This window comes from Eleutherodactylus coqui, unplaced genomic scaffold (assembly GCF_035609145.1).
Source record: "Eleutherodactylus coqui strain aEleCoq1 unplaced genomic scaffold, aEleCoq1.hap1 HAP1_SCAFFOLD_113, whole genome shotgun sequence".
Classification (NCBI taxonomy): Eukaryota; Metazoa; Chordata; class Amphibia; order Anura; family Eleutherodactylidae; genus Eleutherodactylus; species Eleutherodactylus coqui.
Window position 1 is genome coordinate 38,430 of NW_027102155.1, and position 144,179 is coordinate 182,608.

The 144,179-nt window shown below is 46.5% G+C and overlaps 1 protein-coding gene and 1 long non-coding RNA gene across 4 annotated transcripts; both read left to right on the forward strand.

Annotated features, from left to right (window-relative positions):
* The first annotated feature begins 34,703 nt into the window (after positions 1–34,703).
* LOC136598673 (protein kinase C theta type-like) lies at positions 34,704–37,961 on the forward strand. Its single transcript, XM_066588756.1, has 4 exons — positions 34,704–34,760; positions 34,907–34,969; positions 35,135–35,575; positions 37,925–37,961. The coding sequence occupies exons 1-4, from the start codon at positions 34,720–34,722 to the stop codon at positions 37,959–37,961; spliced, it is 582 nt and encodes a 193-aa protein (XP_066444853.1). The 5' UTR covers positions 34,704–34,719.
* Positions 37,962–49,027: 11,066 nt separating this feature from the next.
* On the forward strand, positions 49,028–79,548 carry LOC136598670 (uncharacterized). Of its 3 annotated transcripts, none has more exons than XR_010788827.1 (5): positions 49,028–49,105; positions 78,011–78,099; positions 78,175–78,240; positions 78,923–79,284; positions 79,504–79,548. It is a non-coding gene; the product is annotated as an uncharacterized lncRNA (long non-coding RNA). The 3 variants fall into 3 exon arrangements; XR_010788828.1 differs by lacking the exon at positions 49,028–49,105 and adding an exon at positions 65,332–65,611; XR_010788826.1 differs by lacking the exon at positions 49,028–49,105 and having other exon boundaries at positions 77,873–78,099.
* Positions 79,549–144,179: the final 64,631 nt, after the last annotated feature.

Below are 144,179 nucleotides of genomic sequence, written 5' to 3' on the forward strand. Positions count from 1 at the left end.
ATGAGGCTGCTGTAAAGAGTATCTCTAAATGCTGTTGAATGCAGAATGGGCACTCCCATAGTCATGCACTGATAATAGAATTGAAGAAAAATCTACAAATCGGAAAATAAAAACAGATTACAAAAATAAAATGTGCTATTACCGGGTTTTAATTAGTAAAACCCTTTAAGGAACAGGCTGTTATGCAGCTTAGGGACCAGACACTTTTTAAGGAATTTACCCATGTGCTGGTTTTACTGCCCTATTGTTTTTCCTTCAGCTACCAACATAATTTTTCCCCTGACATATAGGGCTATTTTTATATCTTTTTTCAATGACTTTTTTTTTCTATTTTTTTTTTGTTTTATTGGCGGTAAAAATCTAAAAAAATGATTTTTTGAAATTTATACCTGTTTTTTTCTTAGTATATTTACGCTTAAATAAAGTACAGGAATGGGTTCCTCATTTTGTTTTGGATGTTTAGATATATATTTTTTGTATAGCTTCGGATTACAGGATGCATACGATGACGGTTTGGGTTGGTGTCGGCTTTGGGTCATTTTCTTTTTTACGTGTATAATTTTATTGTATTGTTTTGTTCTTTTACCAATTTTTAAAATAATTTTTGTTTACTATCTATGATAGCCATGCGTCGTGTTCACGACCGGCGGATATATGCTACCCTCTGAGCTGTCTTCCACTTTCCCTCCCCCTTCCCGACTCACGCCCTCTCTTCTCCTCCGGCTGTTTGCAATGGCTGTGGAGAACAGGTGGGGAGGGGGCAGCAGCTTAGCTCCACCTCCGTCTCACCCCTCCCATTGCAAACAGTCAGAAGGGAGTAGAGATGTAGAGAGCCAGTGAGAGGGAGGAAAAGGGGAAGAAAGCTCAGATGGTAGTGTATATCGCCGGCCGTGAAAACGGCAACTGATATACGCTCCTGTGAATTTTTTTTGCTCGTACCAATGGTGAAGATTAAAAATATTGCAGCAGGTTCTATTTTGAGTGATTTTGTTTAAGAATGCCCACTATTTTCTGTGGGTGCATGAAAAAAAGGCCTCTGGCTTCCATGACACCTGGACAGCTCCAGCTAAGATTGTCAGAGCAGAGGCGTATTCTAAAGTGATAATGCGCTAAAGGTCAGTTTATTTGACGGTCACTTACCTTGCAACCTTTGCATCACATTTGCGATGTCCCTGGTGCTTCTGTTCGCGAGCCGTGAGGTGGCCATGTTGACTCTTCAGGGTATCCTTAGCTATAGGAATGTTGACTCCAAGTTTAGCTCTTAAGATGTCACACAATATCTTGCACGGCTCTCCTGAAGCATGCTCTACCTCCTATTCCCACTAGGCGGCTGATGCTTGAGTCACTGGCACCAAAACAACAGCAGACCACTCACGACTGCACTGCCGCTTTCAATCTCTTCTCATGGGTCCTGTCCTTAAGCTGCCTGAAAAGACAGAGAGGTAGGATTTAGAAGAGACTTGCATGCTTTCTTGCAATGCTAAAACCTGTAAATCTCATTAGCAATTCTGACAAAGATTGGCAGGCCAGGATATGCAGTATTATTTATGCCAAGCAGACAATTACTGTTGAAAGCGCATTTCCTGCAGCCGCGGTGTATAGAGTGAAATATCCGTAAATATAGTCATCCGTGTGAGCGATGCGCCAGTACTTTATATATCGAAGACGTAACTGCTACCTAGTACTATCCAAGATGCTTCTAATATACTCTAACCCCGGACTTGTACGAAAGGCAACAAAACCATCAGCAAGAACACTATAAACGTTCTAAACAGGTAAATGCTGTATAATGGGTTTAATCATTTCAAGCCTAATGCCCTCTAAGATGATTAAATACTGCAAATATATATACACCGAGGGTGTGAGAGCAGTGATCCCCGTAGAGGGACTGTCCATATAGCTGCTGTATGATCCGCGCCGGGAAAAGTCATTCTACACGCCAATATCCCGGTCTTCTGCTGTGTTAGGGCATGTAAGGGGTGTAAAAGATATTAAAGACCTCTCTGCAGGAAGATATGGGTAACTTCTAAGATATGATTAAAGGGAATGTCCTAGGGATAAAGAATAAGCATCTGATTGGCAAGGGTCTGACTGCGTGGATCCCAACGATAAAGAAATCAGGAACTTTCACATGTCCATGAATGTTCGGACCGGTGGTCATGCGTGTGCACTACCTCTCCATTCATGACAGCCAAAGATACTAGAGCGATTGGCTTGTCGATGTGACTACCACAGCCATGTGACCACTACAACCAATCACTGGCCTCGGCAGTCATGCTAGCATGTATGGCACATGTCTACTGAGGCCTCGGATTGGCTGAGGTTGTTAACCAGAAGTATAGTGCATCACTGCACCAGGAGAATAAAGAATGGCTGGGACCCCAGGAGCATCGGCACCAGAGTGCTGGGTGATTTAACGGAAGTGTAATGATTGCTATTTTTATAACATTTTACTGTTAGCTTTATTTCTTAAACTCTTGGACAATCCCTTTAAGAGACTGCAAAAGTGAAATTGACCAAACATAAACCCCTGACTATAATCCCTGTGGATGCCATAGAAGGTGGCTCCCGGCTCCGGATCCTTCTGTATGTGTGTCGCTCTATAAGACCAATTTCTGCATTGGCAGCACAACCCATAAATACATGACATTACCGGGCATCAGAGCAGCCGGATCAGGGCTGATCACTATTGATTTCTATTAAAAAAAAAGGGATGGTCTACCGAAGACAGATGTTTTAAAATTGAACACCTTCACCATAAAGGGCGTATATATACGCCCTCCTGGGGAAGATTTGTGTGGAGCGGGACTGGGAGCCAATTTTACTCCAGAGATGGTGAATACCGACTTTTTTTGACAGCTGATAATTCACCACAACTGCCATGATCAGCGTGAGCGCTAACACCGATGGTTAACCCTATAAATATCCAATCGGAGATTGAGAGTCCCGAACGGCGCCCTCGTGATGAGATTGCGAGGTGCTGTTCGCTTGTCATGGCAGCCCAAGGCCTTTTGAAGCCCTCAGGGCTCCCTGTGGCCCGTCATAATAGAATGCTGAAAAAAAATACCATATACAGCAATAAGTTTTCCATCAAATGTTAAAATCGATTAAACAACCTTAAAAAAATTTTATTGTAAAAAACATACTAAAAGTTAAAAAAAAACTAAAACTTTTCTTGTATTTACAATTAAAAAATACAAGCAAAAAACCCCCCCAAATATATTTGGTACCGCCGCTGATGTAAAAGTTTGATCTAAAAAATAATGCATTATCTATCCTGCAGGGTGGACGCGGTCAGAAAAAAGAAATTACACAATGCCACAATTGCGCCTTTTTGGTCACTCTATGTCCAAGAAAAAATCACTCTGTATTTCATCTAACATTTTATTTTCTTGTGTGAATGCACTGGGGAATAAACCTTTTAACAGATTTGCTTTCTCCCCATCACACTCTACCATTCTTACAGGGCCTACACATTCCATTTTAATCTGTTTATATACTGTTTATAGGAGAAGGGGCTAATACAGACCTGGGCAAAGCACGGCCCGCGGGCCACATCCGGCCCGCTGAATAGCTCGGACCGGCCCGCAAAGAGTGTCCTGGTGACTCACCAATGAGTCCGGTGTCAGCAACGGGAAGCAGCGAAACTATGCACTCCGAAGCCTTGTCCATTTTGTTCACTTCTGTGCTGTGCTAATAGTTATTCAGGCCTTACTTATTCAAGCACCTCTACCAATGACGTAGGCTTGAATAACTTTATTAAACAGCACATAAGTTAACAAAATGGACAAGGCTTCGGAGTTTGTAGTTTCACTGCTTCCCGATGCTGAGTAAGTGATGCCACTGTAACTTCTGAGTGCCAGGATGCTCGTTGCGGACCTTGGGGAGTGCCAGGACAATCGTTCCACGCTCGTCATTGGTAAGTGTCAGGACTTTTCCCTTTGCATTGTAATTAGAATAATAATACTAATAATATTCACTTTTTAATTCATTCATTTTCAATGGCGGCCGTATTCTGGCCGCAAATCGGGCGGCTGGAATACGGCCCCATTAAGGCAATGTGCATGGAGCCTTCGTATGTTGGTCTGGCCCTCTAAAACCATTCCAATTTCTCATGTGGCCCCATGGGAAAATTAATTGCCCACCCCTGGGCTAATAGATCCATTTTGGTGCACAGATGAATTATTGATTTACTTGTACTTGTAACACATAATCGTGTTATTACTAGTTGGGAATATTACCAGACTTGGCAGTCCTGGAGGTCACTGTTTGGCCTCAACCCATTAGTCCAGCCGTGAATCAACTCATCCACTCGCTGACGATTTGTGTCAGTGGTCGCAGCTGATGGTCTCCCACTGTGTGGTTTGTCTTCAGTGCTGGTTTCACCTTCTGTAAACCTCTTCATCCACCTGTGAACATTCCTCTTGTCAATGGTGTCATTCTGCAGCCTTTTGTGGATGTCGGACAGCTTTCATCCTTCCTTCATCAAGAACTCTATGACAGCACGTTGTTTCTGTTTGGAATCCATTACTGACCTGCAAGGAAGAACAAGATTCTGAAGCCCCCGTATAGAGGAAGAGTCCCTCCAACTACATGTGCAAGTTGAACAATCTACATCAATTAATAAAGAATTTATGACCACTTCTGCACTTTCGGTACAGCCCGCAGATATATATACGTTTTTTTTTCTTTACTAATTTTAATAATAAAATGTCTTCTTTAATAATATAGTATTTTCTGTTGCCGTCTTCTGACCGCCATAACTTTTTATCTCTTAAAAAGCCGAGTCACAAGTATAGATCCATGATGGGAGGTGAAACTTTTTAAAAATCTTGATCGCCGTTATCCATTGGATAGCAGCGATCATGTGACCAAGGACCACGGCTCCCTGTGGCATCTCCAGACTCTCGGCAACGTTTGGTAGCCAAGAGCGGGGGGATTTTATATTATCCCGGCTTTTGTGCATGCGTCCGCTATTTTGGCGACCGGCGCGTCCGCAACAGCCAGGGTAAGATCCACATATAAATCCGAGGGCCGAACGTAATCTCATCTCCCCTTACGGACATAATCCATGAGGGGAGAGCTTTTCTTTTACACCTTTTTAAAACTTTTACATGGTCGCTGTTATCCATTGGATAACAGCAATGAAGTGACCGGGCACCACATACAGCAGCTTCCGGTGACAGCTCTGTGCTCTCGGCTACTCATACTATCCGGGAGCAGGGAGTTTCTAATGCCATGCGGCCCGCATGCGCAGACACCATCGTTGGGTCCTAGAAGACGAGAACGATGCAGGAAAATGTAGAGAACAGGGGGTGAGTATTCTCAGCATTCCTTACGGATTCGATCCGTAAGGGGAGCTGAAACTAACTTTTTAAAACTTTTCATTGACCTTAATGTGATCATGGGTTATCCGGGCGATACTGGCGATCGTGTGACTGTGGGAAGGGGGCTTCCTGCGGCCCCCCATGACAGCTCCAGGTTGTCGGTTACCTCCGGGAGCTGGCAGCCAGGAACTGCGACGTCCAGAGCCTGCAGGGCTTTAATCCCCAGAGGAAGCATGTTTTTACGTCCCCGGGAATTACATCACTTAGGCAGGACGTAAAAACACTATGGAGTGGTCACTAAGGGGTTAACAGATTAGCATTAATTGTGAAAACATGTCTCTAAAAATTACCAAAGAAATATTTTAGTCAACTTAACTTCCTGGCAGAGGATAGGATAGGAATTCTTCACTTTCACCCCAAAACATTCATAGCCACAGTGTTGTAAAAGTGCTTGGGCTTCGCTATCGCGTTTCAAGTCATACAGGTGTCACACGGGTGTATTATTATTGTGCATGCGCACTTCTCCTATATGCAGCTCGCGATGTCGTTAGCCCATTGACTTGTATTGGATCGCTAACATCTGCGGGTTTTCACACGTGTATTACTGGTGCAGAGAATAAATCCACAGCATGTTCTATCTGGACGTGTATTACGTGTGCGTGTGGATTGGCAGGCGCAGCGAGTATGAATGTCACTGTGTGAGCCCGGCCATATACTCAGCATACATAAAGGGGTCGTATGACATTAAAACACGGACAGCGTTGTCCATGTCCTTGTCCTTGTCCACACGGGACAGCGAATCCGTCGCGGCAAAGCCGGCTAAGCCGGTGCTGCGGCGCAGATTCGCCAGCCAGGCCGCTTCAAAACCCGCGGTAAAGTGCCGTGGGTTTTGAAGCAGCGCTATTCCCGGAGGAAATCTCACGTTTTTTCGCTGCAGCCAAACCGCGAGATGTGAGAACCCAGCCTTACATTACAGGACCCTGAGGGGCGGAATACAGCAGGATTACTTCATGTCCCTAAACTGTTGATCTAATTCTATGCTAGTCATCATACCCGCTCAGCTCCATGCGAGCCCTCACACCCTCCTCACCTCCATGCCAGCCCTCATATCCCCCTCACGTCCATGCCAGCCCTCATAGCCCCCTCACCTCCATGCCAGCCCTCATACCCCTCTCATCTCCATGCCAGTCCTCACACACACCTGAACTCCATGCCAGCCCTCATACCCCCTCACTTCCATGCCAGCCCTCCTACCCCCTCACCTCCATGCCATCCCTCACACCCCCTCACCTCCATGCCAGCCCTCATATCCCCCTTACCTCCACGGCAGCCCTCATACCCCCCTCACCTCCATGCAAGCCCTCATACCCCCCTCACCTCCATGCCAGCCCTCATACCCCTCTCACCTCCATGCCAGCCCTCATACCCCTCTCACCTCCATGCCAGCCCTCATACTCCCCTCACCTCAATGCCAGCCCTCATATTCCCCTCCCCTCTCTGCCAGCCCTCACACCCCCTCATGCAGGGCTTTCCTCCGCAGCCTCCTCTCCTCAGGCAGCCTTGTGTTGTGGCTGACAGTCCTGCTCCTTGGTAACCAAGTACAACAACTAGTCCGGGCTGCATGCTGACTAGACAAACTTGTTACCCCCGTGCCGTACGGCTGACATGTCCTCCCGACCCCCATGCATACATACGGTATATACACACAGCAGTCTGTCTGTCTGTCTGTCGGGATATACACGATATATCACAGCTCATCCTCCCGTCTCCCCCGGCTTACCGTGTTTCCCGCAGGGCTCTGCTCTGTCACCAGCCTGGAGGATGTCACGACAGGGGCCGTCTACAGAATACATGTCCCGACAGACGGCTGCAGTCCCCTTCCTACGGCCGTTCACACACTGCGGCAGCGGCCCCCATTCTGTAGGGAAGCAGCTGGTGGCCCTATTGGGGCAGATGAAGAAGCCATGGCTGGTGGCTGAGGGTCCTGCGATGGCTGTTACCTCACAGCCTGTCTCAGGGCTAGTCACACATCCGTATGTTTACAGAGTATTACATGGGATCTGTACGCCGTGCGATACGCGGTAACTCGACATCACTTACATTGCTCTACACTTATCAGAAGGAACTGCGTAATACACAAGCACAATTAATACGTGAGTTAGAGCCCATTATTCTCTATTGCCAAGCATATATACGCGTATGTATATACAATTACATGCATACGGGCGAGGGGTATACGCATCATCACTAAGGGGAGTATAAAAAGACATAGGTGTGCTGCGCATGGCGGGGTGCGTGAGTACACAGTCATGTGCAGTAGAATTTTGCCGCCATACGCAGGGTCACAGCCGGCTCCACACTGCGTTTTACACTTTTGGCCGTATGAGCCCGGCCTTAGAGCTCTATATCTATACAACGGCTCTATATGCTGGCTAAAGCCAGTACTACATGAGGTGACACGTTGGATAGGCTCCGACAGCAGAGAGGCTGGCAGTATACAGTAAGAGAACCCCAACGGGCGTCTTTCAACATCGGAGCTGTACAGCCTTAAATCATAATGTCTTTAGATGTCAGACAGTGGATTGGAGAGGGTTAAAGGTGCCTACAGGCAGAACGATTATCGTTCAAACAAGTGAAAGTGAATAAAAATCGTTCAGTCTAAACGCGAGCCAACGACTGGACGACAAACGATATTCATTTGCTTTTCATTCATTTTCTGCAGGCATATACGCCACCATCGGCTCCTTTACTTATCGTTCCGTTTACACAGACTGAATGATTCAACAATGGATCTGCCTGTCTAAACAGAGAGCCCGAGAGCACGAGGCCGCGGTGAAGCCATTCGCTCGGTCGAACAATAATATAATCGGCTCGTCTAAAAGGACCCGAAGACAACTTTATACCTGATAGCTAGGTTCAGTCTCCGGGGGACGGAGGTTGCAAATAGTTACAAACCCGCAACTAAAGAATAAGGCCAGTTTCACACGGCTGATAAGATCGGGCGAGATTTCTGCGTTGTGAGACACGCAAATATGAATCGTATTCATTTTAATAGGTTCATACATATGAGCGATATTATCCCACATAGCAGCACGGTGCTATGTGAGAAACAGATCGCAGCATGTTCTATCTGGCTGCGATATCACCCATTGCTTATTGAAAGCAATGGGAGAACTCGGTCATCCTCCATTATAGCCGCCGCAGGAGATTCCTTCATCCTCTCGGGGAATCCCTTAAGATGTGGTGGGGAAATCCCTTCAGCCCTGTCTGGGGTGAAGGGATTCCCTGCGGGGATGAAGGAATCCCATGCCGCTGCTGTCACAGAGAATCTCCCAGAGTTCTCCCACTGCTTTCAATGGGGCTGGCGTGTAGTAGACATGATAATTAGTTAGTATAAAACGTCTATTGATTTGTATAACCCAAATGTATTACGCTACTGTAATGACTTTTAACTCTGTGGAGGTTAATGGCCACACAATCTCATCATGGTAGTTGCTGGACAATGGCATGGTGAAAGATGTGTGGTATAATGTTAGCTGAATACATAAAGTTGCACAAGCAGCCTCTAAGAGTTAAAAGTCCTAGTACTACATGTATACCTGTATTCAATACTGAGTGTTTTCCCAGTCCTTTCCCATCCCACAGAAACTTCTCCAACAAAGAGATACTTTCAGTTTTGACCACGTTGTTAAGACAAAGGCTCCTATGTAGACCGGACTTGAGAGAGGTGTGGAGAGGGGGAGGCGGGGAATACTATATAACCCAGCGAAAAAGAATATATATATGTTACTGATGTAATCTGTTAAACGCCCATAAAGGGCAGGTGTTATGTCTTTCAATAAAAGAGGCTGTCTGGACGTTCCTGCCCAGAGAGCCATTTTGGACATGAGACTGATAACCTACGTCTAATTTGGTCAGTGTGCGCATACTGGTTTTTTACACAATTGGGAAGCTACAGAATACCCTAAAGCCTGCTGGAGAAAACCATATTCCAGCTCAGGTGCTGCTGCCACATGAAAATGCCTCACATCCACAGGTCTTTCACATGGTGGAAAGTGCGATATTGGGCTGTGAAACACGGCTTGATATTGCCCTCGCCGTTGTGAAACTAGGCCAATCGGGATCTCTGTTGGTAACGAGGAGAAATGAAGTCAATCCCTAAAGTTTTCCTCCCTTAAAAGAGCAAGTCAATGTGCCACATGAAACATAGCTCTGATGCCAGCCAAAGACTTCTCATGAGCCAGACTGGCTTATGCAAACAGGTGGGACTCTGCATGCGGATATTCATATCCGAAAACCTGTGATCCGTCGCGGAAAGTAATTGCGTTTGATCGCGGATGCATGCTATTTTCCACGCGGATGTATGCGTATATAGAGCGTATCCTCCCCACGGAAGAAAACTTGTAAGCAGGGAATGATATTAGAATATCGCCCAGGCGAAAAATCTCTCATGTTTGGGCTGCGGAACACTCTCATCCATTGACTACAAAGGAGGTCGTCTGTGTGTAATATGCTAAAAATAGAGCATGCTGCGATTTGTCTTCCACTCAGGGAATCCACAATTCGTACCTGCGAGTGTGAAGAAAAAAAATGCCTTTCAATGTCTGCGTATTATCGCGGATCCTCGGAGTAGATGGCAATCGCAGAATCCGCAATTCAAATCCGTTGGTTTGAGCCCGGCCACAGAGATCTGGGAACCTTATATTGGAACAAAAGACGTATTGGACCTTCTGTAAGTAGTACTGCATAGAGTATATACAAGATTACTACTTGTACCCATTAGTCCGTGTTCACATGGTTGGACCTCCTCTAACTAGTGCTGCATAGAGTATATACAAGATTACTACTTGTACCCATTAGGCTGTGTTCACATGGTTGGACCTCCTGTAACTAGTACTGCATAGAGTATATACAAGATTACTACTTGTACCCATTAGGCCGTGTTCACATGGTTGGATCTCCTGTAACTAGTGCTGCATAGAGTATATACAAGATTACTACTTGTACCCATTAGGCCGTGTTCACATGGTTGGACCTCCTGTAACTAGTGCTGCATGGAGTATATACAAGATTACTACTTGTACCCATTAGGCTGTGTTCACATGGTTGGACCTTCTGTAACTAGTGCTGCATAGAGTATATACAAGATTACTACTTGTACCCATTCGGCTGTGTTCACATGGTTGGAGCTCCTGTAACTAGTGCTGCATAGAGTATATACAAGATTACTACTTGTACCCATTAGGCTGTGTTCACATGGTTGGACCTCCTGTAACTAGTGCTGCATAGAGTACATACAAGATTACTACTTGTACCCATTAGGCCGTGTTCACATGGTTGGACCTCCTGTAACTAGTGCTGCATAGAGTATATACAAGATTACTACTTGTACCCATTAGGCTGTGTTCACATGGTTGGACCTCCTGTAACTAGTGCTGCATAGAGTATATACAAGATTACTACTTGTACCCATTAGGCCGTGTTCACATGGTTGGACCTCCTGTAACTAGTGCTGCATAGAGTATATACAAGATTACTACTTGTACCCATTAGGCTGTGTTCACATGGTTGGACCTCCTGTAACTAGTGCTGCATAGAGTATATACAAGATTACTACTTGTACCCATTAGGCCGTGTTCACATGGTTGGACCTCCTGTAACTAGTGCTGCATAGAGTATATACAAGATTACTACTTGTACCCATTAGGCTGTGTTCACATGGTTGGACCTCCTGTAACTAGTGCTGCATAGAGTATATACAAGATTACTACTTGTACCCATTAGGCCGTGTTCACATGGTTGGACCTCCTGTAACTAGTGCTGCATAGAGTATATACAAGATTACTACTTGTACCCATTAGGCTGTGTTCACATGGTTGGACCTCCTGTAACTAGTGCTGCATGGAGTATATACAGCATTACTACTTGTACCCATTAGGCCGTGTTCACATGGTTGGACCTCCTGTAACTAGTGCTGCATAGAGTATATACAAGATTACTACTTGTACCCATTAGGCTGTGTTCACATGGTTGGACCTCCTGTAACTAGTGCTGCATAGAGTATATACAAGATTACTACTTGTACCCATTAGGCTGTGTTCACATGGTTGGACCTCCTGTAACTAGTGCTGCATAGAGTATATACAAGATTACTCCGTGTGCACACCTACCGTGTGTACAAGTTGCGCCCGAGTGATTGGGGTTTACCTTGCATCGGACAACACGCAGACACTTGTCCATGTGCTGTCGGACTCACTTGGATATAGGACATAGCCATGCATCAGCGTGATACGGACAGGAATAGAGCATGCGATGAGTTAGCGGTCCTCGTTAATCTGCATAGACCCATAGGCTATAATGGGGTCATGTGCTGCCCGGGTTTTAACACAGACAGCACATGGCCCAAAGGCTTCATGGAAAGAAGAGAAGTGACATGTCCCTTGTTGATGTGGATTCCGCAGCGGTGTATCCACATACAGACTGAATGCAAGTAGTTGGTGTGCGTACGTACGGCAGCTCTAATCCAGATCCATGTCAGAGATCTACCGTTAACATGCAGATTTATGCCATGGATTTCTATTGAAGTCCGTGTTGGATGTTTCTGATGCTGAATATGGCCTGACTACTGGAAGACGGGGAACAAGGGGTCTGGTGGGACAACCGTCATCGGTGGGGGGCATCAGGAGACGTCAGCAGCCGCAGGCACAAACTCTTCAGCTACTTGGTTTATGTAGGTTGAAAACAGACAAATATCCATCAAGTCCAACTTTACTAAGGGATTAAAATCACGCCCGCAAAACGTGACCAATGGTTTCACAAGCCGACATCCACAGAAGATCTGTACTTAGCTCTCCAAGATGTCTGGAACAACCTCCCTGCGGAGCTCTTTCAAAAACTGTATGCAAGCGTTCCTAGAAGAGCTGATGCTGTTGTGAAGGTAAAGGGCGGTCACACCAAATACTGATTTAGATTCCTCTCTTCACTCACTTTGCATTTTGGTTTTTGATGAAACTGAGAACACTTCTTCTATTTCTAAAAGCATTCTCACTTTGCAGCATTTTTCACACCTGCCTACGGTCTCCCTCATACAGACGTGTTTTACCACGACTAGAGCGGCACTTTCAGCATCGCGGTATAGCGCTCCCATTGTTTTCAACTGGACCGCTCAGACAGCCGCTCGATTACAGTGATTTTTAGCGCTGTGATTTTCCAGCAGGGTTTGTTCTATTTTTGAGCGTTTCGCACTCCTCATCAAAACAAAAATAAAATGCTGCAAAGCCCCGCAATATAAATCGTAGCGCTTACCGCAACGCCTGTGTGAGGGATGCCTGAAACTACTGTTGATGTATTTGTTACATTAAGATCAAAATGTTTGAGATTCTGAAACATGAAATGACTTGGAAGTTCTGACAAACACATATATCCCACATACAAAACACGAGGCACAGGGATTACAGAATTAGGGCGCCCACCCACTGGCGATTTTTTTTTCTTTGCGTTTTGCGTTTTTTCTCAAGAGCAATTAGAATTGAATGTACTCCCACCCACTGGCGTTTTGTTTTGCGTTGCGTTGCGTTTTTTAACATAGGAACTGTCAGTTGCATATGTGTCCTTATTTTTCTCCTAATACACCCATGAAAGTCAATGGAAATTAATGGAAAAGCCGCGAAAACGCCGCGAAAATGCGCGGAAAATGCGGGGAAAACGCGGCGTTCTTCACGCACGAAAATCGCAAACGCCAGTGGGTGGGCGCCCTAAGGCCGCGCTCACACCTGCGTGACGGTCAGTTCACGGTTTCCGTTTTTAGAGGGGAGAAAGTGTAATAACACGAGAAAAAATGATTTATTACCCAAGTGATTTCAATGGGGTTTGAAAAATAACAGAAAGGCTTCTGTTTGCCTTCAGAGCTTGTTGACCACTAGACGCCTCTAAGACACACAGAAGGTTTTTCTTTGGATGTAAGAAGCTGAATGGTCATATTAAGAAATTGCTGACACCTGGACCGTTCTGACCAGACTGTTAGGAGGTGTTGGGACCAGTGGATGTGTGAGGGCACACAAGGTGGCCGGGCTCAGGACCCCCCCCCCCCGTCAGACCACCAGTAGACGGCATCATATGAGCGTTCGATGAGTATGAGCAGTTCAAAGTGTTTCGTTGTCCGCCATCCAGAAACAGGTGACACCATCGTTAGACCCCTGCATCTGTTGTATCCATTTCCAGGTGATTGGCTGAAGGACCTTTGGTCTCATGGCGCCCATGATGTGTACTGCCTTTGACACCCACCATCACCATTTGCAGTGGTGTTATGCACGATTAAATTGGATGCTACAAAGTGGATTCCAGTTGTCTTCAGCGATTAATCCCGGTTTAGTTTGGGCATTGATGGCGGCTGTGTTCGTGTTTGGAAACCTGGGGGTGAGCACCGCAATCCTGCCTTTGCTGTGGAGCGGTACACCGCCCCCACTGCGGGTGTCATGATCTGGGGGCCACTGCATAACAGTCGGCTACCGCTAGTAGTGGTACGAGGGACAATGACAGCTCAGCGATATGTTCAGGACATCCTGCAGGCACATGTGTTGTCTCTCATGGCGGCCTCCAACAGGATAATAGTTGGCCGCACACAACTAGGGTTTCTAGGAATGTCTCCACAACACTGTCACACTTCCATGGCTGCCCAGTTGCCTGATTTATCGCCAATAGAACATGTACTGGACCATCTGGGATGCCAAATTCGACAGCCTACGAGTTTGCATGTTCTAGAGGCTCAATTACAGCAAATGTAGACCTCCTTCCTTGGTCTCTCACAACTCACAGCCTCTCCCACTCACAGAGATGGCAATACTCTTGATCTAGTCTTCCTCCATCTCTGCTCTGCTTGCCACTTCCCTAACTCCCCTCTCCCACTCTCGGACCATAACCTCCTCTCTTTCTCTGTCAAGCTGCCTAGAATCTCGCCAGACCCACCAACCTACCATACGTACAGGACCTTCAGACCGTTCACACCCAAAACTCTGGCATCTCCCCCTCCTAATTCAAATAGACTATCATATCCCAACTGCTAAAGAAATCGACTCTTGACTCGACCGATGCTGCCAACTACCGAATCATCTCAAATCTCCCCTTCATCTCCAAATTATTAGAACGCCTAATTTACTCCCGCCTTAAAAGCTATCTATCAGAAAAATCTCTGCTTGACCCCCTGCAGTCTGGCTGCCATCCTCTACACTCGACAGAAACCGCTCTGACTAAAGTGTCAAACAACCTCCTAACGGCTAAAATCGAGGGGCAACTATTCCCTACTGATCCTCCTCCCTTGCTGTTGGGGTCCCCCAGGGCTCAGTCCTCGGCCCCCTCTTTTTTTCCATTAACACAGCCACTACCATCAGGACAGACCATCAGGAGATTTGGCTGTCAGTACCATTTCTACACTAACGACACCCAGTTATACACCTCCTCTCATGACATTACAGCACCGTTTCTTCAGTATGCAACCGAATGTGCGCTGTCTCTAACCCTATGTCCACTCTCTACCTTAAACTGAAACTCTCAAATACTGACCTCCTGTTTCCGCCCCCTACTAACCGACCTCATCCTGACATCTCCATCCCAGTGTGTGGCACCACCATAACTTCCAGACAGCACGCCCACTGCCTTGGGGTTATCTTCGACTCCAATCCCTCCTTTACCCCTACATCCAATTTCTGAACAGGTCACCTGCACCTCAAGAATATCGCTGCGCTCCAGATAGCAGCTCTCTCCAAGACATGGACAGCTCCTTTGCTGAAACCTAGCCATGCTTCTGTTTCTGAGTAAGCCTCTTATATAAACCAGGCCATGTTTCCTCCTCCCTTGCGTGTATATTCTGCCTCACTAGCCATTGATCAAGCTCCACTTCTGCCTGCTTCTCTGCTATTCAACTGAGACCTTCTGATACCGACACTAGCTTCCCTTCTGAGAAAGCGATCCGCCTCCTCCATTTGTACTGTGACACTGAGACCTTCTGATACTGACCCCTGGCTTCCCTCTTGACAACACGACCCACCTCCTCCATTTGTTCTGCCCTATAAGATCTCCTGTTGCTGACTCCTGGCTCGTCCCCAACTACTCTCTCCACATCTGCGGCTACTACACCTAAGGCTCCAACCCAGTACCTGAACCAGCTATAGAGATAATGTATGAAAAGTCTCAATGAGAGGAATTATATACAACTGTAGATGTTTAATGAGGATTTCTACCGGGGGTTTCAGGAGAAGGTGAACGAGCAGATTTCGCCAACCTGCCTGCTGCATCATGGCATTTCTCAGCAATCCAATCAGATAAGTCAAAGCATTCAGTGCACAATCACCCCACTCAATATTCAATATCGCCTCCAATGTTGCACAGGCAACCGCACGACGCAAAGTATTCGCAGTAGCCAAAAATTGCTACCAGAAAAGTGTGTGTGAAGCAAGCCATGTTTGTCTTTCCTCCTTCATTACTAGATTTAGTGCTTTTAGAAAATAATAATAATCTACAATCTAGGCATGGATATAACATTGTGTTATAATTCATCTTTGCTACACTGACAGGGTCAGCTCATCCGAATATACTGCGATAGACTCAACTCCTCTTTTCTAATACATTCAGTAATCTTTTACCTGATAACAGTCTGTTTGTACTGCACATGAAGTACAAGACTTGTGGATCGCCCATGCATAATGCTATATAATGTCATTTCAGTCCATTTGAGCAAGTCTTTCATTAAACATTAGGGCTGGGCGGAAATGTTAGTCTTGCACTATATTGTGGCCCAAGAAAACCATCAGTCTGCAGCTAGATTTACATCTGAGGCACACTTTTTCCCACCAACATCAATCTCTATGCTTGGGACGATTTGTCAATACCTCCTCCTATAAATTTCCAAGCTTAGACCAAAATCTCAATCTTCAGTTGCACTTTTCAAGGCTTGTGAGCTGTAAAGCCCTTCATGTCATTAATTTATAGCCAAAGAGAAAATCAGTGACAAACATAAAAGCCAAGATAGACATACATAATATTTATCTACAGTACTGGGTCTATTAGAGCAGTGGTCCTCAACCTTTTTTGCACCAGGGACCAGTTTAAAGCAAGACCATTTTTCCATAACCCCGCATGGCAGGGTGGGCAGGGGCGGGGCTTTGGTTATATGGGGGTGGGGTCATGCAGTGCTACTTAGCAGCGCTATACACCAAACAGCGCTGTAGACCGGAGGTGCTGGCAGGACCTCGGTGTACAGCACTGTAGCCCAGGTCCCTGCCAAGAGCTATGCCTGGAGCCACGACACTGTGGCCAGATTGCCTCCCCACCGTGCCCCACATAATGTGCTGTGTCGGGAGCCGTGTCACAGAGGTCTCCCCGCCTCCCCGCATAATGTTCTCTGCTAGGATCCGCGTCTACTGATGCCAGCCCACACAGTGTGCTCTGAGCCACCGCAGGGCAGAGCACATGGTCAGTGTTTAGTGCTGATCTGTGGCGCCGCCTCGGACCAGCAAAAAAAACCCAACAGCCCGGTCCTAGTCCACGGACCAGTGGTTGGGGACCCCTGTATTAGAGTACATAAAAGGGTGAATAAATAATGATTCTCTATAAGGGGTTGTACCAAGATTAACTTATATCACCTATACACAGAAATAAATCTGATCGGAGGAGGTCTCACTGCTAAGACCATCACTAATCCCGGTCGGGGTCCCATGTCCCCCAGCTGCACCCCGCAGTCAGGAAGAGACTAAAGTGAGTGGTGTTTGTGCATGCGCAGTGGTACTTCATTCATATGCAATGTGACTGCCAGACACGGCAGAGTACAAGCACTTGTACTTTGCTACTTCAGACCCAATGAGATGAACAGAGCGGTGGCCACCCATGCTCGGCATCCGCTTTATTCAATCTGATGTGACTGCTAGTGGCTGCAGCATTTGGGGGGATGGCTGGGGGTCTTAGCCGTGAGACTTCCACCAATCAGACTTTTATCACCTACAAAACATAAAGGTCATTGCAAATCATGTGAAAGAGCAGGAAGTATTTGAGTAAGCAGCTTCTTAGGGCGTGAGAGTGAGTGAAAACGCAGAATTATGAAACCTATGATTTTCAATAGTTTCATTCCCATGTGGAGTGGAAAAAAACGCAGCATGTCCGATCTGTCTGCATTTTGCAAATTTTTAATTTCCCATGTTTTCTTACGGAGTCTCCTTTTTGCACAAACTTTCAACTCTCGTACGATGCAATGCGTTTTTAACATTAGGAACTCCTATTCATTTTCACGCGAGAAGATCGTCTTCGGCGGCGATGCGAGTCCCTTAGAAGGTGAAGGTCTGAGTGTGAGAATAGCACATTTCATGACTCTTGTCTATGAACTAGCCCAGCTTCCCATTTCCCATGTAGAGCTGGTCAGACATGTATGCTTTTCCTCCATGGAAATCTATGGGCTATAAGGAAACAAGTGATAGGATTTCATAAATCCCGCTGATTTCTCTGGAGAGCTGACCGCACATATGCATTCACATCTTCACAGCAAAAAAGGAAAATACCTATTCTGGAGATTAGTGGTAAGCCCTATAAAATGGGGAGTTCGCAGCCACAGCCCTGCTGACTCCATTGTTGTCTATTGTCCCTCATTTTCCCTATAAAGGCTCTTCTTAGCTTCGTTTCCCAGAGTTGTGAATGTGTCAAGTGGGCGGTCTGCACTGCCTGCTGTCAGTGGGTTATGTCGGAGTTGATTGACGTTGAACAGCAGGGACCGCCCACTTGACAAATTCACGCTGAAACTAAGAAGTCCGTATGGGGGAACAGGAGAGAGAAGAGCGAATAGTGAGACGTCATCAGAGTCAGCAGGGCCACAATTGCAAAGGTATGCAGTCAGCCCTACTGACGAGGAAGGTTGTCTTTAACCCCTCCCCACCCAAGGGTGTAAATAAACTTTTCTGAAAGTATTTAAGGGGTCTGGTCCGGGGTCTAAGTTAAGTTAGGTGTCTGCGATGTGTTATAAATATAGGAGAGGTTGGAATATATTTAAGGGGTCTTTTCTGGAGTCTGATATTAATATAAATATATATGTAGGGAGTCTGAATATATTTAGGGGATCTGGAGTCTGAAATGAAATCAGTGGTCTGATCTGGGGTTTGATATTAATAGAGAGGGTCCAAATATATTTAGCCCCGTTCCTTTATATAAGACACCCCCCCCCCCCCTTGGGAAGGACACTCACAGTTTGCCGTGATCATCTTCTCGAGTATCACCCTGTGAAGGGCTCTCTGCGGCTAACATCTCTGTTAAAGAACAAGGCAATGCTCATGTTGCATATTGTTGGCCAACTTGAAGGGTGCCTTTACACTTGCGATCGCGATATCGCTGTGTTTTTCTCTAACGTGAATGTCAATAGAACATTCTAATGTTAAAAATGCATCGCACAAAAATCGCAAAGCACAAACTTGCGATTTTTCTGTGATGCGTTTTTAACATTAAAATCCTATTTACATTTGCGTTAAAAAAAACGCAGCAATATTGCGATCGCCAGTGTGCAGGCACCCTAAGCCAAAGACGTGATGCATTTGCATTTATGATTGCTATATGACATTTACAAAAACTTTTGATCCCCGTGTAACTGCAGCCACTGCTGAAGCCTCGTTATGTAAAGAGCTGGCATATTCCACAGTGCGAATATTCACATAATGTGCGCCCCGACCATCAGAGTCATACGCCTGCCAGCGTCAATATCCTTCAATCACAAGCTGATGAATAAAAAAGCGCCGGCAAGCTCTGATTGGCTGAGACAGTCAATGAAGGGCTGTGATTGGGCATCAAGCAAGCACCGACAACCAATCACAGCACTCTATTGCCGGAGGCAGGGTTCTCAAACCTGGCCTCCGGCAATAGACTTGGGAGTGCCGAGGAAGCCCGGATCAGCGACAGAGACCAGCGGCCGTGACCCAGACTGCAGCGGCTAGGTGAGTATTGCTTTTTTTTTTCTTTTCAGCATTCTTGGCTGCGTTTTCAGACGAGCTGAAAACGCAGCCAAAACGCTGGCATAAAGTATGCCAGCGCTGCTGAAACGGGGCAGAATCTGCAGTAACGCAGCGTTTTTCAACGCTGCGTTTCTGCAAACGCCCTGTGTGAGGGGGGCCTAAGTGATGTGGACAATACTACAGTTGAGCTGGTTATTCCAGATCAGGACCATGGACAGTGCCACTGCTTATGTGATAGCGGTGTTGATCCTCCTTTACCCGGCCTTGCATTTAGCAGGAGGCGGTCTGACTAGTGGGTAGTATACAGCGCTGGATACATTCCAGCGTGATGGGGTGGGCATTAGATTCATCGCGTTGCTTCCATATTCAGCTGATTTGCAGTTTCTTGTCCTCTGAAGCCGTGCCTCGGTTCAGACTGACTAGGTACTTGAGAGATAGATGTGAAGACATACCAATCTAATAATCAGTCCCTCTGTCACTTACACAGCGAATGAGGAAGACTGAATGGTTTCTGGTTTGAATGAGCCAACGACGGATCTGCTGTATAAACAGACGAGCGAGCGCTGACATTGTTCGCTTGTTGGAACGATAATCTTTAAGTGTAAACGGACCCCAAGTGGTTTTACAGAAAGATCAAAAAGTCAGATATATTCTACCTGAAAATGGTACCAATAACCAATAACCGTTGTCCCACAAAATACAAGGCCTCATGCAGCTCTGTCAATGGAAACATAAAAATGCTATTTGTAGAGGTTTTTGTCAAAAAAGTTGTTCTCTACTGTAAAAGGTACTAAAACACAATAAAACCTGTAGAGATTTGTGTTATAATCGTAGCGACCCGTAGAATAAAGTGATCCGACTATTTGTACCACAAGGTGAATGATGGAAAAACATTGGGGAACTTGCTTTTTCTTCCCCATTAAAAATTACTAAAAAAGTTATTCCAAACATTATATTTATCCGGTATTAAGCCGGGTTTAGACACGATTATCGCTCAAAAAATCTTCTCAGTGATTTTTGAGCGATAATCGTGTGCTTTTTTTACAGTGTAAGGTGATTGTTTAAACATTGAGCGATCACTTTGCGCTCCGAGCGGAAGATGCAGAAGACAAGCGGGGCCACTTGTCTTCTGAATCCAGCTGTTCCCCGCATGGAGCGCCCAGCTGTTTTATAGCCGAGCGCTCCGAGCAAAGGATGCAGAACACAGCTGGACAGTTGTGTTTTTCATACCCCACCGGTCTTCAGGGAGCAGGATACAGCTGAAACAATAGTATCAGCTGTATCCCGCTGTGAATTCCTGATAAGGCTCATCATTGTCTTTCAGCACGCTGAAAGATCAGCGATGGCTTAACGAAAACTGCACAATGTCAGTGGAGTTAGACACAACGATTATCGCTCAAAAGACAGGTTTGAGCAATTTTTGAGTAAAAATCATCGTGTCTAAAAGGGCCTTTAGTTCCTATAAAAACTAGTTCCACAATATACAAGCCGTCATACGGCCACATTGATGAAAAGTAAAAACAATTATGACCGCTGGAACAGAAAAGGGGAAACGATTTACTGGTTCTTATGTCTAAAATTAGTGAAGTCATTAAAAATGTAGGTAATTCGGCCGAGTTATGCGCCAAATATATTTACATGAGACATAAATTCAAAATCTACAATAAAGAAGTTACATTTTCAGTAGGACTTTTCCAGTTTTAGACTCATTCACACTAGAATATGTTCATCGCGGCCAAAAATGGAATCCAATGCTTCACGCAGTTGTGATTTTCAGCTGTTTTATAGCGGCTATATAGATGCATACCGAGCTTGAACGTGGTGAGGAGCTGAATTTAGGCCTCTTTCACACAGGCTACAAAACACATGTGTGTGAAGCCCTTGGATTCCAATTGGTTTTTTCACATGAGGGATGTTGCAAATTTGGTAACAAAGCCATTTTGTAGCGATGCTTTTGTAGCGTGAAAGATACCTTACAGATGTCTTATGGACACATTAGCGTCATGGAGTCTCATTTTTTCCTTATGTCAGAGTAATGAGTCAGAAGCATACAGAGGGGTGATTCTTATGCCCCCTCCACACCGGCTCCCCCCAGGGGACCTTAATATCCTGCACTTTACCCTGGCCTTTCGATCCGGACTACCTCCCTGACGGATTGAAATTAATCAACATACCCTGCTGCAGTGGCTGGCTCGAACCAAAAGTCCTTCTTGCCCCTGAACCGGCGTATACAGCCCTGAGCCTGCACTTGGCGATTGACATGTCCTGCCCGAGCACTCCCGCTGGAGCATTGCTGCACACCGCTCCCTACCTCTATCACTGTCCGGTGAGTGATCCTCTTCTCACCCGGTCTCAGGTGCCGTCTGGGCGGGGCTGGTGGAGTTCACCGCACTGACTACCCGGCTGTGCTGAATCCCCTGGTGGGCAGGCCTTGCTGTCAATGGAACCCAGCAGTGCGCTTCCGCGGAGACGCCAGCCGAGCGGTGTGAATCTGATCCGGATCCTGGTCCCGGCGAGAGGCGGCAAAGAGTAAGTCCCTGGCGGAGGACGTGGAAGGACACTTTGGAGCCTACAGGGGCATTTGCATTGAAACTGTGAATGCTGTAATGTAGGCCCCGCAGCAGTAGGCCCTCTATACATACCTGGCAAACCCCCCTCCGGCCACCAGGTGCCATTTTGTGACTGTGATAATTGCTGCTGTCTCTCTAAATGGTGGCAATATACCCAGCAGTATTCTAACCAGCTGGATGCTATAACTTGAGGATCCCCTCTGTACTGAAAGTCTCTGCTGGGCCCCGCAAAATTGTTCTTCCACAGTGGATTTTGCCCTCTGCGGACCCTAATCTGTGGACACAGTGGATTGTTGAGTCACCCCTTACTCCCATGCAGTTGGACAGGACCGACGCAGAATCTGCTCTGATGATGATTTGAGACCTCATCCTGTACCCTAGGCTGGTAACCATAACTTGTGAAAAAGACGGACTCTTGGTACTTAACCTACCTTAAATCCCAAAGAAAGTTTTATGCGGTAACACAGAAACGCTAGTGCACATTCTGTTATCAGTCTCTACCTTGCGAGCGCTTATCATGAGCACTCGAGCTAAAGGTTGTACCGCTGCGGAGAAAATAAAGGAATTCTCTAGTGTGGAGATGTCCGATCATACGCTGCACTCATCGTGGACTGTCCAGGCAAGAGATAATGAAGCTGACTCCGGGCAGAGTTCGGAACCAACTATGCGTCGACTATTAGAAGCAATAAATACCTGTAAATCCTCCCTCACCGGGAAAATAGATGAAGTTAAATCGGATGTTACTTTATTAAGACAAGATATGCAGAACATACAGGGTAGGATACTTGAGATGGAAGACCGCGTCTCTAACATAGAAAACTCCCTGCATCCACTCCCGGCGGCGGTGCAGAAAGCCATAAGGCAAGCAGAATTTTGTCAATCCAAGACAGATGACCCGGAGAGCCGTCTTCGTCGCAATAACTTACACATAATTGGTCTCCCGGAGAGAGCAGAGGGCTCCCAACCAGAATCGTTTGTAGAAAACTGGCTTAAATCTACACTGGGTGAATGCATCTTCTCTGCCTCCTTCACGGTGAAGAGAGCCCTGCAGGTCCCGTCCGGCGCCGGGCGCCCCACCGCATCCATTTTTGGCAAGAATTCTGAACTGCAGAGATCGAGATGCCGCTTTGCACCAGGCCAAACTGGAAGGCCCTCTTAACCCCTTAACGTCCGCCCCATCGGGAAACTACGTCCTCAGAAAGTGGGCCTTAATCCTAGAGGACGTAGTTTTATGCATCCTCTTTGGATTGATGCCCACTGGCCTGAGGACGTGACAGCTCCATGCTGTTGGTGCCCGCAGGTAGCCGACAGCATGGAGCTGTCATCCCAGGATGCGGGCAGTCCCCCCCGGTATTGCGATCGGCGCTATAAAATGAATAACGCCGATCGCAAAAAAGTAAATAAAACAGTGTAAAAAAGTAGTAATTCAGCTGCTATGATGGATCGGATCCATCACGGCAGCTGAAAATACTCACACGGCTTGTCGGCGGTGTTCCCCGGAGATCTGGTCCTCCCGGACCCGCCGGCGGCCTTCTGCGCATGCGCGCCAGACGATGACGTCACGCGCACGCGCAGAAGCCCGGGTGTCCCCGGCAAATTTAAAATCTCCTGGCTCCCGGCTCCTGAAGGTAGCCGGGAACCAGGAGGTGTTACCGGGGACCACTGTGAGCGGTCCCCGGGCCCGCGATCACCGCTATCCATTGCGATAGCGGTGATCGCGAAAAAGTTGAAAAAGTAAAACAAAAGTAAAGTTTCACCTCCCCTCATGGATCGGATCCATGAGGGGATGTGAAGATACTCACCCCCGGTCCTCTGCGATGTCCCGATGTCCCGGGACCCGAAATCCCCGTCTGCGCATGCGCGCCCGATGATTGACATCGGGCGCGTGCACAGAGGGGCTCGAGCCCCGGGAAATTCAAAATTGCTCTGCTCCTGGCTGCCATGTGTAGCCAAGAGCAGAGGGATGTCACCAGGGACATGATCACTGTCATCCAATGGATGACAGTGATCATGTAAAGTAAAAAAAAGTGCAAAAAGTTAAAAAAATAAAAAAAAGGGGTAAAAGGTAAAAAAAAAAAAAAGTGCAAAAAGTTAAAAAAAGTTTTAAAAACTTAAAAAAAACCTTGCGTTTCATCTCCCCCCACTGATCATATCCGTGAGGGAGGATGAAATGACGTACCTAAGGCCTGCAGATTTATTCGCGGACCTCACCCCAGCTTCTGCGCACGCGCCCTTCGCCAATGTGGCAGGCGCATGCGCAAAAGCCGTGCTTTTTTAAAATCTCCCTGCTCCTGGCTACAAAACTTAGCCGAGAGCCTGGAGATTTCACGGAGAGCCGCGGTGAGCGGTTCCTGATCACGTGTTCGCCGTTATCCAAAGAATAATGGCGATCACGTAAAAGTTAAAAAAAGGGGAAGGTTCATCTCCCCTCACCGATGCGATCGGTGAGAGGAGATAAAACTTTTTACCGGAGGCCTCCATATTTGCACCCCGACGCAATCTTCTTCCGTGAACTTTCCCGTATTCTGCGCATGCGACCGCCGGCAAAACACCGCACACATGCGCAGGAGTCGGGGAGCCCAGGAAACTTAATATCTCCTTGCTCTCGGCGACCAACGGTCGCCGAGAGCCTGGAGCAGTGACGGGTGGCCTCGTTGAGCGGTCCCCGGTCACGTGATAAAAAGGTAGCGATCTACCTTTGGCCGGTCTCACATGACCGGATAGGAATTACGGATTCCGCATGCGTTTGATTAGCGGTAATACGCAGATCAATCGCATTGGATTACACAATTCCGCTCACATTAGCGGGTTGGAATTGTGTAATCCACTCGCAGAAAAGAGAACGCAGCAGGTTCTATTTTACCGCGGATATCAGCAACATAGAGCCCATTGTGCTCCATGGTCGCGGATATACCCGCAGCCCATACGCAACTACGTTGTATACGGGCTGCGGGTACCCGCGTCATCGCTAAGCGACGGTGCGGGAAATACAAACAACAACAACAAAAAAAAAAGTACTGCGCATGACCGCCCGTGTAAGTACGCAGTTATGCGCAGTACATTACGCGGCCGTACGCAGGGTCACAGCCGGGCTCACAGCCGGGATCCACCTACGGCTGCGTAAGCCCGGCGTTATTCAGACCGCTACCTGTAATACGCAATTTACAAGAAGCCCCGGGAACACTCGCCTTCCTGCAGTTCCAGGAGCACCTTGTTGAGCACCTTCTGTGTGAGACCGCCGCACCTCGTCAAGCTTACGGAGACTCACGGAACGCCACTTTTTACACCCCATCCCCGCCACGGAGGTCAAAAAATGACCCCCAAAAAGCATGAGAGGAGGGGGGATACCAGATTTTATTGCCCTATGTGCCCATCCCAACCAGCCTCCATAATTACCCGTCTTTGGAAATACCACACAGTTCACATTATTACTTTTATCTAAGATTTGGGGAACGCCGAAAAGGGCATGGAGGTGGGGGGGGGGGGGGATTTTTAGGGAGTCAATTTTTATTCCGTACAAATGAGCAATGGGGCCTGGAATGTATTCAGTTGTGCCCTGCAATCCAACGGGTGTTCCCTCAATTACAGGCCTTGCCATGTTTCCTGTAAGTAGATTAGGGCCACAATGGGTATGTTTTTGAACACGGGACAAACGGGGGTATCCATTTTGGTGTGAAGGTCTTCATTCCTATGTACACTGTACAAAGAAAACCTGTTTTTAAATTGACAAAATTGCCAAAAAAATGAAAATCGTAATTTTTTCCTTCTGCTTTGCTGAAATTTATTCAAATACTGTGGGGTCAAAATACGCAATACACTCCTAGATGAATTAGTTAAGGGGTCTAGTTTTTAAAATGGGGTCATTTGTGGGGGTTCTTTATCGTTTTGGACGCTCAATGGCTCTATAAGTGGGCAATGGGGCCTGGAATTTATTCCGTTGTACCCTAAAATCCAACGGGTGCTCCTTCCATTATAGGCCTAGCCATGCGTCCTTTAAGTAGATTAGGGCCACAAGGGGTATGGTTCTGAACACGGGACAAACAGGGGTATCAATTTTGGGGTGAAAGTCTTCATTCCTATGTGTGCTGTACAAAAAAACAGTTTTTAAATTGATACAACTGCCAAAAAAATGAAAATTGTAATTTTTTTCCTACTGCTTTGCTTAGATTTATTCAAAAATTGTAGGGTAAAAATACACAGTACACCCCTAGATAAATTCGTTAGGGGGTCTAGTTTTCAAAATGGGATAATTTGTGGGGGTTCTCTGTCGTTTTGGCCGCTCAAGGGCTCTACAAGTGGGCAATGGGGCCTAAATCACCTTCATGCTAAATTTCTGTTCTGAAAGCCACCGACTACTCCTTTCATTTTGGGCCCCGTTGTGCATCCAGACAAAAGATTAGGGCCACAATGGGTATGTCTCTGAACACGGGAGAAACAGGGGTATCCATTTTGGGGTGAAAGGCTTCATTCATGCGTGTGCTGTAGAAAAAAAGCTGTTTTTAAAATGACAGAATTGACAAAAAAACGAAAATCACAATTTTTTCCTTTTGCTTTGCTTCAATTCATTCAAAAACTGTGGGAACAAAATGGTCAGTACACCCCTAGATAAATTCGTTAAGGGGTCTAGTTTTCAAAATGGGGTCACTTGTGGGGGTTCTCTTTGGTTTTGGCCACTCAAGAGCTCTACAAAGGTGCTATGGGGCCTAAAACGCCTTCAAGCAAAATTTATGTTCTGAAAGACACCGACTACTCCTTTCATTTTGGCTCCTGTTATGCATCCAGACATGAGATTAGGGCCACAATGGGTATGTCTCTGAACACGGGAGAAACGGGGGTATCTATTTTGGTGTGTAAATCCTCATTTTCATGGGCTCTATAGGAAAAAAATATGTCTTTAAAATGACATATTTGCAAAAATATGAAATTTTATTTTTTCTCCCCTAAATTGAACTAATTCCTGAAAAAAACTGGTGGGGTCAAAATACTCATGACCCCCCTCAGTGAATACACTAAGGAGTGTAGTTTTTAAAATGGGGTCATTTGTGGGTGTATCTATTATTCTGACACTTATGAGCCTTTGCAAACTTGCCTTGGTGCAGGAAAACAAAGTGCTCCTCAAAATGCTGAAAAGTAATGTTAAATGTGTACGTCCTCTAAATGGTTAAAAAAAAACACAAAAGTTTTTCAAGTGTGCATTCAGAATAAAGTAAACAGATGGAAATATATATCTTATCAAAAATTTGTACAGTATGTTTGGACATATTTGAGATATTACGGTTGAAAATGTGAAAAAGACAATTTTTTCAACATTTTTCCAATATTGGTACTTTTAATAAATATACACAAATTATATCGGTCTATTTTTACAATCTAAATGAAGTACAACATGTGGCGAAAAAACAATGTCAGAATCACTGGGATATGTAAAGCCTTTACGGAGTTATGCCACGTTGAACGACGCATGTCAGATTTCCAAAATTTGGCTCCACCACTAAGGCGCAAACAGGCTTCGTCACTAAGGGATAAATATAACAACTCAGTGAGATCTATTTTCCCTGATTTTTCGGCGGATCTGCAGAAACAAAGAGCCACCTTCGTGGAAATAAAAAAGAGATTCAAGGATAGAGGCATTCCATACTCTATGGCATACCCGTCCCGTTTACGGATTGCAGCAAATGATAAAGTGATCTTTCTACATTCCCCTACTGAAGCCATGGAGTGGCTCCGTATGCACCTTGCGTCATCCGACGTTGCATAGTCCCGAGCTCTGATCTATGCAATGTAAATTCTGCAAAGAACATTTGGGCCCATGATCCATTGGCCTATGGTTGATACTGTATATGGCTGGGATGAAGAGATATGTCACCTAGCCTTTACGCTGTCCCGGATTGTGGGCTCGTCCCCGGGTAGCCACCGCTGCGGCAATAGCCTGAAGCCATGCTTAAAGGGAAAAAAAATTTTTATCACATAAACCAATCCCCGATAGGCCATTGGAATGTCCCCCACTCACAACAACTGCTACTTTCAAAATAGATTGTAGCTTACTCTTTTTTTTTAGACACCTGCGACACATTATTGTTAAGCGGGATGTCAATTCTTAGTTGTTTAAGCTGTTACAGTTTCTTTTAAGTTACAAGTAGGTCTGTGCTTATATCCTTCTTTCTAATATGGGTAATATGCTCCCCTACTTGGAAAACCCGACTGTGCTATATGTCATTATGTCTCCCAATGTCGCTGTCATGTCTTAGTTGGAACATGTGAGGCCTGGGCACCGCTAATAAGCGTAAAGCAGTTTTGTCTTATACTAAGCAATTTAATCCCCAGATTGTGGGTTTGCAAGAGACTCACCTCACTATAGATAAAGCAGATACCCTTAAAAAAACGTGGGTACAGTGGACATGTCACTCCTTTCATACTTCTTTCTCCAGATGAGTCTCACTCCTTATTCACAAATCATTAAGATGGAACCCCATAAATGTCAGAAGGGACCCTGAGGGCAGATTCGTATTTGTATACGCAGAAATTGATTCTAAACCCTATGTCATTTTATGGTCCCGGCGGCAGCATTGCACCACATGCTAGGGGCACGCGATGCGAGGTCTCCCATTAAAATCAATGTCAGAAACTCCTGTCCGTCACGGCGGAGGTTTCCGGCATCCCTGAAGTGATACGAGGCTGTTCTCACGTGACAACGCCTCACATCCTCAGGGATTTGACATAGCGGAGAGTGTGATATAGGGGTGTGATTCATGGCCCCATATTGCGCTCGCTCTTTTTGTGAAGTTAGCCTAAGTGAGTAAAATGCTTCTCAGGTTGCTGCCCACCCAACAGGTGGCAATTGTTTTTTTTTTTCACCAGAGGGCAGCAACCTCCTCCTTCTGGGGTCCTACAAACTGCTGCCTCACGGTAGGGGCCCCGCTGCTAGTGCGTGCAAGAATGTTTAACGTAAAGAGAGTATTAAAGGCCCACTCCAGTGAATTCATTTCTCATTCATTATGTAACTAGCCCCCCGCCACCCCACCCCCAGTATATATTGTTTAAAGTGCACATTAATCACACCAGATCTGTACCTTCTCATATGTATGAGTGTATATATGTATTCCTCTTCACATCTATTTCATTAAGCCTGAAGAAGAACCCTGAGTAGGTTTGAAAGCTCGCTAGAACATCATGTCTTTTTGTTAGCCATTAAAAGGTATCATATCTCCAAGATTACATGGTTTTCTTGCTGGGAACAATCACATTTTGCTCTGCTGGCTAACACCGTACCAAACCTTTTTTTGTTCCTCCTATTACAGTGACTGATGATGATCACACGGCTCCTGTCAAAAAAAGCAGGCGGACTATAGGTAGTATTAACGCACGAAAATCCCGCTAGTAAAAACAAAACCTGAAAAAACACGTCCATCCGAAGATGTCCTCGCTGCGTATCTCATGCATCAATAGAGGACATGCTGCGTCTTTTATCATGTGTGCCTGAATGGCGCAGTGTAAATGGGCTTTTAGTACCGTGTATTACACATGTAAAAAACAAGTGTAAATCACTTAAATTTTATTAAATATTAAAATAATAAAAAGGTAATAAAAGTTTTAAAAAAAAACCTTTTGCCAGATGTATAATAAAAAAATCTACATAAAAAGACAAAAATCTATTTGGTATTGCTAAAAAATAAATGAGGCCCCACAGAACTATGTCGACGGAAAAATAAAAAAAAGGTATGGCTGTCAGAAGATTGCGGAAGAAAATAATTTTAAAAAATAAAATATCTCTGGAAAAAAAAGTGGTAAAGGAAAAAATAAAAAAATAAAAATAATTTTTTTATGTTAGTAATCGTACTGACCCATAGAATATAGTTCTCACGTCATTTTTGCTGCACTGTGTACGCCGCAGAAACAAGATGCACCAAAAGATGGCAGAATTTACACTCAATATCTGACCACCTTTGCAAAATGGCGATCGAGCCACAAAACAGAAAAGGTTGAATATGTGGCATGCGCCAAAATGTGTCACCTTTTTACACCAGAAACCCGGCAAACATCAGTTAATACATTTCCCCTACAACATCCTGATAAAGTAGTGTAGAAGGAGGCCAGACTAACGAGAGAAGTTCTAATTACTGTAACAACTATAAGGGCGCAGTCAGACAAGCAAATTTTTCACGCATGTAAAAAAAATAAAAGCACATGGCATGTAGAAAATAATCACGTGACCGGGTGCATTTTCACTCACACGTCCTATGTTTGGTAGGTGCGCATTTTAAAGAATTCTAAAAAACGGACATGTGACCGCTTTCATTAGAAAGCATTGGTTCTAATAGATTCGTTTCGGAAACGCGCCTATACATGCAGGAAAACTTTGCTGGTGTGACTGAGCCCTAAAGCATGTGGAATGTCCTCTTACACAATGTAACTACATGACCAGCTACCTTGGCCAAATGGGAATTCATCCACTTGGTAAATGTTCTCTTGAACGGCTTCTTGCTCATCTGAAAAAGAAAGATTAGAATTACGATAGGATATTGGGCATTGTGGCATTATGGGGCCAATGCTACGGCTTAGGCCCAATGCCCACGGACGGAAATTCTGCAGCGGGATTGGCACGCTATCATAGGATTGCGTTAGTTTATGCACTCTAAGGGCGCCTACCCATTGGCGTTGCTGATTTTCGTGCGTGAAAAACGCAGCGTTTTTCGCGCCTTTTTTGCGGCGTTTTTCGTTAATTTCCATTGACAATCATGGGTGCATTAAAGGGGTTGTCTCACACGGTTTTTTTTTTATTCAATAGGCCCCACGTTCGGCGCGAGACAAACCCAAGGGATGGGTTAAAAAAAAAAAAGTTTATTACTTACCCGAATCCCCGCGCTCGCGGCGACTTCTTTCTTCCTTTACCAAGATGGCCGCCGGGATCTTCACCCACGATGCACCGCGGGTCTTCTCCCATGGTGCACCGTGGGCTCTGTGCGGTCCATTGCTGATTCCAGCTTTCTAATTGGCTGGAATCGGCACACGTGATGGGGCGGAGCTACGAGGACCAGCTCTCCGGCACGAGCGGCCCCATTCACCAGTGAGAAGACCGGACTGCGCAAGCGCGTCTAAAAACGCCAGAAGACAGCGAATTTAGACGGATCCATGACAACGGGGACGCTAGCAACGGAGCAGGTAAGTGAATAACTTCTGTATGGCTCATAATTAATGCACGATGTATATTACAAAGTGCATTAATATGGCCATACAGAAGTGCTGAACCCCACTTGATTTCACGAGACAACCCCTTTAAGAGAAAAATAAGGAGACATATGCAACTGACAGTTCCTATGTGAAAAATTGCAACACAACGAAAAAAAAACAACAAATGGACAAGAACACATTCTATGCTAATTGCTCTTCAGAAAAAACGCAAAACGCAATTTAGCATCGCAGGAAAAAAAAAAAAAAAAATCGCCAGTGGGTAGGCGCCCTAATGCTGGCCTATGATAAATCGCAGCATGTCCTAATTCTGTGCGGCCCCACGCTGGATGGGTAAGTATGAGACTCTATATGAATACACATATATTATATATATTCTAAACACACACATTTTATATAAATATACAAGGGCAACATCACACGGGCTTATGCACAACTACGATCACCAGTATGGAGCATAGTGGTGCATTAATGGAGGGTTTTTCCCCCTTCTCGGCCCGTTCAAACTCCATGCCATTGTGCAGAAGGCTGAAAATAATTGGGGGAAGATAGGTGCGACGTAGTATTCACTCCCGAGAAAAGAGCTGAAATCAATTGTCTCGTGATTATCACGGCCGCTTAAAGGAACAAAATCATGCGCATGTGTTCAAACCCCTAGTAATACAGTATGCTAGGCTGAAGAATGACACCAGGGGTGCGGATTTTGACTGTTTTTGGTTGCAAAAATGCTGCATAATTAGCAGCAGAAATTTCTACCGTGGACAGTCTGCAGCACTTCTGCCACCTGTAAGCATACAGTAAGTCAGCTTGAGGTATGCTGCCACATACAGAGTGGCGTCAGTAGTAATAGTATCCCCCAGAGTGGCTTCACTAGTAATGGGGACCCCACCCCCACAGAGGCCTTGGTAGTAATAGTGTCCCCCCATATACTTACCCTTCTCCTGGTCTACAGAGCTCTCTCTTCTCGGCGCTGCTGCAGGCAGAAGTGTGTGCACCCAAAGCAAAGCATCTCCTCCCTTCTCCTCTCCTCCTGTGGAACAAATGAGGATCGGTCAGGGGGAGAAGGATCCTGGATGCACACACTGCCGTCCACAGCGCCACTGACTGATTACAAGCCAGGGAGCTTGGACCCTAGGAAAGGCAGGACACAGGGTCCCAAAGTGGGACTGTCCTGCCTAAATTGGGACGTCTGGTCACCTTATATAAGGGCTTAAACAGATGAGTGCGATATGTAGAGAATAGAACCCATTGATTGCAAACGGGCTCATTGCGGCTGTATTTGCCCTATCTTGTGCGTGTTTGTGCACCATAGAGTCCCACGTGAGGTGGGCAAGCGCGCACATCTGCCTACGCGGGTATGCACTAAGTGCAGTGCAGATCTGCAATCATCCACGTTAGGCAAATTAGCCTTTTAAATCAGGGTGCGGTGATTCCACTGCTTGTGTGAACGAATGGAGCCTGCGGACGTACACTCCATATTTGCACAGGCATGAATGTTAAATACACTCGTTCACTGCGCAAAAAATGTGCAGGAGTGAGCGTGTTACGTTACACGCTCGTCTGTCGTTGCCCTAAACCTGACTATATCTTGCACACAACCTCTTATTCTCCCAGACTTTAGATTGCACTCACAAGCTTGTCTAATAAAATAGTCTTTATTGTCTCAGTGTAAATAAAAAGTCCTATAATACCGTATTACTGCGCCAATTTGCAACCCCCAACAATAACTCACACAGCAACCGTAGATTTATAACATCCTCCTAACATTTCTGTATGACCCCTTTCTATCATTTGACACCTCAGCATTAATCCCCATTGTGGATAAATCCGTCTATGACCTCCATAGAAGCATCTCCGCCCGCTACCACCCAGATCTGCACTGGCGAGGGCGCTGCCCGCTGTAACATATGGAGATACACATCATGTATCTGGATGATGGACACTTATTAAATGACCTCTCACAAGACTTTATTATTCCTCTCATTAGCACAATTTATGTTTTTTCCTCCGCCGGGTTCATTTAAATTTCCAATCAACCGTAAGTTTTATAAAACTACAAAAGTTTCTGATGAACTATGGGCACCACTGCCAACCCAGACATCAAGTGCCATCCCTGCCCATCTACTAATAATGTGGCACTGGAAGAACCAGCTATGATTTTCTCCATTTCCCTGGGCACTAGACCATCACTCATGGTGGCCACATCACAGTGTATATGGCAGAGCAGGGTACTGGCAGGCAAAGTACTGGCAAGCCTGGTACTGGCGGCTTCACTGACCTTTGACCTCCAATCGGCCAACTGCCATTTCCTTTCAACTGACGACGGCAGCGGTTGGATCGAAGATTACAGGAATGAGAAAAATGGAGTCCAATGGACAAAAAGGAGACGTCGAAAAGCGCAAAAGAGAAGACGAGAGTGTGAGCGGACTCACAGCTATAAAGAGGAGGAGGAGTGGAGAGGATGAGGAGCCAAGACCAGGCACCAGCCAGGACCTTCTACCATCAGACCGCGGATTTGACATCAAGCGCTTCACCGCCCTTCAGATATTGGGCAGAGGAAGCTTCAGCGAGGTAAGTTATATGACTGTTATTTTCTGGGAATGGCGCAGTGACGGCTCCTCCACATATCAGTATTTTGCTCCCTTCTTTTTACGGTTTTTGCTGCGCAAAATTAATAGTTTGCTCAAATTATAGCACAGCTCATTACAGACACAATGATACCACATGTGGGGGGTTTCTTAATTTTTTTTTCATACAAATAGGGGAAAATGAGCAAAAAAAGGCTTTTTAAAATGTACTTATTTAATTTTGCTTTTTGACACTGTTTATGTCCCTGAAGGGGACCTGATCCATAGCAGCTATGATTACTATTACAACCTTATCGATTGTAAAAACAATCATAGGCAACAGTAAAGCAAGACGCCTCTATCTAGCATCCTGCCACCCATCGCAACCCATCGGCCCTCTGCGATTACATCGCAAGGGTCCAATGACATCACAAGGAAAGCGCCCTTCCTCTGTGAATCCTTTAATTTGCCGTGATCTACATAGATCGTGGTATGTAAGGAGTTAACAGCAGGGGTCACTGTCCTTCTGCACCCCGGCTGTCACAGCAGGAGGCCGGCTATCAGAAACAGTCAATGGGAAACCTCGCATCACACGCCATACAATCTGTTTTCCTGTCCCATTGAAAACAATAGACAATGGATTTTGAGGAACATGCAAAGAAAACATGCTGCAATTTTTTTTCCTTGCACCAAGATGCGGTGCGGGACAAAAAGAGAAAAACGCTCATGTATATGACTCCATTCAAAAGAACGGGGTTCTAATTTGCACAATCTTCTTGGCCATGTGAAAGCGCCTAGTGATAAATCCACCATGTGATAAATATATATGATTTTCCCTTCTGGCCGCTGTCAGTGATAATTTCTTATCTGCTTTCTTAAGGTGGTCCTGGCATCTTTTCCTGGAAGGAACACCTTCATGGCCATCAAGGTTGTTGACAGAGGAAAGAGCAAGGCAGACGTCATAAGGAGAGAGCGGCGGATACTCCTGAAGGCCCAAGACTGCCCCTTCATCTACCATCTGTATGCCGCACAGCAGTCTGCAGACCGGGCCTACTTCATCACGGAGTATCTGTCCGGAGGAAGCCTGGCGGCGATGATCAGGATGTGCGGCAGCTTGGACATCAACCATGTCAGGTGAGTAAATGACTAATCAGGAGACGGGGGGATACTGAGGGCGACATGACAGATATAGAAGAGTGGAGGGCGTACAGGTGACACTATGATGGTGACATGACGTCGGGGACTTATTTCATGTCATTGATACTACACTCTTTTCTCAGATTCTACACAGCGGAGATTGCATGCGGCCTCCAGTTCCTGCACCGACGCTACATCATCCATCGGTAAGCACAACTTTCCCACATCTCCCTGTTTCCCTGGTGAAGATAATGTACCCAGCTTTCCCAGAGTCCTGAATTAGGACTGGTTAAGCTGTGGTACATTATTTCTCTACTACATTATTACTGCATCACTCAACAGATTAACCTTTTTACTTTTCTTCATTGTAGTGACATAAAGCCGGCGAACATCATGCTGGACGGAGATGGACACATCCGCCTGATTGACCTGGGGCTGGCCCAAGACGGCGTCGTCCCGTCTAAGAAGATCAGCGGAGTGACAGGCACTTATAGATTCATGGCCCCAGAGGTGCTTCGTGAGAAGGACTACGACGCAGCAGTCGACTGGTGGGGCCTGGGGATTGTCGTATCCTGGATGGCGACAGGACAGTCCCCCTTCTACCACGGCTCCTCCAGGAGAAAGATCATCAAGTCCATCACCAGAAAGAAGCCAAAATTCCCATCTTGGCTAGATGCTGACGTAAAGCATCTTCTGAAGAGACTGCTGCGGAAGAAGCCAAAGAAGAGGCTGGGTGTCCACAAGAATATCAGAGGTCACCGATTCTTCAACACCGTGAATTGGGAGGAGCTGGAGATGAAAAGAGCAGAGCCGCCATTCAAACCCTTCAGCAGAGTTCCCAGGAATCGAGACCTGCCGTGGCCGGAGGGTGGTACACCCCTTCACCCTGTGGACGGATTTTCGTACACTTCACCAAGCTGGACCCGGTAAGATCTTCCTCCTCTAGGGTTGATGTTCTTCAGGCAGACCTCTGTGTTGATTATCATTGTTCCTCTGGTGTCAGACAGCTCAGGAGGTCATATAATAACATTATTATTGCTCCTGTAAATACCATGTCTCTACTTCTTCTTAGGATGACGAGAAGAATCCGATTGTGAAGGAAGCCGCGACCATCTGGTAAGTATCCTCTATACACACTCACACATACATATCTGTACACCTATACACACAGGACACCTACAATCATATCCATACACTGTAGCAAAACTTCACATACCGTAGAAAGCTTAATACATAAACCATTTCCTCTAACATAGCAAAGGACTTTGGGGAAAATATATTAAGACCAGCAATATGGCCTCTATTATGGCTTCCACAATCACAAAACTCCCAATACCTCATAGTAAAGACACAGTTGCAGAAAATAACTTTTTTATATCAGATCCCAATCAGATCCTGATACAAGTCATTATGTTACAGTAGTTCACTGGTTTATATCCACAACTGGTAACACTGACAATTCCTTCTTATGTCTTGTAGGCTCGGCCCACGACAACTGTCTGCTGAACACACGACTCTGCTGCTGTAGAAGACCCCGGCTTACCAACAACATCCTCTCTCCACCAACTGCATCCTGCGTATTACCATCATGCTACCCCGACCTTGGCATCCTTCGGCTGGCATCGAACATCATCCTCTCCTGAAGACCCTCTACGCCCCCAGGAGCGGCCTGTGCTTGATTGGTAACTGGCGAGTTCAGGAACAATAGCCCGAGTGACTATCATCCCTGAACTCCTGGTTACTAGTAAGACCTCGGCACAGGCCAGGTAAGCAGCACGCACCACATACATGAAGGTTAGACACTAGTGTAGACACTAACACATACATAGACACAAATATACACACAGATAGGTGTAGATGTCGGCTTTGATCTTGGGACTTGCTCTGATCGCCATATTTGGGGTCAGGAAGGAATTTTTCCAACTTGAGGACAATTGGCTCATACCTCAAGGAGGTTTTTGCCTTCCTCTGGATCAACTCACAGCCTTAAATAGGGTTAGGTCTTATTTATAAGGAATCAGCCACATAAATAACATAATATAAACATAAAGAAACACAATCTTTAGCTGACATCACATACACCAGGGAGGTGAGCGGCTGGCGTTTGATCCTGAGATTTATTCTGGTCGCCATATTTGGGGTCAGGAAGGAATTTTTCCCCCTTAAAACAGGATAATTGGCTCTTTCCTCAAGGGGGTTTTCGCCTTCCTCTGGACCAACACAGTCTATAAACAGGTTTAGTTCAATACACTTTAGATTCCCCACAAACAATAAATGGTAAGAGATTTATTTAGATTTCTGACAACAAGAATACATTCTAATAAGTCAGGTCAGATGTCGGCTTTGATCCTGGGACTTGTTCTGATCGCCATATTTGGGGTCAGGAAGGAATTTTTCCCCTTTATACAAGGATAATTGGCTTCTTCCTATCAAAGGGTTTTCGCCTTCCTCTCGATCAATAGCCTCAAAATACCTCATAATAAAATCTACCATTTCCTACAGCTAGAAATAAAATGTTCTTTCTCCCTCCATAAACCTTTGTGTCGGTGTCTTTATTTCTATTGGATGTCTTAGGCCTCATGCCCACAGCCGTGGCGGACTCCGCTAGTGGAATATTGCAACGGAGTCCACCACGGCGCCCCGGAAAACCCTAACACTCAGCTTCCGGTTCCGCCATGCTGTTACCGTCCTTCGAGCCGGTGCGCATACGCAGTACAGTGCATGATGCGCCGGCAGTGCCAGATGATGCAGGTAGGCACGCGTTTTTACGCGATACTTCCGAAGGATAGCATGACGGCTATGTCAATGGAAGCCGGCCACGCATATTCCCATGGCAAATAGAGCATGCCACCGTTTGTTGCACGCTGCGGAATTCTGCAGCGTGAACATTTAGCTGTTAGGTTCAATAGAACCGAATAGCTCCGGGGTAACGCCGCGGATTTCCGCCGCGTAAAATGTGGCAGAAATTCGGCAATGGGCATTAGCCCTTATTTAATGTTCTCTCAGACAAAAATGAGCGATAATCGCTACATGTAAACGCAGACATTGTGTACTTTTAATTTGATCGATGGATTTTAGCTAAACTTAAAATTCATCATGCAGCCGCTGAAAGACTGAGCACAAATACTCCGTTTGAACGTATTTTACTCATCCTTCAATAGACTGCAGGATGTTCTCCCTGTGGTATGTTTACACTAGCCAGGAGGAGAATAATGGAATGTGCAGGCAGCTGTTTGCACAGCTTGGAGTGTGTTTAAACACACACTGGTCTCTGCAAACAACTTCTAGAGGTCCTTTTACATGCAAATGAAGCTGATAAAGTGTTAATGTCCATTAACACTTTATACAAATAGATTGCTAAATCTTTCAATGTTTCAGTCCTTTGAAAGATTACCTTTGCACATAAAAGGGCCTGTAGTTATGCCCCTTCAACCTTCAGGGCTCAGACAGACAGACATTTTTTACATGCGTATATTCGCGCATAAAAAAAAAACATGTGACCACATCCATTGACACCCATATGTTCTTTTGTACGTGTCAATTTTATGCACATGTAAATATCGGACATGTGACCGCTACCATTGAAAAGCATTGGTTCTATATAGATGCGGATCGCAAACGCCAAAAACATTCTCAGCAAAAAACACCCGTCTGCCTGAGCCCTCAGATCACATCTGTCTTTTTGAGTTCTAAGGAGAATTGATGGATCATCAAGAGTGCATGTACCACAGGGACACCACTTAGGCTGGGTTCACACAGGGCGGATTTACAGCGAAATTTCCCTGCAGAATTTCGCTGTGGCCGCTAATACCAAAATTAGCCAGGCATGTGGACGAGACTTGTCAAAAATCTCATCCACACGGGGCGGACAATCTGTTGCGGCAAAACCAGCATCAGCTGGCGCTACGGCGCCGTTTCCTTGGATGCAGCATATCAATTCTTTTTTTCGCTGCGGCCTTGATCCTCTCTATGGGAGAGCTGGACGCAATGGAAAAGCATGTGGCTAAGCCGCTCCAAAACCCGAGGCTAAGTCCTGTAGGTTTTGAAGCTGCACTTATCCTGCAAAAATCTGGCAGTTTTTTGCTGCGGCAAAACCGTGAAGCCGTCCTGAGGAAACCCAGCATTATGGTGTGAGAAGAAGACAACACAATATGATTAAAAAGAGCATCGCTATTAAGGTATTGTGCTTTACTGCCAAGGACTTTTAGTTCGGGTCATTATATCGGTGGTCAGGAGTCCTATGCGTCACCAAGATTTCTGGTTCCATCTATTTTAGGCCGGCTGCACACGACCGGGTCTGATTGCAGATGTGGATCCTGCACCATGACCTGCCCTGTGCCCGGCCGGTGACACCGTGTACCTGTCTCTTCATCTTCTATTTTGTACTGCGGATAGTTCGTGCGTGTCGACATCAGACACGTGCACTACAGTTTTTTATACCTCTGCTTTCCCCGCATCACCGCCTAGCAAGGACACGGGAGCGGACAATATGAGCGGACATGCGAATGTTCTATTGGCTTGAATTGGTGCAGAATGCTGTGGATTGTCCGTGCAGGAGGCGACTGCAGATTCCGTAATTCAAACCCCATTATGTGCACAGCAGAGCCCGGTTATGGACCTATTTGGCAATATGGCTATAAATTCCTTAGTACAAAGGTTTATAGCCCCTGTACACTATTGTGCACGTCTGTCGGGAACGGTATACATGGAAACATTCTCCAAGAAGCTGTAATCTTGTCATGTGAATGAGCCCCAAGAGAACCAGGGAGTTTAAAGGGCTTTTTCTCTGCTTTGAAGTTTTTAGGAAGAACTGTTAAAAAGGCCTTGGTGACTGGAGTTAGGGTCCTTTTACACAGTGATGATCATTTCTGCGCTTTTAGGGTAAATGCACACAGGCAGAAATTCTTCAGCGGGATTTCCCACAGAATTTCCGCTCGTGCACGCTGCCATAGGATTGCATTAGATAATGCAATTCTATGCAGACTGCCGCGATTTGACCGAGTGAAAACCCGCGCGGTAAACAAATCGTGTCACCTCTGGCGCGCCGCCTCTGCTCTGCACATGTGCCGGCTGGGCGGAAGATGGCACACAGCAGAGCGGAGTAGACGCTGGAGGAGGTAAGACGCGGGGGTCACTGCAGGAGCACGGCTCGCATCCCACTGTGAGAATTCTCGCAGCGGAATCCGACCCAGCGGTCTGCATGAGGCCTTATCATCGCTCAGTGAATGGAGGTGGAGGCGGCTGGGGATCTTTCCGGCCCATCTGCCTCTATTCACAGTAAATATGCAGTAATTCATAAATGTCGGTGCATGCACGTACACTGAACGATAAGTGCCAAAATACTCACCAATCTACTACAACACCCAGACAGATGGAAATATCTAACAAGTTAGTACACACAAGGGATTGTATTTTGGCCAGAATATGTAAGTCCACAAGCCCACGTCCTCTAGATGGCGACAGGCAGTAACACACACTGAACTGGACAATTCTCACCTAATGTGTAAACACCTACATACAGACCTTGAACATGTCACTGTTCACACCAACGAAGAGACAAGGGAATCCTACCCAGAACCTCATGTGTGCAATAACACCAAAGCAGAACATGCATGATGCCAAGCTCCACAGTTCTGAGAGGGAATGATATAAATGACAAATGACTAGAACCCTCTAGTAAGAGGGGCTGGTATATATGTGCAACAGACCGGTGGAGGTTGGCTAGCTGGAGCAATACACAACCAGCCAGCTCAATCATCCCACACCTGTGGAAATGTGCTGCTGGAAACCCGTAGCACTACAGGTCCCAGTAGCACAACATGACAGACACATATCGGTGTCAATGTATGTAATTCCTGCACTTCTGTATAGTAGTGCATTAGAAAGCCTATGAGGTTAGTAGAGGCTGAGCCTCCTCGGCCACAGACCCGGAGGCTACATCCAAGCTTCAGGGTTCCATAGCAACCCATTGAGACCTCGTAATCACATTACGGGGGTCCAATAGGTGACAGAGGGAGCCCCCTTCGTTTATCTGCCTCTTATATTCCGCCGTTACACTGCAACGTGCAAAGAGTTAAATAGCGTGTAACAAAAGGTATCTTCAGTCCCCACTGTTAGAACAAGTGCTCAGCCATTATCTGACAGCTGAGCACCTGCTCCCTCTGGCAGAAGAGACCTGCGACAGACTTCTAATGCAGCGCCATATTTCTACAGCGCTGAAGAAAAAAAAAGAGCTTTAAACGACCGCATCTGGAAGCAGAAATGCTGCATAATTTGCCACATTCCACAGCATTTCCGCCAAGTATAAACATAACCTAAGTCAGCTTAAGGTATCCTGCAGAGTGGCATCAATAGTAATAGTGCTTGCCCTATATCAGCCCCAGTAGTGATAGTGTCCCCCACAATGGCCTCAGTAGTAATATTGTCCCCTATAATGGCCTCAGTAGTAATCTTGTCCCCCACAGTGGCCTCAGTAGTAATACTGTCCCCCACAGTGGCCTCAGTAGTAATAGTGTCCCCTATATCAGTTCCAGTAGTAATAGTGTCCCCTATATCAGCCCCAGGAGTAATAGTGACCTCCACAGTGGCTTCAGTAGCAATAATGTCACCTTTATTGGCCCCAGCAGTAACAGTAGCCTCCACAGTGGCCTCATTAGTAATACTGTCCTCTGTATTGACATCAGTAGTAATAGTGACCCCCACAGAGGCCTGAGTAGTAATACTGTCCCCTGTGTTGGCCTCAGTGGTAATAGTGACCCTCATAGTGGCGTCAGTAGTAAAAGTGTCCACTACATCAGCCTCAGTAGTAATAGTGTCCCTTATATCAGCCCCAGTAATAATAGTGACACCCACAGTGGCTTCAGTAGCAATAATGTTATATATATATATATATATATATATATTGGCCGCAGCAGTAATACTGTCCTCTATATTGACATCAGTAGTAATAGTGACCCCCACAGAGGCCTGAGTAGTAATACTGTCCCCTCTACTGTCGCGCTTAGTAATAACAGTGACCCTCAGTAGTAATACTGTCCCCTGTATTGGTCTCAGTGATAATAGTGACTCCCCACAGTGGCCTCAGTAATAACAGTGACCCGCACAAAGGCCTCAATAGTAATACTATTACTGCTGGGGCTGATACAGGGGACACAATGATTAATGAGAATGTTTAGAATTGTAAGAATCATAAGATTTTTTGGTGACCTTTAAAAAAGAAAAGAATTGGTCACTAATTGTATTTAAAAAAAAAAAAAATCCCTAAAATCCTATATTTTCATACTGATCATCAACCCAACTTTTCCTGTTCTGTACGGAAAACTTTTCAGCAGTCACTATTATCACAGGCAGGATTGCAATGAAAGGTAACACCTACAATACATGTAGATAAAACAGGGTGTACCATTTAAAATAGGTAATGGTCACAGCTCACCTCTTCCCCCTCCCTGCGAAATTACCATTGAACATGTCAAAGCACATGTCTAGAACAGTCTCCCATAGAAGCAATGAGTCCCTTCCTGTCCGTTGTGTAAATGATCCATGAGGCTGCTGTAAAGCGTATCTCTAAATGCTGTTGAATGCAGAATGGGCGGCCCCATAGTCATGCACTGATAATAGAATTGAAGAAAAATCTACAAATCGGAAAATAAAAACAGATTACAAAAATAAAATGTGCTATTATCGGGTTTTAATTAGTAAAACCCTTTAAGGAACAGGCTGTTATGCACCTTAGGGACTGGACACTTTTTAAAGAATTTACCCATGTGCTGGTTTTACTGCCCTATTGTTTTTCCTTCAGCTACCAACATAATTTTTCCCCTGACATATGGGGCTATTTTTATATCTTTTTTCAATGACTTTTTTTTTCTATTTTTTTTCAAAAGATTTTTTGAAATTTATACCTGTTTTTTTCTTAGTTTATTTACGCTAAAATAAAGTACAGGAATGGGTTCCTCATTTTGCTTTGGATGTTTAGATATATATTTTTTGTATAGCTTCGGATTACAGGATGCATACGATGACGGTTTGGGTTGGTGTCGGCTTTGGGTCATTTTCTTTTTTACGTGTATAATTTTATTGTATTGTTTTGTTCTTTTACCAATTTTTAAAATAATTTTTGTTTACTATCTATGATAGCCATGACGTCGTTTTCACGACCGGCGGATATATGCTACCATCTGAGCTGTCTTCCACTTTCCCTCCCCCTCCCCGACTCACTGCCTCTCCTCTCCTCCGGCTGTTTGCAATGGCTGTGGAGAACAGGTGGGGAGGGGGCAGCAGCTTAGCTCCACCTCCGTCTCACCCCTCCCATTGCAAACAGTCAGAAGGGAGTAGAGATGTAGAGAGCTGTTGAGAGGGAGGAAAAGAAGAAGAAAGCTCAAATGGTAGTGTATATCGCCGGCCGTGAAAACGGCGGCCGATATACGCTCCTGTGAATTTTTTTTGCTCGTACCAATGGTAAAGATTAAAAATATTGCAGCAGGTTCTATTTTGAGTGATTTTGTTCAAGAATGCCCACTATTTTCTGTGGGTGCATGAAAAAAAGGCCTCTGGCTTCCATGACACCTGGACGGCTCCAGCTACGATTGTCAGAGCAGAGGCGTATTCTAAAGTGATAATGCGCTAAAGGTCAGTTTATTTGACGGTCACTTACCTTGCAACCTTTGCATCACATTTGCGATGTCCCTGGTGCTTCTGTTCGCGAGCCGTGAGGTGGCCATGTTGACTCTTCAGGGTATCCTTAGCTATAGGAATGTTGACTCCAAGTTTAGCTCTTAAGATGTCACACAATATCTTGCACGGCTCTCCTGAAGCATGCTCTACCTCCTATTCCCACTAGGCGGCTGATGCTTGAGTCACTGGCACCAAAACAACAGCAGACCACTCACGACTGCACTGCCGCTTTCAATCTCTTCTCATGGGTCCTGTCCTTAAGCTGCCTGAAAAGACACAGAGGTAGGATTTAGAAGAGACTTGCATGCTTTCTTGCAATGCTAAAACCTGTAAATCTCATTAGCAATTCCGACAAAGATTGGCAGGCCAGGATATGCAGTATTATTTATGCCAAGCAGACAATTACTGTTGAAAGCGCATTTCCTGCAACCGCGGTGTATAGAGTGAAATATCCGTAAATATAGTCATCCGTGTGAGCGATGCGCCAGTACTTTATATATCGAAGACGTAACTGCTACCTAGTACTATCCAAGATGCTTCTAATGTACTCTAACCCCGGACTTGTACGAAAGGCAACAAAACCATCAGCAAGAACACTATAAACGTTCTAAACAGGTAAGTGCTGTATAATGGGTTTAATCATTTCAAGCCTAATGCCCTCTAAGATGATTAAATACTGCAAATATATATACACCGAGGGTGTGAGAGCAGTGATCCCCGTAGAGGGACTGTCCATATAGCTGCTGTATGATCCGCGCCGGGAAAAGTCATTCTACACGCCAATATCCCGGTCTTCTGCTGTGTTAGGGCATGTAAGGGGTGTAAAAGACATTAAAGACCTCTGTGCAGGAAGATATGGGTAACTTCTAAGATATGATTAAAGGGAATGTCCTAGGGATAAAGAATAAGCATCTGATTGGCAAGGGTCTGACTGCATGGATCCCAACGATCAAGAAATTAGGAACTTTCACATGTCCATGAATGTTCGGACCAGTGGTCATGCGTGTGCACTACCTCTCCATTCATGACAGCCAAAGATAGTAGAGCAATTGGCTTGTCGATGTGACTACCACAGCCATGTGACCACTACAACCAATCACTGGCCTCGCTAGCATGTATGGCACATGTCTACTGAGGCCTCGGATTGGCTGAGGTTGTTAACCAGAAGTATAGTGCATCACTGCACCAGGAGAATAAAGAATGGCTGGGACCCCAGGAGCATCGGCACCAGAGTGCTGGGTGATTTAACGGAAGTGTAATGATTGCTATTTTTATAACATTTTACTGTTAGCTTTATTTCTTAAACTCTTGGACAATCCCTTTAAGAGACTGCAAAAGTGAAATTGACCAAACATAAACCCCTGACTATAATCCCTGTGGATGCCATAGAAGGTGGCTCCCGGCTCCGGATCCTTCTGTATGTGTGTCGCTCTATAAGACCAATTTCTGCATTGGCAGCACAACCCATAAATACATGACATTACCGGGCATCAGAGCAGCCGGATCAGGGCTGATCACTATTGATTTCTATTAAAAAAAAAGGGATGGTCTACCGAAGACAGATGTTTTAAAATTGAACACCTTCACCATAAAGGGCGTATATATACGCCCTCCTGGGGAAGGTTTGTGTGGAGCGGGACTGGGAGCCAATTTTACTCCAGAGATGGTGAATACCGACTATTTTTGACAGCTGATAATTCACCACAACTGCCATGATCAGCGTGAGCGCTAACACCGATGGTTAACCCTATAAATATCCAATCGGAGATTGAGAGTCCCGAACGGCGCCCTCGTGATGAGATTGCGAGGTGCTGTTCGCTTGTCATGGCAGCCCAAGGCCTTTTGAAGCCCTCAGGGCTCCCTGTGGCCCGTCATAATAGAATGCTGATAAAAATACCATATACAGCAATAAGTATTCCATCAAATGTTAAAGTCGATTAAACAACCTCAAGTTCAAGTACCCTAAGGGGACAAAAAAAAATTTATTGTAAAAAACATACTAAAAGTTAAAAAAAAAACAACTTTTCTTGTATTTATAATTAAAAAATACAAGCAAAAAAACCCCCCAAATATATTTGGTACCGCCGCTAATGTAAAAGTCTGATCTAAAAAATAATGCATTATCTATCCTGCAGGGTGGACGCGGTCAGAAAAAAGAAATTACACAATGCCACAATTGCGCCTTTTTGGTCACTCTATGTCCAAGAAAAATCACTCTGCATTTCATCTAACATTTTATTTTCTTGTGTGAATGCACTGGGGAATAAACCTTTTAACAGATTTGCTTTCTCCCCATCACCCTCTACCATTCTTACAGGGCCTACACATTCCATTTTAATCTGTTTATATACTGTTTATAGGAGAAGGGGCTAATAGATCCATTTTGGTGCACAGATGAATTATTGATTTACTTGTACTTGTAACACATAATCGTGTTATTACTAGTTGGGAATATTACCAGACTTGGCAGTCCTGGAGGTCACTGTTTGGCCTCAACCCATTAGTCCAGCCGTGAATCAACTCATCCACTCGCTGACGATTTGTGTCAGTGGTCGCAGCTGATGGTCTCCCACTGTGTGGTTTGTCTTCAGTGCTGGTTTCACCTTCTGTAAACCTCTTCATCCACCTGTGAACATTCCTCTTGTCAATGGTGTCATTCTGCAGCCTTTTGTGGATGTCGGACAGCCTTCATCCCTCCTTCATCAAGAACTCTATGACAGCACGTTGTTTCTGTTTGGAATCCATTACTGACCTGCAAGGAAGAACAAGATTCTGAAGGCCCCGTATAGAGGAAGAGTCCCTCCAACTACATGTGCAAGTTGAACAATCTACATCAATTAATAAAGAATTTATGACCACTTCTGCACTTTCGGTACAGCCCGCAGAAATATATACGTTTTTTTTTCTTTACTAATTTTAATAATAAAATGTCTTCTTTAATAATATAGTATTTTCTGTTGCCGTCTTCTCACCGCCATAACCTTTTTATCTCTTAAAAAGCCGAGTCACAAGTATAGATCCGTGACGGGAGGTGAAACTTTTTAAAAATCTTTTACGTGATCGCCGTTATCCATTGGATAGCAGCGACCATGTGACCAAGGACCACGGCCCCCTGTGGCATCTCCAGACTCTCGGCAACGTTTCGTAGCCAAGAGCGGGGGGATTTTATATTATCCCGGCTTTTGTGCATGCGCCCGCTATTTTGGCGACAGGCACGTCCGCAACAGCCAGGGTAAGGTCCACATATAAATCCGAGGGCCGATCGTAATCTCATCTCCCCTCACGGACATAATCCATGACGGGAGAGGTTTTCTTTTACACCTTTTTTAAACTTTTACATGGTCGCTGTTATCCATTGGATAACAGCAATGAAGTGACCGGGAACCACATACAGCAGCTTCCGGTGACAGCTCTGTGCTTTTGACTACTCATACTATGATCATGGGTTATTCGGGCGATACTGGCGATCGTGTAACTGTGGGAAGGGGGCTTCCTGCGGCCCCCCCATGACAGCTCCAGGTTGTCGGTTACCTCCGGGAGCTGGCAGCCAGGAACTGCGATGTCCAGAGCCTGCAGGGCTTTAATCCCCAGAGGAAGCATGTTTTTACGTCCCCGGGAATTACAGCTCACTTAGGCAGGACGTAAAAACACTATGGAGTGGTCAGATTAGCATTAATTGTGAAAACATGTCTCTAAAAATTACCAAAGAAGTATTTTAGTCAACTTAACTTCCTGGCAGAGGATAGGATAGGAATTCTTCACTTTCACCCCAAAACATTCATAGCCACAGTGTTGTAAAAGTGCTTGGGCTTCGCTATCGCGTTTCAAGTCATACAGGTGTCACACGGGTGTATTATTATTGTGCATGCGCACTTCTCCTATATGCAGCTCGTGATGTCGTTAGCCCATTGACTTGTATTGGATCGCTCACATCTGCGGGTTTTCACACGTGTATTACTGGTGCAGAGAATAAATCCACAGCATGTTCTATCTGGACGTGTATTACGTGTGCGTGGGGATTGGCGGGCGCAGCGAGTATGAATGTCACTGTGTGAGCCCGGCCATATACTCAGCATACATAAAGGGGTCGTATGACATTAAAACACGGACAGCGCAACGGCTTTCTTAGGCTGGGTTCGCACAGGGCGGATTTCTCAGAATTGTTGTCCACACGGGACAGCGAATCCGTCGCGGCAAAGCCGGCAAAAGCCGGTGCTGCGGCGCGGATTCGCTGGCCAGGCCGCTTCAAAACCTGCGGCACAGTGCCGCGGGTTTTGAAGCAGCGCTTTTCCCGGAGGAAATCTCACGCATGTGAGAACCCAGCCTTACATTACAGGACCCTGAGGGGCGGAATACGGCAGGATTACTTCATGTCCCTAAACTGTTGATCTAATTCCATGCTAGTCATCATACCCGCTCAGCTCCATGCCAGCCCTCACACCCCCCTCACCTCCATGCCAGCCCTCATATCGCCCTCACGTCCATGCCAGCCCTCATAGCCCCCTCACCTCCATGCCAGCCTTCATACCCCCTCTCATCTCCATGCCAGTCCTCACAGACACCTGAACTCCATGCCAGCCCTCCTACCCCCTCACCTCCATGCCAGCCCTCATACTCCTCTCACCTCCATGCGAGCCCTCATACCCCCCTCACTTCCATGCCAGCCCTCCTACCCCCTCACCTCCATGCCATCCCTCACACCCCCCTCACCTCCATGCCAGCCCTCATATCCCCCTCACCTCCACGGCAGCCCTCATACCCCCCTCACCTCCATGCCAGCCCTCATATCCCCCTCACGTCCATGCCAGCCCTCATAGCCCCCTCACCTCCATGCCAACCTTCATACCCCTCTCATCTCCATGCCAGTCCTCACACACACCTGAACTCCACGCCAGCCCTCCTACCCCCTCACCTCCATGCCAGCCCTCATACTCCTCTCACCTCCATGCGAGCCCTCATACCCCCCTCACCTCCATGCCAGCCCTCATACACCCTCACCTCCATGCCATCCCTCACACCCCCCTCACCTCCATGCCAGCCCTCATACCCCTCTCACCTCCATGCCACCCCTCATACTCCCCTCACCTCCATTCCAGCCCTCATATTCCCCTCCCCTCTCTGACAGCCCTCACACCCCCTCGTGCAGGGCTTCCCTCCGCAGCCTCCTCTCCTCAGGCAGCCTTGTGTTGTGGCTGACAGTCCTGCTCCTTGGTAACCAAGTACAACAACTAGTCCGGGCTGCATGCTGACTAGACCAACTTGTTACCCCCGTGCCGTACAACTGACATGTCCTCCCGACCCCCATGCACACATACAGTATATACACACAGCAGTCTGTCTGTCGGGATATACAAGATATCACTGGCGTACATATACGGGGTGCTGGGGGTGCGGTTGCGACCCGGCCCCTGAGCCCCAGGGGGCCCACGGGGCTTACTTTGCAGTCAGTCAGGCGACACTGACTGACTGCACTTACTTTCACTATGGTCTCTGCGCAGGCAGGAAGCCTCTCCGGGCACATCGGCGCTCCTCCCAGGACCTCCGCTCAGACCCCTCCCCCATCTGGTTCTCCAGCACAGAGATCATCAGAGGGGAGGAGTCTGAGCGGAGTTCCTGGGAGGAAACGCCGATGTGCAAGAGGGGCTGCCTGCGCAGAGACCATAGTGAAAGTAAGTGCAGTCAGTGAGAGGGAACGTCCTCGGTATGATTAAGAGGGGGGAGGGGAGTGAGGGGTGTTCTGTGTGTGATGGTGAGTGGGGGAAACGAGGGGTGTTCTGTGTGATGGGGAGTGGGGGTGAGTGAGGGGGGTTCTGTGTGATGGGAGTGGGGGTGAGTGAGGGTTGTTTTGTGTGATGGGGAGTGGGGGTAAGTGAGGGGGGTTCTGTGTGATGGGGAGTGGGGGTAAGTGAAGGGGGTTCTGTGTGATGGTGAGTGGGGGAAACGAGGGGGGTTCTGTGTGATAGGGAGTGGGGGAAACGAGGGGGGTTCTGTGTGATAGGGACTGGGGGGGCGAGGGGGGTTCTGTGTGATGGGGAGTGGGGGTGAGTGAGGGGGGTTCTGTGTGATGGGGAGTGGGGGTGAGTGAGGGGGGTTCTGTGTGATGGGGAGTGGGGGTGAGTGAGGGGGGTTCTGTGTGTGATGGTGAGTGGGGGAAACGAGGGGGGTTCTGTGTGATGGGGAGTGGGAGGGCGAGGGGGGTTCTGTGTGATGGGGAGTGGGGGTGAGTGAGGGGGGTTCTGTGTGATGGTGAGTGAGGGGGGTTCTGTGTGATGGTGAGTGAGGGGGGTTCTGTGTGATGGGGAGTGAGGGGGGTTCTGTGTGATGGGGAGTGAGGGGGGTTCTGTGTGATGGGGAGTGAGGGGGGTTCTGTGTGATGGGGAGTGAGGGGGGTTCTGTGTGATGGGGAGTGAGGGGGGTTCTGTGTGATGGGGAGTGAGGGGGGTTCTGTGTGATGGGGAGTGAGGGGGGTTCTGTGTGATGGGGAGTGGGGGGGGTTCTGTGTGATGGGGAGTGGGGGGGGTTCTGTGTGATGGGGAGTGGGGGGGGTTCTGTGTGATGGGGAGTGGGGGGGGTTCTGTGTGATGGGGAGTGGGGGGGGTTCTGTGTGATGGGGAGTGGGGGTGAGTGAGGGGGGTTCTGTGTGATGGGGAGTGGGGGTGAGTGAGGGGGGTTCTGTGTGATGGGGAGTGGGGGTGAGTGAGGGGGGTTCTGTGTGATGGGGAGTGGGGGTGAGTGAGGGGGGTTCTGTGTGATGGGGAGTGGGGGTGAGTGAGGGGGGTTCTGTGTGATGGGGAGTGGGGGTGAGTGAGGGGGGTTCTGTGTGATGGGGAGTGGGGGTGAGTGAGGGGGGTTCTGTGTGATGGGGAGTGGGGGTGAGTGAGGGGGGTTCTGTGTGATGGGGAGTGGGGGTGAGTGAGGGGGGTTCTGCGAGCCGGCACCTGACTTCACTATTAGAGGTATGCTAGAACCGAGCCGCTGTATTGGTGACTGAGGGCTCAATGCCACAGCTGTAAGCCTACAACACTGTGGGAGACCACCGGCATCTCACACATTTCCCAACCATGCACGCTGCCGGCAGGGACCACATATGGCCTTGTGTAGCACTGCACATGCACAGGGGGATTCTTTTTTTAATTCCCCACTCTGTTTAGAGTGACAATGCGTATGAAAACAATGTAATGTGTATGGGCAGTGTATCATACAAGTGTACAGGGCTCACGTTACGTGGTACGCAGAGAAAGAGAGCATGCTGGGATTACCACGTGTGCATAATACGTGGTGAAAACCTGGTCGTGGACATGAGCCCTAACATGTGATAAAAGTTAGCTCATGCTGTCTCCAATGTATGTGTGCCTGTATTATGTATGTGTATATAGAATTATTTTTTTCTTTCCTGAGGAAGCAAAGCGTGCCTTGAGGCTTGTGTTCTGGATGTTTTAAAAATCTAAAACCCCTGATTACTAATGATCCATTGATGGGTCATTAAAAAAAACAGTAATGTAGCTAAAAGTGATATACAAGGAGTAGCTGTGAAAAGGAGTGGTGGGTGGACGGGTCTGGAAGGGGGCCCCAAGCTAAACTTTTGCACCCGGGCCCATGAGCCTCTAGCTACGCCCCTGCACGATATATCACAGCTCATCCTCCCGTCTCCCCCGACTCACCGTGTTCCCCGCCAGTGATGACTGCCGCATCCTCCTGTCAGCAGCCCGGCTCCCATCACCGGAGTAATGTCCTCCGTCCGAGACTGTAGCACTGAGGCGGAGAGTGAGGCAGCCGAGGAGGAGGGCTCTGCTCTGTCACCAGCCTGGAGGATGTCACGACAGGGGCCGTCTACAGAATACATGTCCCGACAGACGGCTGCAGTCCCCTTCCCACGGCCGTTCACACACTGCGGCAGCGGCCCCCATTCTGTAGGGAAGCAGCTGGTGGCCCTATTGGGGCAGATGAAGAAGCCATGGCTGGTGGCTGAGGGTTCTGCGATGGCTGTTACCTCACAGCCTGTCTCAGGGCTAGTCACACATCCGTATGTTTACAGCGTATTACATGGGATCTGTACGCCGTGCGATACGCGGTAACTCAACATCACTTACATTGCTGTACGCTTATCAGAAGGAACTGCGTAATACACAAGCACCATTAATACGTGAGTTAGAGCCCATTATTCTCTATTGCCAAGCATATATACGCGTATGTATATACAATTACATGCATACGGGCGGGGGGGTATACGCATCATCACTAAGGGGAGTATAAAAAGACACAGGTGTGCTGCGCATGGCGGGGTGCGTGAGTACACAGTCATGTGCAGTAGGATTTTGCCGCCATATGCAGGGTCACAGCCGGCTCCACGCTGCGCTTTACACTTTTGGCCGTGTGAGCCCGGCCTTAGAGCTTCTTCACACGACCATATGCAGAAAAACACTCGCCGCAGCGCATTATAGTGAATTAAGTATATTTGCGCTCGTGTTTGCGTGTAGTTCTGTACTTTGTGCGAACGCAGGGCCAGGTCACACGACACACCCCTCCGTGGATTAAAAAACCATTTAGCTTTAAAAGCTCCAGATGTGTTGTATTCCCCGTGTTTTGCGCAGTGTTTCACGCTCCCTCTTGCGTATTTGCGCTCCTCCCATAGACTTCTCTGGGGGACTTTGCTGCACAAACCACAGGAAAATACAACAGTTCCTACTTTTGTCCAAGTACGCAAAATCCTCGTGCAAAACGCACTCATCGGAGTAAATACATTGACGTTCTATTACACCTTTGCTTTAGGTACGTAAAAGCATGCGCAAATATGGTCATTATGTTGGCCATCGCTCCCGGGCCTGGCGTCAGCTGAAGGTCTCCCTCTCTTCCCTCAGGCGGCTGCAGCCTATCGGCCATGCTGGGGCCAAATGTATGAGCCCCCCAGGCAGGGCATCCCTCTCCAGGTAGTCGGAATAATGACAGCCCAGTTCCCTAAGGGCTCATGTCCACGGGCAAAAGAAGAATTAAAATCCGCAGCGGATTTTAACTCTTCTCCTGCCCGCGGATCCGCGTCCCATAGGGATGCATTGACCACCCGTGGGTAGATAAATACCCGCAGATCGTCAATAAAAGGGATTTTAAAAAAAATGAAGCATGAAAAAATCTGGACCATGCTCCATTTTCGTGCGGGTCTCCCGCGGGGACGGCTCCCGCGGGCTTCTATTGAAGCCTATGGAAGCCGTCCGGATCCGCGGGAGACCTAAAATAGGAATTTAAAAGAATTTACCCATCCGGAGCGGACCGGGAAGGTCTTCTATTCCTCACGGCCGGATCTTTCTTGCTTCGGCTCGGCGGATGTGCCCGGCGCATGCGCGCAGCACGCCGGCGACGTGCCGAGTTCATCCGCCGGCCGAAAAAGGAGATCCGGCCGTGAGGAAGAGAAGACTTTCCCGAACCGCTCCGGATGGGTAAATTCTTTTAAATTCCTATTTTCAGCGCTCATGTCCGCGGGGCAGGAGGGACCCGCTGCAGATTCTCCATGGAGAATCCGTAGCGGGCCTAATTTTCCCCGTGGACATGAGGCCTAAGGGCTCATGTCCACGGGCAAAAGAATTAAAATCCGCAGCAGATTTTAACTCTTCTGCACGCGGATCCGCACCCCATAGGGATGCATTGACCACCCGCGGGGTAGATAAATAACCGCGGATGGTCAATAAAAGTGATTTAAAAAAAAAATGGAGCATGAAAAAATCTGGACCATGCTCCATTTTCATGCCAGTCTCCCGCGGGGACGGCTCCCGCGGGCTTCTATTGAAGCCTATGGAAGCCGTCCGGATCCGCGGGAAACAAAAATCAGATTTTACTCACCCGCTCCGTTTCTTCTCTTCGCCGCCGCGTCATCTTCTCTCAGTCGCGGCCGGATCATTTTGCTTCGGGACGGCGCATGCGCGGGGCACGTCACCGACATCATCCTGCGCATCCGCCGGGCCGAAGAAAGAAGATCCGGCCGCGACGCAGAGAAGATGACGCCGCGGCGAAGGAAGTATCCGGAGCGTGCGGGAGGTGAGTTAATTCTGATTTATTCTGATTTTCAGCGCTCATGTCCGCGGGGCAGGAGGGACCCGCTGCAGATTCTCCATGGAGAATCCGTAGCGGGCCTGATTTTCCCCGTGGACATGAGGCCTAAAGGTGCCTACAGGCGGAGCGATTATCGTTCAAACAAGCGAAAGTGAATAAAAATCGTTCAGTCTAAAAGCGAGCCAACGACTGGACGACAAACGATATTCATTCGCGTTTCATTCATTTTCTGCAGGCATATACGCCACCATCGGCTCCTTCACTTATTGTTCCGTTTATACAGACTGAATGATTCAACAATGGATCTGCCTGTCTAAACAGAGAGCACAAGTGAACGAGGCCGCGGTGACGCCATTCGCCCGGTCGAACAATAATAGAATCGGCTCGTCTAAAAGGACCTGAAGACAACTTTATATTGAACAACCCGATAGCTAGGTTCAGTCTCCGGGGGACGGAGGTTGCAATTAGTTACAACCCCGCAACTAAAGAATAAGGCCAGTTTCACACGGCTGATAAGATCGGGTGAGATTTCTGCGTTGCGAGACGCACAAACATGAATCCCATTCATTTTAATAGGTTCATACACATGAGAGATATTATCCCACATGGCAGCACGGTGCTATGTGAGAAACAGATCGCAGCATGTTCTATCTGGCTGCGATATCGCCCATTGCTTATTGAAAGCAATGGGAGAACTCGGTCATCCTCCATTACAGCAGCGGCAGGAGATTCCTTCATCCTCTCGGGGAATCCCTTAAGATGTGGTGGGGAAATCCCTTCAGCCCTGACTGGGGTGAAGCGATTCCCTGCGGGGATGAAGGAATCCCCTGCTGCTGCTGTCACAGAGAATCTCCCAGAGTTCTCCCACTGCTTTCAATGGGGCTGGCGCTGCTGCCACATGAAAATGCCTCACATCCACAGGTCTTTCACGTGACCTTCTGTAACTAGTGCTGCTTAGAGTATATACAAGATTACTACTTGTACCCATTAGGCCGTGTTCACATGGTTGGACCTCCTGTAACTAGTGCTGCATAGAGTATATACAAGATTACTACTTGTACCCATTAGGCCGTGTTCACATGGTTGGACCTCCTGTAACTAGTGCTGCATAGAGTATATACAAGACTAGCTGATATACCTGGCTTTGCCCGAGTTAATTTGGTACTGGTGTTTATCTGGTGTTCACACGGAAAATCTTACGAAGTCGTGGTTACTTTAGAGATACTGAAGAAAAACATATGTTCACCATTTTGCATAGTTCTCTGCGTTACCCAGGAAACACCACGTGGAGGAAACCATGCGACGTTTCCTTTATATAAAATGTCATCAGGAAGTGAGAGAATTAGATTACGTACATAAAATTTGGACACTAATTCTTTTGCGCTTAGAATTGGCTAATCGAGTTGGGACCCATTAACTTTTCATATTTATGACACAATCAATGCTTGTGTCAAATTTCATGTTTTTATGACATTGGGAAGTGAGAGATTTTCATTATCTACGTAACATTTGGACGCTAATTCTTTTGCACATAGAATTGAATAATGGTGTTGGGACCCATTAGCTTTTCCTGTTTATGACATAATCAATGCTCGTGCCAAATTTCCCATTTCTATGACACCGGAAAGTGAAAAAATTACATTCCGCACGAAAAATTTTGAAGCCAATTCTTTTGCGCTAGAATTGAATAATCGAGTTGGGACCCATTAGCTTTTCCTATTTATGTCATAATCAATGCCAGTGCCAAATTTTAAGTTTCTATGACATTGGGAAGTGACAGATTTAGATTATGTACGTAAAATTTCGACGCCAATTCTTTTGCGCTAGAATTGAATAATCGAGTTGGGACCCAATTACTTTTCCTATTTTGGAGATAATCTATGCTCGTGCCAAAATTCATGTTTCTACGATATCGGGAAGTTGGAGAACGTTTGGCGAGTCAGTCAATCAGTCAGTGAGTCAGTGAGGGCTTTCAGCTTTATATATACAAGATTACTACTTGTACCCATTAGGCCGTGTTCACATGGTTGGACCTCCTGTAACTAGTGCTGCATAGAGTATATACAAGATTACTACTTGTACCCATTAGGCTGTGTTCACATGGTTGGACCTCCTGTAACTAGTGCTGCATGGAGTATATACAGCATTACTACTTGTACCCATTAGGCTGTGTTCACATGGTTGGACCTCCTGTAACTAGTGCTGCATACAGTATATACAAGATTACTACTTGTACCCATTAGGCTGTGTTCACATGGTTGGACCTCCTGTAACTAGTGCTGCATAGAGTATATACAAGATTACTACTTGTACCCATTAGGCTGTGTTCACATGGTTGGACCTCCTGTAACTAGTGCTGCATAGAGTATATACAAGATTACTACTTGTAGCCATTAGGCTGTGTTCACATGGTTGGACCTCCTGTAACTAGTGCTGCATGGAGTATGTACAGCATTACTACTTGTACCCATTAGGCCGTGTTCACATGGTTGGACCTCCTGTAACTAGTGCTGCATAGAGTATATACAAGATTACTACTTGTACCCATTAGGCCGTGTTCACATGGTTGGACCTCCTGTAACTAGTGCTGCATAGAGTATATACAAGATTACTACTTGTACCCATTAGTCCGTGTTCACATGGTTGGACCTCCTGTAACTAGTGCTGCATAGAGTATATACAAGATTACTACTTGTATCCATTAGGCCGTGTTCACATGGTGGAATCTGCATTAGTCTGTGTGCACACCTACCGTGTGTGCAAGTTGCGCCCGAGTGATTGGGGTTTAACTTGCATCGGACAACACGCGGACACTTGTCCATGTGCTGTCGGACTCACTTGGATATAGCACATAGCCATGCATCAGCGTGATACGGACAGGAATAGAGCATGCGATGAGTTAGCGGTCCTCGTTAATCTGCATAGACCCATAGGCTATAATGGGGTCATGTGCTGCCCGGGATTTACCACAGACAGCACATGGCCCAAAGGCTTCATGGAAAGAAGAGAAGTGACATGTCCCTTGTTGATGTGGATTCCGCAGCGGTGTATCCACATACAGACTGAATGCAAGTAGTTGGTGTGCGTACCTACGGCAGCTCTAATCCAGATCCATGTCAGAGATCTACCGTTAACATGCAGATTTATGCCATGGATTTCCATTGAAGTCCGTGTTGGATGTTTCTGACGCTGAATATGGCCTGACTACTGGAAGACGGGGAACAAGGGGTCTGGTGGGACAACCGTCATCGGTGGGGGGCATCAGGAGACGTCAGCAGCCGCAGGCACAAACTCTTCAGCTACTTGGTTTATGCAGGTTGAAAACAGACAAATATCCATCAAGTCCAACCTTACTAAGCGATTAAAATCACGCCCGCAAAACGTGACCAATGGTTTCACAAGCCGACATCCACAGAAGATCTGTACTTAGCTCTCCAAGATGTCTGGAACAACCTCCCTGCCGAGCTCTTTCACAAACTGTGTGCAAGCGTTCCTAGAAGAGCTGATGCTGTTGTGAAGGTAATGGGCGGTCACACCAAATACTGATTTAGATTCCTCTCTTCACTCACTTTGCATTTTGGTTTTTGATGAAACTGAGAACACTTCTTCTCTTTCTGAAAGCATTCTCACTTTGCAGCATTTTTCACACCTGCCTACGGTCTCCCTCATAGAGACATTTTTTACCACGACTAGAGCGGCGTTTTCAGCATCGCAGTATAGCGCTCCCATTGTTTTCGATTAGACCGCTCAGACAGCCGCTCGATTGCAGTGACTTTTAGCGCTGTGATTTTCCAGCAGGGTTTGTTCTATTTTTGAGCGTTTCGCGTTCCTCATCAAAACTAAAGTAAAATGCTGCAAAGCCCCGCAATATAAATCGTAGCGCTTACCACAACGCCTGTGTGAGGGAAGCCTGAAACTACTGTTGTTGTATGTGTTACATTAAGATTAGAGATGAGCGAGCGTACTCGGCCAGGCCCTTTTTTCGCCCGAGCGCCGCGATTTTCGAGTACTTCCATACTCGGGCGAAAAGATTCGGCAGGCGCCGTGTGTGAGTGGGGGGTTGCAGCGGGGAGTGGGGGGGAGAGGGAGAGAGAGAGGGCTCCCCCTGTTCCCTGCTGCTATCCCCCGCTCCGCCACGCCTCCCCCCGGCGCCCCCCGAATCTTTTCACCCAAGTACGGAAGTACTTGAAAATCGCGGTGCTCGATCGAGTAATTACTCAATACGAGTAGGTTCACTCATCTCTAATTAAGATCAAAATGTTTGAGATTCTAAAACATGAAATGACTTGGAAGTTCTGACAAACACATATATCCCACATACAAAACACGAGGCACAGGGATTACAGAATAAGGCCGCGCTCACACCTGCGTGACGGTCAGTTCACGGTTTCCATTTTTAGAGGAGAGAAAAAATGATTTATTACCCAAGTGATTTCAATGGGGTTTGAAAAATAACAGAAAGGCTTCTGTTTGCCTTCATTCTGTCAGGCCTACGTTTTTTAAACAGAAAAATCACGCTGCAGACTGCGCTATTTTATCATCCAAAGAAACGAAAATCTAATGAAATGGAAGCATACGGAAGCCTTTCTGCTTTATTGAAACCCCATTGGAATCAATGGGGAAAAAATGGATTCGTTGTTTTCTGTTTTATTTCAGTTTCTCTTCTCCAAAAATGGAGCAGAGAGACGGAAACCCTGAAGCGACCCCAACGCAGGCGTGACAGCAGCCTTATACTGCTAGAGAAGAAATTTGTCACATCTTAGAGAAGCGATTCGAGGAGCATCTGAGACCTTCCGGAATCAGCAGTAGTAATACTATAATAATGCTGACTAGTAATACAAAGTATAAGGGCAGGATCAGAATCTCCATGATTTTGCTCTGATTTGGTGATAAATCCAGTCTCATGTAACACTATCTTGCTGCAGGTTTGTATTATATAGCATCTTGTAAGATCCCCGATGAATATCCTTGGTAAGGGCCTCAACACACGGGCCGTTATGTGGCCGCATGATGGGACGATACGAAACCACTGATCACTGGTTTAGTTTCCACTACCGGGACGCTCGCATGTTGTGTGCAAGAAGAGTTACGGCAGGACCCGTCTTTTCACGCTCACACACACTGGCGCGAAGTTCGAAGAGTCAGAATATGTTGGGGTTTTTCTTGTTTTTTTTTTAAAACCCCGCTTCATACGCTAGAACAACAGGAGCTAAAATAATTCATGCAGATTAAAAATCAGCTTCATCCCTTTTAGCAGTGATTACTTGTGTGCAGTGACCTCTTCTTCTGCTTGTGTAGAGCTTGTTGACCACTAGACGCCTCTAAGACACACAGAAGGTTTTTCGTGGGATGTAAGAAGCTGGATGGTCATATTAAGGAATTGCCGACACCTGGACCTTTCTGACCAGACTGTTAGGAGGTGTTGGGACCAGTGGATGTGTAAGGGCACACAAGGGGACTGGGCTCAGGACCCCCTCGACAGACCACCAGTAGACAACATCATATGATCGTTCGACAAGTATGAGCAGTTCAGAAACAGGTGACACCATCGTTAGACCCCTGCATCTGTTGTATCCATTTCCAGGTGTTTGGCTAAAGGACCTTTGGTCTCATGGCACACATGATGTGTACTGCCTTTGACACCCACCATCACCATTTGTAGTGGTGTTATGCACGATTAAACTGGATGCTACAAAGTGGATTCCAGTTGTCTTCAGCGATTAATCCAGGTTTAGTTTGGGCATTGATGGCGGCTGTGTTCGTGTTTGGAGACCTGAGGGTGAACACTGCAATCCTGCCTTTGCTGTGGAGCGGTACACTGCTCACACTGCTGGTGTGATGATCTGGGGGCCATTGCATGACAGTCGGCTACCGCTAGTGGTGGTACGAGGGACAATGGCAGCTCAGTGATATGTTCAGCACATCCTGCAGGCACATGTGTTGTCTCTCATGGCGGCCTCCAACAGGATAATAGTTGGCCGCCCACAACAAGGGTTTCTAGGAATGTCTCTACAACACTGTCACACTTCCATGGCTGCCCAGTTGCCAGATTTATCGCCAATAGAACATGTATTGGACCATCTGGGATGCCAACTTCGACAGTCTACGAGTTTGCATGTTCTAGAGGCTCAATTACAGCAAATGTAGACCTCCTTCCTTGGTCTCTCACAACTCACAGCCTCTCCCACTCACAGAGATGGCAATACTCTTGATCTAGTCTTCCTCCGTCTCTGCTCTGCTTGCCACTTCACTAACTCCCCTATCCCGCTCTCGGACCATAACCTCCTCTCTTTGCCTGTCAAGCTGCCTAGAATCTCATCAGACCCACCAGCCTACCATATGTACAGGACCTTCAGACCGTTCACACCCAAAACTCTGGCATCTCCCCCTCCTAATTCAAATAGGCTATCATATCCCAACTGCTAAAGAAATCGACTCTTGACTCGACCGATGCTGCCAACTACCGACTCTTCTCAAATCTCCCCTTCATCTCCAAATTATTAGAAAGCCTAATTTACTCCCGCCTTAAAAGCTATCTATCAGAAAACTCTCCTCTTGACCTCCTACAGTCCAGCTTCTATCCTCTACACTCGACAGAAACTGCTCTGACTAAAGTGTCAAACAACCTCCTAACGGCTAAATCGAGGGGCAACTATTCCCTACTGATCCTCCTCCCTTGCTGTTGGGGTCCCCCAGGGCTCAGTCCTCTGCCCCCTCCTTTTTTCCATTAACACAGCCACTACCATCAGGACAGACCATCAGGAGATTTGGCTGTCAGTACCATCTCTACACCGACGACACCCAGTTATACACCTCCTCTCATGACATTACAGCACCGTTTCTTCAGTATGCAACCGGATGTACGTGGTCTCTAACCCTATGTCCACTCTCTACCTTAAACTGAACCTCCCAAAAACTGACCTTCTCCTGTTTCCGCCCCCTACTAACCGACCTCATCCTGACATCTCCATCTCAGTGTGAGGCACCACAGGCCCATTCGACTCCAATCCCTCCTTTACCCCTACATCCAATCTCTGGCCTGAACAGTTCGCTTGCACCTCAAGAATATTGCTGCGCTCCAGTCGGCAGCTCTGTCCAGGTCTTGGACAGCTCCTCTGCTGAAACCTAGCCATGCTTCTCTGTTTCCCTGTCTTGTCCCCACCATGTTCCTGATTAGGCCTCCTATATAAAAATGGCCATGCTTCTGTTTCTGATTAAGCCTCTTGTATAAAACCAGGCCATGTTCCCACCTCCTTTGCGTGAATATTGTGCCTCAGCAGCCATTGATCAAGCTCTACTACTGCCTGCTTCTCTGCTATTCAACGAAGACCTTCTGATAAGACCCCTGGCTTCCCTTCCGACAACGTGACCCACTTTCTCCATTTCTAACTCAACACTGAGACCTTCTGATACCGACCCCTGGCTTCCCTCTTGACAACACGACCCATCTACTCCATTTGTTCTGCCCATAAGACCTCCTATTGCGGACTCCTGGCTCGTCCCCAACTACTCTTTCCACATCTGCGGCTGCTACACCTAATGCTCCAACCCAGTACCTAAAACAGCTATAGAGATAATGTATGAATGTTCCTTATGAGAGGAATTATATACAACTGTAGAAGTGTCATGAGGATTTTTTACGGGGGTTCCAGGAGTAGGTGAATGAGCAGATTCCGCCAACCTGGAGTCTTAATGCCACACTGTATGTGAATGATAGATAATAAATGCAAGGCATTGGTTGGATGTTGGCCAAGATACATGAGCCCACTAGCCACTTCACGGTTCCTTGCGTTGTAGTGGGTCCCTACACTAATATAAATGCATCACAGAAGGGGAAATCAAGAATTAAAAACAATCACAGAAAATGGCCGTTACTTACTGAGTAAGGAGTGCATATAGATGCATCCTCTCACCATGCAGGTAGCTGACCACCAAATGGAGGAGCCAATAACACCTGTGCAGGAGACCGATAAAACAACCACTCACACTGCCTCTTGATAGTGAGGGGGGTCCTGCACAGGTGTTATTGGCTCCTCCATTTGGTAGTCAGCTACCTGCATGGTGAGAGGATGCATCTATATGCACTCCTCAGTCAGTAATTAACGGCCATTTTCTGTGATTGCAATGGGGCCGCCAACAGCAGCCGTGGCCCCATTGAGGGCAATGGACACAGACCTGCATTCATGCATGTTTGTGCATGTACATGGGTGCGCGGTTTTGTGTGCACCTATGTATGTACAAGCTCATGTGAATGCACTCTCATGCTGAAAAAAGACACATCCATCCAGGTGAGCCTATTACTCCCAAATGTTGATCCAAAGGAAGGCAAATAAACAAACAAACAGTGAGGTAGAAGCCAATTTTCCTCAATGAGGCTGGATGTCCATGGGCGAGGTGTCATTGCGAGATTCGTGGCAATAAATCGCACACGGAACTCGCATGCCAGGATTATTATGGAAAGCGTAGCCTACTGCACACAAGCAGAAAATGAAAGCGATTTTCCGCTCGTGTGATTAAAATTGCTGCATGCAGTGACTCTTCGTGGTGAGCCTATCATTAATATAGGCTGATCGCGAAGACCTTTTATTGCTTCCCCCTCCTCCCCTATGGCAGAGGGGGGAGCACTAAGGCTGCCTGTTCATGGGTGTTGCGGTTTTACGCCCGCGGGCAAGCAGATTTCTGTCGTGGAAGGACACTAAAGTCACCGCAATTATCCTATCATTATGATAGGTTCATCGAGGAAAATATCGTGACATGCCGCAAATTTTATACTTGAGCGGAAAATTGTGGCGGATTTCCATTTGTGTACATCGGGCTGCGCTTTCCATAGTTGTCCTATGGCAAGCGTTCATTGTGTTACCCGCATGTGGATTATCGCCGCGGATAACGCAATGCAGAATTGCCCGTGGACAGGAGGCCTTAGGGCTTTTACCCACTAGCGTTTTTTTCATGCTGCAATATCGCTGCGTTCCCATTGAAAAAAGCGCAGCGATATCACAGGGGAAAAAAAATCCTCCATGACTCCAATCTGGCGATTAGAATAATCCCCGGATCACCAAACCTTCTGTAGTAATCAGTGATATAACATGTAAGATTGTATCGCTCAAGAAAGGCGTCCAGGCCCCTCTTATATTCTTTTACCAACTTTGCCATCACCACGTCCTCAGGCTGAGAGTTCCATAGTCTCACTGCTCTTACAGTAAAGAACCCCCTTCTATATCGGTGTAGAAACCTTCTTTACTCTAGATGTAGAGGGTGCCCCCTTGTTACAGTCACAGTCCTGGGTATAAACAGACGATGGGAGAGATCTCTGTATTGTCCCCTGATATATTTATACATAGTTATTCGGTCGCCCCTCAGCTGTCTTTTTTCTAAACTAAATAATCCCAATTTTGATAACCTCCCTGGGTATTGTAGTCCGCCCATTACGTTTATTACTTCAGTTGCCCGCCTTTGTACCCGCTCAGGCTCTGATACGTCCTTCCTGAGTGCCCCTAGACCTCTTTTAATGCATCTGATGATCCTATTTGCCTTGGCAGCAGCTGCCTGACACTGGTTACTTCAGTTAAGTTTACAGTTAACTAAAACCTCCAAGTCCTTTTCCATGTCAGTGTTACCCAGTGGTTTCCCATTTGGTGTGTAATGGTGACATGTATTTCCCTACCCATGTGCAGAACCTTATATTTATCATTGTCCCTGCCATTTCTATGTTTTGCCTCTAGGTGGCAGAACTTACCTTACTATGATTTTGTACTTGCTATAGGGCACAGAGCTTTCCCTGTACAGTTCCACAGAGTTTATGGTAAAAAAAAAACAGACAAATCCCATTACTATAAAAGTAGTTATTTTATATGAAACATAACTATGTTTTAACCAGCCAGCTCCTTTGTGAAGACCCGATGTCCAGGTGCGGATTTTAATTATAAAATCCATGCGTGTCTCCTGCACAGGAGATCTGCGCGTCTTGCCACCCATAGGGATGTATTACCATCCGCATGGCAAGTAAAAGCATGCGGATATGATTTTTTTTCCAGTGTGCGAGATGCACGCATAGGAAGGAATCGCAGCATGCTTCAATTTCCAGCGGGTCCAACAGCGACGGGTTCTATTGAAATCAATGGAATCCACCCTCACCACAGCACACCTGCAGCTGTCACTGTGGAGGTGCTACAAATCCACAGGAAAGCAGGAGATTTGAAGGGAAAAAAAAAAGCCCAGACACATCCGCAGTGCTGAAGAAAGAAGATCCAGCCTGTACGGAGGGGAGCCGCGCTGGATTCGGTGAGGTAAGATAATGTTCTTCTCCTCTCCATGTCCCCGTGCACACAGGGATTCAGCAGTGTAATCCGTGCATGCAAGTGGACATAAGGCTTTAGGATTAGTTTTGACCACTCACAGATACAACTGAATATACAATTTATTCCACCATTATGGTTATAGTGTACAATCCACATGAATTAGGAGAAACAGAAAGAAACATAATTGCGGTTTCATGTCATGGTCAAAATTCTTGCAAATGGTGCAAATTTTCAGCAGTTTTTTCCTACATAGATAAGTGATAATGATGCATTATAGTAGCAGCATTCTGCTGTTTTATTACAGCTAGGCTACTAACATGACCAGCCTTTGCAATGTCTTAACCCTTTCCAATCCACTGTCTGATGTCTGAAGACATTATGATTTAAGGCTGTACAGCTCCGATGTTAGAAGACGTCCATCGGGGTTCTCTTACTGTATATTGCCAGCCTCTCTGCTGTCGGAGCCTATCCAACGTGTCACCTCATGCAGTACTTGCTTTAGCCAACAGATAGCGCCATTGTATAACAGCAGAAAAAGAGTAAGTCCCCTAGGAAAACCAGGATACAAATTGGATTGGAAAGGGTTAATAGTTGTAATAATGGTATAATGATAAGGTCTTATGATTAAAAAAAGATCAATTGATTAAATGTGTTATAATTGAGAAAGCGACCTGGCTATGTGCTAGGAAAGTAAAGGGTTTTAAAGAATACCAATACCCCTTCCCTTTTATCCATATGGCCCAGACTGCGATCATGACTTCTCCCAGTCACAACCTGTGTCTGCAGAATTTGACACATAGACATCTGTGACTCCTCAATTTTCTAGCCACCTGCCTTTGTTTTGCATACTTCTACATAATCTTCCTATCCAGAGTGGCCCAGATAGTAATAAAGCATAAGAGTATTCCCTTTTTGTGCTCTCTGTAGGCACCACAGAGTAAGTACCACTTTTAGTGCCCCATACAAAGTAAAAGTGCCTTCTTTTATACTCTCACTAAGTAATAAAATCCTATACGGGCTCCTTTAAGTAACAATGCCCCTACTGTCCCCGTTCAGTAATAATAATGCCCCTCATGGCCACCTTCTAGTAATAAAAATAATGCCTCACTTGTCCTTCTTTTGGTAATAAGAATACTCCTCCTGATCATAATAATAATATCCCCTTTGCCCCCTATTGTATGCATTAAAATTAAAAACCACATACACTCACCTGGGTTTCATGGTCACGTAATCGCTACGTCTAGTGCCAGTCCCTAGCATTGGTGAGGCTGGAGACTGATTGTAGCAACCACGTGACCGTGTAATGTGAAAATCAGTGCAAAACCAATGCTGAGTGAACTTCAGAGCCCATGAGCCGAGAAGACAGACCCCGGTGAGTAAATGTGTTTTTTTTATTTTATGTCACTTCTGCAGTCAAATTTAAAAAAAATTGTCACCCCCAGCACCGGCCCCAGGACCCAATCGACCCACTGGGAATTTTCCTGGTGAGTTCACTGGCCAGTCCACCCATGCCTATCATCAATAGAAGACCTGAGAACAAAGATCCCCATTTCAATTTTCTGGTTTCGCCTGTCGCTAGCTGGTAATTTGACTCATTTTGACCACTACATTCCTCACTGTTTATTAGCAAGAGCTAACCTACTGGCAGAAAGCTACACGATAAGATGTGCCGCTAAAGTAGAGGATGTATATATACATTGTAGCTGCATGGTGCATCAACAAATACAAATGCTGAAGGGGTTAATATTTGCAGTTTCAGTGCACTGGTGTTGATTGACAGTTCCTGATCAATTCTGAATTAAAAGGGATTTTAATATCATATAGCTACAAGAAAAAGTAAGTGAACCCTTTGTAATTAACTCTTTTTCTACATTAATTAGTAAAAAATGTGGACTGGTTGTTATATACAGGACAATTATAGACAAACAACTGTAGTTGCCTGAGGTTGGGGCCCCCACAGCTCTTGTTTGGCTATCTCATGTGGAATGTGTATGTGTGTATGTCTGTGTCATTGTTGTCCCAACCAACTTGTATGTTCTTGCACCCCTGTCACCCTAACCTGCTCTGTGTGTTGTGAGCGGTTTCTGTCTGGGTTAGGATTGATTGGGGGGCAGAGTTTAATGTAGGGAGAGAGACAGAGAAGAGAAGATGTGGTAGGAGAGATCGGACACAAGAGGGAAAGCTGAGTCTCAGACCAGCCAGTCTGAGCCAATCACAAGCCAGGGAGATAGTGATACAAAGATGGTGGACCCAGCCGTCAGAGAGACTTTTTCCTCCCTGCAGCAGCGAAAGTACGAGTCAGAGCAGACCCCACGGAATCTGGAAGGAACACAGGCCTAGGCATTGTGAGTGCAAATTATCCCAACTAGGTCAGAAGTCCAATAATATTTGTGTATATTTATTAAAAGCGCCAAAATTGGGCAATTTTTTTTTAAATTCTCATTTTTTCACATTTTCAATTGTAATATAATAAATATGTACAAACATACTGTACACATTTTTGCTAGGATATATATTTCCATCCGTTTACCTTATTTTGGATGCAGATTTGAAAAGCTTTCGTTTTTTTAACCATTTAGAAGCCGTACAAATTTAACATTGATTACACTGCCCAATGATGATTTTGTTTCGGGCTCAAAATTAGCGTATTCTTATGTATTTTCATCTGCTGAATTCAAAAATCAACATACAAATGACCGATTAGCTCTTGCTTTGGAGATACAGTGACATATCATTTCTTAGAGTTTACATTCTTATTTTGTTGGAGGTTTTTTTGGGGTGGGGGTAGTTCTCACACCTCTCATCTGACATAACACAACGTTCTCCATATGTTTGTAGGTTATAAACATAATAAGTGTTGCTATGACTGAGTTTCATATTGTTTTTGCTTTACCTTTTCTCAGAATTTCTGGTTTTGGAGTGCCTTTGAAGTGTAACATTTTCTATATCAAAATGCCACAAAAATGTGTAAATTTAGTGAAGAATTTTTGTTACATTTGTGGTGAAATAACATTTTCGTCTCAGAAACGCAATCTTATAAAGACTGCCTATCAGCATTATTTTGGTATGAATGTAGGGGACCATGATAAGTCATGGGCTCCACATATATGTTTCAACTCTTGCTCAGTTAAACTACGAGATTGGCTGAAAAATAAAAAATTATCTATGGCTTTTGCCGTGCCTATGGTTTGGCAGTAGCCTACAAACCATACAGATGACTGCTATTTCTGCTTGACTCAGCCTATAAAGGAAGGATTGTCAATGAAGAAAACAGGAACAGTTCAATACCCAAATCTTCCATCTGCTATTCCACATTCAGATAGTTGACCAGTTCCTATTCCACCCCAACATTATGAGTTTAAAGTAGAAACTGAAGAAAGTGTGGAAAAAGAAGAACTCAACAAGCCTTCCACATCCCATGACCCTGACTTTGAGGTAAAAGATGATACATGGCACAGACTGAGTCATGCGGAGTTGAGGGATCTCATTCGAAAGCTTGACTTGTCAAAGGAGAAGGCGTAACTTCTAGGGTCAAGACTACAGCAATGGAGTCTTCTCCAACGTCAGGGGGATCTGCTTCTTTTTTTCGGAATAAAACCAATCTGGTTGCTTGCTGCGACGTTAATGGCTGGATAAAATGTTTGAATCTGAACCATGATCCAACTAAATGGAGGCTATTCATAGACTCCTCCAAGCTTAGTTTGAAAGCTGTATTACTTCACAACAGCAACCGTCTTCCTTCTTTTCCTGTTGGTCATGCAGTTCACGTGAAGGAGACTTTTATGCAAACATGACAGCCCTCCTCGACTCAATCAAATATGCTGAACACAAGAGGAAAATCTAAAAGTCATGGTTGTACTCTTAGGAATGCAACTGGGGTACACTAAATACTGTTGCTTTTTATGTATGTGGGACAGTAGGGATAGGAAAATATTTGAAAAGAGGTCTGCAGCACTTGGAGTAGGGATAGGAAATCAGATTACATTCAAGCGGACTGGCCTGCAATAAATCTTGACTCTGCCGAGAAAAATGTCGTTGCTGAGCCTCTTGTGGACCCAAAAGATGTTCTTCTTCTACCCCTTCATAAAAAGCTTAGTTTAATGAAAAAACAAAATGGTAAGAATTTTGCCATGGATTTTGGTGCAGTTTGCCTTAGGTCTTAAAGGTTGAATTCTGCTCTCAAAACCCACATACAGATTTAGAATCCGCCATGTACACTCATTGTCAAAAAACAATCTCTCCCATAAGAGAAGTTGTTGGAATGGAATGAAACTTTCTCTCTGATATTTGATACAAGTAAGTGATTACAATATCAGTGCAAAAGGATAATTTATTGTGAAAAACTGACCCCTTGAAAGGAGGCTCTAGTACCCTGCTGTATCGTCTCTATCTTGCATACAAGATTTGATAAGGGGGAGCATGGAGGCTCTAGTACCCTGTTGTACCGCCTTTTGCTTGCATACAAGATGTCATAAGGGTGGGCATAGAGGTCTAATACCCTGTTGGGCCGCCTCTAGCTTGAATGCAAGATGTGATAAGAGATGCATGAAAGTTCAAGTACGCTGTTGTACTACCTCTAGCTTGGATGCAAGATATGATACAGGTGGCTATGGATGTCAGAGAAATTCTAAGTACAGCACCAATCAGGCCCACCCCACTTGCCCCGCTGCCGGCGGTAAAGAAGAAAACACCACACACGGAAGTCTGGTATAGTTCCTCACACGGGGACATGACTGCGCCGCGCGCTTTATTACAGATTACATGGGATCTCATACCCTTTGGTCTCATAACTAGAAATGGGTGATGAGCTCATTGGCTCAACTCCACCGTATAACCATATATGGAAAGTCCGGATTTCCGGCCTGAGATAGTGAAAGTTCAGATGCATAGTTGAACAGTCGTTATCTTGATATGGCGCCTCTGGCTTATGTACAGAAAATCACGTATTCAATTAACTCCAGTGCAAAGAATCACCCACTCAATTCTAAGAAAGCAGCTAAGCATGCATTCTCCATATCTCTTCTCTCCTTCACTTTAACCTTCATCCAGTTTCTTTGGACATTCTTTCTCTGTTTGCCTTGCAAAGCATCTTGTCATATCTGATGTAAGGCGAAGTATTGTTTTTCATAGAGTTAGTACATATGAGAATAAAGTTAGTATACATATAAAAAGAAAGGCACATAACTATATCTATATAAATGTATATATTCCAGTGTTTTCTTTTCTACCTACAAGGATATATATATTTCCTTCTCAAACCCCCCTAAAAACTTAATACGGAGATCAAGCACCAGACCTTGCACTCTTCCTCGGTCGCCTCTCCCTTGTGTCAGGGTTTCTCCACTGCCCGTAAGTCCCTACTCCTAGGAGGGGGGATCCCTACCTCACCTCAGAAGGAGGCCATGGATTCCCTGGGCTTATTTCCGGGCATCCATACCCTCTATCTGTACAAGTTAACACCCCACAGGGTGTCCCCTCGCCGGAAGCTAAGGTCTTCTGCACTATCCCTAGGCAAATGGGAAGTCCACTGACAGTTCATCTTAGGAGATCGGGGCAGGCGAAGTACTAGTACATTTCTCCATTCTTCTGGTAACTTACGTGGTTGGCATTATCGGAACTGGCTCTTCATCTTTTTCAAACAAGGGAAATTTTGGTGTCATATTGTCCAGTCCCTTACTCACACTCTTTTTGATCAAAGGGATAATACACATACAGAAAGTTGCATACCCAACCTCTTTCTGCTAAAATCATATCCAGGGCCACTCTAGGGCCATGGATGCAGTGGGCCCTAACTGGTCAGCTAACCCTTGTAAAGCATCTCTGGTGTAGTTTACAAATCTCTGCCGATTGTAATAGATATAATTCATCCAATCTACATTATTATTAACAGTGACAATAGCAAATAAGGACTCAAAACCTGCTTTAATCTGATCTCAAGAATTAAATTCATCCCGCACCCCCCTTGGCACTCCTATTACATCTATGTATACATGTGGATCAAAGTTACCACCTTGAGTGTCAACATCTCTCTTAGCACGATGCGGTGTTGGATTCTTACCCTCAGTGTACTCTTCATATTGCACATTTGATTGTATTAATTTGTTCTGAAACAGGGGGCTAGTGTACAGTAGTCAAAGGTGTGTGTTAGAGGAATTGTACCACATTATAGCATGTAAAGGATATGCAGGATCATGAGTTTTTTCAGTGCGAAGTGTGGATCCAAGTGGGCTTTCCTTCGAGCTTGACTGCAGTGGGGGTGGTAAGCAACATCTGGTAAGGACCTTTAAACAGGGTTTCTCTCTCAAACTTTTTACATAGACCCTGTCACCTGGGTTCAGATTGTGACACTCATCTGTAGGACCTGGGAGAAAAGCAGAGACTGCAGAATGCATTATTGACAATTCCTTGGAGAGACCTATGACAAAATTAACAAGAAAATCATTCCCCAAACTCTGATACTGTGGCATGTACCCTCCTAAGAAAAAGAAAAACCAATGGGAGACACTCAATTCAAGATTTGCCCGTTTTCTTCATTGCCTTTTGTATCTACTTTCCCACTACTCCGTGGATGGTAGGGTGTGTGAAAAGCCTGGAATATACCCAAAACAGACATGATGTGTTGCATTATTTCACCTGTGAAGTGTGTACCTTTGTTTGACTCAATCACTTCCGGTACCCCGTATCTCCGGATTACCTCATTCATGAGCTTCTATGCGGTTACCTGCTTATTTACTTTGGCAACAGAGTAGGTCTCCAACCTGAAAAACATCAACAACAACAACAAGCACATATTCATGCTTCCCAACAAGTGGGAGCTGAGTGTAGCCAATTTGCAATCCCTGAAATGGGTAGAGTGGTCTAGGCAAGTGTTATGTGGCAAATTTACTTCTGCCCTGTTGCTTACGGCAAAGATCATGCAAAATTGGACAAATGATGCAGCAGCTACAGAAAACCAAGGAGCCACCCGTCCTCGTTCATGCGTTGACATAGAGGTGCGTCTTTCCGTGCGTCAGCTGGGCCATCATGGGGCACAGGGACCGTGGTAGGCAAGTGCTGTTGACTGTTCACCATATGCTGTCCCTTTTTATTCCATTTTTCCTTTTCTTCCTTGCTGGCTTGTAACTGTAAAGTCTTTAGCATATCAAAGTTCAAAGTTTGTATCAAAGTCCAAATTCATATCAAAGTCCAAGATCATATCAAAGTCCAAGGTTTAGTCAAAGTTATTGTTAAATTCTTCTTTTCTTCTTTTCTTCCACGGCTTGAGGGCCGCTACTTTTGCTGTGTGGTCTGTGATGGTGTTGCCTCTTGCTTCTCCGGTGTAGGAATTGATGTGAGCTTTCCACTTTGTCGGGTAGAAGTAGGGCCTCCGTGAGACCGCTGCATCATTTTTAATTGGCTGTCCTGCTGAGGTAAAAAACTGTCTGGCCTTCCCTGTTGGGCCGTAATCATGAGCTATGCCAAATGCATACCGGGAGTCAGTGTAAAAGGTTGCCGTCTTACCTGTGGCCACTCTACTCGCCTCAGTGATGGCCTTTTTAGTTCCGCTTCTTGTACTGCGACATGCGGAGCATTCTGCTTTTAGGACATCTTGTTGTGTGACCACTACATATCCAGTGTGGAGTCGTCAATCACCCTGGTACCATCTATAAAAAACAACTCAAAATATGCATTGTTAACAAGGGCTTTCAGTAACTTTTTAAAACTTAAATTTTCTTGTTGCATCAATGCTAGACAATCAGGCTGATATTCTATTTCAAAAAGATCAGAATCTTGTTGCAAAAAATTTAAAAATGGCTGATTTGCAATACCTAGATCACCTATGCCTTCTCCTCCCCCCCCCCCTTTGAACCAGGATACTCAATTGTAAGAAGAGTAGCCAAGTTCAAGGTAGTATCACATTGTAAAAAGATTTGATGGATGCAGATAAGGCCTGTAAGATGTTAGCACCAATAACAGAGACATGAGTTACATCGGGGCAGAATAATCTACAAACATCTATTAATATTGGAAATGTGATATCCTTTAAGCAAATTCATTATTAATCTGATCCTGCCTGCAATGTCTTATCAAATTTGAGAGAGAGAAAAAAAAACAAAAAAACTTTTACTAGCTGCTCAAGATCCTCACCCCCTCCCTTGTGGACAAGAGGGATGAAACATTACGTCCTTTACATCATCTAGCTCCACCCCTTCGATATTGGTCGCTTGCGTCTTTTTTTTTCACACCTTCATTTCAGCTTAACCGTCCAAGCATCCACATCACAACCAAGTAAAGTCCCATGCATGGGGGGGACCTCCATCCCTAGTCAATATCTGCATCACACATCCCACATTCATCACAGCCTGAGCACTGGGCATTAACTTTCATCCATCCATGCGCTCAAGTCTGCTCCGTCACCCCCTATTGAAGGTGTCCCAGTACACACAGACGCACAGACAAAAAAAAGTTTGACAAACAAACATACATCAGTTGAAAAACATTGAGGTGAGTGCTATAATGTTATAAAGTACATGATTCTATTGAGATGAGATTGTGAATGAGCGCTATCTTTGACAAATTATGTGAAAAAAGTTTGCTGAGTGACTGAGACATTCTCTCTTTCTTATTTACTGAAGCTATTATATGCTATATTAAACGCTAAAGTATTTTAGTTTCTGTGACCCTGAGTTTGGAGTGAAATCTGAAAGCCCCCACCTTTGTAAAACCAACTGTTATCTCTCCGAATATGCATTCACTGACTGAGTTGTTTTGCATTTTCAACCCCTGTATAAGTAAGAATATACCTTAGAAATTGCTATATTTCCTGCCTTGTAAGACAGTATAATTAATTAAATTCATTATAAGCTTTCATTCCATTTAAGCAAGCAAAGATATTTTCCAGGGTCATTATTTCATTCTCTCTACTTTATCGCTTGACCTTGAAAACTAAACACAAGCTCTGCAGCTTCATGTAAACAATCTTTCTCATCTAAAAGCAAGCTCAGTTAACCATTTGCACATACAGTATATACATATATACACATATATATATCCATCTAGTATGGATTATACATATTATACACCTTTTCCTCTCTCTTTGCCAACAAATCACATGCATTGTAACCTTCTTCTCGACTTTGCTTGTTCCCCATATTTCTCTCCCTACCTAACTGCCAATGTAACCTTCAATAGACACTCTCCCGACACCCTCTTGATCACTTACTGTACTTTCCAACATTTCACTTACGGATACTTTACTAAACAAATAATGTGTACATACTTAACTCTCTCTGACTGTCTCTCTCTCCTCCTCACTCCAGCACTTTCTAGGAAACCTTGGTCTTTCAAGGCACGCTTCTTGGTCCTAAAGACCTCCTCCCAGACACCATGCTGTAATCTACCGTGCGGGTCCTTGTTACACATTTTCATAAGTTTTCTTACATTTTACACATTGGAACTCCTGTCTCTCCTCCACCAATTGATCCGCACGGCGGCGGCCCATAAAGGGCTCTGTCTTCTTTAATAAGATCTTACGCATATTAGAACAACAACAATAATAATAACACGCTCCATAGAGTGCATCCCTCTTAATTCCAAATTGTCAGCCCCTTATATACCGGCAAAACAACCGAGGGTCCTTTCTCCTATGGAACCAGCCTCACAGAATGCATCTCTCTGAAATCAAATCGTTAGCCCCATATATAAGGCAAAACAACCGAGAGTCCCTTTTTCTATGAGACCTATCTCATAGAGTGCATCTCCTCCTCTGCTAAACCATTAACTAACTAAACTAAAACCGAGGGTCCCTTCTACTATGAGACAAAATGAAAAGTAAGAGGAAAAAAAATTCTGCAGATACAACAATCTCCACTATTGTTAAAACACTATGGACTTCAAAGTACAAATAGACTACAGACTAGTTTCTGGGTGAGCGATTGGTGCGCATATCACGGTCAGTGGTCCATGACGGCAAACCCGAAGCCCACACGAGTTACCGTGTAGAACTCTTAACCCAACCCGTCCGGTCACAAAACACAGATAGTCCCTCCTGCTGCAAGACTCGCAGTGTAAAACACAACATAAATATATGCTGGTCTTACGTGGAGTTCTGTGAGTTGATCAGGCTCGGTTTGCAGCAGGACGGCTTCCCCGTGGCGTGGATCCGGGTGGACAGGGCTGCACGGCTCCGGTTTTGTCGTCCCGGGTTTCGGCACCATTTGTCAGAGAAATTCTAAGTACAGCACCAATCAGGCCCACCCCACTTGCCCCGCTGCCGGCGGTAAGGAAGAAAACACCACACACGGAAGTCTGGTATAGTTCCTCACACGGGGACATGACTGCGCCGCGCGCTTTATTACAGATTACATGGGATCTTATACCCTTTGGTCTCATAACTAGAAATGGGTGATGAGCTCATTGGCTCAACTCCACCGTATAACCATATATGGAAAGTCCGGATTTCCGGCCTGAGATAGTGAAAGTTCAGATGCATAGTTGAACAGTCGTTATCTTGATATGGCGCCTCTGGCTTATGTACAGAAAATCACATATTCAATTAACTCCAGTGCAAAGAATCACCCACTCAATTCTAAAAAAGCAGCTAAGCATGCATTCTCCATATCTCTTCTCTCCTTCACTTTAACCTTCATCCAGTTTCTTTGGACATTCTTTCTCTGTTTGCCTTGCAAAGCATCTTGGCATATCTGATGTAAGGCGAAGTATTAAGTTTTTCATAGAGTTAGTACATATGAGAATAAAGTTAGTATACATATAAAAAGAAAGGCACATAACTATATCTATATAAATGTATATATTCCATTGTTTTCTCTTATCTACCTACAAGGATATATATATTTCCTTCTCATGGAGGCTCTAGTAGTCTGCTGTACCACCTCTAGCTTACATACAAGATGTGATAAGGGCAGCATGGAGGCTCTAATACCCTGTTGTACTGCCTCTAGCTTGCATACAAGATGTGATAACGGTGGGCATAGAGGCTCTAGTATCCTGTTGTACGGCCTCTAGCTTGGATGCAAGATGTGGTACAGCATGCATGAAGGCTCTAGTACCCTGTTGTACCACCTCTAGCTTGGATGCAAGATATGATATGGGTGGCTATGGAGGCACTAGTACCCCGTTGTACCATCTCCTGCTTAGATAAAAGATGTGATATGGGCAGGCATGGAGGCTCTAGTACCCTGTTGTACCGCCTCTAGCCTGGATGCAAGATGGGATATGGGTGGGCATGGAGGCTCTAGTACCCTGTTGTACCACCTCTAGCTTGAATACAAGATGTGATACGGGGGCATTGAGGCTCTAGTACTCTGTTGGGCTGCCTCTAGCTTGGATGCAAATTGTGATACAGGGGGGCATGGAGGCTCTAGTAACCTATTGGGCTGCCTTTAGCTTGGATACAAGATGTGATACAGGCGGGTATCCTGTTGCATCATTTGCAGGGAACGGGGCTTATGGCTGGCATCAGTATTGTGGAGGGAGTGTGGGGACTCCCACTGCTTCCCTAAAAGAAGCTCTGCAACTTCCTCCTACACCAAGTCCCTCCGGCTCCTGATATGGTACTCCACTCTCCTGATGTACCACAGGATGGGGTGCCCCTGCACCAGATAGATCAAGTGCTCCTCGTCTATATAAATGTATGTCGTGTTTTTGAAAGTTGCCAACAACTCCTGCCTCCACGCTGCTCCAAACAGGCCTCCACACTGCTAAGAAGCTGATGAGCACGTCCGCTTAAATTTGCATATATTCCCATAGCAATACGCATGAAAATGCATCACAGAAACATTGCAAGACAACACAAGGCAATGCGAGAATACAGAGGGTCCTTAGGAACACATGGGCAAGAAGACATACCATTCTGAAACAAGACAGGACATGCTGCGGTTTTTAATTCTCGCAGGATCACATAAAGAGAAAAGTCGCACATGGGAATAAACACATTGAAAAAAATACATTTCATAGTTGTGTCATTTTCCGGGCTCTTGCATCGCAGAAAACTGGCGCAAGTTTCTCGCCTGTGTGATTCCGGCCTTAGAAGTAAAGAGACATTCATGTCTGAAAATTATTTTGATAGTGTATATTTTGATGTTCTGCAGCAGCTGTGGCACAGCACTAAAAAATACACCCTGCAGCTGGTAGGATAACGGTGTGAGAATGGCATTTTTTGCCACATTTTAGAGTCCTAAGGAAAATGATCATACTATATACATTTAGAAGAACTTTTATATATGGCTTTAAGCTAAGCACAAAACTTTATATTCCCAGTAAAGTAATGGAGCAGCTTAGAGTTAAGATAAGTAGGTATATTTTCATAGATGCTAAATAAACAAAAATTAACTTCAAAGTCAATTAGTTTGAATTATTATGTTTAGTTTACCTGTTTGTACAACAGCTTCTTGGATTTCGCATAAACATTCATCTTGAGCTCCCAAAGCTTTTCTGAAATTTAATTTGTTTTAAAGGGGTTGTCCCGAGGCAAAACCGCAAAATTTTATATTATTAGCCCATTCCCCCTGTCACCCCCCGTCATAAAGCAGCCCTTTTGAGCGGTTATAAACCGCATCCTACTTACAGTTTAGCAGAAATAATAACTTTTAAACTTCTCCATGTAAGATGGCGCCTGCGTTGTCCCTGGGTGCGTTCCACGGTGCAATGCTCGCTCTTCCTGGAGGCCTTCATGCGCGCTCCCGAGACGCCGGTCACGTGAGCAGGTGACTGACGTCATCGGTGGAGGCGTGCACTTGCAAATGAATGAAACGCCGCTCCAGCCGCCACATTGGCTGGTCGGCAGAAAGCGTCACAGCGGGAGGTGGAGTCTACCGGAGAAAACAGCAAACAGCTGTTTCTCCCATCTCTTGACCACACAGAAGCGCAGGTAAGTGCACCTTTCCGCGGTACTCTTTCATGCTTTTATTAGCACAGGATCATTGCCTTATGCAGTGAGTCTGTGCATGAAAAATGTATTGTGCATGCCCTGTATAGTAATGTGTCTTACATTTTTATAGTGCCTGCCATGTGCTGCGTTTTTTTTTTCCTGCTGTGTGCTGCTATCGCGACTGCAGTGTTTATTGTGCATGCCGCCTGCTTCCATTCGCCTGCCATGTGCTTATTTTTTTATTTTTTGTGCCTACCGTGTGCTTTCATGTGCCTGCCGTGTATTTTTTTTTTATTTTTTTTTGTGCCGGCTTTTTTCTTTTTTTCTTTATTTTTGTGCCTGCCGTGTGCTTTCATGTGCCTGCAGTGTATTTTATTTTATTTTTTTGTGCTTGCCGTGTGCTTTTATGTGCCTGCCGTGTGCCTGCCAGGGGTATTTTTTATTTTTTTGGTGCCTGCCGTGTGCTTCCATGTGCCTGGCGTGTTCTCGTTTTTTTTGTGCCTGCCGTGTGCTTCCATATACCTGCCGTGTGCCTTCCATGTGTTTTTTTGTTTTATTTTGTTTTTTGCCTGCCGTGTGCTTCCCTTTTTTTTTTTTGTGCCTGCTGTGTGCTTCCATGTGCCTGCCGGGTTCTAACATGTGCCTGCCGTGTGCTTCTGTGTGCCTGCCATGTGCTGCTTTTTTTTCTGTGCCTGCCGTGTGCCTGCCATGTCCTTTTTTTTTTAATTCTTTTTTGTGCCTGCCGTGTGCTTCCATGTTTTTTTTTTTTTTTTTTTGTGCCTTCCGTGTGCTGTTTTTTTTTTTTGGTGCCTGCCGTGTGCTTCTTTTTTTGGGGGGGCCTGCCATGTGCTTCCATTTGCCTGCCGTGTGCTTCCATGTGCCTGCCGTGTGCTTCCGTTTGCTGCTTTTTTTTGTGCCTGCCGTATGCTTCCATGTGCCTGCCTTTTTTTTTTTTTTGTGCCTGCCGTGTGCTTCCATGTGCCTGCCATGTGCTGCAATGTGCATGTGACTGCAAACCGCTTTGAATCAGCATACATTCCGCACAATTCATTCATACAATTATCATGCAATCTTCGGAAAATTTGCATGGAATAGACATAGCATCTGCATGCAATCTACACACAAACACTGCCTTCAATCGACACTATTAACCTGCATTCTACATACAATATGCATGCTATCTGCCTACAGACTGCGGATAATGCTAGCTATCAACAATGTGTCCACAATCGCCCAGTAATCAATCTAAAATTTGCCTAAATTATGCCTGCCATGGACCTTTAAAAGATTGTTATTAGAAAATGCTGCTGCTTCCATAACTGTTATTGAAGTGCCACTAACTTGGTGTTTTTTTGTTTTTTTTAAAGTTTTTTTGTAGTCCAATTCAAGAACAAACATGTACCAGGAAGATCTTGAATTTGAGGAGCTTGATTATTCATCCGATTCTTTTGGAGAGGTAAGTTTTTGCTGAAAATAGAAAGGTTGCAGCAAACCAATGGTAATAAACAGAATACATTTTTTTTTTTTTTAGCAGGACTTTTAATCTGATAGCGAGGAAAATGATGAGGATTTCCCCGAAACTCGGCATTATTCGGCGGTATGTGTTGAAATATGTATAAAATTTTTTTTGTTTATTGTTTGAAACCGCAACTATGCATCAGTCCTGTACAATTTATTATTTCAATACATTATTTCATGTGTGTATATACATACACACACGTGTGTATATACATACACACACGTGTGTATATACATACACACGTGTGTGTGTGTATATACACACATGCGCGTGTGTATCTGTATATACATACACACGTAGGAACGAGTTTATGTGTATATACAGTCACACGTAGGAACGAGTGTATGTGTATATACAGTCACACGTAGGAACGAGTGTATGTGTATATACAGTCACACTTAATTACGTGTGTACACACACATTATATTTAATATATATATATATATATATATATATATATATACACACAGACACACGCGTGTACGTGTTTAGGCATACACCGGTACGCACGCGTGTACGTGTTAATGCATACACACCCGTAAGTCAGTATATACATACAAACACGTACGTACATCTGTGTATATACATACAAACTCGTACGTACGTCTGTGTATGTATGCACATATACATACAGGAATCTGTGCCCTGCCTAATAAGGATGATCATGCCGCTTTCAGCAACACCATACAATTAAAAATGTACCCCTTCCTTTTTTCCTAAAACATTAAATACAGTATTCTTCATATTAATCCCTTCTTAGGTTCAACAACAACTGGCAGACTCGCTATATGCTCAGGCGGACATAAGCAGTCTCCAGTGTTTTCAAAACGATCCGCAGGGTGCACCAGAAGCGGGTGCTTCAGGATCCACTGAAGATCCCCATGGCAGGCTTGCCAACAAAGAGTGGTGTCACTGTGGGCAGTGCATTTGCATGCCCACAGTGGCGGAGTGTGTCTGTTGTCGAGAACACAAAGTAGTCCTACAGATGTTACCAGAAGCTTGCGTATGTGTTACACAACATCCGTTATTTGCTCAGTATGCGCTTGTGCGCGAAAACATAGAACACGCGATAAGACTATCTGCACTGGTCACCCGGAGACAGTACGACACCACAAACAATAGGTATTTATTACAATTTTATTGTACAACACACAAGACAATGCAAGTATAATTTTTAACAAAGGAAAAAGTTTATTTGAAAAGGAAAAAAGGTTAGTGAAAAAGGCAACATGGAAAAACATAAGATATCAATGCGTCTTTTTTTTTTGTTTTCATGTAGACTATTAAAATTTTTTTAATAAGTTTAGAAATATTAATATATTTCCTTTCGTTTTTTCTTAGGGTTATGCGTGTGGGCGCATATCGCTCTTTTACAGCGTGGATACATGGATTCTTGGGGAAAAACAATAGAATCCCCATACCAGCGTGTGTGATTAAATCAATACGGACAGCTTACCCTGATCCGCAAGGAAATTACACTGATTTCCAGTTCTACATGGACCCGACTGAAAGCAATTTGGATTTCCAGTTGAACTTGTAGGATGTTTTAATTTGTGCAATTTTGTATTCAGGCTTTACAGATTTTAAAATGTTAATACATTTTTTTGTGAAATATAGTGTGTGGTTTTTTTATTTGGAACGTCTCGACTATAATCACTAATCGTTCTATCATTATGTATATACATGACTACATATGCGTATGTTAGTGTGTATAATATATACACACACAAACTGTGGGTTGTGAGTGTATGTATTTTGACACACATATATATCTGTATGCCTGTGTATCTGTCTGCCTCTCTCTATCTATCTGTCTGCCTCTCTCTATCTATCTGCCTCTCTCTATCTATCTGCCTCTCTCTATCTATCTGCCTCTCTCTATCTATCTGCCTCTCTCTATCTATCTGCCTCTCTCTATCTGTCTGCCTCTCTCTATCTATCTGCCTCTCTCTATCTATCTGTCTGCCTCTCTCTATCTGTCTGCCTCTCTCTATCTGTCTGCCTCTCTCTATCTGTCTGCCTCTCTCTATCTGTCTGCCTCTCTCTATCTGTCTGCCTCTCTCTATCTGTCTGCCTCTCTCTATCTGTCTGCCTCTCTCTATCTATCTGTCTGCCTCTCTCTATCTATCTGTCTGCCTCTCTCTATCTATCTGTCTGCCTCTCTCTATCTGTCTGCCTCTCTCTCTCTATCTGTCTGCCTCTCTCTCTCTATCTGTCTGCCTCTATCTGTTTTTCTGCCTGCCTGCCTGTGTATTCCTTTGCAGGTCTCTATAAGGGAGGAGGGAGCTGTCCAGTGCTGAACCTTTCCCCTGCACAGCGAGGCAAGGCTTCGTTATAGCAGGGAGCTGTCGAGTGCTGAAGTCTCAGCAGAAAGTACTGTAATAGCTGCAATGCACTCCCAACATCGATGGTGTGATGGAACAAATAGTTTTCTTCACCAAAATATGTGTGGGTATATATGCATGTACACACATATATATAGTATACGCGTGTATGTCTATGTATGCATGTATGTAACATACCCACAGGTGTGTGTGTATGTGTGTAATACATACATATATGCATACGTCTGCGTGGGTGTGTATGAGAGAGATTATATATATAAATATATATATCTCCCAGACAGACGTAACCATGTACACATGTACGCTTGTACACTTGGACAAGTGGACACTTGGACAAGTGGACACGTGGACACTTGGACAAGGTGCGCGTGCGTATGTATTCGCAAACACATGCACCTACTTTGTAAGTCATGTTAGTACAATAACTTACATCAAAAAAAATTTGCAATGAGGTATTGGTTAATAAAATGACCAAATTAAGAATTTTTGTGCAAAAACATTTTATAAATATTATGGCTATACTTTTAAATACGAGTGTCATTAATTTGGTCATTTTACCGTAAGCCCGCAATCCACGACAAGGATCCTCATTCTCTTGCGAGACCAATCTAAAAAAATTAAAAATTCCCTAACTAAAAATTCTACCGTAAAGGACCGAATTTTTTACAAAATTTAAAAAATTAATAAAAAATGTAAAATTAGTTAGAAACACCCGTGGAAAAATGCATAGGATTTATGGGATAAGACCGGCAACATTTCACATTGTACCCGTTATACATTCTATACAAAAAAGACATTTTATGCAGATGATTGCAAAGAGTAAAAAGGGATGTTAATGCGATTAACAAAAGGGACTAGAGGGCATAGGAAATAAATAAGGATAAGTGACCAAAATGTTAAATAAATATCACTATACACTAGAGATGAGCGAACGTGTTCTTAACGAACACTTACGCACCCGGACACCGGCTTTACCGAGGACTTCAGTGTCCGCGCGTAAAGATTCGGGGGGCGCCGGGGGGCGGGGAGAGGCACGGCGGCGCGGGCGGCAGCAGCGGGGAACAGGGGGGAGCCCTCTCTCTCTCCCTCTCCCCCCCACTCCCCGCCGCACCCCCCCGCGCTGCCACGGCAACCCCCGAACTTTTTTCGCCCGAGCACGGAATTGCTCGCAAAGTTCGGTGTTCGGGCGAAAAGGGGCGGAGCCGAACACGTTCGCTCATCTTTACTATACACACATGGAAATAAGATTGCAACGCACATGTAAACTATACAAAAGACAAAGTAAGTAATAAAGAGACACAGATAAAAGAGACAGACGAACCGTTGAAAATTGTAGTTCACTTATTTACAATAGACAGACATGAAACAATGGTTGCACATGATACAAAAATATTACTAAATTTTTCGTTAAAGTTTGTTGGTTTTTTGTTTTTTTTTTTATACCCACCAAAATTTTTTCTTGATTACCTTGGAAATCGACTTTGAAATTTGTGAACCAATTCCTCTTCACTGGGTTTCACAACAGGTGCAATATTATGAGGGAATTCTGAGGATTTTGAATGCCAGGAGATGGACATCTCACCTTTGGCGAACATCACAATCTCACGAATTATGTCAAATACAAATGCAATGGACTTAGGCTCATAAAGAGCTTTCAAAATTCACTGCTTCCGTGCTTTTGAGTACTCCACTCGGTAACACTTCCGGTCCTCTATCCCGTCTTCTGATTGTGTTTTTCTGAGCTTTTGAATCCTACCTACGTTGTAATTGTGGTCTAGAACAGCAAGTTGCGTTCTAGCCACCATTCCGTCATTAAAAAAATGAATTCGTTTGGGCCTGTATTTCAATACACTTGCGTGAAAAATCTCCAAATCGCCAGTGTGACAAAAATTGGAAAGATGGCGGATGTCTTTCAGTAAACTTGTTTTCAGAACCACGGTTTTGAATTTGGTATGTGCTGTAGTGTTAGGGGCTAACCAAGCGGTGGTTGGTTCAAGAAGGGCGTGACTGCAGCGGTGATATTGGGCATTGTTCTCCCACTCGTGAACGTTGATAATGTGATTTGTTGCCGATTTCCATTTTTCTACCAGTAATTCGGGATTTTTTTGACTGGTATGCGAACACCACCACAGATGATTTTTGAGGCTCGATATCCACGGGGAAATGGTTGCGCAGTGTGTGCTTTTGGAAGCCACAAGCAACTGCTTGCCGACAGCTTTGGCCACATGCCAGACATCAAATTCATGCATAATTTCTGGGAATTCCTGGCGCATTACCTTACGTATGGAGACATGCCGATTAGTTGTGACTATTTGAATGTTTAATTCATCGGCGATCAATTCAATTAGTGTTTTCTGGAATGCAGTGGTTTCGAGCGAAACTGACGAAGCAGGTGGAACAAGTTGTTCCAACGTGAAGCCCACAATTTTTTTTGCTCTTCAACTCCAAAAAAGTATAAACGGTGTACTTTGCTGAAAAACCCAGGCTATCGGATTGCCCATCGCCAGCTAAATACAAGGGTGTTGATTTCATTTCTGCTATTAGATTTGCCCTCTACTGCATCCAATGATTATCTATCACTGAGAATAATAAGTGATGTTGGTGGCGGTAGAAAGTGGTTTTTGAGATTCCTTGAAGTTTCAGAATATGTAGCATATTACTAACTTTTGCAAAATTAGATCTGCTAAGAAGGACACTGGAAGCAAGTAAAATGTTCCCCGCCGGGCAATTGTGGATGAGTGGTTGGCTTCGCCACAAGTTGCAGGTGTAGCCTCTTTCACAGAAAGATTTCACAATTACCATTGATCCCTTTGGGAAAATCTTGACATGAGTTAGTTTAAGAAAGCATTGATTTCGGTAAGGGCAAGGGATCATTGAAAATAAACCCATCAAGGAGCTTTTGAAAACTATGTACTTTTCTTCAGCGGATGGGTCCATCTCTGTTGGAGCTAAGGTTACAAATTCTGGTAAGGGGTAGCTCAAGGGGTTATTGGAATCAGAAGGAATGGCAAAATCCTCACTACCGGAACTCTCCGATGCTTGCGATGCTTTGAATGTCGAGTCGTTTTGATCATCAGAAAAAACACTTGAAAGGCTTTCCTCAAAAGTAGAAGCAATATTGCAACTTGAGGGTTGCATATTGATTCTATCGGCCTCATTGGCTGTTTTGGATATTGGGCTCTCTTCTGGTATCTCTTGGAAGGCAGTATTACCCATATTGGTTTTTAATGGTGTAGAAGAGCACGGAGTGCCCTGTGGGATTTTAAATGAAATTGGATTCCGGTGTGGACTGGCTTCTACTTCATTGCATTGGATGCCAATGCTTCTTGACTGGAGTTGTGTCCTGTGTTGCGATTTATTTGCCGCTGCTTGACAGGCCTTGCATTTACCCCTCCCTGCATTGCTTGCTTCGTTGTCGGTTTCTCTTTGCTCAAATTGTCTTTTGAAATTGACAATTACCTTTGCATCTACTGTACAACCTTCACTGATTACTGTCATAGGAATTTCTAGCTGTGTTTCATCACCTTGTAGATACACGTCGACTGTCATTTCTTGAACCGCGCTAGGTGCAACCAGGGTAGATTCTTCGTGCGAAGTCTCTTCCCTCGAAGTTTCTGTGGCTGAACTTTCTGGCTGCTGCGTCTCCCCAATTCTTCTGCGTTTTCTTGAAGGTTCACCTTTCTTCGCTAACCGGGTCTCAATTTCCAACGCTGTTGGGAATATACTTGGCACAGCATTGGGCTTCAATTTTTTACGGTCGCCGACTGTTATGTAGCAATCCTCCAAGAAATGTTTGCTGCACAAACGATAACTGTAAGAATCTTTTTTTGGGGAAATCTTAGTAAGCCACTCTTCAACGTCAACAAAGATGTGAGGAGCCTGCTGTAGCCAAAGTCTTGTTTTTTCGATATTCGTTGGAAAGACATGAAGACAAGCACTTTCGCCTCCCTTCTTCCAGGATGTAGTGCAAGTTGGAACCACGCAGCTAGGCATTGTGATTTTGTGTTTTAAAGTGACTGATCTGCTGTGTGTGGGAAAGAAAATGTGGTGCAAATACTCACCCTCCTGCAGTAACTTCGGAAGAATATCACGAGTCCAAACCCAGGAATCTCCAATGGCCACCGATGCGCTCCGACGTATACGCTCTGCATTTTAAAGACAAGAAGGTGTAGATCAACAGAGATGCTAAGCTACAACAACCAACCCACCCACCCACAGATACAGACCAACAGACACATCCATCCATCTGCACATACACATACATACATGCATGCATCCATCCCTATACACACACACACAACCACACACACATCCGCCCATGCGGCCCCATCCATGCATCCACACAGACTTATGCACGCATCATCACGTACAAACACATCCGCCCTTGCGGCCTCATCCCAACGCCCATGCGGCCCCATCCATGCATCCACACAGACTTATGCACGCATCATCACGTACAAACACATCCGCCCATGCGGCCTACACACATCCACCCATGCGGCCCCATCCATGCATCCACACAGACTTATGCATGCATGCATCATCACGTACAAACACATCCGCCCATGCGGCCCCATCCATGCATCCACACAGACTTATGCACGCATCATCACGTACAAACACATCCGCCCATGCGGCCTACACACATCCGCCCATGCGGCCCCATCCATGCATCCACACAGACTTATGCACGCATCATCACGTACAAACACATCCGCCCATGCGGCCTACACACATCCGCCCATGCGGCCCCATCCATGCATCCACACAGACTTATGCACCCATCATCACGTACAAACACATCCGCCCTTGCGGCCTCATCCCAACGCTCATGCGGCCTGCACACATCCATGCATGCATTCATTCATTCATTAATTCAGCCTCATCCATCCGTGCATCCGCACGCACTTATGCACACATATCCAGCCATGCATTTATTCATGCACCCCAGACACCTCACCCCCCCACCCCCCAGCGCCCACAGCACCCCAGACACCTCACCCCCCCCCCCCCCCCCAGCGCCCACAGCATCACAGACACCTCACTTACCCAGGCAGCTGCACGGCTTGGATTGTGTTCGTCCCGGCTGGCGGCTGCTGGTCCCGTGTGGCTCCCGGCTGCTGGTCCCGTGTGGCTCCTGGCTGCTGGTCGGTTGTCCCGGCTGGCTGCTCCTGGATAGTCCCGGCTGGCTGCTCCTAGATGGTCCCGTCTGGCTGCTCCTGGATGGTCCCATCTGGCTGCTGCTGATTCGGGGTGAAAGGCTAGACTGCTCCTTCACCCGTGTTTAAAGGGACGCCGGGAACTGAATAGCCGCCCCTGCGCGCTCCCGTGCAGTGATAGCTCGTCTGCGCATGCGCAGATGAGCTGTATCGCGTGGGCACGCTGGAGAGGCTCGTTCACAGAGGGAAGAGAAGAGACTGCGCAAGCACGTCTAAAACGGACTGGTGAGGAAGAAATTAGACGGCACCATGGCGACGGGGACACAGAGACAGCGCGAGGACGGAGACAAGTAAGTGAATAACTTCTGTATGGCTCATATTTAATGCACAATGTATATTACAAAGTGCATTAATATGGCCATACAGAAGTGCTTACCCCCACTTGCTTTCGCGGGACAACCCCTTTAAATGCTTTATGCAGGGCTCTTAAAAATGTACATCCTGCTTGTACCCAGCAAGATAATCATTATGTTATATGAGTAATGTATGGAGGGGGCAATATACATTAAAAGGAGCTTGGATAAACAAACAAAGGCTTCAGCCAAAAAAATAATAATGAACCCACAAAAGATAATTGGTTCACCAGCAGACGGTCTTTCAGAATGTTTGCACAAAACATAATCAATGTTAATACTTTTGATGGGTACATAATTTAGTTTTATGCTTTCTTTAGAATTTAGCATTTTGAAGGACTTGTGTACAAGGTAGAGCTGTAAGCACTGTGTGCTGCCTTATGGTGCCTCCATAAGCTGCCATATCAAGGATATTTTCTGCCGAGAAGCAATGGAGCATAATCACTCAGACTAGCATTTCATATGCTGATCTAAGTACTGCTGTTCACCGTGATCGATCAGATTTTTGCCAAATTGGATTGGGACTCTTGCAGCCTCTGGTACGGCAAGCTCCTGGGTACATTCATGACTACACAGGTGTCCACAGGAATTCTGAGCCTAAAGTTGGTCTTCTCAGTTTTTTTTGGATAGGACGTGATGCGGTTTCTATTCATACTTGTATCCCACATGATGTGGCTATGTTGGCTTAACAGTATCATTTGAGACATTACAGCAATTATATGATTGATCTACAAGAATTTATCACAGAGGCCATGCTGATAAGTCTTTGGCTTTACCCAGAAAGAAACAAGATAGGAAGATGAAACTTTACATTTATTCCACATACTCTCCACTGATATCAACACTCTTCTTACATCGGTATTCCAAGTTCTGTAAGCCTTGCGAAAAGAAGGATTTCGGTTGTGCCTCAAACCAGTCATCCGTACCAGCCATGGTATCAGAATTGGTGTGAATTTTGGTACTCTTGAGGTGTTTCTTCAGGTTTGAAAACAGATGAGAGTTGGAGGGAGTTAGATCTGGTTAATAAGGTGGGTGGTCAACCAGCTGGAAGCCTAGCTCCACCAGTTTTGCCGTGGTTGCTTGTGCAGTGTGAGCAGAGGCGTTGTCTTGCAGGAACAAGATTCCTTTGGACAGCTTGCCATGCCTTTTGGCCTTCAGAGCTGCCTTCAATTGGTCCAAAAGTTCAATGTAATACCTTGAATTGATGGTGGAACCATTTTGAAGGTAGTCCACTAGTAGCACGCCCTCCTTATCTCAGAACACAGAAGCCATCACCTTAGTGACTGATTTTTGCACCCTGAACTTCTTTGGGCGAGGAGAACCACTGTGCCTCTACTCTATTGACTGCTCCTTGGTTTCAGGGTCATACAAATAAATCCAGGTCTCATCCATAGTGACCAGTCGATCCAAGAAGTTCTTATCAGTCTGGAAACGCTGACAAATGGACTGGGAAGTTTTCACTCGCATGCTTTTCTGATCTTTTGTCAAACATTTGGGGACCCACTTTGCAGATAGCTTCTTCATGTTCAAATGTTCATGGATAATGACACAAACACGTTCACGAGAAATCCCCATGATGTCTGCTATTCCTTTAGCTGAAATTCTCTGATTCTCCAGTATGAGGTTGTGCACAGCATCGACGATCTCCAGGACAACAACCTCTCTCGGTCGTCCAGGACGTACCTCATTATTGGTGCTGAAGTCGCCCGTTTTATATTTGGCAACCCAGTTCTTAACTGTAGAATATGAACGGCATTGATCCCCAAATGTCTGTGACATATCACCATGAATATCATTTACGGACTTTCCTTGCAGAAACAAGAATTTTATCACTCCTCTGCTCTCATTTGCTGCGAATATCACCTTAGACTCCACCATTTTGTTTTCCCGACTGCCTAGATCACTGTTGCCATAAGCTACAAACAAAAAATTTTGAAAACATATATTAGACATATAAGGCTTTCATGTGATGTAACATTCGTTACCATAGAAACAAAAAAAGAACACAAAGCCAAAGACTTATCAGCACCCCCTCGTATCAGTTCTGTCTGGTAAACGGGGCTTTGAATACCCCGCCTCCAACAAAGCGAGCACTGTGATAGGATCGAACGCCGGCTATGACTGGCTGGCGCACGATCCAATCACAGCGCTCGCTTTGCTGGAGGAAGGGTATTTAAAGCCCCGTCACCAGAAAGAAATTATATAACATCAGAATGTGCCTCAAGCAATTATATGTATATAAATAAAAGTGGAAGGTGAATATGTAACTCACCTGGTGCTCGAAAGGTTAATTCATCTCACTGGGAGAACCCTCCGGCACCTGTTGTCCAAGTCGGCTTTAGGAAGTTTCTTTTTCTGTCCACTTTCTCCTTGGTGGGGAAGAGGCGTCCAGGGTAACACAGGCTTTTGCTCTCAGGCAAAGCCAGTTCAGGAATATCACTATATACTATTTAAAACCTACCCGCGCCATTATGAACTACGAAACTTCTATTGATAAAATCTTTTATTCCGCTACGTGTTTCAGAACTATTATTGTGACTTTGTGAAGTTTAATACATTGTTACACAGTTACATCTTCCGCCTTCCAATTCATGACGTAATGGATGTGGGAGGGATTCCCCTCTTTCTAACGTGAATCATCACCCGATTTAGTTTGGACCGCAAGGTGCGTCTCAATTTCTCTATCAACTTTATTGACCATCCTGTGATCTCAACAGGATTTATCTAAGTGCTCCGCCCTCAGTCATACACTGGAGATAGAATTCTTTTCATCATTATTATAAATTCATTCTTAAAACCTTTCCCTAAAACCATCTACCAGTATAATACTGTATAGATAAAATGTTGTTAACCAATTATATCTCATTTAAAAATATTTTGTACACAAACATTATAAAATATGCATATGCATATTAGAAAAGCCTGTTAATAACCAGTGCCATCATAATCATAAATTAAGGATCATATTTAAAATATGTTACAATTAGAGATGAGCGAACGTACTCGTCTGATGCTCGGGCGAATATTAGGGTGTTCGGGATGCTCGTTACTCTTAACGAGTACCACGCGATGTTCGGGTTACTTTCAGTTTCCTCTCTGAGACGTTAGAGCGCTTTTCTGGCCAATTGAATTTCTGGCCCTGTGACGTTCAAGCCCTATACCACCCCCCTGCAGTGAGTGGCTGGGGAGATCAGATGTCACCCGAGTATAAAAGTCGGCCCCTCCCGCGGCTCGCCTCAGATGCCTTGTGACTGAGTTAGCTGAGGGAAAGTGCTGCTGCTGGTGCTGCTGTAGGGAGAGTGTTAGGACGGAGTGTAGGCTTCAAGAACCCCAACGGTCCTTCTCAGTGCCACATCTATCCGTGTGCAGTACTGTGGAGGGTGCTGTTAGCAGTGTTGCACAATTTTTTTTTTTTCAAAATCGGCTGTCTGCAGAGCATTGCGCCCTGCAGTAATAGTCCAGGGACAGAAGTGGTGGTTAGGCAGGGAGAGTGTTAGGAGTGAGTGTAGGCTTCAAGAACCCCAACGGTCCTTCTTAGGGCCACATTTAACCGTGTGCAGTACTGTGCAGGCTGCTGTTAGCAGTGTTGCATTTTTTTTTTTTCAAAATCCGCTGTGCAGAGCATTGCGCCCTGCAGTAATACTACAGGGAGAGAATTGTGTAGGCAGGGCCAGAAGACATATATTATCTGATTGAATATAGTCAGTGGGCCTTTTCTTTTAAAAAAAAGGGAAAAATTGTATGTGCCCTGCCTCTGTCAGTCCTCAGCGTTCTGTGTACGTGTGTGGTGAGTGGAGATAGTAAAAAATGCATACGCAGCCAGCTACGTTTAACAGCAGGCTTGCGCCAATTTATTTCCTGCCTTCCTGGGAAAAATCACCGCTCTGCTGCACTTCATATAACTGCATTTCTGTGGAACAGATTTCTTATCTGATTGAATATAGTCAGTGGGCCTTTTCTTTAAAAAAAAAAGGGAAAAATTCTATGTGCCCTGCCTCTGTCAGTCCTCAGCGTTCTGGGTACGTGTGTGGTGGGTGCAGAACGTTAACAAAAAACATACGCAGCCAGCTACGTTTAACAGCAGGCTTGCGCCAATTTCTTTCCTGCCTGGGAAATCAAATCACTGGTAATACACCATGCTGAGGGGTAGGGGTAGGCCTATAGGATGTGGACGCGGGCGAGGACGCGGAGGCCCAAGTCAGGGTGTGGGCACAGGCCGAGCCACTGCGGTGGCCAGGGGTAGAGGCAGGGCCAGACCGAATAATCCACCAACTGGTTCCCAAAGCGCCCTCTCGCGCCATGCCACCCTGCAGAGGTCAAGGTGCTCTACGGTGTGGCAGTTTTTCACAGAGACGCCTGACGACCGACGAACAGTGGTGTGCAACCTTTGTCGCGCCAAGATCAGCTGGGGAGGCACCACCACCAGCATGCGCAGGCATATGATGGCCAAGCACCCCACAAGGTGGGACGAAGGCCGTTCACCGCCTCCGGTTTGCACTACTGCCTCTCCCCCTGTGCCCCAACCTGCCACTGAGATCCAACCCCCCTCTGAGGACACAGGCAGTACCGTCTCCTGGCCTGCACCCACACCCTCACCTCCGCTGTCCTCGGCCCCATCCAGCAATGTCTCTCAGCGTATCGTCCAGACGTCGCTAGCGCCGCAGTTTGAGTGCAAGCGCAAGTACGACGCCACGCACACGCACGCTCAAGCGTTAAACGTGCACATTGCAAAATTGATCAGCCTAGAGATGCTGCCGTATAGGCTTGTGGAAACGGAGGCTTTCAAAAGCATGATGGCGGCGGCGGCCCCGCGCTACTCGGTTCCCAGTCGCCACTACTTTTCCCGATGTGCCGTCCCAGCCCTGCACGACCACGTCTCCCGCAACATTGTACGCACCCTCACCAACGCGGTTACTGCCAAGGTCCACTTAACAACAGACACGTGGACAAGCACAGGCGGGCAGGGCCACTATATCTCCCTGACGGCACATTGGGTGAATTTAGTGGAGGCTGGGACAAAGTCAGAGCCTGGGACAGCTCACGTCCTACCCACCCCCCGAATTGCGTGCCCCAGCTCGGTGGTGGTATCTGCGGGGGTGTATGCTTCCTCCACTAAACCCTCCTCCTCCTCCTCCTACGCAACCTCTGTCTCGCAATCAAGATGTGTCAGCAGCAGCACGTCGCCAGCAGTCGGTGTCACGCGGCGTGCCAGCACAGCGGTGGGCAAGCGTCAGCAGGCCGTGCTGAAACTACTCAGCTTAGGAGAGAAGAGGCACACGGCCCACGAACTGCTGCAGGGTCTGACAGAGCAGACCGACCGCTGGCTTGCGCCGCTGAGCCTCCAACCGGGCATGGTCGTGTGTGACAACAGCCGTAACCTGGTGGCGGCTCTGCAGCTCGGCAGCCTCACGCACGTGCCATGCCTGGCCCATGTGTTTAATTTGGTGGTTCAGCGCTTTCTGAAAAGCTACCCCCACTTGTCATACCTGCTCGGAAAGGTGGGCCAGCTCTGCGCACATTTCCGCAAATCCCACACGCACGCTGCCACCTGCGGACCCTGCAACATCGGTTTAATCTGCCAGTGCACCGACTGCTGTGCGACGTGCCCACACAGTGGAACTCTACGCTCCACATGTTGGCCAGACTCTATGAGCAGCGTAGAGCTATAGTGGAATACCAACTCCAACTTGCGCGGCGCAGTGGGAGTCAGCCTCCTCAATTATTTACAGAAGAGTGGGCCTGGTTGGCAGCCATCTGCCAGGTCCTTGTAAAATTTGAGGAGTCTACCCAGATGGTGAGCGGGGATGCTGCAATCATTAGCGTCACCATTTCTCTGCTATGCCTCTTGAGAAGTTCTCTGCAAAGCATAAAGGCAGACGCTTTGGAATCAGAAACGGAGGCAGGGGAAGACAGTATGTCGCTGGATAGTCAGAGCAACCTCATGTCTATATCTCAGCGCGTTGAGGAGGAGGGGGAGGAGCATGAGGAGGAGGGGGAAGAGACAGCTTGGCCCACTGCTGAGGGACTGGGGGGACGCCCCACTCTTCCCGCTCCCTTCCAATAAAACACGTGACCACTTCTTAGTAACAAAACTTCTTTATTAACAAAACTTCTTTATTAGACATCTATATATCACTCTATGCTGGCATAAATTATGTGGGAAGGCCACAGCTTATTTATTATTAATATATAACATCAACTTATTTCCTTCTTTCCATGCCTATCGCCTATTCTTAACTTCTAATGCTCTAAACCTTTCAAGGCGTGAGAAAGCCCGTTACGGCCTGTACGCACCCTCAATCTTCCAGCTGGCATGGAAATACCGCTAAACCGCCACGAAGGATGCAGCCTGCCTACGCTGCCATCCGCCCCCCACATGCCAGCGTCAGCGCCGCCTCAACCCCGTCCTGCAACCCCGATAAGAATGTGTCCATGCCTATGTCGCTTAAATGGACACCATCCTTCCTCCACATCCCTGGCACCTTCTTCTCCAACTCCCAATGCCTAATGGCTACCCCTCCTATAGCCTTAACAAACTTTGAAATTTTAAAATTCACATTTTTTCTGACCCTGTCAATCGCCTCCACATCCCTTGCTTCCTTCCACACTCTCCTAGCGATTATGTCGGACCATACTATAACAGTCTCCTCAAAACATTTTTTAAACCTCAGCATATCCTCCTTCATGAGGGCGACTAACTCCGCTACCTTCACCCTCCCCAGATCATTACCGCCTGCATGAATTACTAGGATTACTTTTCCTTAAGATCATCTGCTGATACACAATACCTCGTGCAGCAGCCTGGCCCATTGTAAACCTCTTATCCCGTGCCATTTCACCTGGACCTCTTTCAGGCCCAGGTTCCTGCCAATGGGCCGGGTCCCCGCTCTTTTCTCTGCCCAATGAATGAAAGAGTGGCCCACCACCCAAACTGTCCACTCCGAACCTGCAAAACAAACACATAACGGCACACCACAATGTAACTTTAACTATAAAACTCTCAAATTTGGTCGGACGTACGCCCTGTACGCCTCCGACCTCCAGCGTCCAACCCGCTTCACCTCGTCTCCTCTTAATCCGCAAGCGAACGCCGACGTTGCTGCGCCAATCCTGAATGAATGCGTGCCAAACTCGCTGGGTTCGAAACCTAATCTCTTCAAGCATGAGCGCATGACCGCCCCAAATTGGAACTTGGTTAGTGGGGCGCCTGAAGCATGCGCCAACAGTTGTCCTTTTCCGCTGTGTTGCGACAAAAACTGTTTCAGCAACGCCACAGGACACGCAGCTGTCCCCAACGCCGCCAAGCGCAGCCACTCGCCTGCGCCATACACATTAGTCTTGGACTTTTTGATGCATAACTTTATATCATCTGTACTGCACAGCACATCCTCGAAACGCAACCCCCCCAGCTTCCTACAGCTGGGAGCCACTATTTCGCTCAGTCTCAATGCTGCGAAAAACGCTAACGAAAACGCAACACGAAAGAGCAGCACCTCGCTTTCGTCTTTGCACACTGCTCCCAAAACGTTCAGCATTGCATTTAGCAATTCAAATGTTATCGGCCGCCTGTCGTCTCTTGACGACCTTTCTTTTTTCCAACCTTTAAGTATCTGTCCGAAGACAAAATCCTTTGTCACATCGCGCCGTCCGTGCAGGCGCAACAAAAACGCAATGGCCGATAAGTGCTTGCGCGCCGAGCTCGCCGATGCGCCCCGACGCCGCAGCTCCGCCATAATGTCTAACGTCACCGCTGTCGCCCGCGCTCCATCAGGGAATTGTCCCCCTGCTGCCATCAACCATGTTTTCCATATTGCATATATATATATCGCTTCCACGTCGATTCCGCAACGGAGTTGCGAATCAGAGTCGTGAGCTCTCTTCTACTATCTCTCATAAGATCGCCGGGCAACATGTCCCTTTGACATCCGCTGTCGGGTGGAGTTCCCTGAATCTCTCCATCTGGAAACGAGAAAGAGCGTCAGCCGTGTTATTGTTTACTCCGGGTACGTGTCTCGCCTTCAGCTTCATATTATTTTGCAGGCATCTCAAGACCAAATGGCGTAAAACTGCCAAAACCAAGGGAGATCTGGATGTCTGCTTGTTCACCGCTGTCACTACAGCCTGGTTATCCGACCAGAAGCAGATATTCCTGTTTTCCAAAACCGGCCCCCAGATCTCCACCGCCACCATTAGCGGAAAAATCTCCAGCAGTGTTATGTTCTTCACCCACCGTCTTTCGAACCATTCTCTGGGCCATGGTGCACTGCACCAACTGTCCTCCAAAATTACACCAAAACCACAGGAGCCCGATGCATCCGACATCAGTCCCAGCTCCTCGTTTGCAACTTCCGCAGTTTCACAAATCACCTGACCATTGAACGTTTGAAGAAAGACTTGCATGTGTGCAAGTCCTCCTTCATACCCTTTGTCACTCTGACGAAGTGGTGTTTCTCTTTTATCCCGACTGTCGCCAATGACAGCCGCCTTGCAAACTGGCGGCCCATCGGAATGACCCGACACGCAAAATTTAACAAGCCTATAATTACTTGGAGCTGGTGCAGTGTAACTTTTTTAGAACTGCCAGCCAACTTAACTTCTTGCCGCAACCGCGCTACTTTCTCGTCCGGTAAACGAAATACCATTGCCATGGTATCGATTTCAATGCCTAAAAATGTAAGACATGTCACCGGACCGACCGTTTTCTCGCGTGACAGCGGTACTCCCGCTTATTCCCATCAGATCCTGAAATTATGCCAATAACAACCCGCATACCTCTGAATCTGATGGCCCGACGAAAAGGAAATCATCCAGATAATGTAACACCGATCGGATGCCCGTCTCGTATCGAAGCATCCAGTCCAGAAATAAACTGAACGCTTCAAAGTAATAACAAGAGATGGAACACCCCATCGGTAAGCACATATCCACAAAATATAAGCCGTCCAGGCGGCAGCCCAACAAGTGAAAGCAATCTGGATGCACCGGTAATAGTCGAAAAGCGGACTCGATATCAGCTTTTGCCAACAGAGCCCCCTTTCCGGCCAGTCGTACTAGGCAGACAGCCCTATCGAAGGAAGTATATGATACGGCTGTTTGCTCCTTGGAAATCCCGTCGTTGACTGACTCGCCCGTCGGGTAGGATAAGTGATGGATAAGCCGGAACTTACCCGTTTCCTTTTTTGGTACCAAGCCCAAAGGTGAAACGCGTAAGTTCTCGAATGGCGGTTCCTGAAAAGGCCCCGCCATCCGACCCAGTTCTACCTCCTTTAGCAGCTTCTCCATCACCATCTCTTTATTGTCTTACGCCGATTTTAAATTGCGACTAAGCGTTAACGCCGAACACGGTTGATGCGGAATGACGAAACCCGTGTTAAAACCTTCTTTAAGAAGGTTTGCTTCCCTTATCCTGTGGTACTTGCCTAACCACTCCTCCAGGAACAGCGCGTTCACTGGCGTTGCCCCCGGGCGACGCTGTGGCCGCGGGCAAGTTTTGCTTTTGTCTCCGAAAACAATGTACCGCTGCATGCGCACCGCCGCAAAAGGAGCACTCGTGCCGGAACTTACATGCTGCAAGAAACCGACAGTTACCCTCATTGAATGCCCAGCAGGAACCCGAGGGCTTATGTGCCACGGGTGCCTGCTGTCCACCAGTTACCGCGTTATTGCTCTGAAAAAGGGGCTTCGACGGCTTTTGCGCCGGGATCAACTGGATCCAAGCATCCGTCGCTTTTGTCGCCCAACTCACGTTACTCATTCCCGAAATCCGTCAACGAAAATCTTCGTCATAGCGCCACCATGCTGCACCGCCGTGCGGCTTGTAAGCGCTATGAATAGTGTTAATATATACCAGTAGCTCCGGGCCTTTTCCCGGCTGGTACTGGCATATAACGTGAGCCAGGGTCAACATGGCTTGTAGCCAATTGCTAAATGTTTTAGCTATTTTGGGCTTCTTGTCCCGTTCAGCGAAGCGCTCCTTATCAACCGACACATGCTCCACCGATAGGAGCGACCAAATGTCCACGTATATTCCACTTTTGATTTTCTCAATTGTGTCCTCCGCGAGGCCCACCCCCAGCGGGGCCACGCCACAAAATAGAGAATCTGAAAAACGTAGACCATCTTTTACCGACTCTTCGCTTTTCCCGGTCGCCACCGCTGGCGAACACCCGGTAGCGTGAGCCACATCACCAACCACGGGTGAGTCTCGTCTCCCCGGGTTAACACACGACACCGTTCCTTTACCTTTATCAAACTCATTCACCAGCGCTCTCAGCGCTACCATAAAATTATTCACGTTATTGGGCGACGAATCACCCCACACTCTATCACATTGGGACTCACCCTCCAATTCGTCCTCCGGCCCTGCCGAGGGGAAAGACGGGTGACTCGGTCCCGGTTGGCTCCTTTCCGGACTCGCCACCGCGTGTCGTACCCTGTCCCTATTACGGGAGACACCACGGGGTAGCATGCTATAGCCATAGGACGCCCTGGAGGCTGCGGCCCGTTCGCCCTGCCTTTCGGTACGTGAGGCCCCCCTCTCATCTGTGGAGGAAGCCGGTGAACATGGTAACGCCTGCTGCGAAGCCCAAACCGAAGTCCCATAGCCGCTGCGCCTACCGCTCCTGTCCACCGCTTCCGAACGCCTGTACCCTCTGGCGAAATGGGGCGCCTCCCGACGTGTACAAGGCTCACCAGACTCCGATGACGAGCTATCTATCCTTGCTTCGCTGCGCCAGCTTCCTCGCGCCATGCTGCCAACCCCCTGCCTGCCGCCTAACCCCCCCTCCGTCCCGCTACCGACCCCTTGACTACCGGGCAGGTAGCTTCCCCCCCCCCCTTTACCCTTCCTCTGTCTCACCTGTCCGCTTTGCTCCACCCCGTAAGCCCCTTGCCGGCCTGAAGTGCCTTCGACTGCTTGTGCTCGACTGTCCTTCGCAAAAGGGAAAGAACCCCGGGGCGACATGTGACCGCTGCTCGCTGCCCCTCCTCCTCCTCCCTCCTTCCTTCGTACCCCGTAAGCCCCTTGCCGGCCTGAGGCGTCTTTATAATATATCCCGCTGCCCCTCATATTAGGGCATGAGCCCTGGGGCGACAAGGGGGCCATACTGCCTAATAGTACTCCCCCCCCTTCCCCCCCTCTGTTTTCCCGCCCTGCGCCTCTTCCTTCTCATCCCCCCCCCCTCCCCCTTGTACTGCGCTCGCGCTGCTGTGGCCGCTTGCGCTGTTTCCAGCCTCGCTGCCACCGCTGGCGCTCATCTCCCTCCGCTCGGGAGTCCCGGCGCCGGTACTTCTTCCGGCCCGCGGATCCATCCGCCCGCCGCCGCCACGGCGCGCAGGCCGTCCCCCTTCTCTCTCCGCCTGACGCTGGACAGCCGCGGGGCAACCCCTTCCCACTCTGGACTTACCCGCTCCTGATGCCGCTGCTGAAGTCCCGGTAAGTCCCTCGGGGGTTTCTTCTATTCTTCCGGCGCTTCTTCCGGTCGCGCCCATGTTGTTTCCCGCCGCGGCTCGCTGCGGCCGCGCTCCGCCACCGATACTTGAACGCGCAGGTCTCGGGCTTGCGTTCTGGCCCCCCTTCTTCACGGCTGGGCTCGGGCTCAGCCTGGTAGGGGGAATCCTCCTTCTCTGGGGTCTTCCGCGGGGCGCACTGGAAGCCATCTGCGCCGGCTGTTCTTCTCCTGCCCCGGCTTCTCCCGACGGCGTGGCTCCGAACTCCGCGGCCATCCTCATCAGCCACTCAGGTCCCTGGCTGGCAACAGCTTCCTTGATCTGCAGAACAAGCTGGTCCATGTTTTCTCTCTTTTAATCTTCTGCCTTCCTTCACACGTCTTCCTTCTTCTCTTACTCCACGTGGAATGGCACACTACTCCTTCTCCTTCTCTCTTCTTCCTGCATTAACTCCTCCCACCTCCTCTGGTCGCTTAACCCTTTCCTGTCCTAATCTCCCACCCCCCAGTCCCTCGCTCCTACGCTACCTGCTTTGTAGCTATCTAGGGGACAGATGCAGCTTGCCTGTCATCCTTTCAGCGTGTATGGCCTGAGGAGGAGGAGGAGGAGGAGGAGGAGGATCCTGAAAGTGATCTTCTGAGTGAGGACAGCCATGTGTTGCGTACAGGTACCCTGGCACAAATGGCTGACTTCATATTAGGATGCCTTTCTCGTGACCCTCGCGTTACACGCATTCTGGCCACTACGGACTACTGGGTGTAAACACTGCTCGATCCACGGTATAAGGAGAGCCTTTGCACTCTCATTCCCGAAGAGGAAAGGGGTTCGAGACTGATGCTATACCACAGGGCACTGGTGGACAAACTGATGGTAAACTTCCCATCCGCATTTTCGCGGCCCAGGTAGCAGGGGAGGCGCAGAGATCAGGCAGCATGTACAGCGCAGGCAGGGGAACACTCTCTAAGGCCTTTGACAGCTTTATGGCTCCCCAGCAAGACTGTGTCACCGGTCCCCAGTCGGCGGGAGCACTGTAAAAGGATGGTGAGGGAGTACGTAGCCGATTGCACGACCGTTCTCGGTGACGCCTCTGCCCCCTACAACTACTGGGTGTTGAAGCTGGACACGTGGCCTGAACTCGCGCTGTATGCCCTGGAGGTGCTTGCTTGTCCTGCGGCTAGCGTCTTGTCAGAGAGTGTGTTTAGTGTGGCTGGGGGAATCATCACGGATAAGCGTACCCACCTGTCAACCGACAGTGCTGACAGGCTTACACTCATCAAGATGAACAAAGCCTGGATTTCCCCAGACTTCTCTTCTCCACCAGCGGACAGCAGCGATACCTAAGCAATACGTAGGCTGCACCCGCGGATGGAAGCATTGTTCTCTATCACCATCCAAAACGGGGACCTTTTCGCTTCATCTATCTGTGTATTCTATTCATCCTCCTCCTCCTGCTCCTCCTCCTGAAACCTCACATAATCACGCCGAACGGGAAATTTTTCTTAGGCCCACAAGGCTCAGTCATGTAATTTTTCTAAACAATTTTTATACGTTTCAATGCTCATTAAAGCGTTGAAACTTTCACCTGAACCAATTTTTATTTTAACTGGGCTGCCTCCAGGCCTAGTTACAAATTAAGCCACATTAACCAAAGCGATTAATGGGTTTCACCTGCCCTCTTGGTTGGGCATGGGCAATTTTTCAGAGGTACATTAGTACTGTTGATACAGCAATTTTTGTGGGCCCTCGCCTACAGTGTAATCAAATTAATTTTTAGCCCACCTGCATTAAAGCTGACATTACCTCAGCTGTGCTGGGCACTGCAATGGGATATATTTATGTACCGCCAGTGGGTTCCAGGGAACCACCCATGCTGTCGGTCCACACTGAGTTGTAACTGCATGTGTCCACTTCTAAAGAACCCCAGTCTGACTGGGGCATGCAGTGTGGGCCGAAGCCCACCTGCATTAAGCACGACATTACTACCTCAGCTGTGTTGGGCAATGCAATGGGATATTTTTGTATGTACCGCCGGTGGCTTCCTGGCACCCACCCATGCTGTGGGTCCACAGGGAGTTGTAAATGCATCTGTTTCCACTTCTAAAGAACCCCAGTCTGACTGGGGCATGTAGTGTGGGCCGAAGCCCACCTGCATTAAGCACAACATTACTACCTCAGCTGTGTTGGGCAATGCAATGGGATATTTGTATGTACCGCCGATGGGTTCCTGGCACCCACCCATGCTGTGGGTCCACACGGAGTTGTAACTGCATGTGTCCACTTCTAAAGAACCCCAGTCTGACTGGGGCATGCAGTGTGGGCCGAAGCCCACCTGCATTAAGCACGACATTACTACCTCAGCTGTGTTGGGCAATGCAATGGGATATTTTTGTATGTACCGCCGGTGGCTTCCAGGCACCCACCCATGCTGTGGGTCCACAGGGAGTTGTAAATGCATCTGTTTCCACTTCTAAAGAACCCCAGTCTGACTGGGGCATGCAGTGTGGGCCGAAGCCCACCTGCATTAAACATGACAATACTACCTCAGCTGTGATGGGCAATGCAATGGGATATTTTTATGTACCGCCGGTGGGTTCCAGGGAGCCACCCATGCTGTGGGTGCACACGGAATTCCCATTGCGGAGTTGTACCTGCCTGTGACTATATATAAAAAAACGCGGTCTGACTGGGGCATGCAGACACCTTGACAGAATGAATAGTGTGTGGCACATAGGTTCCCCATTGCTATGCCCACGTGTGCAGCTCCAGATGGTGGTGGCACAGGATTGGATTTCTGATTGCTTCTGTACAGCATTGTGGGCTATCGCCCCGCCACTTTTAAAGAGGGTCGCTGCCTAGCCGTGCCAACCCTCTGCAGTGTGTGCCTGCTTTTCCTGTGGCAGACGCACTTATAAATAGACATGAGGGTGGCGTGGCATGAGGGCAGCTGAAGGCTGGGCAGGGACAGTTTGGTGTGCGCTGTGGACACTGCGTCGTGCGGGGGGGGGGGGGGGTTGCAGCATGTAACCCAGGAGAAGTGGCAGCGGACTGTCATGCAGGCAGTGATTGTGCTTTGTTGGAGGTAGTGTGGTGCTTAGCTAAGGTATGCATTGCTAATGAGGGCTTTTCAGAAGTAAAAGTTGTTGGGGGGGGGGGCCCACTCTTGCCGCTATTGTGGCTTAATAGTGGGACCTGTGAACTTGAGATGCAGCCCAACATGTAGCCCCTCGCCTGCCCTATCCGTTGCTGTGTCGTTCCCATCACTTTCTTGAATTGCCCCGATTTTCACAAATGAAAACCTTAGCGAGCATCGGCGATATACAAAAATGCTTGGGTCGCCCATTGACTTCAATGGGGTTCGTTATTCGAAACGAACCCTCGAGCATCGCGAAAAGTTCATCTCGAGTAACGAGCACCCGAGCATTTTGGTGCTCGCTCATCTCTATTCTCCACCACAACATTATGAGCTTGAAGTAGAAAATGAAGAAAGTGTGGAAAAAGAAGAACCCAACAAGCCTTCCACATCCCATGACCCTGAGTTTGAGGTAAAAGATGATACAACGCATAGACTGAGTTGAGGGGAATTGAGTGATCTCATTCAAGACCATGACTTGTCAAAGGAGAAGGCTGAACTTCTAGAGTCAAGACTACAGCAATGGAATCTTCTCCAACGTGATGTCAGGGTCTTACAAGTACAGAGAACGTCAGAGGGATCTGCTTCCTTTTTTTGAGAAGAAAAACAATCTGGTTGTTTGCTGTGACGTTAATGGCTTGATGAAATGTTTGAATTTGAACCATGATCCAACTGAATGAAGGCTATTCATAGACTCCTCCAAGCTTAGATTGAAGCTGTATTACTTCACAATGCCAACCGTCTTCCTTCTATTCCTGTTGGTCATGCAGTTCACATGAAGGAGACCTATACAAACATGACAGCGCCCTCGAATCAATTAAATGCGCTGAACACAAGTGGAGCGTGCTCGCTCATTTCTAGAAATCCCGTTATATTCAAGTGGACTGGCCTGCAAGAAACGTACTGTTTGTACGTAGTTTGTAAAAGGGGTTTATGTTGGGGTGTGAGCGGAGTCTGCGGTGGAGAGGCAAGGAGGGTTTATTACTAAGTTCATAGTATCGCTGACGGGACCAGCGTACTTTCTGTTCTATGGAGTCAGTAAGACAAAGATCCAGTTCAGTTCTAGCTCGAGATAATGCTTGGAGATTATTTTTAGATGGATGTTTTTTGGACACCTCTTCAAACTTAGAGACTCGTTCTAATTCCAGTTGTTGTGACATACGTTCCTGTTAACGGCGGGCGGCTATTTGTATTAAGTGACCTCAAATCACTATATTGTGTGCTTCCCAAAGAGAAATGGGGGAGGAGGCGGACAGGTTGTTAATTTGAAAATATTCTTCCAGTTGTGGCGTTAATAGGGATACAACCTCAGGGATTGATAAAAGAGAGTCGTTAAGGATCCAAGATGTGTTTCTGGATTTAGACATCAAGGAATTACAGGTGATGGACAGCGGGCTATGGTCAGACCATGGCACCGACAGGATTTTAGACTGCAGTATTTGAGGTACGAAAATGTCGGGAACTAGAATGTGGTCTATTCTCCTGTATAGGGAGTGTGAAGCTGAAAAATGTATATAGTCTTTAGGGGTTGGGTTTTGTTCCCGCCAAGTCTACTAAGTGGTATTGCTGAGGGAGGGACTTAACGTTGTGCAACAGAGGATGGGCACGGAGAGTGATAGAATTTCTATCCAGATTCGGGTTAAGAATGCAGTTTGAGTCACCGCAGAAAATTACTGTGCCCCTTTTATTGGCCTTAACCAGTTTGAAAAGTTTTGTGAAATATTGAATTTGCCTTGAATTTAGAGTATAGTGGGAGACGATGGACATCTTGCATGGAGCCTGTTAATAATAGGTAGCGACTAGAGATGAGCGAACCTACTCTGCCATGCCCCTTTTTCACCCGAGCACCGCGATTTTCGAGTACTTCCGTACTCGGGTGAAACGATTCGGGGGGGCCGTGGGTGAGTGGGGGGTTGCAGCGGGGAGTGGGGGGGAAAGGGAGAGAGAGCTCCCCCCCTGTTCCCCACTGCTACCCCCCGCTGCCACCACGCCATCTCCCGCTCCCCGGCGCCCCCTGAATCTTTTCACCCGAGTAGCCAGGTACTCGAAAATAGCGATGTTCGATCGAGTAATTACTCGAAACGAGTACGTTCGCTCATCTCTAGTAGCGACCCTCTAGGTCCACAATAGTGGAGGCGTGTGTGAAAGGAACTGATTTACTAAAGAAGATGGTGACTCCCTTGGTTTTGGTTTGTGCTTTCGCTGAATAAAATGTGGGGTATTGAGAAGAAAGCTAACGTGGGGCAGAGTTGGTGGAGAAGTGGGTCTCTTGCAGGCACACTATATCTGCATGTCTGCTCTTGTAATATCGGAACGCCTTTGAACACTTTGGAGGTAAATTAAAGCCTTGTACATTCTCAGAAATTATTTTTAGGTCCATGGGTGGAAGTAAGGACTATTAAGAATGGAAACTGTCTTAGATCCTTCACCCCATGGGAGGGTAGGTTGGGGGGGAGTAGGGAGAGGGAAGAGGCAGGGGGAAACAGGGTGTGGCCAACAAATACAATTAGCTCTAGGAGCTAAGTCAGCTCCGAAATGGGGTGGTTTATAGTGCTGATGGCTAAAGATAAAAGGTAGGAAAAGACCCTATGGGAGGTAGGGAGGGGAAGGGGGGGAAGCAGACAGCAAGGAGAGAGAGGGAAGCTTGTTTGTAGGTATTAATCTGTTTAGAAGGTGCGTTGTTCCATTCTCCTAAAGATTTGTCACCAGGAGCATGCCTGTTGTACTCTTTTCTCCTTGTTTGTTGGGTGGGAACTCATGAGTATTGTTGGGAGGTGATTTCCCACTCATTTGGATGCAAAGAAATGCTCACAACAGGTGAGGGAGAAAGAGCCAGCAGAAGAGTTCCAGGTCACTTTGCCTCGAAAATCTTATATAACCGTGATACCAAGAGATCCTGTTTCCCTGAAAATAAGCCCTACCCCCAAAATAAACCCTAGCAAGATGTTTAAATAGTGTCCAGGCAGTTATACATGTAAAAAAGAAACATATTGGAGCAAAAAATTATGTAAGACACTGTCTTATTTTCGGGGAACATGGGATTATGGATCATTTCTGGGAGTTGTGGCATTTTTCTCTCTGACTCCGGTGTAGGTATAGGAGGTGAGGGGATGTAGGAGATGAAGCTGCAGAGCCCAGCTGAGGAGGAGGTTTTTGAAGGTTTAATTCCTTATCAGCTTAAATGGAAAGCCCCATCTGTATTGTATCCTTTCCTGATGCAGGATCAATAAGTACGGCTTGAGGGCCCTCCTCTTGGATAGTGTTGATGGTGCCAAGTTGGGAAACAACTGATAGTTAAAGCCCTGGAATGTTAGCTTGCGGGAAGAGCGAGTGGCGCGCAACAATTGCTCTTTAATGCGATTGAAGTGGAGTTTTAACACAATGTCCCGGGGGGGGGGGGCCGTTTGGGTTTGGTGCTCGCAAAGCTCTATGAATTCTGTCAAGTTCTAATTGGTCAATTGTGATGCTCGGGTAGAGCTCCTGGAACAACGCCGTCACTGTTGATTGAAGATCTTTGAAGGATTTGATGGGGACTCCATGATTTGTATTTTCTCCCGACGCACCCTATTTTCAACAACTTCCAACTTATGATAAAGAAAGTATCTCTTCAGGGAGCTGCTCTATTTTTTTTTCATGGGAGTCTAGGACTATGGTAGCATTGCACATCCTGTCTTCAAGAGTAATTGTCCTCTAGCTAAGCTCTCGAAATTCGTTGGAAAGTTTAGTCGCTATTTTGGAGAGTTGGACTTTCTGAAGCATTATGGTTAGGGCTCCCAGTGTTGGCATTTGAGGGAAGCTGTAAGTCCTCCATCAGAGGAAATAGGGGGCCTCCTGCAGCGTTGATGATTTTTTAGCATCCTGCTGCGATCTTAGGCTATTTTTCCCTGCTCTGCATTGAATGGGGTGCATGGTTGCTGTGTTAGAAGTAAGTAGGCTAAAAGATGCTTTGTTCTAGTTCCTGGGTAGGGTGGGTCTTAGGGTCTCTCCGGAGTTGTGATCACTATTCGTAGCCGTATGTGGTTAACGTTGCATTAGTATGACAACATTCTATTTAGACACCAGAGTCTCTTTCTTGATACACTTTCAGTAAGATGCACTGGTGTGGCGATGCGTGCGTTATATGTATGTTGTACTGCAGGGGCTACCACAAGCTTTCGTCTGCGCTGTAACTAAAGCACGATTGCTTTTTGCTTGTTATAGCAATACCGACCACTAGGTGGCAACAGATTCCTCCTACTGTGTATATCTGGCAAGGTGTACTGCAGTTGGAGAAAACTTAGAGCTTTGCAGTGGGTCCTGAACTACCAGCACTGACCAATGTAGGTGGGGTGTTGTTCACAGTGCTGGGAGGGATATAGAACCCTGCATGGGTCCATACAAGGTGGAGAATGCCCTTTTACAGAGCTGGTACTGGTTGTGGGGTGGAGCCAACTAGGAATGGTGGGAGAGTCCTGCCTTAGTGCAGTTGGTGTCCTTACAGGGCTTGCAGGTATTGTGGCAGTAGGGACAATATGCAGGATGCCGTCAGTCCTATGTGATGCCCCTGTGGTTCTGAGTGGCCTCTTGGTGTATGCGCTGCTGGCTCTGCTGTGCGGGGTGTAGCAGAGCAACAGGGGACTCACCCTGGTAGATGCTGCAGTCATTTCACCAGCACTCTGCAGGTCCAGCTGCCGTGCCTCCGCTGTGAATAGGGTTGCCACCCGACCTGTAAATCACCAGCCTGGCCAGTATTTTTACCGCCCAGGGTGGTGGCGGTATTTTTTTTACCGGCCCTATTAAAGGCCGGTATTTTTGTTGGGCCCCGGGGACTGCAGCAGGCTGCGACAAAAATACTGGCCTGTATACTCTGCAGGAGGCAACCCGTGATGCAGGGCAGCATCAGTCAGCAGCCAGCAGACTATGGTGATGACGCGCCCCTGTTGAGTGTCCGCCAGAGCACAGGAAGTCTCGCACATGCGCTTTAGCCTCCTGGACTACTAGCGTGCGCGGGCAGCAGAGACACAGCCCGCGTGTGTGGCGGGAGTCGGGACTCAGGAGTGGGAGTACTGACTCGGGACTTGCTCGGACCTTGAACGTCGGTGGCTATAGAGGCAGGGGTGAGTCTAGTGGTGAGACCGTGACTGAGAGAGGTAAAAAGGCTGCAGAGCAGCACAGAAAACTAGTCGATATGGTGACGAGGGAGGAGGCTGCTCGCTGCCTGGGGAGTGGGGACTCTGGAGTCTGGGTCCCAGGGAGTGTGGGACACACAAAAGAGCCTGAACGGTGCCTGACTGCAGACAGTCAATATAGGAGCACTGGGTGGGTGGGGCTGTAGGAGCACTGGATGGGGCTACTATAGGAGCACTGTTATTGTATGGAGCTACAGGAGCACTGGATGGAGCTATAGGAGCACTGTATGGACTCCTATATCTCCATACAGTGCTACTGTGGCTCCATACAGTGCTCCTATAGCTCCATATAGTGCTCCTATAGCTCCATATAGTGCTCCTATAGCTCCATATAGTGCCCCTGTAGCTCCATATAGTGCTCCTGTAGCTCCATATAGTGCCCCTGTAGCTCCATATAGTGCTCCTGTAGCTCCATATAGTGCTCCTGTAGCTCCATATAGTGTTCCTGTAGCTCCATATAGTGCTCCTGCAGCTCCATATAGTGCTCCTGCAGCTCCATATAGTGCTCCTGTAGCTCCATATAGTGCTCCTGTAGCTCCATATAGTGCCCCTGTAGCTCCATATAGTGCTCCTGCAGCTCCATATAGTGCTCCTGCAGCTCCATATAGTGCTCCTGCAGCTCCATATAGTGCTCCTGCAGCTCCATACAGTGCTCCTGTAGCTCCATACAGTGTTCCTGTAGCTCCATACAGTGTTCCTGTAGCTCCATACAGTACTCCTGTAGATCCATACAGTGCTACTGTGGCTCCATACAGTGCTCCTGTAGCTCCATATAGTGCTCCTGGATGGCAGTATATGGCATACTTATATGGCATCCAGAGGTCAGGCACAGGCTGCTGTCACTCCTGGTGGTCTGGGGGGGGGTTCTACAGTAGTCAGTGAGTGACACCAACTTTCCAGGTTGGATCACAACTGTTGCAGGAGGGGCAGGGGGCAGAGCAGTCACACAGAGATGTAGCAGAGCTCTGGGCATCTCCTGTATATAGTGATGTGCGGTCCGAATTTTCAATTGTGGGGAAGGGCACCAAGGGGGGAACTATTACCACTGGAGCTACTGAGGGGGCACTATCACCAGCAGAATGCCGTGATAAGCCACACCCAAGCCACGCCCCCATTTAACCATGGCCGGTATTTTTTCATGACAAAGGTGGCAACCCTGGCTGTGCAGCTTCTTTCTCCCGGGGTCAGGGGGTCTTCTCTGGCACCCGGGAGTACCTCAAGCTGCAGAGGAGTGCTGTGAGCGTCTCCCGCTCTGTCCCTGATGGGGAGCCGCTGGTCCCTCACACGTGGTTCTCTGAGCTGCGTCTAGCTGCCAGAGCTCCCACTACCAGCGGTATGAGGAGTGCCGTGTGTGGCCTGCTGCTACTCTCTCTGTGGGGGCCTGCAGCGGTCCTTCCAGGTTTGCGGCAGATGAAGTGTGGCTCCCGAGTCCCGCTCTCCACATTGTAAACCATGTTAAATCACATTTTTGCTCACACTCGCAGATATGAATTATCTATTCCGTGACCAGGGGAAAAATTGCCGCATGCCATATTTTGCTGCGGACTCCACACAGACGGCCTCCATTGAAGTCAGTGGAGTCAGTCTAACCTGCAGCCCATACGCAGCTAACATTGTGTATGGCCCGCGGGTATCCACGCCATTGCTAAGCGACTGCACCGGAAATACAAGCATTAAAAAAGGAAAAAAAACTACTGCACATGACCGACGGACAGAAAATTCAGGTAAGTGGGGTCACCGGCTTCATAGCCCGAATCGGCTGCAGGCCCTTCCGCATGCGGAATCTGGCCCGCCCGTGTGAAGCCGGCTATATTGTATCTTATCCATACAACGTTTCACAAATCTCTACTTTTTTATTTATGGCCCTAGGTCGCAGCAAAAAAACAACCCAAGCATCCAGAGCTTCAAGATGCTGAACAAACTAATCAGGACGATGAAGTTGCTGTGTCACAACCTTCAAGGAGCCAAGAGGTATGTTACTACTTAGAAGGTTTTCCAGAACAACACTACTGATGACCTATCCTTAAAAGTAGGTCAACAATAGTTGATCATGGAGGATCCAGGGCTTGGGATCCCCTCCAATTGAAATGCTGTGCTTTGATGAGTGCCACGTCCTCTTCTCAGGCATGTGACATCACGCTCATCGGTCATGGCTAGAGAGCAGCTCAGTCCATTTCACTTGAACTGCAGTACCAGCCACAGGCACTATACAGTGTATGGTGCTGTGCCTGGCATGGACTGAAGTGACAGAGGTTCTTATCTGAGTGTTGCTGTCTCTTCAGTCAGCTGATTGGTAGGGATCCCAAATAGTGGACCCTCACTGATCAACTATTGATGACCTATCCTGAGCACAGAAAAGCCCTTTAATGTTATTGGTCACAGCGTTCATCTGTTGCGCAGGGGGACATCATCTCTGTGGTAATGTAGGGAGTGCGTCATTCCACGTCAAATGATCTAATTTGGGAGAGGGTCCCTGCTCGAATATTTTCAATTTTTCTGAAATTTTTACAAAATGTTCATTGTTCATACACCACCTGTATGAAGTTTTGCAAAGATCCAGCTTAGGCCGCCTGCACACGAGCGTTCCGGATTCCGCTAGCGGATTTTCACGCGCGTATGGTACCTAAATGTGCTTGCGGATAGGTGCGGATGCGTGAAAAATCACGCACGGATATACGCGGATGTGTTGCGGAAAAGAACGCACAGAAAAAACAGCAGACACCCCTTATTGTAAACCCAACCCCTAGAGAACTGCCCATTCCTTGGAAAACAGCTTAAAAACCAACACCCAGACTCCGTTTTGTCCCTCTTGCTTGTGCGAGCACCGTTAAATTATTCTGGCAACATGCTTTCACCCGGTGAGCAGATGTCTTTGTGGGCATGGTTGATCCATGTAACTTTTTTCAGGCGCTTCTCCAGCGTGACTTTATTTCAGTCACTGCAAAAAAATTCACAAGAGGAATTCATTACTACAGATTTTGCGTTCTTACATCCTGCATTGGCAAGAAATACTACCTATCTCCCTCTACACATTGCGGGTGTCTGCTGAACAAGGCTATTAACCCAATAAATGCTGCTTCAGTGGCACCAGTGGAAAATACAACTGTTCCCGCAAAAAACAAACAGGGAGGGCTTAGTAACCTGGGCGCATCCTGGCGGCTGATGCACCCGTCTTCCTGCACAAGACGGCCGCAATGCAGGATGGACGTCTTTCCACAGAGCTGGAGGAAAGAACACAAGTCCGGCAATGGAGCCGGTCATGTGCTCTTTTCTGCCAGCGTTGCGGAGAGTCGTCTGTCCTGCAGTGTGATCGTTTTGGTATCGCTGCATGCCTGATCTATCAAAGTAATGTATGATTTACCCTGCATGGTGAACGTGGTAAAAAAAAAATAAAGAATATACGCCCGAAATGCACTTTTTCGGTCACCCTATTTCCAAGAAAAAATGTAATAAAAGGCGATCAAAAAGTCAACTGTATGCGAAAATGGTACCAACAAAAACGTCAGGACATACCGCACAAAATGAGCCCTCACACAACTATGTTGCCAAAGAAATAAAAAAGTTATTGCACGCAGAAAATGGACACAGAAAATAATTTAAAAAAATTAAATATCTTAAAAAAAAAAATACAAGTACTACAGCAAAAAAAATACTATATAAGTTTGGTATCGTAGTAATCGTACTGACCCATAGAATAAAAATATCAGGTCGTTTTTGTTGCACTTTGCGCGCTGCAGAAACAGGACGTCCGAAAGATGGTGGAAAGTCTTTTTTTTTCTCTCTGATTACAATTTTTTAAAGGTTTTTCAGTAAATTATATGGTACAATAAATAGTGCCATTGCAAAATACAACTCGTCCCGCAAAAAATCAAGCCCTTATACAGCGACGTCGATGGATAAATAAAGGAACTACGATTTTTTAGGGAGTAGGGGGAAAAAAAAGGAAAAAAAGCAAAAAAGCTCCGTCACTAAGGGGTTAAAAGTGGGGATGGAAAAAAGCACAATAAAAACAAAAGTAAAACTGCTTGGCCACTAAGGGGTTAAAATGAAGAAAAAAAGTACATTTGACGCAAGTTCTTTTCCGCTTCTATTGCGTTCGTCCAGGCATCCCCATAAACCTGAGCGGAGAGTTGAAGCCAGGATTGTTCCTTTCTATTCTTGTCTAGGTACTCTGGGGAGTTACTGTCCCATATGCTAGGGAAGTCCTGCATCATTGCGACAAGTTTGCCCATGTCGATCATTATTCGTTACGCCTGGTGGCTGATGACTGGTGGCTTGTGGCAGGCTGGTGGCTTGTGGCTGGTGGCTGCTGGCTGCTGTCTGGTGGATGAGGTGACTGGAAGGGCAGTGCTGCTGCTGAAATTTGCCTGTGAAGCTCTGTGCTGTGTGTTGGGACGCCTCCTACCATGCCTACTTCCTGTAGTCATAGTAACCAGTGACTCCATCCGCAGCTGCACTGCGGATGTACTGCGTGAAAAAACGCACCCATTCACTTGTATTGGAGGCTTCACGCGCAGAATCCGACCCAAATTAGAACAGGTTGCAGATTTTTTCACGCGCGTGAAAAAACGCGATACAAATCCGTCCGTCTGGGGACAACTGCGGATCCTCATAGGAGTATATTGGCTGCGGTCTGGGGCAGATAATGTGCCTAAAATAACGCGCTGGAAATTCAGTTCGTGTGCAGGCACCCTTTAGGCCGCCTGCACACGAGCGTTCCGGATTCCACTCGCGGATTTTCACGCGCGTATGGTACCTAAATGTGCTTGCGGATAGGTGCGGATGCGTGAAAAATCACGCGCGGATATACGCGGATGTGTTGCGGAAAAAAACGCGCAGAAAAATCCGGAAGACACCCTTATTGTAAATCCAACCCCTAGAGAACTGCCCATTCCCTGGAAAACAGCTTAAAAACCAACACCCAGACTCCGTTTTGTCCCTCTTGCTTGTGCGAGCACCGTTAAATTATTCTGGCAACATGCTTTCACCCGGTGAGCAGATGTCTTTGTGGGCATGGTTGATCCATGTAACTTTTTTCGGACGTACTGCGGTAACGGAGGAGGAAGAGCCCCCCAGGAAAAAAAGGAGGTACTGGGTGCACCCTGGCTGGTGTCTGCTGGCTGCTCTCTGGTAGATGAGGGGACTGAAAGGACAGATCTGCAGTTGAAATGTGCCTGTGAAGCTCTGTGCTGTGTGCTGGGACGCCTCCTACCATGCCTACTTCCTGTAGTCATAGCAACCAGTGACTCCATCCGCAGCTGCACTCCGGATGTACTGCGTGAAAAAACGCACCCATTCACTTGTATTGGAGGCTTCACGCGCAGAATCCGACCCAAATTAGAACAGGTCGCAGATTTTTTCACTCGCGTGAAAAAACGCGATACACATCCGTCCGTCTGGGGACAACTGCGGATCCTCATAGGAGTATATTGGTTGCGGTCTGGGGCAGATAATGTGCCTAAAATAACCCGCTGGAAATTCAGTTCGTGTGCAGGCACCCTTTAGGGCGCAGTCACACGGGCATTTGTAACCGGCGTTTTTCCGCACGTCCAAAAATTCGCACCAGTTAGAACCAATGCTTTTCAATGTGAGTGATCACATGGGCAAATTTTACATGCAGAAAAACGCCTGCGGTGAAAATTATAGAACAAACCAGTGTTCTGTGTATGCTGTCGCATCCGGGGGTTTCACCTTGTGCTTCATGTGGCCGGTGGCAGCAGTGCCGACCCCACTGAGAACATATATGAAGATAGTGATCCTCTGCCATAGCTGTCACAGCTGTGGAAGAGGAGAAAGATGTTCTCCCATTGAATTCAATAGAGTCGGCAATACATCCGACTGCATTGAAAGCAATGGGCTGCTGGCAAGCGCTGCAGTGATTTTCGGGGAAAGTCTTAAAATATAAGCCCTTCCCTGAAAACCATCCTAAAAATGTGTAAAAATAAAAAAAAACCAATGTATACTCACCTCTCTGCAGCTGCCAGGGCCCAGCCGTGTCCAGCCGCCTCTTCTCCTGCACTGCTCTGAGGAGCTTTCAGCAGGCGGGGATTTAAAATCAGTGCTATCAGTCGCCCCCCAGCCGGGGCGGCTGATCTCACACAGGGAGTGAAGGGTTAGGCTGCCTGTCCACAGGCGTTGCTGAGATTCACCGCGGGAGCAAGAGCCAGCAGACAGATCTCCGCGGTGACCCTATCTGACAGCCTATATTGTGCTGTGCATATAGAAGAGCTGTGTGTGTAAATACAGAGCAGATCATGGCACCACACTGTTATAAAAACTGTCTCTGTTACCCATAGCAACCAAACACAGCTGTGCTGTGATTGGTTGCTAAGCCTCTAGCTTAGATGTAATCTGTGCTACAGATGGAGGCTCTAGTACCCTGTTGTCCCACCTCTAGCTTGGATACAAGGTGTGATATGGGTTGGTATGGAAGCCCTAGTACCCAGTTGTACCACGGCTAGCTTGGATACAAGATGTAATAGGGGGGCATGGAGGCTCTAGTACCCTGTTGTACCGCCTCTAGCTTAGGTACAAGATGAGATGGAGCATGGAGGCTCTAGTATCCTGTTGTACTGCCTCTTAACCACTAGCACCCCTGCGAAGTAAGTAACATCCACATCATATACACCTCGTTTGCACTACCTTGCATCATCTGCCATTTTCCAAAGCACCGGAGCGCTGGTTAATTTTCTGTTTTTCACATGGATAGAAGATGTGATATGGTCAGGCATGGAGGCTCTAGTACCCTGTTGTACCGCCTCTAGCTTAGATACAAGATGAGATGGAGCATGGAGGCTCTAGTATCCTGTTGTACTGCCTCTAGCATGGATAGAAGATGTGATATGGTCAGGCATGGAGGCTCTAGTACCCTGTTGTACCGCCTCTAGCTTGGATTCAATATGTAATAGGGGCAGGCATGGAGGCTCTAGTATCTTGTTGTACCACCTCTAGCTTGGATACAAGATGTGATACAGGTGGGCATGGAAGCTCAAGTAACGTGTTGTACCACCTCCAGCTTGAATACAAGGTGTGATATGGGTGGGCATGGATGCTCTAGTATCTTGTTGTACCACGTCTACCTTGGATACAAGATGTGATGCAGGAGGGCATGGAGACTCTTGGAGCCTTTTGTACCGCCTCTAGCTTGGATACAAGGAGTGATATGGGTGGGCATGCAGGCTCCAGTACCCTGTTGTACCACCTCTAGCTTGATATAGTATGTGATAAGGGCAGGCATGGAGGCTCCAGTATCTTGTTGTACCCCCTTTAGCTTGAATACATGATGTGATACTGGCTCTAGTACCCTGTTGTACCGCCTCTAGCTTAGACACAAGATGTGATACAGGTGGGCATAGAGGCTCTAGTACCCTGTTTTACTGCCTCTAGCTTAGATACAAGATATAATATAGGCGGGCATGGAGACTCTAGTACCCTGTTGTACCACCCCTATCTTGGATACAAGGTGTGATATGGGTTGGCATAAGGGCTCTAGTACCCCGATGGGCCATCTCAAGCTTGTATATAAGATGTGATACGGGCGGGCATGGATAATTTAGTATCGTGTTGTACCACCTCTAGCTTAGATACAAGATGTGATACGGGCCACATTACGCTTGTATATAAGATGTGATACAGGTAGACATAGAGGCTCTAGTATCCTGTTGTACCGCCTCTAGCTTGTATATAAGATATGATACAGGTGGGCAAAGATGCTCTAGTATCCTGTTGTACTGCTTCTAACTTGTATATAAGATATGATACGGGTGGGCATGGAGGCTCTAGTACCCTGTTGTACCGCCTCTAGTTTGCATACAATATGTGATAGGGACAGGCATGGAGGCTCTAGTACCCTGTTGTACCACCTCAAGCTTGGATACAAGATGTCATACGGGTAGACATGTAGGCTCTAGTACCCTGTTGTAACGCCTTTAGCTTAGATACATGATGTGATACGGGCAGGCATGAAAGCTCTAGTATCCTGTTGTACCGCCTCTAGCTTAGACACAAGATGTGATACAGGTGAGCATGGAGGCTCTAGTACCCTTATGGGCCACCTCAAGCTTGGATAAAAGATGTGATACAGGCAGGCATGGAGGCTCTAGTATCCTGTTGTACCGCCTCTAGCTTAGATACAAGATGTGATACAGACAGGCATGGAGGCTGTAGTACCCTGTTGGACCACCCCTATCTTGGATAGAAGGTGTGATATGGGTTGGCATAAGGGCTCTAGTACCCCGATGGGCCACCTCAAGCTTGTATATAAGATGTGATACGGGCGGGCATGGATAATTTAGTATCGTGTTGTACCACCTCTAGCTTAGATACAAGATGTGATACGGGCCACATTACGCTTGTATATAAGATGTGATACAGGTGGACATAGAGGCTCTAGTATCCTGTTGTACCGCCTCTAGCTTGTATATAAGATATGATACAGGTGGGCAAAGATGCTCTAGTATCCTGTTGTACTGCTTCTAACTTGTATATAAGATATGATACGGGTGGGCATGGAGGCTCTAGTACCCTGTTGTACTGCCTCTAGTTTGCATACAATATGTGATAGGGACAGGCATGGAGGCTCTAGTACCCTGTTGTACCACCTCAAGCTTGGATACAAGATGTCATACGGGTAGACATGGAGGCTCTAGTACCCTGTTGTAACGCCTTTAGCTTAGATACATGATGTGATACGGGCAGGCATGAAAGCTCTAGTATCCTGTTGTACCGCTTCTAGCTTAGACACAAGATGTGATACAGGTGAGCATGGAGGCTCTAGTACCCTTATGGGCCACCTCAAGCTTGGATAAAAGATGTGATACAGGCGGGCATGGAGGCTCTAGTATCCTGTTGTACCCCTTCTAGCTTGTATATAAGATGTGATACGGGTGGGCATGGAGGCTCTAGTATCCTGTTGTACCGCCTCTAGCTTAGATACAAGATGTGAGGAGGCTGTAGTACCCTGTTGGACCACCTCAAGCTTGTATATAAGATATAATACGGGTGGGCATGGAGGCTCTAGTATCCTGTTGTACCCCTTCTAGCTTGTATATAAGATGTGATACGGGTGGGCATGGAGGCTCTAGTATCCTGTTGTACCCCTTCTAGCTTGTATATAAGATGTGATACGGGTGGGCATGGAGGCTCTAGTATACTGTTGTAGTGCCTACCAACGGACGGCAGAGGGGAGTACTCATCTCGGGTCATGGCTCTACATAACCTGTGCTGATATATAGAAAGATAATTATTGCTGACCTGTCAGTGCCGTATCCAGTCTCTTGTAGTTACAGGAAATGAACATGACACAGCAGCCTCTGATTGGCTGCAATCAACTGACTACTTGTGGTGGCCGCTGTCACAACAAACACCAGTACTGCAGCGCTGGATCCTATCAGAGTGGTAAGTGTAGCGATTTATTAATTTAGTACAGACAGCCCTATTAGGCCGCGTTCACACATGGCGTTTTTTGTAGAGTTTTTTTTTTATTCAGTTTTTAATTGCCGTTGAAAAACGCCATGTGTGAACACAGCTTTAAAAAGATTCTGTCTGGTAGTTGGACAACCCCTTTAAAAGCAACCAGTCGTCCCCTATAAGCACTATGAAGTTTTGGAGCACATAGGACGGGTCCGGAGGAGTCCGGGGTGTGTTCTGCTTACCTCCCCAGCTCACGGTTCCTGCACCGTAGCCCCTGGAAGTCGGTACGCGGTGTGTATGATTCGCCAGTCAGTGTGCGCACATCCTGTTCTCTAAGGGTATGCGCCTGCGCTGACTGAAAAGTCCCACTCACATCCCCGGACTCCTCCGACCTGAACTATGGGCACCATAAGACCGGCTTCACATGGGTGATACAATCACGTGAGATTTGTGCATTTTGAGACGCACAAATCTGAACCACCACCTTGTGAATGGAGTCATACACATGAACGATGCGATGCGGGAAACAAACCGCGGCATGTTCTATCTGGCTGCGTGATCTCGCATTGCAGCGTCCATTGTTTTTAATGGGGCCAGTGGCAGCAATGGGGGAGAGAACAGCCACGGCAGAGGATTGAATTCACATGGTGAGGGCGCGATATGGTGGCGGGATTCACGGCCTCGTATCACGCATACCTGTGTGAAGTTAGGCCAACTTAGTTGTGACTTTGGCCAGTATCGTGTCTCCCATTACACTGTGCGGCACATGACCTGTACATAGAGACTGGCCTATGGTAAGCAATAATGCACTGCACTACAAAAGTACTGCAGTGCAACGTCATAGCAAACAGTGCTTTTATGGTTCAAGTCCCCCACAGTGACATAAAAAATGAAAGAAAAAAAAAATTGTAAAAAAAGAGGTAAAATTAAATTACCAAAAAAACTCTTTTACGCACTTTCCCCTTTCTATTAAAAAAAAATAAAAAAAAAATAAAAATAAAAAATATATATATATATATATATATATATATAAACCCACATTTCTGGTATCCGTAACGATCTCTACAGTGAATCGAACGCACTATTCATCTTGCAAAAAATGTAAATATAAACCCTAAAAGATGCAGAGGCAAAATGCTCATTTTGTTCATTTTGCCTACCAAAATAACGCCAAGTCAACAGAAAAATAAAAAAGTTATGTCTTTTGAAAATTGGAGATGAAAATACCCCAAAAATCTTCACGCTTTTATGGCCAAAATAGGCAGAGCGATCAGCTGAGCAAGCTGGACCATCTACTAGCAGCTTATTCGGCTCCAAAGTCCACCCCTCCCAACTCCTTAGCCGTGGATGACGCAGTAGGCATCATCCATGTAGCGCTGCCAAGTCTCACATGTGCGCCGCGAGGTCTTCAGCTGGCGCATGCACAGATGAACTGTCTCTTTGTGGGAATATTCACGTTACTCGTTGTTCATGCAGCGGCAACAGTGCAAGTGCAAAAGAACGCAGCATGTCCTGTTTTGAGGCAATTCCACTGCAAGAACTGCTCATTCTTTCTTTTTTATTATTTTTCACGTTTAAAAACGCACCTACAGTGATGCGAATAGCGCATTTTGAACATGGGAACGTTTCGCAGAAACCTGAAAAACGCAGGTTTACAACTGTGATATATATATATATATATATATATATATATATATATACGATTTTCTCTCACCTATATCGCACTGGCCTGTGTAAATACAGTGTAAAGCACGCGGTGCAGAGCGTGGTGCGTAAGGGTATATTCACACCAAATCTGAGAACCCCGCCAGTTTTGCCGCAGATGTGAGATGTGTTTTTTGGTCACATGGTTTTTACAGGTAAAAGTACACGCGGTCTTTGATGTGGTTCTCAGCCGCACCTTGACTGCGACACGTGAATACACTTTACGGATGCTTTTACTCCCGCGCATTTATAGTGACGTATTTTTAGGGACGTTTTTCTGGATTATTTTTTTCCATAAACCCTGCGGCCGGATTTTAGCAGATCAACAGTGAAGTGTGGAGCTCCATAAACACTACAGGGATCCTTTGTGGGGGTTTTCTCCTTTAGTCGTGCGTTTCTTGGGTCGGTGGCTATTTTTGTAATCGCAGCATCCTGCAGGTTTGGCGTTACTGCAGGTCACCGCATTGTATGTGGTGCGGACATGTCAGCGCTGGGACAGGAAGAACAGACGGGCTCATTAATCTAATCTATCTAGAAGACAAACCTGCCTTGTTGCCCATAGCAACCAATCAGAGCGCACCTGTCATGTAACTAGAGCCGTTTCAGAAATCAGAGCTGTGCTGTGATTGGTTGCTACGGGCAACAAGGCCAAAATGTTTTTTTAAGACAGCTTTGATAAATGAAGGTGAGAGAAGGGTGGTAAAGCCAGCATCAGGGGGCAGGAGAGTGGTGAAGGGTCTTGGTAGTGCCGGCATCAGGGGGCAGGAGAGCAGTGGAGGACCCTGGTAGTGCCGGTATCTGGGGGCAGGAGAGCGGTGGAGGACCCTGGTAGTGCTGGCATCAGGGGGCAGGAGAGCGGTGGAGGACCCTGGTAGTGCTGGCATCAGGGGGCAGGAGAGCGGTGGAGGACCCTGGTAGTGCTGGCATCAAGGGGCAGGAGAGCGGTGGAGGACCTTGGTAGCGCCAGTATCTGGGGTCAGGAGAGCGGTGGAGGACCCTGGTAGTGCCGGTATCTGGGGGCAGGAGAGCGGTGGAGGACCCTGGTAGTGCTGGCATCAGGGAGCAGGAGAGCGGTGGAGGACCCTGGTAGTGCCGGTATCTGGAGGCAGGAGAGCGGTGGAGGACCCTGGTAGTGCCGGTATCTAGGGGCAGGAGAGCAGTGGAGGACCCTGGTAGCGCCGGTATCTGGGGGCAGGGGAACAGTAATGTGACGGCTTCTCCTCTTATCTTACAAGATATATGATGTTTAACCCTCGCGATTCTATTGCACTAGCCGTTTTTATTAAGTTCAGGTCTCTGCAGGGTGTTAATGTGAGTGATTATCACAGGTTTATGCTAGATTGCACTGCGATATTCCGTGCACCATTCGCCTACAGGAACGCATTACACTGAATCTGTACCTGCAATGTCATGCAGATCTGATCTTGTGATTGTGAAAATCCCGCATTGTCGTATTTTTTAGGTTTTTGACAGAAATCGTATTACAGAGCCCTCCCCAAGTAGCAACAAACGCGGCTCACACATTGCAGTATGGCGGCATAAGCTGCGTAACGCTGGTCTAAATATGGGGCGCTTCATCAGAACATATAGCCAAATATTGGTGAAAGAGTCATAGTCCGGTTTGCTTGCTGATTTAGCACCGAAATTCCAATTAGAGTCAAATACCGGTGAATGGGGATTTCACTCACAGTGAAAACAATCTGCCGTGGATTGGAGTCTCGCTGCGGATTTTCACCTTCCCAGCATGCTCTGCAGGTTGTGGATATTTCAAGGCGGATTTTATTCATTTTAATATGAGTGAAATCTGCGCCAAAATCCTCAGAATTTGTTGTGGATTATTCTGCTGAATTCCAGTGTGGATTTACGCAATATGTGAGAAATGAGCCTAAAATGTGTCTAGAAGATCCCTGGTTAGAGAGGCCTGTGGCCGGTCCTGCCCACCTGTGAGGGTGTGTGTATGTGCGGTCGAGTGAGGTCACAGGGGTTTCAATGGAATCTTGTGAGGTCAGAGCGGTCTGCAGTTCTAGAAGCAGATAGAACCCGTCCGCACAGGCAGTTCCTGCAGCAGCGGCACTACAACAGTCACCGGAGCTCTGCTGCCTCTGCTACACCCCATAACTTCTCCTCAACCGTGGGCTGCGTACATCATCCCTGTCCGAGAGGAGCTTCTGGGCGCTCCAGGTGGACGTTACGTGGATGTAACCGCTGCTGCTTGCTGTTAGCAGCCTACATCATCACTGTCCGAGAGGAGCTTCTGGACGCTGCAGGTGGACGTTACGTGGATATACCCGCTGCTGCTCGCTGTTAGCAGCCTACATCATCTCTGTACGGGAGGAGCTTCTGGGCGCTCCAGGTGGACGTTACGTGGATATAACCGCTGCTGTTCGCTGTTATCAGCCTACATCATCCCTGTCCGGGAGGAGCTTCTGGGCGCTCCAGATGGACGTTACGTGGATATAACCGCTGCTGCTTGCTGTTAGCAGCCTACATCATCTCTGTCCGAGAGGAGCTTCTGGACGCTCTAGGTGGACGTTACATGGATATAACCGCTGCTGCTTGCTGTTAGCAGCCTACATCATCCCTGTCTGGGAAGAGCTTCTGGACGCTGCAGGTGGACGTTACGTGGATTTAACCGCTGCTGCTCGCTGTTAGCAGCCTTCATCATCCCTGTCCGGAGGAGCTTCTGGCCGCTCACAGATAAGTGTCACATCTCTCTGGGTTTCCATGTTTATATACTGAGCTGGTGATTGTTAGATATCATGGGGAACCCTTTTATATGAGGGGATTGTATTCTCAGCCGCTCGCTAGAGAACATCTAATAGACAAGTCCTTCCTTTATACTGCAGTCACATTTTTTTGTGTGTCTTTTTGATGCGCTTTGCTGGTAAACTGCAGCAAAAATCATTTTTTTAAAACCCCTAAAGGACCACTTTTTGGGGATTTTACCCGTATGGTGATTTTACTCCCCTATTTTTTGTTTGTTTTCTTTTGCTCCCAAAATGATTTTTGCAGCATTTTTCTTTCTATGACATATAGAGCCATTTTTTATATATTTTTTATTTATTTATTTATTTTAAATATCTAGTAATAAGCTAAAAAATGTTTTTTTTTTAATAATAGTTGTTTATTTGTAAAATTAGAATATTTACACTAAAATAAAGTAGGGAATGGGTTCCTCATTTCGGTTTCGCTGTATAGATATATAATTTGTATAGTTTTAGATTACAGGGCGCAAATAGCGCTGATTTTGGCTGGCGTCGGTGTTGAGTCGTTTTATTTAATATATATTTAATTCTGTATTTATTTATTTTTACATCAAACACCTCCTGGGGGGTCATTTATATTGCCTCTTTTCTATTTCACACTTTCCCACTATAGCTGAAGCGTCCATATGAGCCCCAGTTCGGGCTCATGTCCACGGGCGTTTTCCCACCACGAATTCCGCATGCATTGCACGCATGAGTGATATGCAGAGAATGGAGGCAATGAAAGTATATGGGCTTCCATTGCTCCATACCCACCTGTGTGTGGGCACTGCCTATCGATACACAAGAGAAATAAATTGCAGCATGCACTATCTCTCTGTGTGTCATATGCAGCCCTTGTTTGGGCTGTGTATCAATACGCTGTCCATACACAATACATTGATACAGGCAGTGTTTCCATACGCATCCCTGCGCTGTTCAGAGCGGGGAATTAAAAAGAGAAAATCAGACTGCGCATGTGCGTGACGACAGATTCCCAGGCATGCGCAGTGCCATGCACAGCCCATAAACGGTCTCTGCCGGAGGAGTGTATTGGCTATATATGTGTACAACACTGCGGGAGACCCGGAGTATTTTATATATATACCCGTGGACATGAGCCCTTAAAGGGGAGACATCCCCCTATAGTGACAATAGTGTGGAGGAGGGGAAGAAAAATGGATGGAGCGCCCCCGGGGAAGAGGAAATGGGATAAAAATGGAAGTGGGACTGCTTGATCTCGGGTGTTTTGTCAAAAAAACTCCGTTTTTTTTTCATTTAAAACCAGCTTGTATCCGCGTCTGGGGGTTTGGGAACGTCTTCCTCAGTACTTGCTGGGGTTACACGATACAACACATTCATATATGGTGTAGAGTCACAGTGGAGTAAAAGGTGACGTGGACAGTAGTTGGTAGTGTGATATACCAGGCGCTTTTACGCCACGCAGGAAAGATAGTCCTGGAACTATCTTTCCCGGCCAGAATATAGCCACTGCCATAGATTCCTATGGGAGCCAATGACAGCTGCTGGAGACGGGAGGTGGGAGGGAGTTTAGCAGCGTGACTGCTGAACTCTCTCCCCCTTCTCTCCTCCTCTTTGCCCCTCGCCAGTTGTTTGCAATGGGAGGGAGCAGGGCGGGGACGGAGCTAAGCACCACCCCTCCTATTGCTGGCGGCCAACAAGGGACGGAGAGGGGGCGGGAGCTTGGCACACTAGCTCCTGCCCCGTCCCGCCTCCTCCCTTTGCAGAGAGTCGGTGAGGGGAAGGGGGAGAACAGCTTAGCAGAGCTAAACTGTCTTCCCCTGCCCAACGGCATTGCGGCTTCGGCGTATATGCACTGGGCTCAGGCCGTCTGAACGGGCGCACAAACGATAGATTTCTGTGCCCGTTCACACGTTTTTATGGCGCCGGTGGGCACACGTCAAAACACCAACGGCCGTGTGAAAGAACCCTCATAGTAATAAAACCAATAGTAGCGATAATGGCAATAGAGACTATCAAATAAAATGAGTCTTGGCATAATGTTAGTCCCTGTATGGCAGCTATAGGGCAAAAGAAAATGTACATTTAAAAGACTATATAACTAACTGTATATACCGTATTTTTTGCTTTATAAGGGCGCATTCAGACAAGTGTGTGCGTGTGCCATACATAGGTGCTCACAAAACCACGCACCCACGTACATGCACAAACACGCGTGAATGCAGGTCCGTGCAGCATTGCTTTCAATGGAACACGATAGGATGCCGGCAACCCCTGCAGTGATTTTCAGAGAAGGGTTTTAAATATAAGCCCTCCCCTTAAAATCAGCCATGGTTTCTCTTTAAGGAAAAAAAAATAATATATACATATATAGGCTGAAGAATTCCTCTGCCACAGCTCTTCCTGATTGGTTGAGCGCTTTGACCAATCACAGCTATAATATATATATTTTTTATTTTTTTTCTGCATCTAGGGTTCATTTAAGGGCTTTGACTAAGATTTCATATTGTCAAAGTTGCATCCATTTGCACGAAAACGTCATTTTTGTGCGAATCAAAAAAACGCTGTCCTATTTTTTTTGCAGGAGCGAATTGTTCACTAGTAAAAAACAGACATGTGACCACATTCATTGGAAAGCATTTGTTCTAATAGACCCGTTTTTTTTTTGCATCTATGGATGCGGGAAAAAACGCTCCTCTGCCGGAACCCTAAAAATATATATAATTTGGAAGCCGTTTTTCCATGAAATAGATCTTAAAAGATGCCCGCAGTGCAATTGGCTGTGTGTTGCGAAAAGAAAATAAAATCAAGGCCCGCAGTGCGATTGGCTGTGTGTGGCAAAAAGAAAAAAAAAAGATGCCCGCAGTGCGATTGGCTGTGTGTGGCAAAAAGAAAAAAAAAAGATGCCCGCAGTGCGATTGGCTGTGTGTGGCAAAAAGAAAAAAAAAAGATGCCCGCAGTGCGATTGGCTGTGTGTGGGGAAAAAGAAAAAAAAAAGATGCCCGCAGTGCGATTGGCTGTGTGTGGCAAAAAGGAAAAAAAAAAAAAGATGCCCGCACTGCGATTGGCTGTGTGTGAAAAAAAAAAGGGTACCTGTGGTGCGATTGGCTGTGTGTAGCAAAAAGAAAAAAAAAAAGATTCCCGCAGTGCGATTGGCTGTGTGTGGCAAAAAAGCGTGTCTGTGGTGCGATTGGCTGTGTAGCAAAAAGAAAAAAAAAATAACATGCCCGCAGAACAATTGGCTGTGTGTGGCAAAAAAAAGATGCCCGCAGTGCGATTGGCTGTTTGTGGCAAAAAGAAAAGAAAAACATACCCGCAGTGCGATTGGCTGTGTGTGGCAAAAAAAAGTGTGCCTATGGTGCAAATAGCTGTGTATGGCAAAAAGAAAAAATAAAGATGCCCGCAGTGCGATTGGCTATGCGTGGAAAAAAAGGGTGTCTATGGTGCGATTGGCTGTGTGTGGCAAGAAAAAAAACATGCCCGCAGTGCGATTGCTTGTGTGTGGCCAAAAAAAAGGGTGTCTATGGTGCAATTGGCTGTGTGTGGCAAAAAGAAAAAGAAAAAAAAAATTCAAAAGATGCCCGCAGTGCGATTGGCAGTGTGTGGAAAAGAAAGGGTGTATGTTATGCAATTGGCTGTGTGTTGCAAAAAGAAAAGAAAAAAAAAAGATGCCCGCAGTGCGATTGGCCGTGTGTGGCACAAAGGAGAAAAAAAAAGAAAAAAACATGCCCGCAGTGCGATTGGCAGTGTGTGGAAAAGAAACGGTGTCTGTGATGCGTTTGACTGTGTGGCAAAAAGCAAAAAAAAAAGATACCCGCAGTGCGATTGGCTGTGTGTGGCAAAAAGAAAAAAAAAATGCCCGCAGTGCGATTGGCTGTGTGTGAAAAAAAAAGTGTCTATGGTGCGATTCGCTGTGTGTGGCAAAAAGAAAAAAAAGATGCCCGCAGTGCGATTGGTTGTTTGTGGCAAAAAGGAAAAAAAAAAAAAGATGCCCGCACTGCGATTGGCTGTGTGTGAAAAAAAAAGGGTACCTGTGGTGCGATTGGCTGTGTGTAGCAAAAAGAAAAAAAAAAAGATTCCCGCAGTGCGATTGGCTGTGCGTGGCAAAAAAGCGTGTCTGTGGTGCGATTGGCTGTGTAGCAAAAAGAAAAAAAAAATAACATGCCCGCAGAACAATTGGCTGTGTGTGGCAAAAAAAAGATGCCCGCAGTGCGATTGGCTGTTTGTGGCAAAAAGAAAAGAAAAACATACCCGCAGTGCGATTGGCTGTGTGTGGCAAAAAAAAGTGTGCCTATGGTGCAAATAGCTGTGTATGGCAAAAAGAAAAAATAAAGATGCCCGCAGTGCGATTGGCTATGCGTGGAAAAAAAGTGTGTCTATGGTGCGATTGGCTGTGTGTGGCAAGAAAAAAAACATGCCCGCAGTGCGATTGCTTGTGTGTGGCCAAAAAAAAGTGTCTATGGTGCAATTGGCTGTGTGTGGCAAAAAGCAAAAGAAAAAAAAAATTCTAAAGATGCCCGCAGTGCGATTGGCAGTGTGTGGAAAAGAAAGGGTGTATGTTATGCAATTGGCTGTGTGTTGCAAAAAGAAAAGAAAAAAAAAAGATGCCCGCAGTGCAATTGGCCGTGTGTGGCACAAAGGAGAAAAAAAAAGAAAAAAAGATGCCCGCAGTGCGATTGGCAGTGTGTGGAAAAGAAACGGTGTCTGTGATGCGTTTGACTGTGTGTGGCAAAAAGCAGAAAAAAAAGATACCCGCAGTGCGATTGGCTGTGTGTGGCAAAAAGAAAAAAAAGATGCCCGCAGTGCGATTGGCTGTTTGTGGGGGAAAAAAGGATGACTGTGGTGCGATTGGCTGTGTGTGGCAAAAAGAACAAAAAACCTGCCCGCAGTGCGATTGGCTGTGTGTGGCAAAAAGGAAAAAAAAAAGATGCCCGCAGTGCGATTGGCAGTGTGTGGAAAAGAAAGGGTGTCTGTGATGCGATTGGCTGTGTGTGGCAAAAAGGAAAAAAAAAAAAGATGCCCACAGTGCGATTGGCTGTGTGGCAAAAAGAAAAAAAAGATGCCAGCAGTGCGATTGGCAGTGTGTGGAAAAGAAATGGTGTCTGTGATGGGATTGACTGTGTGTGGCAAAAAGCAAAAAAAAAAAAGATGCCCGCAGTGCGATTGGCTGTGTGTGGCAAAAAGAAAAAAAAAACATGCCCGTAGTGTGATTGGCTGTGTGTGGCAAAAAGGAAAAAAAGAAAAAAAGATGCCCGCAGTGCGATTGGCGTTGTGTGGAAAAGAAATGCTGTCTGTGATGCGATTGACTGTGTGTGTGTGTGTGTGTGTGTGTGTGTGTGGCAAAAAGCAAAAAAAAAAAAGATGCCCGCAGTGCGATTGGCTGTGTGTGGCAAAAAGGAAAAAAAAAACATGCACGCAGTGCGATTGGCTGTGTGTGGCAAAAAGAAAAAAAGATGCCCGCAGTGCGATTTGCTGTGTGTGGCAAAAAGAAAAAAAAGAATATGCCCGCAGTGCGATTGGCTGTGTGTGGCAAAAAGGAAAAAAAGAAAAAAAGATGCCCGCAGTGCGATTGGCAGTGTGTGGAAAAGAAATGGTGCCTGTGATGGGATTGACTGTGTGTGGCAAAAAGCACAAAAAATAAAGATGCCCGCAGTGCGATTGGCTGTGTGTGGCAAAAAGAAAAAAAAAACATGCCCGCAGTGTGATTGGCTGTGTGTGGCAAAAAGGAAAAAAAGAAAAAATGATGCCCGCAGTGCGATTGGCGTTGTGTGGAAAAGAAATGCTGTCTGTGATGCGATTGACTCTGTGTGTGTGTGTGTGTGTGTGGCAAAAAGCAAAAAAAAAAAAACATGCCCGCAGTGCGATTGGCTGTGTGTGGCAAAAAGGAAAAAAAAAACATGCACGCAGTGTGATTGGCTGTGTGTGGCAAAAAGGAAAAAAAGAAAAAAAGATGCCCGCAGTGCGATTGGCGTTGTGTGGAAAAGAAATGCTGTCTGTGATGCGATTGACTGTGTGTGTGTGTGTGTGTGTGTGTGTGTGTGTGTGTGGCAAAAAGCAAAAAAAAAAAAGATGCCCGCAGTGCGATTGGCTGTGTGTGGCAAAAAGAAAAAAAAGAATATGCCCGCAGTGCGATTGGCTGTGTGTGGCAAAAAGGAAAAAAAGAAAAAAAGATGCCCGCAGTGCGATTGGCAGTGTGTGGAAAAGAAATGGTGCCTGTGATGGGATTGACTGTGTGTGGCAAAAAGCACAAAAAATAAAGATGCCCGCAGTGCGATTGGCTGTGTGTGGAAAAAAAAAAAAAAAACATGCCCGCAGTGTGATTGGCTGTGTGTGGCAAAAAGGAAAAAAAGAAAAAATGATGCCCGCAGTGCGATTGGCGTTGTGTGGAAAAGAAATGCTGTCTGTGATGCGATTGACTGTGTGTGTGTGTGTGTGTGTGGCAAAAAGCAAAAAAAAAAAAAGATGCCCGCAGTGCGATTGGCTGTGTGTGGCAAAAAGGAAAAAAAAAACATGCACGCAGTGCGATTGGCTGTGTGTGGCAAAAAGAAAAAAAAGATGCCCGCAGTGCGATTGGCTGTGTGTGGCAAAAAGAAAAAAAAGAATATGCCCGCAGTGCGATTGGCTGTGTGTGGCAAAAAGCAAAAAAAAAAAAAGATGCCCGCAGTGCGATTGGCTGTGTGTGGCAAAAAATAAATATGCCCGCAGTGCGATTGGCTGTGTGTGGCAAAAAGAAAAAAAAAACATGCCCGCAGTGCGATTGGCTGTGTGTGGCAAAAATTAAAAAAAAGATGCCCGCAGTGCGATTGGCTGTGTGTGGAAAAAAAAGGATGTCTGTGGTGTGATTGGCTGTGTGTGGCAAAAAGTAAAGAAACATGCCCGCAGTGCGATTGGCTGTGTGTGCCAATAAATAAATATGCCCGCAGTGCGATTGGCTGTGTGTGGCAAAAAGAAAAAAAAAACATGCCCGCAGTGCGATTGGCTGTGTGTGGCAAAAAGAAAAAACAAAAAAGATGCCCGCAGTGCGATTGGCTGTGTGTGGAAAAAAAAGGATGTCTGTGGTGCGATTGGCTGTGTGTGGCAAAATGCAAAGAAAAAAAGGATGCCCGCAGTGCAATTGGCTGTGTCTGGCAAAAAGAAAAAAAATACATGCCCGCAGTGCGATTGGCTGTGTGTGGCAAAAAGAAAAAAGAAAGACGCCCGCAGTGCAATTGGCTGTGTGTGGCAAAAAAAAAAAACATGCCCGCAGTGCGATTGGCTGTGTGTGGCAAAAAGAAAAAATAAAGATGCCCGCAGTGCGATTGGCTGTGTGTGGCAAAAAGAAAAAAGAAAGACGCCCGCAGTGCAATTGGCTGTGTGTGGCAGAAAAAAAAAACATGCCCGCAGTGCGATTGGCTGTGTGTGGCAAAAAGAAAAAAAAAAGATGCCCGCAGTGCGATTGGCAGTGTGTGGAAAAGAAAGGGTGTCTGTGATGCGATTGACTGTGTGTGGCAAAAAGCAAAAAAAAAGATGCCCGCAGTGCGATTGGCTGTGTGTGGCAAAAAGAAAAAAAAAGATGCCTGCAGTCCGATTGGCTGTGTGCGGCAAAAAGCAAAAAAAAAGATGCCCACAGTGCGATTGGCTGTGTGTGGCACAAAGAAAAAAATAACATGCCCGCAGTGCGATTGGCTGTGTGTGGCAAAAAGAAAAAAAAAATGCCTGCAGTGCGATTGGCTGTGTGTGGAAAAAAAAGGGTGTCTGTGGTGCGATTGGCTGTGTGTGGCAAAAAGAAAAAAAAAACATGCCTGCAGTGCGATTGGCTGTGTGTGGCAAAAAGGAAAAAAAAAAGATGCCCGCACTGCAATTGGCTGTGTGTGGAAAAAAAGGTGTGTCTATGGTGCGATTGGCTGTGTGTGGCAAAAAGAAAAAAAAGATACCCGCAGTTCGATTGGCTGTGAGTGGGGGAAAAAAAATGATGCCCGCAGTGCGATTAGCTGTGTGTGGAAACAAAGAATGTCTGTGGTGCGATTGGCTGTGTGTGGCAAAGAGAAAAAAAAGATGGCCGCAGTGCGATTGGCTGTGTGTGGCAAAAAAAAAAAAAAAAAGATGCCCGCAGTGCGATTGGCAGTGTGTGGAAAAGAAAGGGTGTCTGTGATGCGATTGGCTGTGTGTGGCAAAAAGCAATAAAATAAATGGCCGCAGTGCGATTGGCTGTGTGTGGCAAACAGAAAAAAAAAAAGATGCCCGCAGTGCGATTGGCTGTGTGTGGCAAAAAATAAATATGCCCGCAGTGCGATTGGCTGTGTGTGGGAAAAAGAAAAAAAAAAGATGCCCGCAGTGCGATTGGCTGTGTGTGGCAAACAGAAAAAAAAAAAGATGCCCGCAGTGCGATTGGCTGTGTGTGGCAAAAAATAAATATGCCCGCAGTGCGATTGGCTGTGTGTGGGAAAAAGAAAAAAAAAAGATGCCCGCAGTGCGATTGGCTGTGTGTGGTCAAAAGGAAATATATGCCTGCAGTGCGATTGGCTGTGTGTGGAAAGAAAGGATGTTTGTGGTGCGATTGGCTGTGTGTGGCGAAAAGAAAAAAAAGATGCTCGCAGTGCTTTTGGCTGTGTGTGGCAAAAAGAAAAAAACCTGCCCGCAGTGCGATTGGCTGTGTGTGGCAAAAAAGATTCCCGCAGTGCGATTGGCAGTGTGTGGAAAAGAAAGGGTGTCTGTTATGCAATTGGCTGTGTGTGGCAAAAAGAAAAGAAAAAAAAAAGATGCCCGCAGTGCGATTGGCCGTGTGTGGCAAAAAGGAGAAAAAAAAAGAAAAAAAGATGCCCGCAGTGCGATTGGCAGTGTGTGGAAAAGAAACAGTGTCTGTGATGCGTTTGACTGTGTGTGGCAAAAAAAAAAAGATACCCGCAGTGCGATTGGCTGTATGTGGCAAAAAGAAAAAAAAATGCCCGCAGTGCGATTGGCTGTGTGTGAAAAAAAAAGTGTCTATGGGGCGATTCGCTGTGTGTGGCAAAAAGAAAAAAAAGATGCCCGCAGTGCAATTGGCTGTTTGTGGGGAAAAAAAGGATGACTGTGGTGCGATTGGCTGTGTGTGGCAAAAAGAAAAAAAACATGCCCGCAGTGCGATTGGCTGTGTGTGGCAAAAAGAAAAAACAAAAAAGATGCCCGCAGTGCGATTGGCTGTGTGTGGAAAAAAAAGGATGTCTGTGGTGCGATTGGCTGTGTGTGGCAAAAAGAAAAAAAACATGCCCGCAGTGCGATTGGCTGTGTGTGGCAAAAAGAAAAAACAAAAAAGATGCCCGCAGTGCGATTGGCTGTGTGTGGCAAAAAGCAAAGAAAAAAAGGATGCCCGCAGTACAATTGGCTGTGTGTGGCAAAAAGAAAAAAAATACATGCCCGCAGTGCGATTGGCTGTGTGTGGCAAAAAGAAAAAAGAAAGACGCCCGCAGTGCGATTGGTTGTGTGTGGCAAAAGAAAGGGTGTCTATGGTGCGATTGGCTGTGTGTGGCAAAAAGAAAAAAAAAAAACATGCCCGCCGTGCGATTGGCTGTGTGTGGCAAAAAGGAAAAAAAAAGATGCCCGCAGTGCGATTGGCAGTGTGTGGGAAAGAAAGGGTGTCTGTGATGCGATTGGCTGTGTGTGGCAAAAAGCAAAAAAAAAAAAGATGCCCACAGTGCGATTGGCTGTGTGTGGCAAAAAGAAAAAAAAATAAACATGCCCGCAGTGCGATTGGCTGTGTGTTGCAAAAAGCAAAAAAAAAGATGCCCGCAGTGCGATTGGCTGTGTGTGGCAAAAAGAAAAAAAAAGATGCCTGCAGTCCGATTGGCTGTGTGCGGCAAAAAGCAAAAAAAAAGATGCCCACAGTGCGATTGGCTGTGTGTGGCACAAAGAAAAAAATAAGATGCCCGCAGTGCGATTGGCTGTGTGTGGCAAAAAGAAAAAAAAAATGCCTGCAGTGCGATTGGCTGTGTGTGGAAAAAAAAGGGTGTCTGTGGTGCGATTGGCTGTGTGTGGCAAAAAAAAAAAAACATGCCCGCAGTGCGATTGGCAGTGTGTGGAAAAGAAAGGGTGTCTGTGATGCAATTGACTGTGTGTGGCAAAAAGCAAAAAAAAAGATGCCCGCAGTGCGATTGGCTGTGTGTGGCAAAAAGAAAAAAAAAGATGCCTGCAGTGCGATTGGCTGTGTGTGGCAAGAAGAAAAAAAAACATGCCCACAGTGCGATTGGCTGTGTGTGGCACAAAGAAAAAAAAAAGATGCCCGCAGTGCGATTGGCTGTGTGTGGCAAAAAAAAAAAAAAAAAGATGCCCGCAGTGCGATTGGCAGTGTGTGGAAAAGAAAGGGTGTCTGTGATGCGATTGGCTGTGTGTGGCAAAAAGCAAAAAATAAATATGCCCGCAGTGCGATTGGCTGTGTGTGGCAAAAAGCAAAAAAAAACATGCCTGCAGTGCGATTGGCTGTGTGTGGCAAAAAGGAAAAAAAAAAGATGCCCGCACTGCAATTGGCTGTGTGTGGAAAAAAAGGTGTGTCTATGGTGCGATTGGCTGTGTGTGGCAAAAAGAAAAGAAAGATACCCGCAGTTCGATTGGCTGTGAGTGGGGGAAAAAAAATGATGCCCGCAGTGCGATTAGCTGTGTGTGGAAACAAAGAATGTCTGTGGTGCGATTGGCTGTGTGTGGCAAAGAGAAAAAAAAGATGGCCGCAGTGCGATTGGCTGTGTGTGGCAAAAAAAAAAAAAAAAAGATGCCCGCAGTGCGATTGGCAGTGTGTGGAAAAGAAAGGGTGTCTGTGATGCAATTGGCTGTGTGTGGCAAAAAGCAAAAAAAAAAATGGCCGCAGTGCGATTGGCTGTGTGTGGCAAACAGAAAAAAAAAAAGATGCCCGCAGTGCGATTGGCTGTGTGTGGCAAAAAATATATATGCCCGCAGTGCGATTGGCTGTGTGTGGGAAAAAGAAAAAAAAAAGATGCCCGCAGTGCGATTGGCTGTGTGTGGCAAAAAGAAAAAAAAATGCCCGCAGTGCGATTGGCTGTGTGTGAAAAAAAAAGTGTCTATGGGGCGATTCGCTGTGTGTGGCAAAAAGAAAAAAAAGATGCCCGCAGTGCGATTGGCTGTTTGTGGGAAAAAAAAGGATGACTGTGGTGCGATTGGCTGTGTGTGGCAAAAAGAAAAAACAAAAAAGATGCCCGCAGTGCGATTGGCTGTGTGTGGAAAAAAAAGGATGTCTGTGGTGCGATTGGCTGTGTGTGGCAAAAAGAAAAAAAACATGCCCGCAGTGCGATTGGCTGTGTGTGGCAAAAAGAAAAAACAAAAAAGATGCCCGCAGTGCGATTGGCTGTGTGTGGCAAAAAGCAAAGAAAAAAAGGATGCCCGCAGTACAATTGGCTGTGTCTGGCAAAAAGAAAAAAAATACATGCCCACAGTGCGATTGGCTGTGTGTGGCAAAAAGAAAAAAGAAAGACGCCCGCAGTGCGATTGGTTGTGTGTGGCAAAAGAAAGGGTGTCTATGGTGCGATTGGCTGTGTGTGGCAAAAAGAAAAAAAAAAAACATGCCCGCCGTGCGATTGGCTGTGTGTGGCAAAAAGGAAAAAAAAAGATGCCCGCAGTGCGATTGGCAGTGTGTGGGAAAGAAAGGGTGTCTGTGATGCGATTGGCTGTGTGTGGCAAAAAGCAAAAAAAAAAAAGATGCCCACAGTGCGATTGGCTGTGTGTGGCAAAAAGAAAAAAAAATAAACATGCCCGCAGTGCGATTGGCTGTGGGTGGTAAAAAGAAAAAAAAGAGATGCCCGCAGTGCGATTGGCTGTGTGTGGCAAAAAGCAAAAAAAAAAACATGCCCGCAGTGCGATTGGCTGTGTGTGGCAAAAAGAAAAAAAAAACATGCCCGCAGTGCGATTGGCTGTGTGTGGCAAAAAAAGTCTGTCTATGGTGAGATTGGCTGTGTGTGGCAAAAAGAAAATAAAGATGCCCGCAGTGCGATTGGCTGTGTGTGGCAAAAATAGAAAAAAAAAGATGCCCGCAGTGCGATTGGCTGTGTGTGGCAAAAAGAAAAAAATAAAAAGATGCCCGCAGTGCGATTGGCTGTGTGTGGCAAAAAGAAAAAAAAAACATGCCCGCAGTGCGATTGGCTGTGTGTGGCAAAAGAAGTCTGTCTATGGTGAGATTGGCTGTGTGTGGCAAAAAGAAAATAAAGATGCCCGCAGTGCGATTGGCTGTGTGTGGCAAAAAGAAAAAAAAAAAGATGCCCGCAGTGCGATTGGCTGTGTGTGGCAAAAAGAAAAAAATAAAAAGATGCCCGCAGTGCGATTGGCTGTGTGTGGCAAAAAAAAATTAAAAACATGCCCGCACTGCAATTGGCTGTGTGTGGAAAAAAAAGTGTGTCTATGGTGCGATTGGCTGTGTGTGGCAAAAAGAAAAAAAAGATACCGGCAGTGCGATTGGCTGTGTGTGGGGGAAAAAAATGATGCCCGCAGTGCGATTAGCTGTGTGTGGAAACAAAGAATGTCTGTGGTGCGATTGGCTGTGTGTGGCAAAGAGAAAAAAAAGATGCCAGCAGTGCGATTGGCAGTGTGTGGAAAAGAAAGGGTGTCTGTGATGCGTTTGACTGTGTGTGGCAAAAAGCAAAAAAAAAAAGAGACCCGCAGTGCGATTGGCTGTGTGTGGCAAAAAGAAAAAAAAGATGCCCGCAGTGCGATTGGTTATTTGTGGAAAAAAAGGATGACTGTGGTGCGATTGGCTGTGTGTGGCAAAAAGAACAAAAAACCTGCCCGCAGTGCGATTGGCTGTGTGTGGCAAAAAGGAAAAAAAAAAGATGCCCGCAGTGCGATTGGCAGTGTGTGGAAAAGAAAGGGTGTCTGTGATGCGATTGGCTGTGTGTGGCAAAAAGGAAAAAAAAAAAGATGCCCACAGTGCGATTGGCTGTGTGGCAAAAAGAAAAAAAAGATGCCAGCAGTGCGATTGGCTGTGTGTGGCAAAAAGGAAAAAAAGAAAAACAGATGCCCGCAGTGCGATTGGCAGTGTGTGGAAAAGAAATGGTGTCTGTGATGCGATTGACTGTGTGTGGCAAAAAGCAAAAAAAAAAAAGATGCCCGCAGTGCAATTGGCTGTGTGTGGCAAAAAGAAAAAAAAAACATGCCCGCAGTGTGATTGGCTGTGTGGCAAAAAGGAAAAAAAGAAAAAAAGATGCCCGCAGTGCGATTGGCGTTGTGTGGAAAAGAAATGCTGTCTGTGATGCGATTGACTGTGTGTGTGTGTGTGGCAAAAAGCAAAAAAAAAAAAGATGCCCGCAGTGCGATTGGCTGTGTGTGGCAAAAAGGAAAAAAAAAACATGCACGCAGTGCGATTGGCTGTGTGTGGCAAAAAGAAAAAAAAGAATATGCCCGCAGTGCGATTGGCTGTGTGTGGCAAAAAGGAAAAAAAGAAAAAAAGATGCCCGCAGTGCGATTGGCAGTGTGTGGAAAAGAAATGGTGTCTGTGATGCGATTGACTGTGTGTGGAAAAAAGCAAAAAAAAAAAAAGATGCCCGCAGTGCGATTGGCTGTGTGTGGCAAAAAATAAATATGCCCGCAGTGCGATTGGCTGTGTGTGGCAAAAAGAAAAAAAAAACATGCCCGCAGTGCGATTGGCTGTGTGTGGCAAAAATAAAAAAAAAGATGCCCACAGTGCGATTGGCTGTGTGGCAAAAAGAAAAAAAAGATGCCAGCAGTGCGATTGGCTGTGTGTGGCAAAAAGGAAAAAAAGAAAAACAGATGCCCGCAGTGCGATTGGCAGTGTGTGGAAAAGAAATGGTGTCTGTGATGCGATTGACTGTGTGTGGCAAAAAGCAAAAAAAAAAAAGATGCCCGCAGTGCAATTGGCTGTGTGTGGCAAAAAGAAAAAAAAAACATGCCCGCAGTGTGATTGGCTGTGTGGCAAAAAGGAAAAAAAGAAAAAAAGATGCCCGCAGTGCGATTGGCGTTGTGTGGAAAAGAAATGCTGTCTGTGATGCGATTGACTGTGTGTGTGTGTGTGGCAAAAAGCAAAAAAAAAAAAGATGCCCGCAGTGCGATTGGCTGTGTGTGGCAAAAAGGAAAAAAAAAACATGCACGCAGTGCGATTGGCTGTGTGTGGCAAAAAGAAAAAAAAGAATATGCCCGCAGTGCGATTGGCTGTGTGTGGCAAAAAGGAAAAAAAGAAAAAAAGATGCCCGCAGTGCGATTGGCAGTGTGTGGAAAAGAAATGGTGTCTGTGATGCGATTGACTGTGTGTGGAAAAAAGCAAAAAAAAAAAAAGATGCCCGCAGTGCGATTGGCTGTGTGTGGCAAAAAATAAATATGCCCGCAGTGCGATTGGCTGTGTGTGGCAAAAAGAAAAAAAAAACATGCCCGCAGTGCGATTGGCTGTGTGTGGCAAAAATAAAAAAAAAGATGCCCGCAGTGCGATTGGCTGTGTGTGGAAAAAAAAGGATGTCTGTGGTGTGATTGGCTGTGTGTGGCAAAAAGAAAAAAAACATGCCCGAAGTGCGATTGGCTGTGTGTGGCAAAAAAAACAAACAAAAAAGATGCCCGCAGTGCGATTGGCTGTGTGTGGCAAAAAGCAAAGAAAAAAAGGATGCCCGCAGTGCAATTGGCTGTGTCTGGCAAAAAGAAAAAAAATACATGCCCGCAGTGCGATTGGCTGTGTGTGGCAAAAAGAAAAAAGAAAGACGCCCGCAGTGCAATTGGCTGTGTGTGGCAAAAAGAAAAAAAAATGCCCGCAGTGCGATTGGCTGTGTGTGAAAAAAAAAGCGTCTATGGTGCGATTCGCTGTGTGTGGCAAAAAGAAAAAAAAGATGCCCGCAGTGCGATTGGTTGTTTGTGGAAAAAAAGGATGACTGTGGTGCGATTGGCTGTGTGTGGCAAAAAGAACAAAAAACCTGCCCGCAGTGCGATTGGCTGTGTGTGGCAAAAAGGAAAAAAAATATATATATATGCCCGCAGTGCGATTGGCAGTGTGTGGAAAAGAAAGGGTGTCTGTGATGCGATTGGCTGTGTGTGGAAAAAAGAAAAAAAAGATACCCGCAGTGCGATTGGCAGTGAGTGGGGGGAAAAAATGATGCCCACAGTGCGATTAGCTGTGTGTGGAAACAAAGAATGTCTGTGGTGCGATTGGCTGTGTGTGGCAAAGAGAAAAAAAAGATGCCCGCAGTGCGATTGGCTGTGTGTGGCAAAAAAAATAAAAAAAAGATGCCCTCAGTGCGATTGGCAGTGTGTGGAAAAGAAAGGGTGTCTGTGATGCGATTGGCTGTGTGTGGCAAAAAGCAAAAAATAAATATGCCCGCAGTGCGATTGGCTGTTTGTGGGGAAAAAAAGGATGACTGTGGTGTGATTGGCTGTGTGTGGCAAAAAGAACAAAAAACCTGCCCGCAGTGCAATTGGCTGTGTGTGGCAAAAAGGGAAAAAAAAAGATGCCCGCAGTGCGATTGGCAGTGTGTGGAAAAGAAAGGGTGTCTGTGATGCGATTGGCTGTGTGTGGCAAAAAGGAAAAAAAAAAAGATGCGGACAGTGCGATTGGCTGTGTGGCAAAAAGAAAAAAAAGACGCCAGCAGTGCGATTGGCTGTGTGTGGCAAAAAGGAAAAAAAGAAAAACAGATGCCCGCAGTGCGATTGGCAGTGTGTGGAAAAGAAATGGTGTCTGTGATGCGATTGACTGTGTGTGGCAAAAAGCAAAAAAAAAAAAGAAGCCCGCAGTGTGATTGGCTGTGTGTGGCAAAAAGGAAAAAAAGAAAAAAAGATGCCCGCAGTGCGATTGGCGTTGTGTGGAAAAGAAATGCTGTCTGTGATGCGATTGACTGTGTGTGTGTGTGTGGCAAAAAGCAAAAAAAAAAAAGATGCCCGCAGTGCGATTGGCTGTGTGTGGCAAAAAGGAAAAAAAAAACATGCACGCAGTGCGATTGGCTGTGTGTGGCAAAAAAAAAAAAAAGATGCCCGCAGTGCGATTGGCTGTGTGTGGCAAAAAATAAATATGCCCGCAGTGCGATTGGCTGTGTGTGGCAAAAAGAAAAAAAAAACATGCCCGCAGTGCGATTGGCTGTGTGTGGCAAAAATAAAAAAAAAGATGCCCGCAGTGCGATTGGCTGTGTGTGGCAAAAAGAAAAAACAAAAAAGATGCCCGCAGTGCGATTGGCTGTGTGTGGCAAAAAGCAAAGAAAAAAAGGATGCCCGCAGTGCAATTGGCTGTGTCTGGCAAAAAGAAAAAAAATACATGCCCGCAGTGCGATTGGCTGTGTGTGGCAAAAAGAAAAAAGAAAGACGCCCGCAGTGCAATTGGCTGTGTGTGGCAAAAAAAAAAAACATGCCCGCAGTGCGATTGGCTGTGTGTGGCAAAAAGAAAAAAAAAAGATGCCCGCAGTGCGATTGGCTGTGTGTGGCAAAAAGAAAAAAGAAAGACGCCCGCAGTGCAATTGGCTGTGTGTGGCAGAAAAAAAAAACATGCCCACAGTGCGATTGGCTGTGTGTGGCACAAAGAAAAAAATAAGATGCCCGCAGTGCGATTGGCTGTGTGTGGCAAAAAGAAAAAAAAAATGCCTGCAGTGCGATTGGCTGTGTGTGGAAAAAAAAGGGTGTCTGTGGTGCGATTGGCTGTGTGTGGCAAAAAAAAAAAAACATGCCCGCAGTGCGATTGGCAGTGTGTGGAAAAGAAAGGGTGTCTGTGATGCAATTGACTGTGTGTGGCAAAAAGCAAAAAAAAAGATGCCCGCAGTGCGATTGGCTGTGTGTGGCAAAAAGAAAAAAAAAGATGCCTGCAGTGCGATTGGCTGTGTGTGGCAAGAAGAAAAAAAAACATGCCCACAGTGCGATTGGCTGTGTGTGGCAAAAAGAAAAAAAAGATGCCCGCAGTGCGATTGGCTGTGTGTGGCAAAAAGAAAAAAAAATGCCCGCAGTGCGATTGGCTGTGTGTGAAAAAAAAAGTGTCTATGGGGCGATTGGCTGTGTGTGGCAAAAAGAAAAAAAAGATGCCCGCAGTGCGATTGGCTGTTAGTGGGAAAAAAAAGGATGACTGTGGTGCGATTGGCTGTGTGTGGCAAAAAGAACAAAAAACCTGCCCGCAGTGCGATTGGCTGTGTGTGGCAAAAAGGAAAAAAAAAGATGCCCGCAGTGCGATTGGCAGTGTGTGGAAAAGAAATGGTGTCTGTGATGCGATTGACTGTGTGTGGCAAAAAGCAAAAAAAAAATAGATGCCCGCAGTGCGATTGGCTGTGTGTGGCAAAAAATAAATATGCCCGCAGTGCGATTGGCTGTGTGTGGCAAAAAGAAAAAACAAAACATGCCCGCAGTGCGATTGGCTGTGTGTGGCAAAAATTAAAAAAAAGATGCCCGCAGTGCGATTGGCTGTGTGTGGAAAAAAAAAGATGTCTGTGGTGCGATTGGCTGTGTGTGGCAAAAAGAAAAAAAACATGCCCGCAGTGCGATTGGCTGTGTGTGGCAAAAAGCAAAAAAAAAAAAAGATGCCCGCAGTGCGATTGGCTGTGTGTGGCAAGAAATAAATATGCCCGCAGTGCGATTGGCTGTGTGTGGCAAAAAGAAAAAAAAAACATGCCCGCAGTGCGATTGGCTGTGTGTGGCAAAAATAAAAAAAAAGATGCCCGCAGTGCGATTGGCTGTGTGTGGAAAAAAAAGGATGTCTGTGGTGCGATTGGCTGTGTGTGGCAAAAAGAAAAAAAACATGCCCGCAGTGCGATTGGCTGTGTGTGGCAAAAAGAAAAAACAAAAAACATGCCCGCAGTGCGATTGGCTGTGTGTGGCAAAAAGCAAAGAAAAAAAGGATGCCCGCAGTGCAATTGGCTGTGTCTGGCAAAAAGAAAAAAAATACATGCCCACAGTGCGATTGGCTGTGTGTGGCAAAAAGAAAAAAGAAAGACGCCCGCAGTGCGATTGGCTGTGTGTGGCAAAGAAAAAAAAACATACCCGCAGTGCGATTGACTGTGTGTGGCAAAAAGCAAAAAAAAAGATGCCCGCAGTGCGATTGGCTGTGTGTGGCAAAAAGAAAAAAAAAGATGCCTGCAGTGCGATTGGCTGTGTGCGGCAAAAAGAAAAAAAAAAAAGATGCCCACAGTGCGATTGGCTGTGTGTGGCAAAGAAAAAAAAACATGCCCGCAGTGCGATTGGCTGTGTGTGGCAAAAAGAAAAAAAAAAGATGCCCGCAGTGCGATTGGCAGTGTGTGGAAAAGAAAGGGTGTCTGTGATGCGATTGACTGTGTGTGGCAAAAAGCAAAAAAAAAGATGCCCGCAGTGCGATTGGCTGTGTGTGGCAAAAAGAAAAAAAAAGATGCCTGCAGTGCGATTGGCTGTGTGCGGCAAAAAGAAAAAAAAAAAGATGCCCACAGTGCGATTGGCTGTGTGTGGCACAAAGAAAAAAAAAAGATGCCAGCAGTGCGATTGGCTGTGTGTGGCAAAAAGAAAAAAAAAATGCCTGCAGTGCGATTGGCTGTGTGTGGAAAAAAAAGGGTGTCTGTGGTGCGATTGGCTGTGTGTGGCAAAAAAAAAAAAACATGCCCGCAGTGCGATTGGCTGTGTGTGGCAAAAAGAAAAAAAAAAGATGCCCGCAGTGCGATTGGCAGTGTGTGGAAAAGAAAGGGTGTCTGTGATGCGATTGACTGTGTGTGGCAAAAAGCAAAAAAAAAGATGCCCACAGGGCGATTGGCTGTGTGTGGCAAAAAGAAAAAAAAAGATGCCTGCAGTGCGATTGGCTGTGTGTGGCAAGAAGAAAAAAAAACATGCCCACAGTGCGATTGGCTGTGTGTGGCACAAAGAAAAAAAAAAAGATGCCCGCAGTGCGATTGGCTGTGTGTGGCAAGAAGGAAAAAAAACATGCCCGCACTGCGATTAGCTGTGTGACAAAAAAAATAGATGCTCGCAGTACGATTGGCTGTGTGTGGCAATAAAAAGAAATGTGCTTGTGGTGTAATTGGCCATATGTGTCGAAAAACAAAAAAAGATGCCCGCACTGCGATTCACTGTGTGTGGCAAAAAGATCATTTGGCTTTTATAACGGTCGCTAAAAGTAACGCTGCATGTTCTACTTTCATGCGTTGCAGCGTGTTTCTGGAGTGTGTTTTTTACTCTTGTAATGCCGCTGGGAGAGAGAAAAAAGTGATGTCATCGGTGTTACTACAGAAAATATGCTGTAAAGACGCTGCTCTCAACGCTGAAAAACGCAGCGTGTTTATAAACGTTTGTGTGGGAGTGGCCTAAAGTTGAAAAACAGCGAATGTTTCTTGGATGTGTTTTGAGACTTTTCCAGCTTTCTGGTTTCTTCACACATTGCAAATTCACTGGATTTTCTGCAGCTACAAGATTCGCACCAAATCCGTGCTAAATGGCGCAGGTTTTGATGTAGATTTGCCACGGATTTCAGCCCTTCATATGAAAGTGTGAACATGCCCAGTATGAATTGACCTGCTGTAGATGTAAAATCCGTGGCACGGGTCAATTTATGCTGCACTTTTTTTGCAGCCTGTGGATGGAATTTTTTGAAATCCTATCCATAACGCTCGTCCTGTAAGATGCTGCAGATGTTCTGCAGCATTTCTGTCCTGTGTGAACACACTCTAAGGGTGGCTTCACACGAGCGTGTGCCGTGCATAGGTGCGCACAAAAGTGCGTACCCATGTATGTGCACAAACACGCATGAATGCAGGTCTGTGCCCATTGCCTTCAATGGGGCTGCAACTGCTGCCGATGGCCCCATTGCAAGCAATGGGCTGCCAGCAACCCCTGCAGTGATTTTCAGGGAAGGGCTTTAAATATCCCCATAGCGCAGAGAGAGTTGGTGGGGCTAGAGAGTGGGTGGAGCTATAGGGCTTCTCTCAGATTTCCCATAGCAAATATATAGAGGGTGGGGCTAGAGCGTGGATCCTCTAGCCCCACCCCCTCCACCCACGCTTTCTGGAAAGCCCTCCGGAAAGCCCCGTAACTCCACCCCCTCTGTATTCCTGCTATATGGAAATACCTGGGGGAGAGAGTCCCCTACTGGGGAGTTTACAGCAGTCATTTAAAATGTGCGTCTGGACAGCAGGTTTTAAATGTCCTGCATAAGCTCCTGCTCCCATAGGGGTCAATGGAAACTCCTGCACAGAGCACACCAAAAATAGGACAGGTCCTATGTTTGGTGCACATCGCAGAGCTGCATGTGACCTGCAGCATGTCCTATCTTTGTTAGGTGTGCGAACCGTTTTACTCAACTACATTCTTTGATGTGAGCCCTTCTATAGGAACCCATTGGTTATTTTAGAAGCGCTTTTTTTGCCCGCGCAAAAAATAAACACTTGCCTGACTCAGAAAAAGCCTTTAAATGAAATGTAGAACCGGGTCACTAATGAATCACGTCAGCAAGGGGATTGGAATACCTAAGAGATGGTCTCTTGCCAGGAAAAACTGGGACAAGCCGGGAGGCGGCTAATTCTGACTAGGGGGCGCAATTTTTTTCAAATTTTAAGGGGGATTTCCTTTTCAGGTAGACACCTTTTTTTCCCCAGCAAATTTGTAGTGTTCACCTGGTTCATATATTCCCTGTGACACAGAGGGACAACCAACAGCCAATGCATGGCTATTGGCTAATCATTTCATTGACAAATATAGGATCCACCTTTTAGCTCTCTTCACCGGGGTCATCAGCTGTCAAGTCCACAATACATAGGAATAGGAAAGGAACTACTGTATCCACCTATGTATTGTATCTACTATGGTGGACTAATAATTGTGGAAATGAATTGATCTCCCAACCACATGTAAGGTATGGGGCTGATGGATCGAGAACGTAGGATGTTAATGCTGATTTTCTGGTTGCATCGTCTTATTTGGTATTGTGATATAACCTGAAAAAGTTTTTGGCAGATTACTGAAGGCTCGTGGTTGTCATCTGGCAGAGAAGCTACTGAACGAGCCCCCACAGAAGATACTTTGGTGCAGATGGAGAAACAAGTAGGTATGTGAAATTATCCACTTATTGGTATGTAATAAACTATGGTAGGAGCTGGTGCTGTGCGCATGGCTGAACCACCAGGGAGCTCCAGTTACCGATGTGCTACAGAAGACTGGGAGCTCTAGCTATCAATATACCACAAAGGAATGGGAACTATATCACCAGGGCCTTTAAATGTCACCGGGTCGCCAGGGCCTCTGGATATTGCGGGGTCGCCAGGGCCACCAAAGACTGGGTGCTGGCAGTTATGCACTTGAGAATCTTAATGAGGTCATTCAAATCATTTGGGTTTCATTTTCTTGCAGCCTGGAAGAGTCATGAGGAAGAGGAAGGACCCCAACCCCAGCCTGAAGTTCTACGAGGGAAGAGAGCTGTCCAGATGCCATACAGATTCATCTTCCCTGTCAGATTGCAGCTGGAACAAGCGGAGGACATTGAGTGCCAGATTCGGAATCCTTATTTTCCCAGTTTTCAAAATAAAGATTTCAAAATAAAATGGAGTTTTAACATGTGCTGTTCAAGGTTTTTTTTGAAAGGGCAAAAAAAAGGGCCAACATTGAGGACTGTAGATGCAGTGGTCGGCTAAGGGAGGTTGATGCAGTAGATGAAAGACACATGCTTACTTCCCTTCCAAATCGGAAAATACCCAATAGTGCCATCGGCTCAGAACTAGTAGAGACCAGTGGGACCCAGGTACACCCATCTACTGTTCAGAGAAGTCTGGTCAGAAGTGATCTTCATGGATGAATTGTGGCCAAAAAGCCAAAGCTTCCAAGTAGAAACAAGACCGAGCGACTCGACTATACAAAAAACAGAGTGCAGCAGATGAAAAACACATCAGAGCACATTTACAAAAGAGCACATTTCCCACAGTGAAAAAGTACGCAGATGCCTGTAATTTCCTGGGACTGAGTCCCTTAGGACTATTTCAGACGACCTTATATCGGCTCGGTTTTCACGCCGAGCCGATATACGGTGTCCTTGTCTGCAGGGTGGCGAGGATAGAAGAGCCAGGAGCAGAAACTGAGCTCCCACCGCTTCCCCGCCCCTCACCACTATTTGCAATGGGAGGGGCGGGGGCGGAGCTAAGCACCGGGACTTAGCTGCGCCCCTGTCTCGCCCTCTCCTATTGCAAATAGTGGCAAGGGGCGGAGAGGGGGCAGGAGCTCAGTTCCTGCTCCTGGCTCTTCCATCCTCACCCCCCCTGCAGACAAGGACACCGTATACATTATATATACGGTTGTCTAAATAAGCCCTTAGGCAGAGATCCCTTCACATGTGCAATCCTCTGGTAAGTGTTATGCCCAAAAGTTTATAAACTCCTAGAGACCTAAGGATGTAGCAGAGCCAGTAGGGTGTAGCTGTGTTTTCTCCAGTCATGGTAAGATTACGGCAACTCGCAATGAATCTTGTGATCATCAAAAGAAAATCTGACTGCATTCTCATAAGTAATTGTTCAGTTCAGAAAATGGTGACTGCCCTGCACTGGTGCCAGGTTGGCATTACCCCCTCAGTATGTGTTGTACATGGTACCAGTAATGCCTTCTTTTGCCTTGACAGAATTTGCAGTCATGACTGATGTCCGCACGGCTCCAGGATCCAACCTCTCCGCCTGTGCCCCAACCTGCCACTGAGATCCAACCCCCCTCTCAGGACACAGGCACTACCGTCTCCTGGCCTGCACCCATACCCTCACCTCCGCTGTCCTTGGCCCCATCCAGCAATGTCTCTCAGCGTAGCGTCCAGACGTCGCTAGCGCCACAGTTTGAGCGCAAGCGCAAGTACGACGCCACGCACGCTCAAGCGTTAAACGTGCACATTGCAAAATTGATCAGCCTAGAGATGCTGCCGTATAGGCTTGTGGAAACAGAGGCTTTCAAAAGCATGATGGCGGCGGCGGCCCCGCGCTACTCGGTTCCCAGTCGCCACTACTTTTCCCGATGTGCCGTCCCAGGCCTGCATGACCACGTCTCCCGCAACATTGTACGCGCCCTCACCAACGCGGTTACTGCCAAGGTCCACTTATCAACAGACACGTGGACAAGCACAGGCGGGCAGGGCCACTATATCTCCCTGACGGCACATTGGGTGAATTTAGTGGAGGCTGGGACAGAGTCAGAGCCTGGGACAGCTCACGTCCTACCCACCCCCCGAATTGCGTGCCCCAGCTCGGTGGTGGTATCTGCGGGGGTGTATGCTTCCTCCACTAAACCACCCTCCTCCTACGCAACCTCTGTCTCGCAATCAAGATGTGTCAGCAGCAGCACGTCGCCAGCAGTCGGTGTCACGCGGCGTGGCAGCACAGCGGTGGGCAAGCGTCAGCAGGCCGTGCTGAAACTACTCAGCTTAGGAGAGAAGAGGCACACGGCCCACGAACTGCTGCAGGGTCTGACAGAGCAGACCGACCGCTGGCTTGCGCCGCTGAGCCTCCAACCGGGCATGGTCGTGTGTGACAACGGCCGTAAGCTGGTGGCGGCTCTGCAGCTTGGCTGCCTCACACACGTGCCATGCCTGGCCCATGTGTTTAATTTGGTGGTTCAGCGCTTTCTGAAAAGCTACCCCCACTTGTCATACCTGCTCAGAAAGGTGCGCCAGCTCTGCGCACATTTCCGCAAATCACACATGCACGCTGCCACCCTGCGGACCCTGCAACATCGGTTTAATCTGCCAGTGCACCGACTGCTGTGCGACGTGCCCACACAGTGGAACTCTACGCTCCACATGTTGGCCAGACTCTATGAGCAGCGTAGAGCTATAGTGGAATACCAACTCCAACTTGCGCGGCGCAGTGGGAGTCAGCCTCCTCAATTATTTACAGAAGAGTGGGCCTGGTTGGCAGCCATCTGCCAGGTCCTTGGAAAGTTTGAGGAGTCTACCCAGATGGTGAGCGGCGATGCTGCAATCATTAGCGTCACCATTCCTCTGCTATGCATCTTGAGAAGTTCCCTGCAAAGCATAAAGGCAGACGCTTTGCGCTCGGAAACAGAGTCGGGGGAAGACAGTATGTCGCTGGATAGTCAGAGCACCCTCCTGTCTATATCTCAGCGTGTTCAGGAGGAGGAGGAGGAGCATGAGGAGGATGAGGAGGAGGGGGAAGAGACAGCTTAGCCCACTGCTGACGGTACCCATGCTGCTTGCCTGTCATCCTTTCAGCGTGTATGGCCTGAGGAGGAGGAGGAGGAGGATCCTGAAAGTGATCTTCCTAGTGAAGACAGCCATGTGTTGCGTACAGGTACCCTGGCACACATGGCTGACTTCATGTTAGGATGCCTTTCTCATGACCCTCGCGTTACACGCATTCTGGCCACTACGGATTACTGGGTGTACACACTGCTCGATCCACGGTATAAGGAGAGCCTTTGCACTCTCATTCCCGAAGAGGAAAGGGGTTCGAGAATGATGCTATACCACAGGGCGCTGGTGGACAAACTGATGGTAAACTTCCCATCCGACAGCGCTAGTGGCAGAAGGCGCAGTTCCGAGGGCCAGGTAGCAGGGGAGGCGCAGAGATCAGGCAGCATGTACAGCGCAGGCAGGGGAACATTCTCCAAGGCCTTTGCCAGCTTTATGGCTCCCCAGCAAGACTGTGTCACCGGTCCCCA

Bases quoted from the DNA above. Each gene is read 5' to 3' on its own strand.
- LOC136598673 (XM_066588756.1), top strand. From the start codon at position 34,720: ATGATCAGGATGTGCGGCAGCTTGGACATCAACCATGTCAG. The intron at 34,761-34,906 runs GTGAGTAAATGA...CTCTTTTCTCAG, and splicing joins TTGGACATCAACCATGTCAG to ATTCTACACAGCGGAGATTG. The intron at 35,576-37,924 runs GCCATTCAAACC...ATCCTTCAATAG, and splicing joins GAGATGAAAAGAGCAGAGCC to ACTGCAGGATGTTCTCCCTG.